The sequence below is a fragment of the Sorex araneus genome, chromosome X (assembly GCF_027595985.1).
Source record: "Sorex araneus isolate mSorAra2 chromosome X, mSorAra2.pri, whole genome shotgun sequence".
Lineage (NCBI taxonomy): Eukaryota > Metazoa > Chordata > Mammalia > Eulipotyphla > Soricidae > Sorex > Sorex araneus.
This window is the reverse complement of record NC_073313.1, coordinates 361491022-361632717: the sequence shown is the minus strand read 5'-3', so window position 1 is coordinate 361632717 and position 141696 is coordinate 361491022. Positions and strand designations below refer to the sequence as shown.

General features: G+C 46.5%; 7 protein-coding genes and 1 non-coding gene across 11 annotated transcripts in view; 2 read left to right on the top strand and 6 right to left on the bottom strand.

Annotated features, from left to right (window-relative positions):
- Positions 1 to 24246, bottom strand: part of SLC4A1AP (solute carrier family 4 member 1 adaptor protein) — a 24907-nt gene extending 661 nt beyond the window's left edge. Inside the window, exons 1-13 of the mRNA XM_055122869.1 lie at positions 23545 to 24246; positions 23121 to 23316; positions 20002 to 20124; positions 18464 to 18524; positions 18053 to 18192; positions 17348 to 17508; positions 13388 to 13457; positions 12649 to 12835; positions 9850 to 9961; positions 6578 to 6806; positions 3952 to 4038; positions 3136 to 3197; positions 1057 to 1126 (exon numbers count right to left, since the gene is read on the bottom strand). Of these exons, the coding sequence (XP_054978844.1) occupies positions 1057 to 1126; positions 3136 to 3197; positions 3952 to 4038; positions 6578 to 6806; positions 9850 to 9961; positions 12649 to 12835; positions 13388 to 13457; positions 17348 to 17508; positions 18053 to 18192; positions 18464 to 18524; positions 20002 to 20124; positions 23121 to 23316; positions 23545 to 24210 (2164 nt within the window). The 5' untranslated portion in view covers positions 24211 to 24246. The remainder of the gene's footprint in view (positions 1 to 1056; positions 1127 to 3135; positions 3198 to 3951; positions 4039 to 6577; positions 6807 to 9849; positions 9962 to 12648; positions 12836 to 13387; positions 13458 to 17347; positions 17509 to 18052; positions 18193 to 18463; positions 18525 to 20001; positions 20125 to 23120; positions 23317 to 23544) is intronic.
- LOC129400239 (small nucleolar RNA U13) lies at positions 16848 to 16946 on the bottom strand. Its single transcript, XR_008627553.1, has one exon. It is a non-coding gene; the product is annotated as a small nucleolar RNA U13 (small nucleolar RNA).
- A 3190-nt stretch (positions 24247 to 27436) lies between the features above and the next one.
- SUPT7L (SPT7 like, STAGA complex subunit gamma) lies at positions 27437 to 34360 on the top strand. Of its 2 annotated transcripts, none has more exons than XM_055122873.1 (4): positions 27437 to 27931; positions 30603 to 30927; positions 32576 to 32813; positions 33751 to 34360. In XM_055122873.1, exons 1-4 carry the CDS (start codon positions 27519 to 27521, stop codon positions 34005 to 34007), a joined length of 1233 nt encoding a protein of 410 aa, XP_054978848.1. In that variant the 5' UTR covers positions 27437 to 27518; the 3' UTR covers positions 34008 to 34360. The 2 variants fall into 2 exon arrangements, with proteins under 2 accessions (XP_054978848.1, XP_004619003.1); XM_004618946.2 differs by having other exon boundaries at positions 27438 to 27931; positions 33745 to 34360.
- Positions 34361 to 38191: 3831 nt separating this feature from the next.
- On the bottom strand, positions 38192 to 59040 carry GPN1 (GPN-loop GTPase 1). Its single transcript, XM_055122874.1, has 14 exons — positions 58914 to 59040; positions 58021 to 58114; positions 56160 to 56199; positions 55015 to 55081; positions 53686 to 53723; positions 51704 to 51782; positions 51414 to 51508; positions 49972 to 50017; positions 48829 to 48975; positions 47444 to 47526; positions 46230 to 46269; positions 44988 to 45078; positions 43114 to 43221; positions 38192 to 38583 (listed from the first exon to the last, which is right to left on the bottom strand). The coding sequence occupies exons 1-14, from the start codon at positions 59022 to 59024 to the stop codon at positions 38498 to 38500; spliced, it is 1125 nt and encodes a 374-aa protein (XP_054978849.1). The 5' UTR covers positions 59025 to 59040; the 3' UTR covers positions 38192 to 38497.
- Positions 59041 to 60292: 1252 nt separating this feature from the next.
- On the top strand, positions 60293 to 61885 carry CCDC121 (coiled-coil domain containing 121). Its single transcript, XM_012935070.2, has one exon. It carries the CDS (start codon positions 60387 to 60389, stop codon positions 61242 to 61244), a length of 858 nt encoding a protein of 285 aa, XP_012790524.2. The 5' UTR covers positions 60293 to 60386; the 3' UTR covers positions 61245 to 61885.
- Positions 61886 to 64330: 2445 nt separating this feature from the next.
- On the bottom strand, positions 64331 to 97186 carry ZNF512 (zinc finger protein 512). Of its 3 annotated transcripts, XM_055122870.1 has the most exons (14): positions 97060 to 97172; positions 96556 to 96614; positions 85502 to 85683; positions 83653 to 83748; positions 82783 to 82866; positions 81315 to 81439; positions 80586 to 80672; positions 80198 to 80299; positions 79000 to 79167; positions 76459 to 76650; positions 72152 to 72253; positions 70532 to 70594; positions 68713 to 68811; positions 64331 to 66309 (listed from the first exon to the last, which is right to left on the bottom strand). In XM_055122870.1, the coding sequence occupies exons 1-14, from the start codon at positions 97087 to 97089 to the stop codon at positions 65929 to 65931; spliced, it is 1770 nt and encodes a 589-aa protein (XP_054978845.1). In that variant the 5' UTR covers positions 97090 to 97172; the 3' UTR covers positions 64331 to 65928. The 3 variants fall into 3 exon arrangements, with proteins under 3 accessions (XP_054978845.1, XP_054978847.1, XP_054978846.1); XM_055122872.1 differs by lacking the exon at positions 96556 to 96614 and having other exon boundaries at positions 97060 to 97186; XM_055122871.1 differs by lacking the exon at positions 83653 to 83748.
- A 315-nt stretch (positions 97187 to 97501) lies between these two features.
- Positions 97502 to 109868, bottom strand: LOC129399929 (uncharacterized). The gene has a single exon (XM_055121359.1). It carries the CDS (start codon positions 109866 to 109868, stop codon positions 97602 to 97604), a length of 12267 nt encoding a protein of 4088 aa, XP_054977334.1. The 3' UTR covers positions 97502 to 97601.
- Positions 109869 to 110263: 395 nt separating this feature from the next.
- On the bottom strand, positions 110264 to 111896 carry LOC129399928 (uncharacterized). Its single transcript, XM_055121358.1, has 3 exons — positions 111830 to 111896; positions 110573 to 111298; positions 110264 to 110268 (listed from the first exon to the last, which is right to left on the bottom strand). Exons 1-3 carry the CDS (start codon positions 111894 to 111896, stop codon positions 110264 to 110266), a joined length of 798 nt encoding a protein of 265 aa, XP_054977333.1.
- Between the last annotated feature and the right edge of the window lie 29800 nt (positions 111897 to 141696).

The following is a 141696-nucleotide window of genomic DNA, read 5'->3' as shown; positions in this document are numbered from 1 at the left end:
CAAGCTACTCGTGGCATATACGATATGCCAAAAACAGTAACAAGTCTCAAAAAGAAAAAAAAAAAAAGAACAGTAACAAGTCTCACAATGGAAACGTTACTGGTACCTGCTCGAACAAATCAAATATCTTTATAGTATTAATAATAGACTGGTTTATAATTTTTTTTTTTTTTTTTTTTTTGCATTTTGGGTCATGCCTGGCAATGCACAAGGATTATTCTTGGGTCTGCACTCAGGAATTACTCCTGGCGGTGCTCAGGGGACCATATGGGATGCTGGGAATTGAACCCGGGTCCGTCGAGTGCAAGGCAAACGCCCTACCCGCTGTGCTAACACTCCAGCCCCTGGTTTATAATTTTTTTAGGACAGTTATTCGACTTATTTAGATCCTTGTTGAATTAAGGATCTAAATAAGGTCCACCCAAACACGATGACCTCTCAGTGTCTGTATTGCAAGCTATAATGACCAAAAGTAGAGAGCGAGTATGGGGAATACTGTCTGCCTTAGAGGCAGGGGGAGGGTGGGAAAGGAGGGGTATACCCGGGATATTGGTGGTGGGGAATGTGCACTGGTGGCAGGATAGGTGTTTGATTATTGTGAGATTGTAACCCAAACATGAAAGCTTGTAACTATCTCACGGTGATTCAATAAAATTTTAAAAATTAAAAAAAAAATTAAAAAATAAATAAGGTCCACAAATTAGATCTAGTTAAAATGTCTCTAGACATTTCAACCTACCTGTTTTTCCAAATTGAGACTTTTCAATGTATACTCATAACCTTCTCCTTAAATAACTATTTTTTTAGCTTTAAATATGTATTACCTATCATAAACATGAACAAGTACATCATTTTTTGGTTTGTCTTTGTTTGGGGGTCAGCAGTGTGTAGGGGTACCTTCTGGTGGTACTTGTGAATCCGTATGAAGTGCCAGGAGTGGAACCAGGGTCAGCCACATGCAAAGCAAGAGCTTTAGCCCTTGCACTGTCCACTGCCTCTCCCGTCTCCAAATCAATTAATGCATCTTAAAGGCAAAGAATGGCAAGAACACTCTACCTTCAGGTGGGACCCACACACAGTAGTCCGGGTCATCTTCTGGGTATTTGGAAGAAAGTATTGGTGGAAGCTGCAAAACACAGAAAAGGGTATTTTACTCAAAAGAGTCTTAGCTAACAAGTCCTACACCCAACCTGTCAGTAAACAATAATTTACAGGGGAACAGTTCCAGAAGGGATCTTGTCTTGTTTTTTAGTTTTGTTTCCGGGCCACCACCAGCCACGCTCTGGGTTTACCCCTCGCTCTGCACCCCACCCACTGTACTAACACCCCAGACACCAAGTTTCAATAGTTATTTTTGTTGTTTTGTTTCTGGGCCACACCTGGCATTACTCATGAGGTACTCGGGGCTCTGCACGCAGGAATCACTCCTGGCGGTGCTCAGAGGGCTCTATGTGAAGCAGGGGGTCAAAGAGGGGTTGGTCACCTGCAAGGCAAATGCCCTACCAGCTCTACTCACTTTCCAGCTCCTCTAGTACAAATCTTAACAAAAGTAACCTATGTGGGGAGCTCTCCCGCTGAATCTTGATTTTTCCCCCCATAAAACCTCAGCAAGTTGATTTTCAGGCAGTGAGAATCATGTGATGTTTTTATAAAAGAGGCAATTAACCCAAGCCTGAGTCCTAAACGTACAGCCTCCACCAAGAGAAATCTGCCTTTGATCTCCATGCAGAGTCAACACCGTGAGCCTGGCTGTAATCCTTTGAAAGGTTTGTCTGGGAGGCTGGCCCTGGGCCTGCATGTGGGAATTTGGATTTTGGGAGGGTTCCCAGAACTACCCGAACTGGGAAGAGTGGCACACGGAGCTGAGGAACAATGCGGGTTGTGCCGATTACCTGCTGTCCCCCGGGAGAATGGAAAGTGGGTCAGTGACGAACAGACGGTGCCCACTGTTCAGCCCCCAGTAAGAAGCCTGACACTGAGTCGCTAATAGGTTTCCCGGTGAGCGACATTTTACAAATTGTCACAAGCGATGCTGGGGGAACTTAGCACATCTCATATGACTCCACTGGAAAACGACCTTGGGAATTTGTGACTGTTCTTCCCAGATCTCCCGCTGCAGTGAAGAGCAACTGTGGAAAACAGACTGCTTGCTCGAGAGTCTTCAGGTCAGGGGGTGGGCTGGGGAACCCAAATACAACCTGGCAACCCCAATTCTGGGCCTACTGTCCCCACACACAATGATTGCACACGGCTACTCATAACCGCCCCACTGAAACAGAAGACTATGAACACCCCAGGTGACCACCTACAAGGAATGGGCTCAACAGCTATGTCCATAGAGCAGGAAGCTCTGAAGCACTGGTCCAGTGATTTCCGTAACAGGCCAAAAAAAAAAAAAATCAAGATGTAGAATGCAGTACATTGCATTTTGCCTTCCGTGTAACAAAATAAAGAAAACAAGATGATGTATTCCACCTGTCTTTGTACGGCTCACAGCACCCTGGATTTCTGCCATTCTACACCCACAGGTGATGCTGGTCTGCAGGCTGGCAGCCGAAAACCACTGCTGTGAGCAGCAACACGTTAGTCAGTCAGGCACCAGCAGGGCTTTCTGCTGACTGGGCTAGAGATCACTGAACTAGGATGAGGACAGATTCTCAACTAGATGGAGAGCAGTCACAGGAATACTAGACAGGGGTTAGAGAATGCAAAGGGGAAAATGCAGAAGCAGAGGCAGGCGAGATGGCGCAAGGGTCGGAGCCAGGTCTGAGCTGCTGCAACGCTGTGAGCAACCCCTTAGTACTAAGCCGGGAACAGCCCCGAAACAAAGAAGTGAGAAAGAAAAGAGGGCCAGGAGCTAGGACAGCAGGCAGGGGCTCGTTTAAGCCCCAGCACACACAAGGCCCCGGCAGTGATCCCTGAGAGCCGTCAGGAGTAAGCCCTGGGCTCAGGCTGGTGGGGCACAAATACAAGGAATAAAATAAAATCGGGCAAACTTGTACAGAAGGGTTGGGTAAGGGACTCAGGAGCGCAGCTCACTCTGGCCTCCTCAGTCACTCCTGAGGGTGGCTGACAGTGAGGGGATGCATGTTTCCCCAGAGAAGCAAAGGTTATCAACCGTAGGGAAGTACTTACTTTGTCTGGCCCAGGAGCTTTCTTCACTTCATCTTTGATTTCCTCATTTTCACCCTCTGATGCTAATTTAAGAGAAAAGGAGAGAAAAAGAAAAAGAGCTCAGCTACTTCACAGAAAGGTCAGCAAAGCAGGGTCATAAGAGAGGGTAGGAATCACTGAAGACGGGTCTGTGGGCCCTGAGCTGCCCTCGAGCCTCAGCTCTAGTCCCCAGCTCTGCTCCTCGAGTCTGGAGACTGCGGCCCCAGTCCCTGGAAGCCACTTCCGGTCACACCTGCAGCTAGGTGTGCACAAGCACCCTTAAAAGGGGGGACGTCATCCAGCGAGCCCCTCGCTGAAAGAAGTGCGAGCACCCCAGCAGGAGGCGAGAGCCCGTGAGCATGAGACTACGCGGCCGCCCCAGCAGCCCCAGCCATGATCCTGTGCCTCAGTTCCCATCACGACCCCCGACCCGTGAGCACAAGAGCGGGCACCACGGCTAACGGCCTGAGAAAAACATCACACCGATGCAACGCTGGCAGAGCCACACTCCTGTAACCCCCACGACGGTCGGCTGTGAGAGCGGCTGTTTCGCTGCCGGCACCATCACTCTCCTACCGCACCCAGCCTGGGTCAGGCTCCAACCCAGAACGCAGATCATGGGGCGTCAGTCCCATGCAGGGTTTCGGGCACTCACTGGGGGGCTTGGGAACATCCCCCCGCAGACTTGGGGGTGGTGTCCTGTACCAGAAAGGCTGTTCTCTGGGGGCAGAGCAGCTCCCGCCCTCCGGGACGCAGCTGGCAGCCGGGCGCATCCGCCGGCGTCGGCTGACTACTTGCCTGAGGGCTCCTCTCGGGGTGCAGCTGCTCTCCTAAGCTCCTGGTAATCTCTGTGCTGTTCTGTTCGCCGGGGCTGAGACGGGCTTTCTATAAAGGGCAGCACCAGAGCAGGTTGTTATTATTGGACGTGGGGTGAAGAATCCAGAAAACAAAAGCAAAAAGAAAGAAAGAAATGTATCTAATCATCCAGTTTTACTAATGGTATCTTCAATTAATTTTAAATCAACTGTCAATAAATGAACCATGAGATAACAGCCAGCCACTAAATTTTCATCAAAAAACCAAAAAACTTGGGGCTGGAGTGATAGCACAGTGGGTAGGGTGTTTGCCTTGCACGCAGCCAACCCGGGTTCGATTCCCAGCATCCCATATGGTCCCCCAGCACCGCCAGGAGTAATTCCTGAGTACAGAGCCAGGAGTAAGCCCTGTGCATCGCCGGGTGTGACCCAAAAAGAAAAAAAAAAAACCCAAAACTCTGAGGGAACTCTTCGTCAATACCAAAAACTCTTAAAGTTGTACATATTCCTGGGGCCAGAGCGATAGCACAGTGGGTAGGGCGTTCGCCTTGCATGCGGCCGACCCGGGTTCGATCCCCGGTATCCCATATGGTCCCCCAAGCACCGCCAGGAGTAATTCCTGAGTGCAAAGCCAGGAGTAACCCCTGAGCATCGCTGGGTGTGACCCAAAAAGAAAAAAAAAAAAAGTTGTACATATTCCTTGGCCTGAAAATTCTACTTCCCAAGCTGGAGGAACACCTGCCATGCACGCGGCCAGCCTGGGTGTGACCCCCGGCACCCATGTGGTCCCCTGAGCCCCACCAGGAGTGGTCGCTGAGTGCACAGCCAGGGGCAAATCCTGAGGACTGCTGGGTGTGGCCCAAAACAAACAACACAAAGAAAATCAGAAATGAGGACCAAGATCTGTTATTTACGTTCGTCACTGTCACTGTTATCCCGTTGCTCATCGATTTGTTCGGGTCCCTAAACAATTACAGTATTTATTGTTCTTCTTCCTGCTGGTCTGTTTATGTACCACCCTTACAAAAAAATGATCAGACTTAGAATAAAAGATGTTTTTATCCAGAAGTACAGGGTGTATTCTGCTCCCATATTTGAAAAAAAAAAAATCACAAAATTTTACTTACCTCTGATACACTTTGAGCAAAGATTTTTTTTTTAATATCTGGGATCAAACTCAGGGTCTCTCACATGTACGGCAAGTGCTCTCCACTGACCTCCATCCCAGACCCAAGCTAATTTCCATCTACAGCGAGAGGCTCAACTGCAATCTTTCGCACTTAGGTTTCAGTTGCTCACTCGTTTTGTTTTTTCCTTTGTGGCTTAGCATTTTCTTTTTTTATTGAAACATTTTTTTTAGTATCTTTATTTTTTTTTAATTATTGTTTTATATTTGGGGTCCACACACAGCAATGCTCAGAGATCACCCCTGGTGGCGCTCAAGGGAAGTATGTGGTGTCAGAGTTTGAACCCAGATTAGCTGCAAGCAAGGCAAGTGCCCTACTGCGTACCATCTCTCTAGCCGCATTAAGAATCGCTTTGGAAATATCAAATATTTTGTCCGCGAGTAAACAAAAAAGTAAGCAAACACAATATGTACCTCTCCAAATGAGAAAACAGTCATCTGTGGTTCCTGCGCAATCAAGGTGACTGCAGTTGTCTGAGTGCTCTCAGTAGCTATTTCTGCTTTACTCAGCCCACACACTCACGCCAGTTTTCTGTTTGGTTTTGGGGTTTAAAGCCGTATCGGGCAGTGCTCAGGGGTAAGTTCTGGCTCTATTCTGAGGATGGGGGTCAGGGGTAACCATGTGGTACTGGGGCTCAAATGGGCCTCCGGCACGCAAAGCGTGTGCCCAGTCCACCGTGCTCTCTCCAGACCCTAACGCCGGCTTACCTGGCCTTCCTCACGGGACCCGTGTCCTGTGCCATCCTAACCTTGCTAAGCAATTCTGGCCAAACTACCGGACAAGATTGCTTGCAACTCATGAAAAATATACTAAAAAAACAAAACACTGATCTCTGGAAGGGAAGTTTCGAGATAATTCTGTTTTCTTGGGGCCTGGCGAGAGGGTAAAGTGGGTAAGCTGACTCGGGCTCGATCCTCAGCACCCCATGTGCTCCCCTGAGCACTGCCAGGAGTGGTCCCTGAGCACAGAGCCAGCCCTGAATCCTGCCAGGTGGGGTCCACACTTTTTTTTTTCTTGGATTCTATGTATGATCTAAAATTTCCAAAATATATATTAGGTTCCGTTTTGTGTTGTTCCTTTATGGTGACTTAGGAGGGGTTGACCCGAGGACCTCATACTGCCGAACCACATCCCTGACCTGAAAAGTTACTTTGCCAGTCAGAAAAAAATATTTTTGCAAATAACTCTCATCATTTCTCATGAAATCGTTCCCAAGGTACATAATTACTATGTGCCAGCTTTGCTGCAAGGTGCAGAGAAAAGGCAAATAGGGCAGAAGCTTCCTGAGAAGTTCAGTCCAGTGCCATAATCACGCGAGGCCCGTGTGAGCGATGGGGAAATCTGAGTGAGTGGGGGCTGATCTGGAACCTCCTGCTCGGGCCCAGTGGCCCTGCTGAGTGCACAGGAAGTGGAGGACATTACCGTGGGTCCCCGTTTCGGCATGGTCTGCGGGAGGGCACATTTCCTGCGCTGCTTCTTCGGGCTCTGTCTCCTGCTGCGGCCGACTGCTTCCAGCCTCCACGCTGCTTCTTTCGGTCTCTGCCTTTCCTTGGTCTTCCTCCTCTTCCTCTTCCTCCTCCTCTTCCACTTCAGGTTCATCTTTTGTTGTCAGCAGGGCTGATGGGAGTTCTGGACGCTTGGGGGGTAACTTCTGTGAGGGCAACAGAAGCGTGAGTGAAGTTAACTATACATCATGAAAAGGAGACCCATCTCTGTAAGGGGGTTGGGCCACCTGCGCAAGGTCTAGCCACGCTCAGTGGGCAAACCCACAGGCGCTTAACGCAAGTAGCAACTTCACTCTAAGTCAATGAAACCGCAAGACAACTCTCTGTTAATTTTGAGGGTCAAAAGAATATTAAGTATGAAACATTTGAAGCAGTTGGTGCGAAAGCATTTATTCCAGCTGAGTTCCATCTGCAGGAGTTCTGTCTCAATAGTCCTCAAATACTAAAGCTTAGTCTTCTAGAAAGTAAGTCAGAAACACATTCCTAGGGACGTGTACACTTTTCATTTATTTCTCCATGTGTGTTTTGGGGGTAGGCCCTGCACCGCTAAGGGCCCACTCCAGGTTCTGAGCTTGATGATACTCAGGGGACCAGGGGCCTCTGCCGTGGAGCTTTTCCAGGCTGTCACTTGTTTTTTGAGCCATACCTGGCAGTGCTCAGGACTCTGCGTTCAGGGCTCACTCCTGGCAGGGCGAGGCTCAGGACCATCTGAGATGCTGGGCATTGAACCCGCGCTGCACACATGCCAGGCAAGCGCCCTACCTGTTGCACTACCTCTCTGGCCCACATTCATTTGACTTTTGTTCAGGGGTCACGCTTAGTAGTGCTCAGGTTTTACTCTGCACTCGCAGATCATTCCTGGTGGGACTCGGGACCATACGAGATGCCAGAGACTGAACCCCGGTGAGCCTCGCGCAAGGCCAAGTGACTTTACCCACTGCCTTATCTAACTCAAGCCCCAGAGAAAAGATCATTTAAAGTAAGTATGAAGCTATCAGGGAGAATCCCAATCCAATACGAATGACACCGTTGTACAAGCAGACAACTGGGGCGCAGGTGCACGGAGGGGTGACCGCGTGAAGAGTGCAGTCATCTGGGAGCTGAGGACAAAAGGGCGCAAAGGAACCAATCCTGACCTTGGATTACAACCTCTAGGGTTACTGAGGAAACAGATCTGGGTGCCGAGCTGCGCAGTTCGGGGCATTTGTTACGGCAACCCTAGCAAACCAGAACAGCTCTGTAGGGTGATAAACTTTTAGAAGTTCCGTCTAGGAGCTGGGACAATAGTACAAGGAGAAGGACGCTTGCCCTGCAGCCCTGGCACTGCAGATGGACTCGGGAGCCTTGCCTGGAGTGAACGCTGGGTGCAGTCAGGAGAAAGCCCTGAGCTCTGCTGGGGGTGGCCCCAAGAGCAAAAAAAGTTTCATCAAGGGGCTGGAGCGAGAGCACAGCGGGTAGGGCGTTTGCCTTGCATGCGGCCGACCCGGGTTCGAATCCCAGCATCCCATATAGTCCCCTGAGCACCGCCAGGGGTGATTCCTGAGTGCATGAGCCAGGAGTGACCCCTGTGCATCGCCGGGTGTGACCCAAAAAGCAAAAAAAAAAAAAAAAGTTTCATCAAGATGGGGGCCGGAGGTCAAGTGCATGCTCTGTATGTATGGGACCTGGGCTCAGTATCTGGCACCACATCAAAAGATACCCCACATATACAAACACTCACCCACGCCCACAAACACAGTTGGAGAGAAAGCTTAACAGGTTGGAACACAAGCTTTGCATGCAGGAGGCCTAGTTCAATCCCTAGAACTGCAGGGTCTGCCGGACCCACGGTGAGTGACCAGAGCACCAAGCCAGGAAGAACCCTGAGCCCAGCAGGTGTGTCCCCGAAATAGTATTTTTAGTTAAAAAAAAAACACATACTATCACCCAATTTATTTTATTTATAGGCTTTTTGTTTGGAGCCATGCAGGGCTGTGCTCAGGGCTTACTCTTGGGCCTACACCCGGATCGCTCCTGGTGGGACTTGGGAGACCATACGCAGTGCCAAGGATTGAACCCAGGTCGACGGCGTGCAAGGCAAATGCCCTACCCACTGGCCCCACAATCACCCAATTTGAAAGTTGACTATGAATCAGGAAAGCAGATTAAGTGAAAAAACACACAGCAGTGATGAATTAAGAGGATGATACAAACAGCACATATCCCAGAGTCAGAAAATCCGATTTGCCCACAAATCTAATTACCGAATGATGGTTTGATCTTGCATTTCACTTCTCTTGCCCTATTTCCTAATCTCTGTGAGGTAATAATTTTCATGTCATAAGGTGCTGCATTAAGTAAAACAAGGAAAATCAGAGCAGAGCTAGTAGACTGTGTCACTATAACATCTATCACACCAAGAAAAAAGCATTTAATGCACAGCTGACTCTTGGCTGAATGTAACATTCATCAAAAATGACTAGATTGATATTCTCACTGGCCTATCAGTCACCTACAAATTCAGTGGCATGAACTAATTCTTGATAATCCCAAATTAAAGAGAGCCTAACAGCAAGTCTGTGGAAAAATGTGATCCTGTCAAGCCCACAGGCCTATTTTCCCAGAGGAACTGTTCCCAACGTGGTTAGGCATTCAACCCTGAGTCCCCAGATGCACACCACACACACCGGCTTATTGATCCATCTCCCCGACTCCAAGCCTAACATCCCCCCTTTCATTTTTCTTGTTATGAGTCATCTGAGCTTCAAAAAAATCACTTTCAAAAAATGTATTGAGTAGCTGTGAATTACAGTTACAGGCAAACAGTATTCAGACCCTTCACCTGTGTCCATTAATGTCCCCAGCTTCCCTCCCACCCCCTGGCCTGCCTCTGTGGCATGCACTTTTTCCTTTTTGCCCCCCCCCCCTTTTGTTTAGGCACTGTAGTTACATGCATGTCACTTTATCTAAAAATAAGAAATTTTAAAACACACAAAAAACCCTTTTAGCTTTTAAAGGTTTAATCCCCGGCATCCTGTGTGGTCCCCCAAGCACCGCCTGGAGTAATTTCTGGGTGCAGAGCCAGGAGTAATCCCAGTAACTCCTGAGCATTGCTGAGTGTGACCCAAAAAAGCAAACAAACAAACAAAAAACAACCAAAGTGCCCAAGATCCTCCAAAGCTGAGTTTAATACCCTGATTCCCAACTTACCCCTACTGTGCCTGTTTTTAATTTGAATTTGCTTCCTCCTTTCATGGCACCGAACAGTGGCAATGTAAGCTTTTTAGCTTTGTTTTCTGCCCCTGGAGTCATACTGTCAGTTCTAGAAGACAGAATGATCATATACATCAATTCCAACGTTGTACCTAAAAACACAATACCAATAAGGGAACCATTTGCAAAACATTTCCACAGATGAAATGAACACCTATGATTTCCACAAATGAATGTTCTGGCCAGCAGTCTGCACAGTGCTGCTGCTGACTGCCACAGAAACACAGGGCCACAAGGTGCTGTCCAGACGAGGTACCGGCTTAGTCTTCTATCTGCAACACAGACTGCTAAGGACCCACACTCATAAATGTCACAAGATGAAGGTTACTGGAACAGAGAACTACAGGAGCTCAATTCCATCCCACCAAAAAAGCAGGAGACAGCCACAGTGTAGAGCCCCACTTTCTATCAGCCTCTAAAGAGGATCCGCAGCGTGGCCCCAGAGACCACCACAACCAAAAGTGTGTGACCCTGGCCACTGCAACAGCAACAAAAGGGGGGAAAACATAGATATATAGAGAGATATAGACAGACATAGATCTATCTATATATACCTTTGTATCTGTACCTATTTATTTATCTTATTTGGAGTTTATACTTAAGCCACAGACAACAGCCCTGGACACACTCGCACACAGAGAAAGGTGGCTGTGGGGGTAGTTCAGAGGGCTGGACCACATGTGGGAGGCCCAGATTCCGTCCCTGATACTGCCCAATCCCTTGGGCACTACTAGGAGCAAACCCCCAGCAATGAGCTGGGAATCTGGCCCCCCGAAACAAAAACAAAAAGGTGTGAGGGAGGCAAGGGACTAGGAAACCATGTGCTCAGGGGTTACTCCTGACTCCGCGCTCAGAAATTACCCCTGGCGGTGCCCGGGGGACTATATGGGATGATGGGAACTGAACGTGGGTTGGCCGTATGCAAGGCAAATGCCCTCCCTGCTGTGCTACAGCTCCAGCTCTGTGGTGGTAGGGGGTGTCCCACCTGCTGGTGCTCAGGGACCTTCCTGACAGTGCTCAGGGGACCATGTAGTCATGGGCAAGGAACACAGGGCTCCGACATGCAAGCAAGTCCTCTGAGCCATCTCCCTGGCCCACAATTTTATCTGATTTTAATAACACATAGGATTATGTTCTGAACATGGTAGATTGAAGAAATTAAGAAACCCAATGCAACTATTTGCTTCACCAAGAGTGACTTCGTCCAGAAGCAGCACTTCCTGAGATGCCCCCTGGAGTGTGCTCAGGGGGCTATTTCTACAACAACCTATTAAACGTGGGCAGGTACTGAGGCCACACACAACAAAACAATCTTTTGTTTTTGCCTTGGGGTCACACCTGGCAGTGCTCAGGGGTGGGTTACTCCTGGCTCTGCACTCAGGAATTACTCCGTATGGTATGCCAGGGATCGAACATGGGTTGGCTTCATGCAAGGCAAACACCAACCTGCTGGACTATCACTTCGGCCGCTCCACCAGTTATTTTTTCTCAAAACTCAGAGGCCATAGACCTATCTCAGTGGTAAGGCAGTTGCCTCAATGTATGGAGGTCCTACATCTAATCTTCAACATCATAAAAATAATTAAAAAAAAATTCAACAATCTTCTAGATGCCTACAAATTTGGATTAATCTTTTCTAATAATTTCCACCAAATCAAAGTTAACAATAAACTTTAAGGGTATTATTATTTCTCCTCTTTTATTTGACTTATTTGGAGGTGGGGGGAGGTGGTCTTGGGCCACACCTGGTAGTGCTCAGGGGCTAATTCGACCTCTGTACTCAGGATTTAACTCTTGCTGAAACTCAGGATATCACATGCTATTCTGGGGACTGAATTGGGGTCAGTCGCTGAAAATCAAATGTCTGAACCTCTGTATTATCTTTTCAGCTCGATCCTCTCTTCAAGAAAGGAATTACACTTTTATAAAGTATTTAAAATGAGGGCTGGAAAAAAAAATAAAAAAAAAATAAAATGAGGGCTGGAGCAATAGCACTGCGGGTAGGGCAATTGCCTTGCACGCGGCCGACCCGGGTTCGATTCCCAGCATCCCATATGGTCCCCTGAGCACCCCCAGGGGTAATTCCTGAGTGCAGAGCCAGGAGTAACCCCTGTGCATCGCCAGGTGTGACCCAAAATGCAAAAAAATAATAATAATAAAAAAAATAAAATGAGGGCTGGAGCAATAGCACAGCAGGTAGGACGTTCGCTTTATACGCAGCTGACCCAGGTTCGATTCCCAGCATCCCATTTGGTCCCTGAGCACCGCCAGGGGTAATTCCTGAGTGAAGAGCCAGGAGCAACCCCTGACCATTGCAGGGTATGACCCAAAGAGCAAAAAGAAAAATATAAATAAAAATAAAAATGAATTAAAAACCTTCAGAATCTTCTGAAACAGCAATAGTTTCTCTCAAAATTCATTTTTTTTGGGGTGGGTGGTGGGGTGTTGGGGGTCACACCCAACACTGCTCAGGACTTACTCCTGGCTCTGCACTCAGACTGGTGGGGCTTGGGGGACCAAATGAGATACCAGGGACTAAACTCCGCTCAAAACAGGCTTAGCAATCTATGCTCACAAATGAAACAAGGTTCATCTACTCTATGAAACCACTTGCCTTCTAAGCTTTAAAGGGTCTTTTACAATCAGTTTCTGTTCTATAATGGCTGATTATCTAAAAAGATATAGAATTTAAAATGTTACCTCTTACTTAAAATTCTGAAGATAACGAGGACTTACTTTTTCAGTTCTGGAATCTCTGCAGGCTTTACAATTTTTATCAGTCCCTTCAGTCTCTGTTGCTCTTTTCTCAGCTCAAAAGTTCTCAGGTGCAGTTTCTTCCGGGACACACCATCCAAGGCACTCCCAGACTTCATTTCCGACATGAAGGCATCCAAGGAGTCCTGAGATGGGGACTCCGAGAGGGCTGATAAGAGAGGGAGAGAGACAGTGCCACGGCTTAACCCTCAGCCAAAGCGCCCACAGAGAAGCCACGAGTACAGAGCTGGATAGAGGACACCTCTATGCTAGGAATAAGCAATCAAACCCTAGCTGGAAGGAGGACACCCCCCAGGCTAGGAATAAGGATCAGACCATAGCCAGGCAGAGGACACCCCCATGTTAGGAATAAGGATGAGACCATAGCCGGATGGAGGAGACCCCCATGTTAGGAATAAGGATGAGACCATAACTGGACGGAGGACACCCTCGTGTTAGGAAATTGGATCATAACATAGCTGGGCGGAGGACACCCATGTTAGGAATAAGGAATCAGACCACAGCCGGGAGACCTCAGGACTTCACGCTGCCCAACGGCTCTGCTTCTCTCTCTCCCTACTCAAACGTAACTCACATAGCTTAGAAATTCTTTCTAGTTCTAGAATGCCAGGTTGCTCCTGAGAAAGGGTAATACCTACTCTGTATGACAACATACGACAGATGTTCCATGCATTAAATGTTCAGTGAATTATTATCTTACCTTTGCTGGAGGCTTTTAATTTCTCAGAAATTTCAGAGAGTTCCTTTTCAGCATCATTTAACTTTGCAACCTGCAACACCAAAATTAACAGAGTTGACAAATGCTTTTGTCCTTTAAATATAGGGCTAAACCAGAGATCCAACAGACTGAATACACACAATCTGCATGCACATGGGAGGCCCAGATTCAACCCCTGGCACCACATGGGCCCCTGAGCAACATCAGGAGCGACACCGCCCCAAACCTCCCCTTGCTGGCTGAGTCAAATTAGGTACGGGCCAGGGAAATGGCTCAAGTGGTCAAAGACATGCCTAGCACGTGCCCCGGCCCCCTAGAATTACTAGGCATAGCTCTGATGGGCCCCAAGAATTACCAGAATGTTGCTAGGTATGAAGGCGTGAAAAAAAAAATTTAATAGAAATATGATAGCTTTCTTATTTTTTCTTTCCTTTTTGTGGGTCACATATATGCAAGGAAAGTGTCCTACCACACTGAGCATCCCTGGCCAATTGTAATAATCTCATGCTCTTCTAATAATAGGAAAGGACTTTCTTTATTCTGTTTTGTTTCTAGGCCACACCTGGCAGTGCTCAGGTCTGGCTGTCTTCAGGGTCACTATTGGTAGTGACCAATGGTGGCTCGGTGGCCATTCGTGGTACCAGGGATAGAACCAGGGTCAGTCACATGCAGGCAAGCACCTTAACCTTAACCCCCATGTTATCTCTCTGGTCTCTGTTTTGTGTTCAAATCGGGGCCACATCTGAAAGTTCTGGGGGTTTATGCAGGGCTCACGGCTTCAGAGACCAACCCCAGGGTTTCAAATTTGCAAGGCAAGCGCTTTACCATTGAGTCATCGCATCCCTGCTTTTGTGACAAGTTTTAGGAAGATTGAGAAGTCCAGTTAAATTGCTCCTTATGGAGCTAGCACTCTTCATTTCATTCTAGCTGAATCAGCTTCTGAATTAAAGAACTCTAAAACTGACAGAATAAACATTAGGAACAGTCTTCATTTTAATAACATTAAAGGCATTTTTCACTGGCCCATGAAAAGGACATATGTTCTGTAATGTTTTAATCTCTGAATACTACTTAACATAGTGGAACACTGCCACTTTATGATAATTTAAGACTATTACCAAACTACTCTTCTCAAAATTCTTTTAACAAGCTGGAATGTGGCTCATGTAAAGCTCATGTCTTGCCTGCACAAGGTCCTGGGTTGGAGCCCAGGAAGAGCACCAAAAAATAACTTTCACAGTTCAGAATGGCCAGAAACCTAGAGTCAATTTTACTTCAAAATGTCCCAGTTTGGGGGCTGGAGCAATAGCACAGCGGGTAGGGCGTTTGCCTTGCACGTGGCCGACCTGGGTTCAATTCCCAGCATCCCATATGGTCCCCTGAGCACCACCAGGGGTGATTCCTGAGTGCAGAGCCAGGAGGAACCCCTGTGCATCACTAGGTGTGAACCAAAAAGCAAAAAAAAAAAAAAAAAAAAAAAGTGCCTGTTTGGAGCCCTGACCTTCTCATTTTGGAGGTATCATCATAACCAAAGAATGATCATAAATGAATCAACAGAGCCTCTAGCAGCAAGTCAACTTTTTCTTCAGTAACTTGGACGAGACTTGTTTATTATCAAATTTGCAGATCACAGGGCTGGATACAGCAGGTAGGGTGCTTGCTTTGCATGCGGCCAACTAGGGTTCAATCCCTGGCACCCCAAATGGTTCCCTATGCTCTGCCAGGAGTGATCCCTGAGTGCAGAACCAGGAGTAAGCATTGAGCACTGTTTTGTGTGGCCTGAAAATACAAAAACAAAAACAACTTAAAAAAAAAAAAACCCAAAACAAAAAGACCCCCACTTTACGGATCACAAAAAGTTATACATCAGTATCAGATTTAAAAGGTACTATTTTTGGGGTCAGGGGAATGAGACTTATTGTTACTGTTTTGGGCATATCAAATATACCATGGGCAGCTTGCCAGGCTCTGCCGTGCGGGCAGGATATTCTCGGTAGCTTGCCAGTATTTCCAAGAGGTATGTACATATCTGTTACTGTAATTTGGATATGAATATGCCACGGGGAGCTTGCCAGGCTCTCCCAAGTGGGCAATAGACTCTTGGTAGCTTGTCAGGTTCTCCAAGAGGGAGAACTAGGCTATTAGATGTCTCGTGGCCACACTGTCTTGGGGCAAGAGGCTGCGTCGCTCTCTTCCGGGAGCTTGGTTTTATACTCTCTGGATGTTAGCCATTGATGGGATTACATGGCGCTGGGGGCAGCCTCTGGGTGTGACTGACTAGTTTCTGGAAAATAGGTCTCATTCCCCTAACCCTGAAGAGCTGGAAAAGACGAGTAAGGAGAGGCTGCTAAAATCTCAGGGCTGACCTTCTGGAAAATAGTATGGAAGCTTCTCAAAGAATTAGAAACTGAGCTCCCATTTGACCCAGAAATATCACTTCTAGGAATATATCCCAGAGATGCAAAAAAGTACAGTAATAGTGACATCTGCACCTATATGTTCAGTGCAGCACTGTTCACAATAGCCAGAATCTGGAAAAAACCCGAGTACCTGAGAACAGATGATTGGTTAAAGAAACTTTGGTACATCTACACAATGGAATACTATGCAGCTGTTAGAAAAGATGAAGTCATGAAATTTGCATATAGGTGGATCAACATGGAAAGTATCATGTTAAGTGAAATAAGTCAGAAAGAGAGGGACAGACACAGAAAGACTGCACTCGTTTGTGGAATATAAAGTAACAGAATGGGAGACTAACACCCAAGAATAGTAGAGATTAGTACCAGGAGGATTACTCCACAGCTTAGAAGCTGGCCTCACATGCTGGTGGAAAAGGCAGCTCATATAGAGAAGGGACCACCAAGTAAAGGGTGCCGGGAGGGCACATTCGGGATAGGTGATGTGGGTTAAAAGTAGGCTATAGACTAAACATGATGGCCACTTAATACCTCTACTGCAAACCACAACACCCAAAGAGAGAAAGAGAGAGAGCAAAAGGGAATGCCCTGCCATAGAGGCAGGGTGGGGGTGGTGAGAGGGATGCTGGGACCATTGGTGGTAGAAAATGGGCACTGGTGAAGGTATGGGCACTCGACCATTGTATGACTGAAATGCAAGCACGAAAGTTTGTAAGTCTGTAACTGTACCTCACAGTGATTCACTAATGATAAAAAGAAATTAAAAATAGATAAATAAAATCTCAGGCTGAGTATAACAGAGACGTTACTGGTGTCCACTCAAGCAAATTGATGAAAAATGGGATGACAGTGATACAGTGATATTTTTGGGGTAGGGTAAAATACATTCAGTGGTACTCAGGGTTTGATCCTGGTGGTGCTCAGGGGACCATATGCAGAGCTGGGGACTGAGATCAGCCACAGGCAAAGGAAATGCTTTAATTCCTGTACTAACTCTCCCACCTAAAACTATTTTTTTCCCCCATGGGATGGATAATGTGCCAATAATGTAACAAGGTTAGAGGGAGGCAGATGTCAAGCAGATGAGTGAACACCAATCTAACTTAGGAACCACAAAGGTTATCCAAATGCTAATCTTTTAAAAATCACTAAAACAGGGACTGGAGAGACGGTACATTGGGTAGGGCGTTTGCTTTGCACTCAGCCAACCCTGGTTCAATCCCCGGCATCCCATATCGTCCTCTGAGTACTGCCAGGAATGATTCCTGAGTGCAGACCCAGGAAAAACCCTATGAGCATCACCTGGTTACATTTTTTTATGTGTGCCACACCTGGTGTGCTACTCCTGGACTTGGTGCTTAGGGACTTTTTTGAGGTGTGCTGTGGGTACTGAACCCTGAATCTGGATCTCCTATATGTAAAGCACACTAGCCCTTTGAGCTATTGCCCTGGCCCCATTTTTTTTTTAACAAGATAATGCATTATTTAAAGTCCAACAGCTACTTATATAAATAAGACTTGCCAATGACTCAAAGGTTTCAGGCTTTTCATCAATCTTCCCGGCCTTCTTCATGCGATTCAAACGCTTCTTTTCAACTAGACCAGTCCTATCTAGAAATGTATCATCATCACTGTCATAAAAATCTTCATCTTCCCAGTTCTTGGTCTTCCTTTTTCGAGAAACTAGGGGTAAACAAAGTAAATTTTAATTAAATAAGTTTTCAAATAAAAGATGGAGGGTCTGAATGGTAGCAAAGAGATTAAGGCACTTGTCTGGCATGCGGATGGATGACCTGGGTTGATTTCTGGCACTGTGTATGGCCCCTGAGCACAGAGCCAGGAGTAGCCTGAGTACTGCCAGGTGTGGCCCCAACCCCTGCAAACCTCACCCGCAGCACAACTGAAGTCTGTGACCCTGAGGAGCGTAAGTAAAAACTTCCTTCCTTCCTTTCTCTGCTCTTTCTGCCTTTGTCTTTCTTTCTGTCCTTCCATCTTTCCTTTCTTCCTTCCCTCCCAACCTTCTTTCCCCGCCTCCCTTCCCTCCATCTCTCCCCCCACCCCTTTCTCTCTCAGATCACCCTGGCATTGCTCAGCAGTGCTTGGAGGCCCTTGCAGTGTCTGGGCCTCCTACTCGGAAAACACATGCTCAGCGATCACTCTGGCCCTTTCTTCTTCTTTAAAAAAATTTTTTTAAATCAACAAATAAAACATGTTCCCACGCACTCACCTGCTTCTTGCCGCAGCAGCCCCAGAGTATCGAGGATCCGACAGGCTTCCAGCGAGCACTGCATCATCGCTTCTTTCTTCTTTCCTGAGTGAATGGCTTCAGCCACCAGCTGTTTTCCAGTTGAATCATCCACAGGCAACCTGCATTGGTTTGGAGGAGTTGGAACGCAGCCTGAGGGGAACTGCCATGCTGTGAACACAGTGGGCTCTTTCTCTCAGCCTCTCGATTCCATCGTTCCCTCCCTCCTCTCTGCCTTCCCCTCCCGTCCCAGCAGTGCGTCACTTAACTCTCAAGACCCCCATTCAGGAAGAGCCTAAAAACTAAGGCTAAAGCTACTCTCTGGGTTTATCTATCAGCATTAATCAAACCCAAAATCTCTCCAGAAATGGTCCAAACGAGGAAAGGCCATACCTCACTCTGCAGAGCCAAGTGCTATGTCCCTGCTCATCGAACTCATATTCTAATTCTTCTCCTGTGAGGGAAAAAAAAAAGACAAAACAATTTAAACAGCATCTGGAAAAGTACTGATTGCTACAGAGGGCAAAGAGCAAGGGCTAGGGAAAAGCATCAAGCTGCTACCGCCCTATTACGCTTCAAAGCAACTCACTTCTCACCTCTCGGGGTTAGAGGATGATAATAAAATCACAATGAACTTGAGGAGAGAACAGCAAATTTAAATGAAAACAGGGAGGTAACTCGGAGGCTAGAGCATATGGCCGGAGTGCATGAGTCTCTGAGTCCCCACCCTGTAGGGACACAGAGCCAGGACAAGCATGAAGCGGAGTGGCCCTGGCCCAGCCCGCTGGGCACTACAACTTGGAAGATGCAAAAAAGAAACAATCTTCGGAATTACAAACAACAAATGAGGAGCCGCCTGGGCCCTGGGAGAAGATCCAGTTGCTAAAGGCAGCGGCCTGGCAAGTCAAAGGCCACAAGTTTGCTCTCTGGTGCCTCTGGCCTCCCAGGCTGCAAGTCTAGTTCTGGCAACTCTGCTGTCTGGGATCCCTGACACCAGTACACGGTGACTCCTGGGAAGTGTTGTGAGCACTGGAGGCTGGCAGTGCAGTCCCCGGTGGGCACTGTGAACACCACAGCACTCACCGGTGAGCACTGTTAAGAATGCATGAGATACTCAAGTGCCACTCAACTGAAGCAACCTTCAGTGAGCAAAAGTGCAAGAACCAGAAGTCAAGTCTGTGACCTCTGGCAAGTACTGTGGCCAGGTGAGAGAGGACCATAAGCAAGCATGTGTGACCCTGGCTCTTGGGAACGAGGACTCAGGTAGACAGAACAAGAAAAAAGACAGAAAGGGCAAAAACAGGACACTGAACGACAGAAAACTGGCACCAAAAACCAGACAAGGGTCTCAGGACTGCGGATTTCTATTTGTTTTCCTCCAGGAAATAACCCCTTTGGATAAGCCCACAACGAACCTGTCCCAAGACCCTCCATATGTTAATAGATCTTAGCCCTGCTAAAAGGGCAGCGAAGTCATGATCCAAAAATGTTGTTCTCTGGTAAAGTTTATGGCATCAAAGGAATAAATACATCAAGAACAGTCAGGCTCTCAGCCCATGAGGCCACAAGCCCCAGATCCCATGCTTTTCCTTCTGTCTTCCTGTCTGCTTAATCCTCTGTAGTTTCAACCCTGATCATCAGAGGCTGGTCCCACCTGGCTACTGCAACAACAGAAACTAAGGGAAAGAAGGGGAGAAAAAAACAGTAAAAAGAAAACAGTGTCTCAATTTCCCCATTACCAAGTCCAGAATCTTTTGATATGTAGCTTAATCCACGAAAACTATTTCCCTTTCTCCACAACAAAAAGAAAAACAAAACCATTACTAGTTTCTGAAGTAACTAAGCATAGGCAAGAACTGCCGTGGAGGAGAGCAGATACATCTAGACTTGCGGGTACATCTTACTGGCAGGGTCAGAATCTGCTGACTTACCTTCTCGGTCAAAAAATCCCTGCAGAGCCTTTTTTGGATCCTTTATGTAAAAAGCCTCCCTTTCCTGCTGAAACTCTAAGACAATGGGGTTCTCCTCAGCCTCATCCTCTACAGCATCTTCTCCTAGAGAATACAGGAAAGAGAAAGACAATCAGACATAAGGAGGAACTAAGGGGATGATATATCCTGTCTTTTAGGCTGCGCAGATTCCACTACCAAAGGTGAAAGCAAAGTAAGGGCCAGGGGAAGAAGAACCACCACAAAACCACATACCACAAACCATGGTATGAATGAGTATCTTATAGTTTTCTAAGCTGTGTGACAAGCTAAATTTGTTTTTAAGACACCTTGGGTTTGTTCCTCCATCACGACTTTTTTTGTTTTGGGGCCACACCTGACCATGCTAAGAACTTACCCCTGGCACTGAACTGATCACTCTTGCAGGTTTGGGAGACCACATGGGGTGCAGGGATCAAACCTAGGTCCGTCACATGCAAGGCAAGCGCCCCTACCTGCGTTACTATCACTCTGTGCCAACCTCCATCACTATTTATTTTTAAGCAGAATTACCTTCATTATACATGAAAAACACCTCAAGTTCCTCAGCTTGGCATTCTCATTCTCTCAATTATGGTCTACAATTCCCAGTACTTCTCATATCTGCCCAACAGACTGGTCCACACCTTTAAACTCTTAGTATCATCAATCCTGAGCTCTCTGAGTAACTTTCCCAATACTGGGTTTCCTAGAGGCAACTTTTCTTTCTTAAATACTCCTTCCTATAAATTTTAACTTTCTCCAAGATATGTCAATGCTGTCCAACAGAAATAAATGAAAGCCACGAATGTAATTTTATATTTCCTAGGAACCACATTAAAGGAAATTTAATAGTTACCACATAATCAACATAAAAATATTGAGTGAGGTATTTTAACTTTTTTTTCCAAACTAAGTCTTTGAGGTATTACATTTCAAATTTAAGATCCAGTATGTATTTTACATTTATGGGAAGCATTAATATGGCCTAGAATCACGCGATAACCACATCTGACGAATGCCTACCTCACCCCAAACGGCAGAGGTCTAAATCTTTAGTGGCTGTTCCCTTTCCTGAACCCTCAGACAGGCACACTCATTTCTGGTTTTCATTTGGCATTTAGCATAAGACACATTTTGCACTACATTTATCTTCCCAACAAACTATTAAGACCATTTTCAATTTTTTTTTTTTAATATTCTTTCTCCTAAACACATCCTCCCAAATGCCTGGTGTTTTGAAAAATTCAAGGTATTCCCTTGTAGGAGAACATGGGTTTTGTCCTTTCAGTCTTGCTGCAGAGAACTTAGGTTTACCTGGTTATACCCATCACAGTGCTCCCAAGTCACTACTATTTCTTTATCTGTAAACTCTTCTCTGTACCCTCCTTCCCAAATAGTTAATCACCTTTTCCCTAATCAGATTCTGTTAGCTTATAAGATCAGATTCTTCTAAGGACTCTGAACTTGTATTGTAAGTTAGTGTCTTTTTGCACAGTTTACCTTCAAGTAATGTCCTTTCTGAATCGACACAGGAAGACAGTTAATATTATGCTTTGTAACTTGGGAGTTGATTGACTCCAATAATATTTATTACTGGGCATCTGCTTTTTTGACTCAGTTGCCCTTAGTTCCTAGCACCCCAAAAACAGGGTCCCAACGAGGGACGGAATGGACCCAGGGCAAACTGTGAGCTACCTTGGCATCGAAATGGGCCAGGCCAAAGCGCCACAATACTCAACTACAAGTTGAGGGCATGATTATGGACAAATGCTGTCATGATCGAAAGGTAACAACGAGACTAGGACCCTGGCCCAAGGACTGTGGTCTGGGATGTATAGTAAGATGTCCCCAGGAAGAACCAAACTTTAAGTTTATATCTCTTACTGTATTCATACAGAATGACATTGCTAGAAATATTAGAAGTGGATTTACTACAATTATTTAAGTGGATTACTAGCTGAGGAGAGAAGAAAGCGGCACACCCTTGTTTGGGTCCCACCCTTGAGCAGATTTCCTAGTAATCAGGAGTAATCTCCTTAGATGAGATTTTGTCCTTGAGGAGTGTTCTTACCCCTCTTTGCTGATTTGTTAATGTTCTGAACCTCCTTTGTGTCACCACCCTATGAGATTGCTATATAAGCTAAGGCTGTAGGAAAACTAGGGGTAAAAGACACAGAAGCAGAGCACAAGGCGAAAGAGAATCAGGGAGTCATCAGAGCCAGAAGCAGGGGAAAGAAAGAGCACAAAGCAAGTGAGAGCCAGAGTCAGAAGTAAGGGTCAGAGTCAGAAGTGAGAGCGAGAGGGACTGAAAGACAGAAGCAGAAGGGGAACAGGGATTGAAATAAACTGCAATTGACACCGACCAGCCTGGCCCTCATTCCTTCCTTCGCCTGCCCATCCCATCAGCCTCCCCGGGGTGGGGGAAGTGGCGAGAGACTACTGAATGCCAGCGGTTCGGCGGTTCGAGAGATAGAGCCCCACTGCCTTTTGTGAACACACATTCCCTTACCCAAACAGACCAGCTTTAATTAGATATTTCTGAAACCGAAACAAAATACAAAAATAATCTGAGGAGCTACATAAATTGAATACCATTCTCTTTGCTTGAATGCAATAATCAGGGCCAGTTCTTAATATAAATATATAAAAACACACACACATACATATATGTGTACATATGCCGTTTTGGGGTCACACCTGGTGATGTTCAGGTGTTACTCCTGGTTCTGCACTCTGGAATTACTCCTGGCAGTGCTTAAGGAGCTTTATGGAATGCCAGGGGTCGACCAGGTGGGGCGCGAGCAAGGCTGCTGCACTCTCTCCAGTTCCTAAATGCATATATTTAAGCGATAAACATAGTAAACTAGTTATGCTGAGGAGCAGTTTTGATCAAGGGAGTATACTATAAGACACAAGAAATCTTCAGTGCTTCTGAGTCCACTTTTTAAACATCAGAAAAATTAACCTCTCACTCTGGGTTTAGGTCATTTGGGAAACAAATCGTGTTTCTCCTACAGATCCCCAAGAATCTTGCAGAGTTGTCTGGTGAGAGAGGAAAGGCCCCCGAAACACTGACATACCCATTCCCCAGGTGCACCCCATCTCGTCCTCTGGACCACTGGGGGCTCTCTTCCTTTCCGTGGACTCCGTGTCCATCTCTTCATCCGAATCGTCTCCTAGCATCTTCTTCTCCAGCATCATCTGCTGCTGTCTGCGCATTTCTTTCAGCTGGGTGACGGTCAACTCGGACTCGGCCTCCCGGTCTTCCTCCGGTCCCTGAAGTCAAAGCCGACGACGGGCTCCGTTTAGAGAAAGGAGGGTGTGCCCGGCAACCTCAAGTCCCTTTCCGGGGGGGGGGGGGCTCGGCAAGGCCCGGGGCCGGGTCCCTCCCCTCGCGTCTCCTCTGGCCTCGGCCAAGCCCCAACAGGGGCTCGAGGCAAGGGCCCCGGACACCCCGCGACTCCCATCCCCGGAGCGTTTTTCGGCTTCGTTTTTCCTCCTTACTTGCAGGACGAAGAGCCTGGTGCTGCCGCCGAAGCGCAGGACATGGCCCACGTGGACGCGGCAGTAGGTGCGCGGCGGGACGCGGGTCTTGTTGAGGAACGTGCCGTGGGTGCTGCCCAGGTCGTAGAGGTAGAAGCCGGGCCCGCCGCCGCCCCCCGCGCCCGGCGGGGCCGCCCCGTGCTGCAGCACGGCGTGGTGCCGCGACACCGAGGGGTGCTCCAGACTCACGTCGCAGCCGGGCAGCCTCCCGAACAGGCAGCGGCTCGCCCCGCCCAGCGCCCGCGTGCCCAGCACCGTGCCGCCCTTCAGCGTCTCCAGGCTGTAGGGCGCCGCGGCCGGGCTGGCCCACGGCGGCTCTCGGTAGGGAGGGGCGCGGGCCGCGCCGCCGGGAGGAGCAGGAGGGGGAGGGAGGGGAGGAGGCGGGCGGGCGGCGGGGGCGGGCGGCTGCCCCTCGGGGCCGCTCTCCGGCTCCCCGAGCTCCGGCCGGGCCGCGGCGGCGTCAGGGTCCCCGGCGTCGGGGGCCGCCGTCACGTCCTCGGCGCCGGGAGGGTGGGCGCCGGGGGCTGCGCCCCGCACGGTCGGCGCCGCGGGCAGGCAGGGCCTCTTGAAGGCCTCCCCGGGCTCGGGCGCGGCCAGAGGCTCGGCCGGGGACGGCCCCGCGGCCATTCTCGGCCCGGTGTGGCTGCCACACGGGCCCGTGGGAAACCTGCGCGCCCGCGCCTAAGGTTCCGCGCCCGCGCCTAAGGTTCCGAGCCTCTCGGCCGCTTCCCGGGGCGGCGGCGGCGGCGGTGGCGAATCTGCTTCCCCCGGCCGCCGGACTGGCTGGCGCGGCGCCTCTCGAGGGGTCCCCCAGAGCGGCCACGGAGCAGGGCGGCCTTGCGCGGCACGGAGGGGGACCGCTTTCGCCGTGGGCCCGGAGCGCGCTCATTTCCGGTGCCCGCCCCCGCCGCGCAGACGCGCTTCCGGCAGTGGCCGCCGCGCCGGGCGCAGCCTCAGCCCCAGCCTCAGCCCCAGCCTCGGGCCGCAGAGCCGCTGTCCAGCCCGCGTCCCGCCCGGCCGCGCCGCCTCCTCCGCGCCCTGCGGCTCCCGCTGCTGATCCGAACCGGGAGCAAACCCTCCCCCCCTCCTCCCGCAGGGATTTGGACATTCCTGGGCCTGGGGGTCCCACGGAGGTCGGGCTGCGCTCGGGGAAGGTGGGAAGGCGGAGGGTGGGCAGGGGGTGTCGTGGCTTCATTCATTCGTTCCTTCGTTCTTTCGTCCCCCGCGACACCGAGCTAGGAGCGCAGACCCCGCAAAAAAATTAATTAATTAAAAGCACAGACTCTGAAACCTGTTTTACGGTCCCTCCTTCCCCCCCCCCCGCCCCGCCGCCGGCGATTGGCAACAGCGGAGGCCTCAACTTTTCTCGTCTGAAAGATGGACCGATGACAGCGCTCATAGGGCATCCCTGGGGTTCGTTGAAGTGAGCCAGACACTCGACCGCGGTGGCAGCTGCGACGGGGGTGGACGGGAGAATAAAATTGGGATCATGAGTGGTTTCAAGTCCAGGAATAATGGGGGAGCGCCAGGGGAAGGGATGGAGGGTGTGACTCTGGCTGTGCTGAAGAACGAATCTGGGGGTGGGGGCGAGGGGCGAGGGGCGAGGATGGGGCTTGGCTGCACAGCAGATGCCTTGCAGGCGTGAGGCCCGGGTTGCCGAGCCTGAGGCAGGGCCGAGGGTTCAAGGTTTATGGCCCCTCCGGTAACTGCGAGGATGTGAATTTCAGCCGCGGTGCGTGCCCACATGGGCTGAAATCTGCTCTTCTCTTACCGTGCCATGCTGGCAAGCGCGGGAGCCACCCGTGGGAGCTCGAGCAGTCCCGGCATCCTGCCGCTGGAGCTCCCCAGAGGGGACCCCAGGGAGGTTCTGTGGGTTAGAAGGCCCCAGAGCAAGTGTGAGTTCCAGTCACACCCGGTCTGGCACCGCGAGAGGAAAAGAATGGGGTCTTGGTGTGTAGCCCAGCGGGCGAGTGCTTGCCCGGCAGTGTTGAGGCGCCCCCAGCACCACACCAAAAAGGAGAAAAGCTAAAGATAAGGTGGACTATAAGGCAGTCAGGGAGGTGACTCAAAGGCAGAGCGCGTCCTCTGCATATAGGAGGCCTGAGTTCCATCCCTAGTACCACGCCCCCTCTCCCCCCAGTACCTCCACACCATGCCACACAGTATTGCCAGCGGTGATGGGTAGAGACTACTCCTAGCTCATTGCTTGAGGGTCACTCCTGTGACCCCCAAGAAATTGCACCTGGGAGTCCTCCATACAGAGCCTTCTCCTGCAGGCCTTTGGGCCATCTCTGTAGCCCTGCTGCATAGATATGTAAATATGTATATATGTATATATATATATATATATATATATATGTTTTATAGGCTTTTTGGGTCACACCCTGCGATGCTCAGGGTTACTCCTGGCTCTGCACTCAGGAATTACTCCTGGCGGTGCTCAGGGCACCCTATGGGATGCTGGGAATCGAACCTGGGTTGGCCGCGTGCAAGGCAAATGCCCTACCTGCTGTGCTATTGCTCCAGCCCCTTGCTACATATTTTAATGTTGAAACATTGTTTCTCTCCCTTGCTTCAGGACAAGAATCTCGAGGAATTGCTCTTTGTTTCCCTGTATAATAAGTACTTGGCAGTGGTTAAGTGTTTGTTGAACTTGAAGAAATACATGAGAAATGAATCTTCAAAGGTGAGTTGAAGGCAGACAGTTGGTTTTTTTTTTTTCCTGAATTTTTGTTGTTGTCGTTTTTAAGCTAGAGAATGTTGACTGACTTCTTCCAAAAGGGCCTTGCCTGAGTTAAATATATCAAGTCTTGGCCTCAATCAATCCCTGGTGGTGCATGGTCCCCTGGCACCACTAGGAATGACTCCCCCCTCCCCCCCCACACACACATAGCACTGAGTTGGGAGTAAAACCTGAGCCTCACCAGCGATAAAAAAGAAAAAAAAATAGGGACTAAAGTGACAGTGCCACCTACCTTGCATACAGCCAATGCTGGTTTGATCCCTGGCACTACATCTGTTCCCCAGAGCACCACCAGGAGTGATCCTTAAGCAAAGAGCCAGAAATCAGCCAGTCAGTGTGGCCCAAACACCAAAAAGAAAATAAATAAGTAACATAAGAAGAAACTGAAGGAAGGAATGCCAGCAGAAGGCAGCTATAGTTTCTTCCTTGTATATGTCAGAATTTGAATTTTTAAGACCTTTTAGATTAGTTGTACATAAATTTTCCACCTGGACCAGTACAGAGGTTCCTGTGACTGACATATATGGAGTAAGAGCCATCCTTCCTATTTTTAGCTCTCTTTTCCTTTTTTCCTGCTGATCCCCCCAGATGTGTCAAGGTTCTCCCAGAGGGGCCAGGAAGTGGCTCCATGTGCCAGCGCTTGTTTTGCAGGCTTCACCGCCAGCACGCCAGGGCCCTCCAAACCCCACGGGGAGTGCAGCCCCACCCCCAAACAAACGATCGACTGAGAGATAGTCCAGATAATCCAGATTTGCCTTGCAACGCATTCAAACTTGGGCCACAAGATACTTCTAGAAATGAGTTAATGGGGGAAAAGGGAAAACATGGGTACTGAACTGCCAGACTGCTGGCAGCTGAGCGTCCCACGACTCATCTCTCAGTGCACTAGGAATTGGCTCTGTGTGACTGTGGTAACTGACGGCCAACCTTTCCATCTCTCCTTTTCAGGAAGAATATCTTTGGTCCGTTGCTGCCACTGCCATTTTACTAGGTGACCTTGAACAGCCTACGCCTTACCTTACCAACGGGATAGACTTCGTATTTTTCACTACAGAAGACTAATCTATAGTTGGACATTACTTTGAGGAAATCATCTTTTTTTCTTTTTTTTTTTTCTTTTTTTTTTTGCGGTGCCAGAATAGAACACCCTCTCCTCTACATTTAACCAGAAATCTCCTTCCTTGTTTCCAAAATGCTGCGATACTGGGGAGAGATACCAGTCTCCTCGAGCCAGACCAACAGAAGTTCTTTTGATTTGCTCCCAAGGGAGTTACGCCTGGTGGAGGTGCACGACCCGCCCCTGCACCAACCGTCCGCCAACAAGCCCAAGCCGCCCACGATGCTGGACATCCCGTCCGAGCCGTGCAGCCTCACCATCCACACCATCCAGCTCATCCAGCACAACCGGCGCCTGCGCAGCCTCATCGCCACCGCGCAGGCGCAGAGTCAGCAGCAGGCGGAGGGCGTGAAGGCGGAGGAGAGCGAGCCTCTCCCCTCCTGTCCTGGCTCACCGCCTCTTCCCGACGACCTCCTGCCTTTAGACTGTAAGAATCCCAACGCCCCGTTCCAGATTCGCCATAGTGACCCCGAGAGTGACTTTTATCGGTAAGGCAAGGCCATGGGATCCGCTGATGGAAGGATTCAGAGGAGGGTTGTTTGATAACCAGTTGCCCAAGGTTTTTGGTATTTGGACCATCCCCACTCGAGCTCAGGGACTGTTCCCAGCTTAATCCCAAAGGGCTGCTACTGGCAGTGCCCGAGAGTGCTGTGTGGTGCCAGAGATCAAGTCCCGGGCTGTGATATAAAGCATGTGCCCAGGACCTTAAACCTCTTCCCAGCTACTTTCTGTTGTTGTTTTGTTCATTTGTTTGGGGGGGGGGGAGGCGTGCTCAGGGTACACTCCTGGCTTTGTACTCGGGGATCACTCTTTAGCAGCTCTCAGGGGAATCATATTGGTGCCAGGAATTGAACTGGTGTCAGCCACATGCAGGCAAACTGCTTATCCACTGAACTGTCTCTCAGCGCCCTTGATGGTTTTTTGTTTTGTTTTGGTTTGCTGGGGATCATACCCAGTGACACCAGGTTATTCCTAGCAGTACTCCGAGACCATATGGGATGCTGGGTACCAAACCCAGGTTGGTCATGTGCAAGGCAAACACCCTATCTACTGTGCTATCACTCTTGTCCAATTAATTTTTAATTGAAGTGACGTTGCATTGCCGTGTATAGTTTTGTTTTGCTTGAATGTTCATACCTGGCAGTCCTCAAGCTTACTCCTGGTTTTGTGCTCAAGCTCCTGGTGGATCACTGTGCTATCACTCTAGCCCTGGAAAAGTATTTCTTATACCCTATACCCATGCAAAGCAAGTACCTTCCCCACTGTGCTATCTTTCTGACCCTAGGTGACACATAGTTTGCAGGTATACAGCCTTCATTTTCCCCAGCTGTTATGTGAATTGCAATCATTGCGACTGAACACATCAGGATTAAATGGGTGGGTAGCTCCAACCCTGCATATGGCATGTGGGGGTGTGTACCAAGGATGGATCAGGGAAAAGTAATTCTCTCTTCTTGTGGGGGGGGTCATACCCAGCGATACACAGGGGTTAACTCCTGGCTCTGCAGTAATTTTCAGGCAGAAGTCTTTTGTTTTGTTTTGTTTTTTTCTTTTTTGGGGGGTCACACCCGACGATGCACAGGGGTTACTCCTGGCTCTGCACTCAGGAATTACTCCTGGCGATGCTTGGGGAACCATATTGGATGCTGGGAATCAAATTCGGGTCGGCCACATGCAAGGCAAACACCCTAACCGCTGTGCTATCGCTCCAGCCCTGGAAAAGTAAATTCTTATACCCTGTTTTATTCTTATCTGTTTACTCTGTCAGAGGGGGCAGAAAATAGAAGGGAAATTCCAGGCCATTGGAATTTGTTAAAATTTGTTAAAAGTTACTTTTGTTAGGTATAGGACAACCTTGTGAAGCTTAGAAAGATTAAGACGTCTGCCTAGGGCTGGAGCGATAGCACAGCGGGTAGGCCGTTTGCCTTGTACACGGCCAACTCAGGTTCGATTCCCAGCATCCTATATGGCCCCCTGAGCACCGCCAGGAGTAATTCCTAAGTGCAGAGCCAGGAGTAACCCCTGTGCATCGCCAGATGTGACCCAAAAACCAAAACAAAACAAAAAACAGACCTCTGCCTGGAAATTACTGCAGAGAGGTATGTTGTGAAGGAAGTGGGATCTGCAGGCAGAAACTTTTCCTTCAGCACTTACTAATACCTAAAGTTTTGGCAAGCCAACCCTTCTGAACCTCAGTTTCTTGTGTGCCAGCAAGAAAGATGGTCTAAACTACACTATCCATGTCTCAGCATAGGGCAGGAGAAAAATGCATTGTAAGCTGCGTGTGTTTTTAATCACTTTTGTAAAAATTGGGTTTCTTGGGGCTGGAGTGATAGCACAGCAGGTAGGGCATTTGCCTTGTACGCGGCCGACCCCGATTTGATTCCCAGCGTCCCATATGGTCCCCCAAGCACCGTCAGGGGTGATTCCTGAGTGCAGAGCCAGGAGTAACCCCTGAGCATTGCTGGGTGTGACCCAAAAAGAAAAAAAAAAGCGTTTTTTTCCCGGTATCGTGAGTGGTCTGTTGCCATTCTACAGGAATCTCTGATTTGGGACCCAATTTCTGAGGGCCCATATATTCTCACACATTTGAAGGAAATATTGTGAATGAATCAGCACCATTGAGTATTATCTGAGCTGTGATGCTCAAATCAACCCAGTTTTAAGAGTGATTATAATTTAGTAGTTGGTACTGAATTCCAAGGGAAGGAAATTCCCTTACACTGGAAACCTTTTTGGGGGAGGTGAGGGGGGAGACGTGGGGGCAGCCAAATCCAGTGATATTCAAGGGTTACTCCTGGCTCTGTACTCAGGAACTACTACTGGCAGTGCTCGGGGGACCATATGGGATGCTGGGGATTGAACCCGGGTCCGCCGCATGCAAGGCAGGCGCCTTCCCCACTCTACTATGGCTCTGTCCCCTGGGTGCCTTTCTATAGTGTGTGGAATCCGTGTGGCCTATGATTCAGCACATGCAGATGGAGGACTAGAGATTTAACTTGGGTTATTGTGATAGCGCAGGGTTCAAGTGGGCTGTGTAACTTGAGCAGAGATTCCCCAGAAGGCGGGCTAGGGATATTGTGGGCTTTTCAGGTAGGGACACAGGGTCGCTCACCCCTTTGCAAAGGCACTAACCCACCGCCCTGTGTGTTCTCTCAGCGGGAAAGGCGAGCCCGTGACTGAGCTCAGCTGGCACTCCTGCCGGCAGCTCCTCTGCCAGGCGGTGGCCACAGTCCTGGCCCACGCGGGCTTCGAGTGCGCCAACGAAAGCGTCCTGGAGACCCTCACCGACGTGGCGCACGAGTACTGCCTGAAGTTCACCAAGCTGCTGCGCTTCGCTGTGGACCGGGAGGCCCGGCTGGGGCAGACGCCCTTCCCGGATGTCATCGAGCAGGTCTTTCACGAAGTGGGCATCGGCAGCGTGCTCTCCCTGCAGAAGTTCTGGCAGCACCGCATCAAGGACTATCACGGCTACATGCTGCAGGTGAGCGGCCATCGGTGCCCTGCGCCGCGGGAGGGCGGAGGATTTACCTATGGGGAAGTCCTCATGGAGACAGGACGTGGGGCCTGAGACATGCGACAGCAGGTAGCATGCTTGCCTGGCTTGTTGCCCACCAGGGTGTATCCCCGGTACCCCTTATGATCCCCTGAGCATCACCAGGATGTGATACAGAAAGAGAGAAGAGAGAAGGATGGAGAGAGACAGACTGAACCACTTCCATCAGGGCCCCAGCTGTGTCCATTAGCCTCATCAGGACCAGGCCAGACTCGGCGCCTGTGAGTGTGAGCGGCCTAATGATACCACTTCCTCAGAAAGGACTTGTAGGCAGAGGCCAGGGACAGCGCTCAGCGGGAAGCACTTACCTTGCATGTATGAAGCCGTGGGTGCAATCCCCAGCAGGAAGGGAAACAAATGAGGGGCCAGAGCGATAGTACGGCGGGGAGGGTGCTTACCTGGCTTGATCCAGGTTTGATCCCCAGCATCCGTGTGGTCCCAGAGCACTGCCGGGAGTGATTCCTGAGCGCAGGCCAGGAGTTAGCCCTGAGCACCGCCAGGTATGGCCCAACACTGCCTGCACTGGTCCCCCTTCCCCCCCAAAGGAAAGAAATTGCAGGCATTCGTTTGGAGTCTGAGAGAATGCGTTAACAGATATTTCCTGACCGTTGTTATGTTAGGCACAGAAGGACATAGCAGTTAACATGTACCCCAAGTTTGCATTTGTCTTGAGAGGGACACGATGGTGAAACGGTTATAAATGTCCGTAAGTGTTAGAAAAGACAAAATGGGCTGAGGTGGTGTGGCCTAAGGAGGGAGGGAGGGGGTGAGGGTGAATTTTAGCTGTGAATCAAAAACAGCTGATCTCTTCAGCCCTTACGGCCTAAACAAATCATTTGTTCACTCTCAGTTTCCCCAAATCCCAGTTCAGCTGGAATTTTTACACCCAACAAAATGTCTTTGCTAAGTGATCCAGGTTTTCTGTTCATTCATTATTAGTGTGTGAATATTGACTATTAGTTTTGGTTTTTTTGTTTGTTTGTTTTTCTTTTTGGATCACACGCGGCGATGCACAGGGGTTACTCCTGGCTCTTCACTCGGGAATTACTCCTGGCGGTGCTCAGGGGACCAGATGGGATGCTGGGATTCGAACCCGGGTCGGCCACGTGCAAGGCAAACGGCCTACCCGCTGTGCTATCGCTCCAGCCCCAGACTATTAGTTTTTATAGTTGAAGGTGTGAGTTTTTGTAGCAAACTCAGTTCTGAGTTCATCTGGAACATATTTTTGCCTTTCTATACATTTATTTTAATTAATCATACACACCTCTGCCAAATAAATTTTCTTTTCTATATGTTTTATTTTGTTTTTGGGCCATGCTCAGTGGTGCTTGGGCTTCCTCCTGTCTGCACTTGGGGATCACTGCTGGTAGGCTTGGGGTGCCATGTGGAGTGCCTGGGATTGAACCTGGGTTGGCACGTGCGGGGGGAAAACACCTGCTCTGGCCCCTAATTTTTTTTTTTTGGCATCTCTCACAACTGCAAACTCAACACCTTAGAGTCATTTCCTTTGACCCTGTTCTCACTCTGTTGCCTTGTCCCTGGGCTGACCACCCCTGACAAGCTTGCTTGCCAACAGATTAGCAAGCAACTCTCGGAAGAGTACGAAAGGATTGTCAACCCGGAGAAGACCACCGAGGACACTAAGCCTGTGAAGATCAAGGAGGAGCCTGTGAGTGACATCCCCTTTCCTGTCAGCGAGGACGTGGAGGCTGACCTGGCCCCTGGGGACCAGTCTCTGCCCATGGGGGTGCTGGGCGCTCCGAGCGAGCGCTTCCCTTCTAACCTGGAGGTGGAGGCTTCGCCTCAGGCTTCAGGTAAGAACCCGCGGGCTCGGGCTCGCTTTGTTGTTCTGGGAGCCCTGCCAGGCGCCTCACTCTTTGCCTTCGGGACTCAGTCTCCAGTGGTGGAAGAGCGGAAGTGGGGATGGCAGGAGAACCAGTGGCCTAAAGCAAATAATGTGCCACTGATCTCGAGACACTGACATTTGTGTTTCGTTTTGCTCCGTGGTGCTGGAGCTCCAGCTCAGAGCCTCACACGTCCGCGGTGAGTGTGCTAGCACCGAGCCTCGCGCCCAAGGCCCTAACGTCGTCTTTGTAACTAGCGGAGAGGCAGGTCTGTGGCCTTCTGTCTTCGCGCCGGTGATTGGTTTCCTGTTTTGGTCCTTACCTGGCTCAGGGAATTTTTTCGGTGTGTTGCTCAGGAATTGCCCTGACCCTGCTGGGGACCTTGTGTGGGGAGATCAAACCCTAGCCTCAGCCTGTGCAGCATGTGTGCCCCTTCAGCAGTCTCCCGCTTCGTACCCAGGCCAGAGATGCCGTCAGACCCCCGGACCAGTATTGTTAAACACTCAGAGACAGGAGGGCCCAAGAGGAGACTAGGAGACCGCGTCTCTACTCAGCGGTCTGCAAAGTGCTGCCTGCACTCAGGATTCTCCTCTTGTCTCATAAGATGAGAGAGGACCAGGGTGCCCGCCCAGGCAGGTCTGAAAGCTCCCTAAATAGGAAGACTGGGGATGCGACCTGGGTTTGGAGCTGAGCCCTGGTGGAGCCTGCCTTTGATAATTTCACTTCCCTGGTTTAGGCAGGGTGGCAGGTAAGTGAGGCGTGAAGGTGGAGGAAGGTTCAGATTTGCCTCTCCTTAAACCCCGAGACTAGCCACCATCTTCTCCAGCTCGGGGAGTCGAAGGCTGCGGTCTCGGGCGGGATGTTGATTGCACGGGCTCCTCCTAAGTTCCCCTGTTTCTAGGTACAGAGGTGAACGCGTCCCCTCTTTGGAATTTGGCACATGTGAAAATGGAGCCCCAGGAAAGTGAAGAAGGCGCCGTCTCTGGGCACGGCGTGCTGGGCAGCGACGTCTTTGAGGAACCCATGTCGGGTATGAGCGAAGCGGGAATCCCCCCCAGCCCCGATGACTCCGACAGCAGCTACGGCTCCCACTCCACCGACAGCCTCATGGGCTCCTCCCCGGTGTTCAACCAGCGCTGCAAGAAACGGATGAGGAAAATATGAGAAACAAATTCTCTGCTCAGACCTACAAGCCGGACAGAAAACTGGGATTTGTCCCCAGAAAGAGACACTTGACTCAAACACTGGGATTTCCTGATTTCAGCGGAACTTGATTTTATCAAACACACACGTGTCTGCTTTTCACTTTTGCATTTTTTAGATGCCCACAACCACCCCATCACGGGTAGGTGGTGCTGCTGGCATGGTCGTTGGGAGACCACAGACCCGTTCCCCACTGTTGTCTTGACTGTGACTAGACGTTCCTTAGCGTCTCTCGAGCCATTTCTCTTGTTGACTGAGACCCTGCAGGGTTTGGGAAGACTGATAACGTCATAAAAACCATATGATGATTTTGATACCAGATGTCAGTTTGTCTTATTTAACTTGTCTCGTTTTTGGTTCAGTTCCTGGGAATCTGGCACTGCCACCTAACCAGAAATAGCTGAATCCTTACAACTTCTCTATTTAAAACTGTTTTTGCCTCTGGGCTGAGAATTCAAAGGCCTGGAGCTCACGGAGAGCATGTACAGGGCTCAGGGTCCTATCAGCACTGCGTGGCCCGGAGTACCGCTGTGTTTGGTCCCCATCGCCCCAGTGCTCCTGGGGAGGCTGAGGAAACAAGCTATTGGGGGCTGGGTTGTGTTCAGCAGCCAAGTGCCACCTTCTATGGATGAGGCCTGAGTGTGGTTTAAAAAATTAACTTTGGGGGGCTGGAGCGATAGCACAGTGGGTAGGGCGTTTGCCTTGCACGCGGCCGACCCGGCTTTAATTCCCAGTATCCCATATGGTCCCCTGAGCACTGCCAGGGGTAATTCCTGAGTGCAGAGCCAGGAGTGACCCCTTTGCATCGCCGGGTGTGACCCAAAAAGCAAAAAAAAAAAAAAAAAAACCAAAAAAAACCAACTTTGTCCTGCTCATTGAATTATTTTTATAAAATCAGATCTGAAAGGGAGGGGGAAAAAAGGGGCTGGAGACAATAATAATGAAATCATGAGATTAAAACTTAAACAGATTTAGTAGGAGCCTACTGAGATGGCAGCTTTGGGTAGAAGTAGGGTAGGGTGGGGTGAGAGACGGAACCTGGGACCCTGATGAACCGGCTGGCGAGATTGGTGATGGAACATTGTATGTCTAAAACCCAACTATTAATACCTTTGTAAATCATGGTGCTTTCACTAAATAAAATGAAGGGAAAATATATATTTAAAAAAAAAAAAAGGGGGCTGGAGAGACGGACCTGGGGTAAGGCACTCACTTTGCACGTAGTGACTCCAGTTCAGTCCCCAGCACCACCTACGGTCCCCCTGAGCATCATCAGGAACAATCCCTGAGCACTACCAAAAGCCAACAAAATGTTCCAGAGAATTGAAACAAAAGATGAATCCAGGAACAACAAAATGAAGTTACAGGGCCAGAGAGCTCAGGCCCTGCACATGTACTCTGCCACTTGAGCTCTCTCCAGCCCCATAAACTTACGCATTGCCTGTAAATTTAAGCTGGACGTCTTTAGCACACTCGCCCAGCCCTTCCTGTGTCCAGGCTTAGCTTCACTTCCCTTATTTATGAAAGCAGGCAGTGATTTCAGTAAAGTAGCCGTCTAGTATTTGAGTTAGCTCACATTTCACGAGTAGCTGTCATATACTGAATCCACCAGCTAGGAAGGTAATAAAGACACTGTGTCCTGCCCTTACAGCACAAGCCAGACACATTTCAGTCCCTTTAAGACGTGTAAAAGCACTAAGGGGGGAAACCCAAGTATGTAAGTTGACTGTGCAACTGGTTTCCTCAAGAGGTGGAAATTTAAGACCACTGGCTCCCACTAAATACGGAATATTAAGATTGCATGTGGTGCTGGGTATCAAACCAAGAGCTCTGGGACCGTAGACTACAGGAGATACGGCACCTTCTTTGCCTCCATCTATGGCAGTCATGACCATAGTTCAAATCCCAGGCACCATCTGGTCCCCTGAGCACTGCAAGGGGTCACAGAACCAGGAATAGGCCCTGAGCACTTCTAGGTATGGACCAAAACAAAACCGAGGGCCTCAATGCATACAAAACCAGTGTCTACAGCTGAGCAACATTTCCTGCCGTTTTCAGTGTTGAAATTGGAGAACAGGTACCAGATGTCACGGTTTGGGCACTTTGATAAAGCAGGTCACCTGAGAATAACCATTTTAGAGACCCTCACTATAGTACCAGAGTCCCCTGGAGGGGCAGAGAAACACAACACTGGGCCCTTCCCCAGTCTTAACCATTTCCCAGGCAGCACTGATAGTTCTGGTTCAGGGATCTTTGAAAAACGCTGATCTGGAGAGTGGAGAGCGAGTATAGCAGAGACTGATCTGGAGAGTAGAGAGCTAGTATAGCGGGGAGGGCGCTTGGCTTGCCCACAGCTAACCCAGGTTCAATCCCCAGCCCCTCACATAGACCCCCAAGCCTGCCAGGACTGATCCCTGAGAGCAGAGCTGGGAGTAAGCCCTGAGCACTGCCAGGGGTGGCCTCCCAACTCTTCTTCCACCCCCACCACCGCACAGACAACATGAGAACCAGAGGACAGTTCAGGCAGGGACAGAAGAGCTAGAATTCCTCACAGGAAGCGTAGGATGCTCTAAGATACCCTGAAGAACATGGAGGCAGGGCAAAGCCATCCTGTGGCTGGTCTAGCCATTCCACCGAAACCCGGGTTTTAAGTAGATCCCCAAGGACACACTGCACTAAGCTCAAAACAAACAGGGCCTGGCTCTGGCCCTGGCTGCTATGGAGGTGGGCTTCGTAAGCCTCAGTGAGCACCCCCTCACTGAGAGGCTTAGACATGTGGCTTTAAACCCCTACTAAATAGAAATGATTGGAAATTATGTATTTAGTGGGGGTGGGTGCTGGGGTCTCGGCAGCTAGCCTGAGACTTTGACTAAATCCCCTGCCCCTGAAGGAAGCGCCAGCCCTGTTTACAAAGACCCAGGGGCTCGCTCCAGCACCCCTCACACACAGGCACTCTGGTTGAGGGTAAGGGGTGTGACTGTGACCACCTACCCAGACTGCCCTGAGCAGAATATGCAAATCATTAGCTGATACCTACCCGAGAGGTTGATGTGCCTTGCATAAGAATCCCACCCGTGTATGAACACCTCTGGGTAAGAGCCAAGAAACGGAGACTGCTTGACCACCAGACTCCCCCACTCTGCTGCGCTCTTTCTGTTTCTTTCTCGATGGCGGTGGCAGGAATCCCGAGGTGAGCAGAGGGCAGGGCAGTGGCTTCTCCCCTTCCCACTCCCTCTCCCATAGGGAGTAAGTCCGGCAACTTCAGGGGAATCATACTCCAGTTTGCCAGCGTTGACTGGCCAGGACCCCGACAGGTTTTTTTGTTGTTGCTGTTGTCAGGCCACACCCAGCAGTGCTCAGGGCTTATTCCAGGCTCTGCACTCAGAGACTATTTTTGCCAGGACCTGGGGACTATGGGGTGCTGAGGACCAACCCCAGGCCTGCCATACTCAAGGCAAACACCCTACCTGCCGTACCATCTCTCTGGCCCCTAAGTAATTTTTTTTTAACTTTTTTTTTTTTTGCTTTTGGGTCACACCCGGTGATGCACAGGGGTCACTCCTGTCTCATGCACTCAGGAATCACCCCTGGCGGTGCTCAGGGGACCATATGGGATGCTGGGATTCGAACCCGGGTTGGCCACGTGCAAGGCAAAAGCCCTACCAGCTGTGCTATCACTCCAGCCCCCTAAGTAATTTATTTTTAAAATATGAGTTTCACAATGAAATGAAAATCCTGTCCCCATTGAATACAGAATTCTTAATCTGCTCCCATGCTTCAAGAGCCTGGTGTCCTTAATGTCACCGTATGAGGACCCTGTCACAGAAACAGACTCGGCGACCAAGGACATGCCTCTGCTACTCTGGACAGGCTCGTGTTCCCTATCTCTGTCTGCTAAAAGGAGAAAACCTTATGAGGTAGGGTCGCTGCAGGTTGCCAGAGAAACAGGAAACTAGCAAGGGACTTGAGGGCCTGGAGCAACAGTACAGGGGATAGTGCGTTTGCCTTGCACGTGGCTGACCGGGGTTCAATCCCCAGCATCCCCAGTGGTCCCCCGAGCACTGTCAGGAGTAATTCCTGAGTGCAGAGCAGGAGTAAGCCCTGAGCATCACCCATGTGGCCAAAAACCAAAAAAAGACTTGCAGTGAACATTAAGTTCTTTATTCCACCCATCAGCAGCAAATGTAATCTGAGTTCAAATGATAAAACTTCAGTTTTAGGCTTGAAAGGGTATCAGCATCTAAGAACTGTGAGAAACATCTTCGCTGCTTGGATCCAGGGGGGCCGGCACCCATCTCTCATCCAGGAACTTCTCTCTAGCCCTGGCTGTATCTGAGCCATTTCCCGAACAACAGGAACTGCTTCTCTCAACGAATTATCCTTTTTCAAAGCCACTCAAACCAGTAAGGTAATTCCTTTACGTAGAGTTCAAAATTTGGGGCTTCAAGAAGCTATTTGTTGTTTCTCTTCCAGTATTGTGCCATTGATTCTTGCATAAAATTCTGGAATGCTGGCTCTTCGTGACTTTCCTCTGTTACTGCAAGGGAAAAGGAAGGTTATTTCGCCTTTTTCTAAGAAATGTTCATTTATTCCATTGAGGAATTACCGCCAGGAAGCATTCTTCTTTTATCAAGTAACCCCAAACAATCTCCTTCTATTAGCAAGTCAAAGGAATAAAGCAAAATATGATCCGTCTCCTAGGTATTTTGTTTGTTTGGGGTTTTAGGGACATGTCAGAAAATACCACACAATGTACTGAAAGCCTGGGGGCCCCACCGGTGACTCTGTCACTGGGCCAGTGGCTGAGTACAAGGGCCCAAGGACGCGATGCTGCTCTAACTGCTACTGTTTCCAGACCCCTCAACATCTTGGTGTTTTGTTGTTTTTGTTTCAGGGTCACACCCAACTTGCTCAGGACTTACTGGCAGAGACTGGGTGATCACATGGGTGCCAGGAATTAAACTAAGTTGGTCACATGCAAGGTAAGCACCCGCTATACTCTTATCTCTAGCCCTTCCTAGGTGTTTCAAACTAAGAAAAATAAAAACATATATTCACAGGGGCAGGAGTGATAGTACAGTGGGTTGAGTGTTTGCCTTGCACGTGGCAGACATAGATTTGATCCCTGATACCCCATATTGGTTTCCTGGCACCACCAGGAGTAATTCCTGAGTGCAGAGTCTGTCTGTAGTAACCCCTGAACACAGGTGTTTGCCAAAGCAAAAACAAACAAAACAAACATATCTACAAAAAAGAATTTTTATAACAATATAATTCAGAACATCTAAAATTTGGAAGTTCATATATTAATCAGCTAATGAATGTATAAGCAAATTATGGCACATCCACATAATGGAATATTACTCAGCAGAAAAAGAGAAAACAACGTGCAAGAACCTGGATGTACTGAGAAGTATTACACTGCGTGAACAATGCCAAGTGCAGAGAGCTAATTATTGTGGCTCCACTTATATGGCTTTCTGGAAATGGCATAATTATAGAACAGAAATCAGAGCAGCATTTTCTGGAAACCAGGGGAGAAGTGACTGAATGAAAAGGGATTGAAGTGAAGTGACAGAAGAGTCCAGTGTCTTTACTTTGTTGATTACATGGCTGCAAATAGGTGTACGGGTTTCAGGGTTTCATGACTAAAAAGTTATAGGGCCGGAGACATAGTACAGCAGGTAGGGCACTTGTCTTGCACACAGTCAAACTGGGTTTAACTCCCACCATGCCCATATGGTCACCTGAGCACTGCCAGGAGTGATGCCTCAGCACAGAGCCAGAAGACAGACCTGAGCACAGATGGATATAGCCCCACCCTACCCTCAAAATAATAGTCAAGTTGTAGACTTTAAAAAAGTAGGCTTGGGGCTGGAGTGATAGTACAGTGGGCAGGGCATTTGCCTCACACACGCGGTCGACCCGGGTTCTATTCCCAGCATCCCATATGGTCCCCTGAGCACTGCCAGGAGTAATTCCTGAATGCATGAGCCAGGAATAACTCCTGTGCATTGCTGGGTGTGACCCAAAAAAAAGCAAAAAAAAAAACAAACAAAAAAAAAAACCCACAAAAGTATGCTTGATACTCTACAAAATAAAAGAGGACATAAGGAAATGGAAACATATTCCCTGCTCAAGGAAAGGAAGACTGAACATTGTCAAAATGGCAATACTCCCCAAAGCACTATACAGATTCAATGTGATCCCATAAGGATACCCATGAAATTCTTCAAAGAAATGGATCAAACACTCCTGAAATTCATATGGAACAATAAACACCCACAAATAGCCAAAGCAATTCTCGGGTAAAAGACGATGGAAGGGATCACCCTCCCTACCCTCAAACTCTACTACAAAGCGGTAACCATTAAAACAGAATGGTACTAGGGCTGAAGCAATAGCACAGTGGGTAGGGCGTTTGCCTTGCACGCGGCCAACCCGGGTTCGATTCCCAGCATCCCATATGGTCCCCTGAGCACTGCCAGGGATAATTCCTGAGTGCAGAGCCAGGAGTAATCCCTGTGCATCGCCAGGTGTGACCCCCCAAAAAAACCAAAAAAAAAAAAAAAAAAAAACCACACAAAACAGCATGGTACTGGAACAAAGGCAGAGCTGCAGACCAATGGAACAGGGTGGAATATCCCTACACACAACCCCAAATATATGATCATCTGATCTTTGATAAGGGAGCAAGAAATGTGAAGTGGAACAAGGAAAGCCTCTTTAACAAATGGTGCTGGCATAACTGGACAACCGCATGCAAAAAAATGGGCTTAGACCTTGACCTAACACCATGCACAAAAGTCAGATCAAAATGGATTAAAGACTCAACATCAGACCACAATCCACAAGGTACATTGAAGACAAGGTCGGCAAAACCCTCCACGATATTGAAGCTAAAGGTATCTTCAAAGATGACACGGAACTGAGCAACCAAGTAGAAAAACAGATAAATAAATGGGACTATATTAAACTAAGAAGCTTCTGCACTGCAAAAGATACACTGACCAGAATACAAAGACAATCTACAGAATGGGAAAGGATATTCACCCAATACCCATCAGATAAGAGGTTGATATCAAGGGTATATAAGGCACTGGTTGAACTCTAGAAGAAGAAAACATCCAACCCCATCAGAAAATGGGGCAAAGAAATGAACAGAAACTTTCTCAAGGAAGAAATATGAATGGTTAAAAGGCACATGAAAAAATGCTCTTCATCACTAATCATCAGGGAGATGCAGGTCAAAACAACTATGAGATACCACCTCACACCACAGAGACTGGCTCACATCCAAAAGAACAAAAGCAACAGGTGTTGGCGTGGATGTGGGGAGAAAGGGACCCTCCTACACTGCTGGTGGGAATGCCGACTGGTTCAGCCCTTTTGGAAAACAATATGGTCACTTCTCAAAAAATTAGAAATTGAGCTCCCGGGGCTGGAGGAATAGCACAGCGGGTAGGGCATTTGCCTTGTACATGGCTGACCAGGTTCAAATCCCAGCATCCCATGTGGTCCCCTGAGCACCGCCAGGGGTGATTCCTGAGTGCAGAGCCAGGAGTAACCCCTGTGCATTGCTGGGTGTGACCCAAAAAGCCACAAAAAAAAAAAAAAAAAAAGAAATTGAGCTCCCATTTGACCCACCAATACCACTTCTGGGAATATATCCCGGAGAGGCAAAAAAGTATAGTCGAAATGACTTCTGCATCTGTATGTTCATCACAGCACTGTTTACAATAGTCAGAATCTGGAAAAAACCCAAATGCCCGAGAACAGATGACTGGTTAAAGAAACTTTGGTACATCTACACAATGGAATACTATGCAGCTGTCAGAAAGGATGAAGTCATGAACTTTGCATATAAGTGGATCAACATGGAAAGTATCATGCTAAGTGAAATAGTCAGAAAGAAAGAGACAGACATAGAAAAATTGCACTCATCTGCGGAATATACAACAACAGAATGGGAGAGTAACACCCAAGAATAGTAGCAATAAGTACCAGGAGATTTGCTTCATGGCTTGGAAGCCGGCCTCACATTAGGGGGAGAAAAGTCAGCTCAGATAGAGAAGGGAACACCAAATAAAGTGTGGTGGAGGATCCGCTTGGGATGGGAGAGGCGGGTTGAAAGCAGACTATAGATTGAACACAATAGCCACCCAATACCTCCATTGCAAATTACAACACCCCAAAGGAGAGAGAACAAGGGCAGGGTGGGGTGGGGGGGACAGGATGGGGGGGTGAGAGGGATCCTGGGGCCATCGGTAGAGAAGAATGGGCACTGGTGGAGGGATGGGTACTTGAGTATTGTATGACTGTAACAGAAGCACGAAACTCGGGGCTGGAGTGATAGCACAGCAGGTAGGGCGTTTGCCTTGCACACAGCTGACCTGGGTTCGATTCCCAGCATCCCATATGGTCCCCTGAGCACTGCCAGGGATAATTCCTGAGTGTAGAGCCAGGAGTGACCCCTGTGCATTGCCAAGTCTGACCTAAAAAGCAAAAAAAAAAAAAAAAAAAAAAAAAAAAAAAGAAGCACGAAACTCTGTAACTGTACCCTCCCGGAGACTCATTAATAAAAAAAAATAAATAATTTTTTTTTTTTTTTAAAAAGTAGGCTTGGGGACTGGAGAGAAAGTACAGTGAGCAGGGAGTTTGCCTTGCAAACAGTTAAACTGGGATCAATCCCTGGCACTCTATATGGTTCCCTGAGCCCAGCCAGGAGTGATCCCAAATATAGAGCCAGGAGTAAGCCCTGAACACCACTGGGTATGGCTAAGCCCTCGCTTCCCCCCCAACCCCCCACCACCCAAAACAACAACAACAAAACCACCCACCAATTTCAGCAAAAAAGTCCAACATTCCTCAAAGCGAGTTGGAACCCGAGAGATGAGAAAACACATATGAGCAGCGCTGCAGTGGGAAGGCTGGGATTCAAACTATGTGAAGCGTGTGTCCCAGCTGCTGCACCCTGGGTCATCTCCAGGCTTAAACCTCTCCCCAAGGAGCTCTGAGCACACGAGGCCAGCAGCCAGCGACCCCGCGTCCTCGAGCCACCTCTCACCTTTGTGGTCAATATCATCAGTGTCACTGTCGGCTTCCTCATCCTCTGCTTCCAAGGTTCCCCGCGTCAGGATCAAGTCTGAAGCATCCAGCACCGGAGCTGAGCTGTCTATGGAGGAGATGCTGGTCAGCAGCAGGACATGCACACCCGGCCCCAGGAGGTAATGGCAATGGGGCCGCAGGCTGGCACAGAGAAAAGTTTGTGGTCGTGATAAAATGCAGGAGACTGGAGTGATACAGCAGGCAGGGAGTCTGCCTTGCAGTGGCCAGTGTGTGTCTTACTCCCCTCATCTCATATGGTCCCCAGAGCACCGCCAGCAGTCAGCCCTGAGCATTGCTGGGTACACCCCCCCGCCACACCCCCAAAATAAAACAAACATACAAAGAACCAAACATGACAGAACACAGGCTCCTACTGCCTTTAACTATGCTGCTAATACCACTTAACATTTCCACAGTTTATTCTGTTCACAAAGTGCTTTCATGATCCCAATAACCCAAAGGCTTCCCTTTCTTTTAAATCTCTTCATGGCTCGCCTGACAGTGCTCAGGGCAAAATGTCATGCAAAGGATTCAACTCAGAGAACTCCTTCGGGCAAGCATGCATTCCAGCCCTGTGAGCTACCTCCAAGGCCCCAAAATCCCAATATCCCCCCTCTTTTCTTTTGTTTTGGATCACACCAGGCAATGCTCAAGGGTAACTCCTGGCTCTGCACTCATGAATTACTCCTGATGGTTCAGAGGACCATAAAGGATGCCAGGAATTGAACCCTGGTTGGCCATGTGCAAGACAAATGTCCTACCCACTGTACTATCGCTCCGGCACCATATCCCCCTTTTTAAGCTATGAAATTAATTCCCAATTAACTATTCCTAAGGTATATCTAATTCCTTTTTCCTAGATCACGGCTTGGAAAAGTCTGTGGTTTTCTTATGAGAAATACAGACCCTGAGCAGACCTGGTGGGCGAGAAGCGCCAAAGGTGGAGCCAAGGAAGCATCCTTAGGAAAGATGAAGTCTAGGTAGGGTGTGAAGAGAACAGAGGGTGGGAAATAGCAGGAAACAGCTGAGCCAACTTATATGGGGGGGGGGGGGGAGGTGGTGTAGAGAACAATAGAAAACTGAATATACTAAATGAAAACAGGGAACTGAATATACTAAATGAAGTAAAATTTCCTCAGGGGAACTGAATAAAAAATGAGCTTCAATAATGAGGACAAAGTCTAGCTGAGTAATTCTCGGGCAGGTGGTTCAGCCCACAGGGATTGGTCTCTAAGTCAAAAATAAAAAAGAAAAGAAAATCATGCCAAGGGGGCAGAGTGATAGTACAGTGGGGAGGGTGTTTGCCTTGCACGTGGCCAATTGGGATTTAATCCCCCCGCATCCCATATGGTCCCCCAAACACCACCAGGAGTAAACCCTGTGCTTCACCAGATGTTGCCCCAAAACAAACAAACAAACAAAATTAAAAGAAAAATAAATAAAATTATGCCAAGGATCTTAAAATCATGGGCAAGCATGACCAAGCTCTCTTCAGGGGATAGAGGTTTACGAGAGCTCAGCTCAGGGGGCCCTTCAAAACATCAGCCACTTAAGTGGGATGCCTTTCCGAATCACTCAATAGAGAGGCGCTACTGAGACAGAACTCGATAGACAGCCCTAACCTAGCGGGCCTACATCACTCTCTACAGCATACCACTCTTGCTTCAGCCTATTTTCAGGGGGATGGAGGGTGTGAGGGAGGTGCCAGGAACCAAACCCAAGGCAGGGCTTCCTGAAAACGGAGCCCACACAGAGCACCGTACCCTGAGCTCCCCTTCCAGTCCCGCTCTTAAATATGTCTCCCTGCGCCCCATTTCAGGTCCCCTCTAATACCTATGGCTGTCCCCGTGTCCAGGGCTACGGAGTCCATATCTTTCCGAAGACGTTCGAGCTGTTCCTTCTGCTGCTGGCTCTGAGCATTGGCCTGCAGAGAGAGAATGGCATCTTGCTGAAACAAAGAGCAAGCTAGGCGGCAGTCTTCTAACCGGAGAGGGACAATTCTATACACGGCTCCAGCAGGGAGGCAGGGATCAGCAGAAGGCTGTGCAGACTGCATCAGAAATCTCAGGAAATGGACACAGAAACCAACCCAAAGAATACTGACATGGTGAAAAGGTTCTGTGATCAAGGACCCAGGCAGGCTCGTGGGGGGCAGGACGCCAAATTATCTAGGGTAAGTTGTAAATAACCTCCAGCCTAGAAACAAAATTCTACAACTACAAGGCCAGAGAGATAGTACAGCGGGTACGGTGCTTGCCTTGTATGTGGCTGACCTGAGTGGATTCCCAGCATCCTTTATACTCTTGAAACCACCAGGAGGAGCCCAATAGCCCCCACTTCCCCCAAAAAAAATATTCTAGGGGAAGATACAGTGATAGGGTGGATGCCTTGCACGTAGCCAATCCAGGTTCAATACCCATATGGTCCCCCAGCACTATTATCAAGAGGGATCCTTGAACACAATGCCAGGAGTAAGCCATGAAGCACTGCTAGGCATGGCCCAAAATCCAAAAAAAAGAAATTGAAAACCATCCAATATCCAGATAGCTTATGTCCCAATTAAAAATTTAAATTTAAGAAACCAGAGTGATGGTTCAGCAGTAGGACACTTGCCTTACACACAGCTGGACCCGGTTCAAATCTCTGGTACCCCATGTGGTCCATGCCAGGAGTGACTCCTGAGCACAGAGCCAGAAAGAAGCCCTGAGCACTGCCCAAAATAAACCAGAAAAAACAAAAACCAAAATTAACAGATTTTTTAATTTTTATTTTAATTTAATTTTATTTTTTTGCTTTTTGGGACACACCTGGCGATGCACAGGGGTTACTCCTGGCTCTGCACTCAGGAGTTACTCCTGGCGGTGCTCAGGGCACCCTATGGGATGCTGGGATTCGAACCTGGGTCGGCCATGTGCAAGGCAAACGCCCTACCCGCTGTGCTATCGCTCCAGCCCCAGATTTTTTTACTTAAAAATAAAAAAAATCTCTAAATAATGTGCCCGAGGATCATAAAAATCTCAGTATGAGGAAGAACAGGAGATGATTTGGCCCAGACAACACGATCTCCTTCCTTACCAGTGATTTCTTCAGACGCTCATATTCAGGACGATACTCCCTAGAACAAGAAAAACTTTCTAAATCCCTCAGCTTAATAACCTGCTCTGTCCAGCCTGCATCGTCTCTGTTCTCCTAGGACTCTGACAAGAACAAGAGATCAAGAGATCTTACTTCAGGTGCAGTAACAAGTCTTAGTCGCACGATCCCCAGGGAGTTCAAAGTCAGGTTGTCTCCCTCCCCAAAACCAACAGAGAAAGAAGTCTGACCCCTCGCTAAAAGACAAACTCCAGTTTGTCCTTTATTCCAGCAACAAATAAAAGGAGGACCCGCTGGACTCAGGAAGCCCAATATACAATCATGGGATCTATCTAAACATAAGGGATAAAAAATTAAAAAGATTTTAATTGAAAAAAACAAACCAACCCACTAGTTTTTGATTAGCAGTATCCCCGCCCCATCCTCCCCCACCCACACACACCACCTCCCCAAAGCAAAATAATGTCTCTCAAAACCAAAATGTGGGGGTCGGAGCAATAGAACAGCAGGTAGGGCTTTGCCTTGCATGCAGCCAGCCAGGGTTTAATACCCGGCATTCCATATGGTCCCCCAAGCACCACCAGGAGTAATTCCTGAGTGCAGAGCCAGGAGGAACCCCTGAACATTTCCGGTGTGACCCCCCCCCAATAAAAAAACAAAATATATTGGGGGCTGGAGCGATAACACAGCAGGTAGGGCGTTTGCCTTGCACGCAGCTGACCCGGGTTCAAATCCCAGCATCCCATATGGTCCCCTGAGCACCGCCAGGAGTAATTCCTGAGTGCAGAGCCAGGAGGAACCCCTGTGCATCGCCGGGTGTGACCCAAAAAGCAAAAAAAAAAAAAAAAAAATGTGGTTCTTAGGATTTTGCTACTTATGAAGTCAAAGGAAAATGTCTCCCTCCCCCAAGATGTGAAATCCAGTAGACATAATACAGCAGGGAAGCGCCGATGTTCTGCCAACTACATCTGGAAACTCACATTTTGGGTATGATCAACGTGGGGGTTACCAAGAAGGTCGTCACAAGGACTTTTCCTGGGTCAGTGCGGTAGTACAGAGAGAGGGGCACTTGCCGGCATACAGCTGACCCAGGTTCTAACCCTGGCACCCCATATGGTCCCCAGAACCCCACAAGGAGTTATCCCTGAATCACAGCGGGTGTGGCCTGGAAACAAACAAAAGGCCCTTCCCCTTACCTTTCATATTCTTCTGCAGCACTGCTGACCTGCACAAAGAGTTCATCCAAGCCTGTGCCCAGGACAGCCGAGACGCCCACCACCTGCCAAACGACAGCATTAACGCCACTGAGGAAACAGCTCTGTACTGTCAAAGGGCATATTTTTACACACATCATAAAACCTTTACAGAAGGTTTACAGGTTTAGCTCCGTCAAGAAGTCTCTGGCAAGGAGTCAAAGCTGACTAGTACACCCATTCAAAAGGCACAGACGAGGGGCTGGAGAGATAGCACAGCGGGTAGGGCGTTTGCCTTGCACACGGCCAACCCGGGTTCGAGTCCCAGCATCCCATGTGGTCCCCTGAGCACAGCCAGGGGTAATTCCTGAGTGCAAAGCCAGGAGTAACCCCTGTGCATCGCCAGGTGTGACCCAAAAAGCAAAAAAAAAAAAAAAAGGCACAGGCGGAAGACTACGGAAAAAGAGGAGAGGCCACGAGGCCCAAACATGGAGCAGGGCTGTTCCCTCCACTGCCCGGCGAATCAAACTCCTGCCTGCTTTCTATAACAGCGGGTACCTCAGACATTTCGATTCCGCGTGCATGGCTGACAGTGGCTCAGACCAGACTGGCTAGACCAGAGACTTCCGACCACTGCTCCACAGGTTGGTGCCGGCCACCAAGTGTAGAAAGGTCAAAAAACACACTGGTTCTTGCACTGTGGTCAGAACTGCTGGTCCGTGGACCAGTGTGCAGGAGAGGTGCCAGCACACCGGGATAAGAAAGTCAAGGACACTGGTCTAGACCCTAAATTCTCTGGAGGTAAGGTCCTCTCATCTTTAAGCTTCTAGTTTGGGGGTGGAGTGATAGCACAGAGGGTAGGGCAATGACCTTGCACACAGCTGACCCAGGTTCCAACCCCAGCACACTATTATAAGTTCCCCTGAATCCTGCCAGGTCGGATCCCTGAGCACAGAGCCAGGAGTAAGCCCTGAGTACTGCTGAATGTGGCCCCACAATAAAAACCGAAAGAAAAAATTAAAAAGATTTTAGTTGAAAAAAACAAACCAACCCACTAGTTTTTGGTTAGAAACATGTTAAAGGTTACTTTTCAGAAAGCTATCAACTTCCTTTCTCAGGTTCAAAGCAAGCTCTCTGGGTTACGAGGTTACATGAATGAGCCGAAGACATTGGTCATGGGTTAATGGTGCTTGCCTTGCCTGCAGCTGGCCCATATTTGATCCCCAGCCCCGCACACTGTCCCCTGAGCATTGCTAGGAGTAACCCCTGAGCGTAGAACCAGGAGTAAGGCCTGAGCACTACCGGATATGGCCCCAAAACCAAAAAGGAAAAAGGAAAACTAAGACGTGATGTGGAGAGACGGGCAGTGTGTGAGAGAGCAAGTTTACCCTCAGTGAGCTGTAGAACTCGTCTAAAACCAGGCTCATGGAGCGAGTCAGGTTACTGACGTATGTTGTCTCTTGATTCAAGGCATCTTGAAAAGCCTCAAAATCTTGCATCCACTCCACCGCAAAGCTGTGATCGATGATGTCAGTCTGGGCCAGAGAGAAGTCAACTGTCACAACCAGTCAGACATCAAACAATGGCCAAACGCTTTCAATCAAATAAGGACAGAGCAATCAATGATAGATTCCTCTGCCTCCCCATGTTCTCTCTACTGCTGCAAGCCACAGGGGGGCAAGACTCACAGTCTAAATAACTATGGAAGCCACAGATCCTCCCGGTGCAAGCAGTGCAAGCACACCCTTCTCCATCCACTGCCAAGAGACTACGGCCACAGGGGACTAAGCACAGCCAAGGCCCCTGCCTTAGACCTGTGAACCAGAGCCATCAACCAACAGGAAGCTTTGCTTTTGTTTTCATTCAACAAACTAGCAGTCCCTCTCAACTTCCCAGTACTGGATCTGCGGGCTTGGTTGAGGGGACACTTTTCTTAGCCTAAAATAACTTCCAGTGAAAGTCGGTGGTAAATATTCTTTCAATTTCAGGGAGTCCTTTTGAATGTTCCTGGCTGTTTCAAGTAAGAATCTACTCTCCACGTGCTGGGAGATGTTAGGGCACACGAGCAGCATGTGCGGGTTCAATTCCCCACAGCACATGGCTAGGTGCAGTCCTGGAACCCCGCAAGCACTGCCAGGGTGACCGGGAAATGCCCATCACTACATGGCCTCCTCGGCCCTTGTACTGAACCGCCACCCAGTTAGCCGAGAATCAAGAGGGACCCCTGACAAACTGAGCTCAGAGGTAGGGGAGTAACCCCATCCTCACCTAAAAACAAAAACAGAGGCTGGAACTGTAGTACAGTGGGTGTACGCAGCCAAACCAGGTTTGATTCCCAGCATCCCAGGTATCACCGGGAATAAATTCCCTGAATGCACAGCCAGAATAATGTCCGAGTGCTGCTCAATATGGCCCAAACTAAAACTAAAACTCTGTCCTTCGCTACCTGAAATAATACTTGTCACCTACTATGCCTGGTAAGAAGGCTACGATGAAAAAGAATTCAATCAGGACAGAAAGGAACCACTTACCTTATTCATGACGACAATGAAAGGCAGCTTGGTTTTGTACAAGATGCTGAAAATCAAAGAAAGATGTTATTAATAAAAGCACTTCTGTTCTGAGGGAGGACAAGGGGAACGGGCCCCAACTGAAAACCCATCCCCCCTCTCCCAGGGCGCTCACTCGCAGAGGCAAACCACCACCACTAGCAAAATGCGCTCACTTTCTTGCAGAAATGCTTTGATCCTGAGTGTGTGATAATAGCTTGTTTTTTTTACTGGATAATTCTTTTGTGGGATTAATGTGAAACAAAAATAATACTATTAGCCATCATATTTCTAGTTGGACCAGGATTTCCTGCATCTAATAAGGGACCTCCCTAGTCATTAAAAGGGACATCTTGGCAATTCCTTTTGTGTCTCCCCAGAACTGAACTGTGTCTGATTTGCCCCTAATTCTACAGCATCCAGATACTCTATATTCTTCCTCTGCCAGAGGCACTACTTGGGGCACCTCGAATTATGAATAAACTTTCCTTTTCTTTTGCTTTGTGGTCACACCCAGTAGTGTTCAGGGCTTACTCCTAGCTCAGTGCTCAGGGACTCCTCCTGGTGGTGCTGGGGATGAACCCAGGATTGGCCGTGTGCAAAGCGGGTGCCTGCACTATCACTCTGGCTCCCAGAAAAATACTTTTCTCTCATTTTGTTTTTGGTTTTGTTTATGTTTTGGGGCCACAATCGGCTGTGCTCAGGGCCTCGCTTACTTCTGGCTGTGATGAGGGATCACTCCTGGAAGGCTTGGGGGACCACAGGGGGTGCCAGGGATCAAACCTAGGTAGAAAGCATAGCAAGCAAGCACCCTACCCACTGTACTTATTGCTCCTGCCCCTCCTAGATAAACCTTTAATTTGGGGGTCTGTTTTATTTTGTCTGGGGGAGGGGGAAGGGACACCAAGCAATGCTCAGGGGTTACTCCTGGTTCTGTGCTCAGGAATCACTCCTGGCGGTGACCATATAAGGTTCCAGGGATCCTGACCTTGCACACAAACTCTGGTCAGGCGCGTGCAAGGCAAGCGCCCTACCCACTGTACTATTTCTCCAGCTCCCAGATAAACGTTTTATCTGGGGTCTCCACTCTAATTTTCATAACAGATTAAATAACTTGTAGATCAGGCTACATTCTATTTTGCTTTTATTTCATCTAGGAAAAAAATCTCAGGGGAAAGATCTCAGAAGAGAAGAGGCAGCACGAGAGACAGTACAGTGGTAGGGCACGCATGCAGGCGACGTGGGTTCAATCCCCGGCACCTGATATGGTCCCCACAAGACCTGCTATGAGTGACTTCTAAGCAAAGTCAGGAGTCAGCTGAGCACAGCCGTGTATGCCCCCCACTCCCACCCCCCAAAATGAAGGAAAAGAGAAGAGGAGGAAGCCTCATATGCTGATGCCAGTGCCTCCACTTTTCAATTACCTGCAGGCGTAGAGCATATTGGACATGAAGGTCACTGGGTTGGTACTCCGAGATGTGTCCATTACGTAAATGACAACTGTTGGGAACGAAGATGCCTAAAGGCAAAAATAATCAAAGCCTGACTTAGAGGCTTGTGAACGTGGGTCGCCAAACTTGGTTTCCTTGTGAACTGAGTGAGAGACTTGCTCTCAGCAGTGTACAGAGCTAGACACCTCCCTCCCATTGTCCAAGGTCTGTGACAAAAGCCACTTATGCAGTCCCGCTTTGGTCCCAAGTCCCACATTACTCACCAGGGCCTCGGTGATGATTGTCCCTGAAGCTGACCAGGTAAAGACTTCAATCTGTCCAGGTGTGTCAATCAAGACATATCTGTGTCAGGAAAGGCCATAAATAAGTATTTCACAGAGCAATGCCGAGAGACAGTATAGCACCCAGGCATAAGGCATCTGGTTACCCACAATGGGAAGCATTTCTATGCATGGCCAACTCAGTCTTCCTCCCGTTACCCTTAAAATACACTGGGCTGGGGCTGAAGTGGTGGTACAGCGGGTGAGGCGCTTGCCTTGCACGCGGTCGACCTGGGGTCCATCCCTGGCATCCCATATGGTCCTCCCAAGCATTGCCAGGAGTAATTCCTGAGCACAGAGCCAGAAGTAACCCTTAAGCATCACCAGGTGTGGCCAAAAACACAAAAAGCACCGGGTTCTGTTCAATGTTCAACAGTTCATGCTTAACAGCAGGAGAAGCAGTCCAAACATCACTGCCGATGATGCCCAAGGAAACCGCGGCAGTTTGGAGAACATGCTGCACTGAAAGTGAGGGGACAGAGCAGGAGTGATCCCTGAGTGCAGAGCCAAGAGTAAACCCTGAGTACCACCGAGTGTAACCCAAATGCCAAAATAACTTGTTAAAAAACTTGAAATGTGAGAGATAAGATGGGAGCTATAGCTCAGGAGCAGAGCACTTGCCCAGCATGTATGGGCCCTGAATAGAGAGGAAGAGAGGGAAGAAGGAAGGAAACCTGAACGCAAATTTCTTGGATGAAGAACAGAGGGATGGGGGAGTGAAACTGAAGTATACAAGGGAAATGATAAAATGTTCTAAAACTGTAACAATGATCATATAATCCTGTGGCCACACTAAAGGCCACCAAATTGGCAAATTTAAATGGATAAGTCCTATGGTATGTAGTTCTACGATATGTGAGTTATAATGCTCTAAAAAAAAAAAAAAGCAAAGAATTTGAGTATAGGGAGTGGAGAGAGCCCAGGATCAAGGAGCAAGCCATGCCTCCCCTGCCCCTGGTCTGCTATTGGTCAGGGCGTCTGGTCTGTGCACTGCCAGGCTCACTCGTGAGCAGAGCCAGGAACAGACCCTAAGCACCAACTAATGGGGCTCAAAACTCTCAGGGCCAGAGAGATAGTACAATGCACTAGCCTTGCACAGGCCAACACAGGTTCCATCGCTACCACTCTATGTGCTCCCAAACCCCACCAGGAGTGACCCCAAGCACAGAGCCAAGAGTAAGCTCTGAGCATCACCAGATGTGGCCCTAAAACAAACAAACAAAAACCAACAATAAAACTCTCCCTCTCTCTGCCCCAAAGAATTTGGTGCTGCTGGACTCTTAGGAACTGTAAAGAGCTGTAACTGGGAAAAAATAAAAGAATTTCAGTATCTCTAAGAACAATAAAAGATGCTCAACATCATTCACTGAGGAAGTGGCAATCAAAACCACAGCGACTGGGGCTGCAGCGATAGCACAACGGGTAGGGCGTTTGCCTTGTACATGGCCAACTTGGGTTCAATTGCCAGCATCCCATATGGTCCCCTGAGCACCACCAGGAGTAATTATTGAGTGAGAGCCAGAAATAACCCCTGTGCATCGCCGGGTGTGACCCAAAAAGAAAAAAAAATTAAAAATTGTTTGTTTTTGGACCACAGCCTGCTGTGCTCAGAGGTTACTCCTGACTCTGTGCTCATGGATCACTCCTGGTGGTGCTTGCAGAACCATACAAGCTGCCAGCATCTAACCAGAGTCAGAATCATGCAAGGCAAACTGTGTCTCTGGTCCAGCAGTAGGCACTGTGCCACAAAGCCACCTAGACCCCTGAAGAGAGAGTCTTGCCCACTCTTTTCTTTTTCCCTTAACTTCCAAAGGTTACATCTCAATCCACATCCTGTCAGAGCTGTATGTCTCCCAAATCCTCGAAAAACCTGGACACAGGTCAACCCCAGAACAGCCAAGGGACACTCAGCTGAAATCACTTACTTAGACATACTCTGGGCTTTCTCGATAAATTTCATCACCTAAAAATAAAAAAGAGGCTAATTACAAGTGGGGTAGTTTGCCTTCCCCAGGTAGCATCAACTACTAAACCTCTGTTCTCCAACTCAGGATACCACCTAATAAAGTCACTGAATGCCAACAGTCAGATCAGAAGCACTGAAACACACAACAAAGTTTATGAGAATCCGAAGATTGTCCATGTGAAGTCATTTCTCTGTTGTGAACATGGTAAAACTTTCTGCAGGGTGAAAAATGAACAATTACAAACACTTCAATAGGGCTCAGAGAGATAGTGCAGCATGGAAGGCCTTTGCCTTGCATGTGGCAAACTCCAATTCCCAGCATCCTTATGGTCCCCTGAGCACTGCCAGAAGTGACCCGAGTTCAGGGCCAGGAATAAGCTCTGGTGTAGCTGGGTGTGGCTCAAAAATAAATCAATGAATGAATGAATGAAGTAAAACACTCTTGGAGTGATAGTACAGAGGGTAGGGCATTTGCTTTACTCACAACTGACCTGGGTTGGACCCCCGGGACCCCATATGGTACCCCAAGTCAGCCAGAAGTAATCCCAGAGCAAAAACTAAAACAAACAAAACAACCCAAGTAAATAAAACACGCTTATAAAGGACCGTGCAAACCTAAACAAGGACAGCAATTTGGAATGAAGTAATAAGCCCGTCATCCTTTCCCTGCCCACTGATCCCTCTTGCTCTACTCCTCCACTCCATCTTCAGGTACCAAGAACAGATCAAGAAAAAGAACCTGGGGCCAGATAGGTAGTGCAGGGGTGAAAGGGCTTGCCTGACATACTGGCATCACATGGTCCCCCACAAGGGATCTCATTGGGAGAGACCCATGAGCACCCTTGGGTGTGGCTCAAATGCGCCAAGCCCTCCCACCCCCCAAAAAAACATAAAAACTCCAGTCTTGGGGATTTTTGTTGTAGTTATTGTTCATGGACCATACTCAGTGATCCTCTGGGCTTACTCCCTGGCTCTGAGCTCAGGGATCACTCCTGGCAGACTTGGGTGGCCATGGGGGTGCCAGGGATCAAATCCAGATTGGCCACGTGCAAGTCAAGAGCCCAACCCACAGCACTATAGCTCCAGCCTCTTCTGTTTTATGGGTGTTCACAGTATCAAACAAAGGGCATCAAAACACTCATCTTTCTCATACAAGGCCGACTTCTCCAAGTGCTTGTTATTTCCTATAGAATATCGTTTTAGTGCTCATTTCCCAGTGTAACCATGCTCAAGCATTTTAAGAGTCACAGGTTTTCACACAGCCAGGATTATAGAAAAAAAGACATACCTGATCAAATCTAGTTGCAAAGAGATTGAGTGATGTCACAATGCCACCATTGGGCCCGAGTCCATATCTAGACAGGACGTTCAGGGTTTAACTTCAGTTATCAATCAATCTGATGATGAGGTCCACACCCAGGTGATCACTCACACCAACACATTAGAACATCTGGTGTTCCATTAACGGAAACTAGTAGCTGAATTCCTGACATGTATGCCCAGCTTAACCCAGCAGGTAAACATTCATCAACAAGATGATGAACATTTGTGGAGAGAATGTAACAGGAAAATCTAACGAACAAAACATAACAGACAAGGAGTACTTGTGACAGTCTGCTGGCACTAATCGTTAAGGTCCTCTCTATATAATACTCTTGCCCTAACTAAGCTGCTGATTATGTAATCAGTCTTCCTACCAAGACTTACCTAAAGGCAAAGTACACATTCATTTCACAAAGTGATGCAGTAAAGTTGATCCAAAGAGACCTGTGCATTACTGAGCTCCCCAGTCGGAAGCTGAGGTAACCAATAGAAGTCCCCACAGCAACACTCCCTTAGAGACCCAGAGAGGCGTGCACTCTGCACTTTCAAACCTCAACAACAGTGGGTCGGGGAGATGGTAACACCAAGCTCACCAGCTCCAATTTTATTTCTCATCACTTTATCACCACTCCCCACACTCATCTTCTAGCCACCTCTTAAAATTATTTTAAAGCAATTAAATGCTTTTGGCATATGAATACGCCATGGGGAGTTTTCGAGGTTCTCCCATGTGGGCAGGAAACTCTCGGTAGCTTGCCAGTTTCTCCCAGAGGGAGAACTAGGCTATAAGATGTCTTCTGGGAGCTTGGTTTTATAGTCTCATATGCCAAAATCAGTAACAATGATGGGTCTCATTCCCCTGACCCTGAAAGAGCCTCCAATGTGGCACCATGGGAAAGGATGTGTATAGAGAAGCTTCTAAAATCTCTGGGATAGGATGAATGGAGACATTACTGAGACCACTCAAGAAATTCAACAATCAACGGGATGATGATGATGATGATGATGAAATGCTTTTACACACAAAAGGAAAACAATTCTTCAAAATCCCGAAAGTCTGTGAGATACTGAGGGTGAAATCAAAACAGAAGCAGATGTGGAAAAGGATACTGTTTCATGACTTCTTTATACTTCACAGTGTCACGAATATCTAGGGAGAGGGAGAGGAGAATTAACTGTGATTTGTCACCTAAGAACCAACCGAGTTTGAGACCCCTCACCCATCATAATCATCTAAGCTAATGGACCTCTCAAATACTGTCTGCTTCTTCTTGAAGAGAAAAAAAAATTCTCTCAGTATCTAGGTTTCTTTTAAATCTGTTTCCTAATCCAGACTCATTTTTATGTAGGCAGAGAACTCCAGGTCAAGACAAGTAGGAGAAACTGTACATAAACTTCTCCCAAAAGTCATTCTCTATTTTTTTTTTACTTTTCTCAAAAGTCATTCTCTATTTTTTTTCACTCTGAAGAAGCCCAGAATCTTGAATACAATCCCTCTTTCCCCTCACTTTTCTCTAATTTCTTTAAATAAAACTATTTTGCTTCACTAAAAACAAATAAACATGTTTTCTTTCTTTGGGGGTGGTGGTGCTGGGAATTGAACCCAGGTGTCCTCCCCCTACAATGAAAGCATTCTACCACTGAGCCACATCTCTCATCCTGCTTTCAAATTCCTAAGCCGAGATCACCAGATTGTGCTCGAAAAGGCAGCAAAAGGAGCCTGGGGTGATAGTACAATGGGTAGTGTTTGCCTGCCATGCATGCAGCTGGCCCAGGTTTGATCCCCAGAATCCTATATGTCCCCCCAAGCAACGCCCGGAGTGATTCTGAGTGCAAAGCCAGGAGAAACCCCTAAACTCCACCAGGTGTGGTCCAGAAACAAAAACAAAATAGAAAGAACAAGCAGCAAGATGGCAAAGCACAAACAAGGTGCAAAAGGTGCCCAGCAAGTACCTTTTCTAACGTCAAGACACCGAAACTAGCCTTTTAGTTCTCTCCTGTTCACATAGTCCCATTTAATCTCTCCTGCTTCTTGGTTTACTTCCTCACAAAAGAGAGCTCCAATAACTTATAAATAACAATAGGCGATGTGCTTCCAAGTTATGGAAGTGGTGTGAGAGGATGAGAAAAATTTTATGTAACTTAAAGACCTTATCAGTTACCATATACATAAAAAGGGGGAACCAAACCAAAAAGAAAGTTTTATTTATTTGGGAGAGAAGAGAGATTAGGTCAGACCTATCAACGCTCAGGGTTTACTCCTGGCTATGCTCAAGGGACTATCTACAGTGAAGGGGCTCAAACTGGGGTTCATGCAAAGCAAGCACCCTACCTCCTGGACTACATCTCTCCACCCTGCCCCTGCTTTTTGTGGGAAAGTCTTTTTATTGTCTACAGCTAAGATCAATACACACATGTTTTTTAAAAAGGAATTAACCTCCCAGGAAATCTAATTAAATCATCTACCAATCTATACACCATCCCCATTATCTATTAAAATCTCATCATCTGAAAAATATGCATTTTTTTTTTTAATTTTAAGGGACTAGAAAAGGTGGTACGGTGGTTAGGGCACTTGCACTCAACCAACAGGGTTCAATCCTGCACCCGCATGTGGTCCCCCAAGAACTCTGTCAGCAGAAAGTCATAAGCAACACTGGGTGTGGCTCAAAAATTTTTTTTCTTAAAAGGTTTATGTATCAGAACCAGTCACAGGGTTTTGGCCTAGAACTAAGAGGGCTGACTTCTGAGCAGGAGACCACAGTGGGTATGGCACCTGCAAGTGGCAACTCCTGATCTGATCTCAGGTACCACATATGGTTCCCTAAGGAGCAGCCTCTGAGCACAGCCACGTGTGGCCCAACTCCAAAGAAAAGGAAACCCCAAACCACGAAAGCCCTGATGCATGCAGTCTGGAGGCTTGATGCCATTCTCGATGGCATGGCACACAGCTCTGCTCCAGTTCACTCACCAATGTTGGCAGGAAAGGGAACCTCGTGCACCGCTGGGTCCAGGTTGATGACATATGGCGGAGAGCCTTGGCTATGCAGGTGGCCTGTGAGCCTCTACGGGGGATGGGCAGCGGGACAGAGTGAGACAAGGATGCCACAATTTCCATTCCTTTATCCACATAACTGGGGACTTGGGCACGGGCCATTTCCTCCTACTGCAAACACTTGCACACCCCATGTCCACCTCCATCCTTCACAATGACCGAGCTGAAACAGCGCCTTTAAGGCGCACCCATCTCTCCCATGTCATCCTTTTTTTACTGCGGGGGAGGGAGGTAGTGTGCTACAACCTCCCCCAGACGTCAGCCCCACTCAGACAGGTATCACGTTAACCTTATTTTCGGGGTATCCCCAGCATCTGAAACAGTATATGCCAGAAAAAAAATGTTCTGGAGCGATAGCACAGCGGGGAGGGCGTTTGCCTTGCATGTGGCTGACCCGGGTTCGATTCCCAGCATCCCATATGGTCCCCCGAGCACCACCAGGAGTAATTCCTGAGTGCAGAGCCAGGAGTCACCCCTGAGCATCGCCGGGTGTGACCCCAAAAGCAAAAAAAATAAATAAAGTCCCGTGTCCTAGCGCCGGCTGAATCTTCAGCCTGGGATCCTGGAAGCCTCTGCCTCGTAGGCAGGTGTGCGAGCACGCGGGGAGAGTGCGCGGAAGGAAACCTTAACCGCGCGCGGGGCAGGCTCGGAGGCGGCTGCGCGGGTGAAGGAGCCGGAGAACCTGACAAGTTTCCCTCGGCCCCGCGCCCGCGCCCTCCACGCCTCAGCCAGACCTGCCTTTCTCCCTAGCTTCTCGCCCTCCGCCCACAAGCGGTCGCGCGCCCGACTCCCTGCGCCCCGGGAGGCACCTGTACAAAGGTGGTCTTCCCAGAGCCAGCCATTCCCAGCACCAGCAGACACACGGGGAGCTGAGGGGCGGCCGCATCCTGCGGCGCAGCGGCAGCCGCGGGCGCCGCCATCTTCCCACTGGCCCCGCCCCCTGCTCCCACAGTGTCGCGAGAGCCCAGAGACTTCCGCGACGTTCGGGCAGCCAATGAGGATCGAGCCCCCTGTGGGCGGCAACGGGACCAAGGGGCGGGAGTGTCCGCTAGTTCCGGCGGGCGCGAGTGGAGAGGGAAGGGCCGGGAGGGGCTGCTCGCTGCTGGGGAGAGGGGCGCCCGCAGTGCAGGGCCGGATCTGGCGGGGGCCAGCCCGTGCTTCCCGGGAACGGGAGACGAGCGGCGATCCTGAAAGTCGATCCGCCACCGATCGGAAATGAAAGCCGTCCATTTCCTCTTGAAGCCCGAAGACGCGAAGAGCGACGCCAAGAGAAAACTGACAGTGGGGCCTCGTTCGGCAGCCGAGCGGGAGGAGCGCCCCGGGGACTGGCCTTTCGGGCTTTGGCCAGAGCCAAGCCTCCAGGACCCGGGAACGGAGAAACTTCGAAAACCTTCCACGTGGAGGCGCCATTCCCACGCGGCGCACAAGCCGCGCCCGGAGCCTCAGGGTGAAAGCTCCGGGGTCTGGAGGAACGAGTAGGTACCCCCAGGGACCCCGCAACCGCCCATCGAAGCGTCCTCGGACCCCGAAACGGTGCTGACGAAGCCGAGGAGCGTTCCCTCCCGTGCCCTCTTAGTTGCTGTAGCGTGTATTCCAAGTGTCTGGTTTGATTTGTTGGCTGCACCTGGCGTTGCTAGGGGCTTCACTCCTGACTGGGCTCTGGACATGCATGACGAGCGCCCTGCCTGCCGTCCTTCTCTCAGGTCGCCACGGTGCGAAGCACGACCAGGTCTCTCAGTTTCCCTTCATGGTTGATTTTCCAGGACTGGAGTCAGCGGGGACAGTGGCTTCAGTACTTGCGTTGCAGTGTTCACCCGGGTTTGATCCCAGGGACCCCTTATGATCCCTGAGCATAGAAGAATGTGTACCGTTGAGCGTGGCCCCAAAATTTAAAAAAATTTTAAATCAAGATCCCACCTTGGGGATTGCAGTGAATTTGTATTAGAAATTGTGGATATCATTTCCTCCTCTGCTCCCTCTGGCTATAGGCCACCAGCTCCGAACCTCCCTTCCCCCCACGCACACACCGAACTCACTGCCAGGAACACTAGGTTGCTGAAAAATACTTCCTGGTAGGAAAGTACAATTGTCTCCTTTTTTTTTTTTTACGCCTCTAGTTTTACTAAACTTTCATTGAGAACTAATGAGGAAATGTCTCACTTTGTTTTTCCTTCAGGTTTTCTGAGGATGTCAGTAAGTTCTCTCTACCATATCTTTATTTAGTAGACAATATTCTCAAATCCAAAACTGGAACACAAATTGAGAAAATTAGAAGTCAAGTCATGCCAGAAATGATAAGATTAAACAATGAAATCAAACAAGCTCAAACCCAGCAAAAACCACGAATAAAGGAAATCAGGCAGCTATATACCGAACTATCCCAGGTCCAAAGTGAAAACAAATTCTTTCTGGACTACCTCACAAACAAAACGGAGGACTATAGAAAACAACCCCAAAAACTGTGGGCGAGCTATTTACAAGAAGTTCAGGAGATAGAAAGAAGGAAACAAATGGCATCTGCCAAATATGAGGCAAAATTTGCAAGGCTTAAAACAGAACTCTTAGAAAAGGAAAAGACGCTGCACAATTTGAAGAAGTGTTTGGAGGGAATGAGAAACATTTCCACGTTGAAGGAGAAGCAGGAGAATAAAATACTGGCACTAAAAGAAGAAAAGGAGAAAGTCCCAGCCAAGACAAATGCAAAAATACAGGAAATCCTTGTCCCATTCCTCTTGAAAAAAACATTATTGGAGGAACAACTGAATGAGCCAGACATAAAATGGCTTGGAAAGAGTAAGCTTTTTGGGAAGACCCAAGACTTGGAGTCAGTAGCTAGGCACCATTGTGTAAAGTTCTCCCGAGATGTCATGGGAGAGAGTATACAGGTACAGAAGGAACTTCTGAAGCTCATTCGGCGGAGTGAAGAGCTGGAGGCTGCTCGGAGACAGCTAAAGACACAGAAGCATCAACTGCAGCAGAAAGAGTGGTATCTGGAAGGTGTAGTCCGAGGGAGGAAACAGCTTCAAAGAAGACATAATTGGTGCTCAGAAGAACAGGGGGTACCAAAGTCCACAATGAGCCCTCCCCACACCACCAAATCAAGGATTACTCGAAATCCTAAAATCACACCAATGAAGTAAGAATTGAAGCACATATTCTTAGATACTGCAGAATCCTGGTTAAGAAGGCTTAGGGATCACTGATTGCTTTGGTAAAAATCTCCACCATGATGTGTTTTCAGGATTTGAGGCTTCCCTGGGCAGTGCTGCCAGATATTTGTGTGACCAGCTCCCCTTACCTACCATCTTTTTTCATTTGCTTATTAATAAAAGCAGGATGTTGCAGGAAATCTCAGCTAGCCTAATACCATTTGTCAAATATCCTTAAACTACTTGAGAAAACCTTGAACTCAAAGAAAGACAATGTTTGGTTTATTTCATGGAGATAATACTGTTCGAGAAAACACATTTTTTTAACGTATTTTCTAATCTCTGATATTGATGTGATCAAACTTCCTCCTGTCAGCACAGATACCTGCTGTGCTATTGCTCCAGCCCCTGAAGTATATAGCATTTTGTCACCAAAACAATCTAAATTATAATTTATTCATTGATATTATCGTCCCAATGTATTTTCTACTTTAGTCATTACTTCGCTCGCACTGCCATATAAGCGAGTACAGCGTTTGCCTTGCACGTGGCCGACCCAGGTTCGATTCCTTCGTCCCTCTTGGAGAGCCTGGCAAGCTACTGAGAGTATGGAGCCCACACAGCAGAGCCTGGCAAGCTACCCATGCGTATTGGATATGCCAAAAACAGTAACAGTAAGTCTCTCAATGAGAGACGTTATTGGTGCCCGCTCGAACAAATCGATGAGCAACGGGATGACAGTGACAGTGACAAGGGGCCATACCTGTGGTGCTCAGGGCGTATTCCTGGCTCATGCACTCAGGAATTACTCCTGGCAGTGTTCAGGGGACCATATATAGTACTGAAGAATGTACCTGGGTTGGCTGCATGCAAGGCAAGCCTTAGCCACTTTCTAGATCAGAAAGTAGAATTTGGGGGGCTGGAGTGATAGCACAGCAGGTATCTGTGCTGACGGGAGGAAGCTTGATCACATCAGTATCAGAGATTAGAAAATATGTTTAAAAAATGTGTTTTCTCAAACAGTATCATCTCCATGAAATAAACCTTGCACGTGGCCGACCCGGGTTTGATTCCCAGCATCTCATATGGTCCCCTGAGCACCGCCAGGAGTAATTCCTGAGTGCATGAGCCAGGAGTGACCTCTGTGCATCACCGGGTATGACTCATAAAGCAAAATAAAATAGAATTTTGTATAGCATGCAAATTCAGGTTAAACTTAAAAAGGTACTCAAGACAAATATAAAGCCGTAGTCTCTCTAAATGCAAGACCCTAAGAAAATATGGAGGCAAATCAGGAATTACCTACCATCCTTGCTATTAATTCTATTATTGCTGTTCAAAGAACTTAAAAGTTAATGGTAGCTGAAGTATAATTGAGAAAGAATGGTAATATGGGCACATGGATGGAATGGTAGTGACAAGGTGAAAATAGGAGCCTAGAGGGTCTCTTATGCCAAAGGAGAAACATATTTACAAGTGCAATGCAAAACTATTGTGGCTATTGGCAGGTAAATGAATTTACTCAGTATAGCTTATTATGTGGGTAGAATGCATTTAGTAGTAAAAAGCAGACCCAAACCTATTAGAAAGCTATTTTAGGTGAGAGGTGGTGGGGTTCAGATTGAGATGCTACTAAGAGCGAACAGAAGACATAGGGTAAGGAAAACCAAAACGTGTAGAAGTAAATTTTCTCATGTTTCACTTTAAGGCAATATTTGTGTGAGCTGATTATTTAAATAAAACATTTAAATAATTCCTGTCTCTTTGCAAGTCAGGAGCAGGTTTTGGACAGATACCAGTTTTCAGATGTTTCCAGTGTGTCAGCTGTAAACTATTGCAGTAATCTTATTCATTGTGTCTCTTGGTTTGTGGTAAGAGGAGGTTCTCTGGGAGATAAACTGCTGAGCCTCAGGGCATACCTTCAATTTTATTAGAATACTGCAAAATTGTTTTCAAAGTTTCAACAGGCTGGAAAGATAGTGTAGCAGGTAGGGCTCTTGCCCCACAATGCAGCTGACCAGAGTTCAATTCCTGGCATCCCATATGGTACCTTGAGCACAGCCAGAATTAATTCTTCAGTCAAGAGTTAGCCCTGAGCATCACTGGGTGTGCCCTCTGCTCCCCACCCCAAAACAAGTCATTATAACAAATTATATTCCCAAACATGCATGAAAATTCACATTGCACTACAACCTACCCATAGTCAAGCTTGTTATTCAAGTGGATTTTGATTTTAGGCCACACCCCACAGTGTCCAACATTCCTGGTGGTCCTTGGAGAACCATGTGATGCCAGAAACTGAAACTGGGCCTCCTGCACACAAAACACTTAGCCCGTTAAGCTCCATCCAGCCCCCACATGATTTGTGTGAGAGGCCCTAGGGATTGAACCCTGGATCTCAAGTCTGAGCTATATCCCACTAACACATCAGCAGTCTTGTTTTGTTTTGGGGGCCACTCCCAGTGGTACTCAGGGCTTACTTCTAGCTCTGCACTCTGGGATCACTCCTGGCAGCTAGGGGAGCCATGTGCAATGTGAGGAATCAAGCCCAGGAGGCCATGTGCAAGGCAAGCACCTTATCCACTATACTATCACTCTGGCCCATACATTTCTTTTTTTAACTAAGAAATGCTACTCTGTGTTCAGATAATCTGCTGGTCCTTAGCCTTGGGAAAGAAAAAGAAAAGTAAGCACACTGGCCCAGTGAGACGGGGTAAATTTCCTATACTAATCCACTTCACTCTCAAATTATTCATTTTAGCCAGCTGATTTCAGGAGCGAAGGACGGAGGGGCCAGAGCAATAGTAAAGCAGGCCTTCGCCTTGCATGCAGCTGACCTGAATCCAATCCCTGGCATCTCATCCAGTCCCCCTGAACCTGTCAGGAGTGATCCCTCAGAGCACAGCCAGGAGTCAGCTGTGGGCACCACCGGGTATGTACCGGCCTCCCACAAAAAAAAGGACTACTGTGTCTCCAATACTTAAATTTCATTCCCACCTGAGCCATCTTCTGACCCCAATACACTGCACCAGCAAGGAGTCTAGTAGCAAGCAGGAGTCAATGAACAACTGCAAACATCATTCTAAATGAGTCATTTATTCAGTTATCATAGCCAAATGTTTCCCAGTCTTACCAGAAATTGACATTTCTCCTCCTTGACAACCCTTATCTATGGAAAGGGCTTTTCGGCTGCAACTTGCCAATAGGCAATGAAAATAGAGAAGAAACGGCATGCTTCACTTGATTCCACACCATCGATTCTGGCAGTATCTGAGTCAGACTTAAATGTTGCCGTGTCTCAAGGCAGCCTTCACCAAAGCCCACATTTTAAAGCTACACAGAGGAGCACCGAGAACGGACCGCGAACAGTCTTGCAGAATTAGAAACGCTGGTAGTTGTCCGTATCAGGGTTAAGGGATCCTTGCTCTTTATGTGTCATATACCACCAAAATTGGCAAGAAGGGGTAAGACTGGTGTTTATGGGAACGGGGAAGAGATTCCAGAAACGCGACAGTGGCTCTACCAGAGGCTCCGACGGAAGCCGGCCTCAGAGACAAAGAGCCCACTAGACATTACCAGGTGGGCTTGAGGTACAGAAAAAGCATTTTTTTTTTCCTTTCCAACTCCAAGTAAATATCACATAAAAGTCACTCACCAAAAGTCCAAATAAATATCACAAATAAAGTCCTGTGTTAAGAGGACAGAGAATTCCACATATCAAAGGAGGGAGGACAATGGTCTCAGAAAACTCAGAGACAAGAGGTTAGCTAAAGGGAGGGGTGGGGACTACAGGGGCTACACTAAACAAGGAATGCACACCTCGGCCAACCTTCATGTCATCATCAGAACACTGGGATACAGCGTCATCACATCAGGGGACAAAGGATTTCTCAATTCTGAAAACTGAGCAAGCAAACAGCAGCTACCGGGGGCAGAGACCATATAGCCACAATGACGCTCTGGCCCAGGAAAGCCCAGGCGGAATTTATTGCTTTTTCCACTTTCTTCCTTTCATCACTTTAATGTTGGGGACACGTTATTCCCAAGCCCTGGGTTGAGTCAGTCTGGGCTACTTGGGGCCAACAAAGCATCTCCCAGGAAAATCAATGAAGGGCACCTCTCGCTTTTTCATCCAAACTTCATTATCTTACTTTCCATTCTAAAGCCAGAGGGAGAAAGAACATCAGAGTCCCCAAAGTTTACTTCCCACGGATTCCAAGTAACCTCACCACGAGTGATGATTCTAGTTTGCAGGCTTCTCATGTCACAAACACAAAATGCATAGTCCATGTAGTTTTTTTAAAAAATTTCATTTGGAGTTCATTTATCAGCTAGATGACAGAGTGGCTGCTAAACGCAATCTACACCCCATAAAGAAAGGACACAACCCAACAGCTTTCTCAGGCTTGAACAGGACAAAAGGGCCTACAGTTGGCCTGTAAGACGGGAGGAGTTTTCTGGGCAAGACGGAAAACACAGGGAACAGCAGGAGGACCGATGCAAAAGGGGTGGGGGGAGTGGACGCCAGGGAGGGATAACTGTGACGCATACACGGGAGGAAGGAGCAGGGCAGCCAGGGCCCACCGACAGCTGCCAGGGGACACTTCTGGACTCAGCCCGTGCCTCGGTCCTCCTGGCAGCCCCTGCTCCCCAGGGGGTGCGTTGCCAGCATCTGCTACTTCCTCCCTCGTCTGTGATTAGTCTTTGAGGCCTTCACTTTCTGCACAGGGGCCGGCACGGCCTGGGGCTCTGGCTCCGGGGAGGCGGCAGCCTCGGGCGGTGCCTCGTCACTCCCCTTCTCCTCCTCCTCCTCTGTCCCGGGCTCTGGCTCTGTGGAGGCGTCAGCGGGCACGGGCAGTCCCTCCTCACTCCTCTCCTCCTCTCCGGGCATACTCAGCTCCAAGTCGGGCATTTCCTGGCTCAGCCGCCGCCGTCGTCTCAGCGACCGTCGGCCCTGGTGCTGCTGGCGCCTCCTCTCTTCCTCCTCCCGCCGCTGCTTTATCTTCATCACCTTTTCAAAACTTTTGGTGGTTGTTGGGTTTACTACGAACCAGTCCTGCAGAGGGCACATAGAAACATCGGCCAACTGAAACACCATGACGACGAGAAAGCAGAGCATGGCAGAATGAGACATATGTAGGGGGAGAGGAAATGTGGTGCCATATGGCCCCCCCAAGTAAGCCAGGATAAGTCCTGAGCACCACTCAGGGGGTTGTTTATGGCCCCCAAACAAACAAAAACAAAATCAAGGCCAAAGAGATAGGACAGGGGCCAAGGGGGCCTGCTTTGCATGCGGCCAACCCCAGCTGGGTCCCTGGAGACACATCTGATTCCCCAGGAGGCACTGTCAGGAATGACTAAAACCCAACCATGGAATGAATCTAAGTTATTTCTGGCATGAGCTAGCTTGTGTTTTATTCCTGGGGTGAAAAGACGTCACAAAAGGAAGAAGTCTAAAAAGCTCTGCTGCGGCCAATCTTCACAGACATCTCATAGTATTCTTAACAAGCAATACAAGATAAATTATTTAGCAAAAGCCTGTGGGGTGGGCTTTAGTGGTTGTGGGAAAATTCTAAATAATGGTGGTGGGAAGGTGTAATGGTGGTGGGATTGGTGTTGAAATATGTGATCAATTATTGTGAACTTTATGAAAATGAAATTGAAAAAAATTTAAAAACAAAATGAAATAAAAAGCTCTGCTGTAAGATAAGAGTTTCAAGAAGCTCAATATACAAGCTACAAAATCTGCTTATTCAGCAACACCTCATACATTTATCTTCTTTGTAAAAATCTCATTAGACATAAAGCACTGGATAAAATTTTGTTTCTGGTGGTGTGGGAAGGGGGGGCTGGGGAAGTAAACCAGACAACCACCAAAAGCTTTTCATGGAAGGGGGTTCAGAAGTAACCTCCCAAGCTCCGGAAACCCTTCTAGAGATTCTGTCAACCCAGCAACCTAGCCTCTAGGTCAATGCTCGGGCCCAAGAACAAAGCAATAGGGGCTGGAGCTATCGTACAGTGGGTAGGGTGTTTGCCTTGCACGTGTGGACCCACCAGCATCCCATATGGTCCCCCAAGCACCGCCAGGAGTAATTCCTGAGTGCAGAGCCAGGAGTAAGCCCTGAGCATTGCCGGGTGTGACCCAAAAAGAAAAAAAAAAAAAAAAAAAGAATGAAGCAATACTTGGCATTACAGTGCCTAGAATGACCTGAGCCACCCGGTGCCCTGGTGGTACACAGAAGGCCTGAGGCTCCGGCGGTGCAGAGGCCTCCAGAATATACCTGGTGATTTCAGGAAACTTGATGATGGTGGTGCTAGGGATGGAACTAGGGCCGGTCTCATGCAGGATTGTATCATCACCCCTGGCCTCTCTCTCCTGCCTTGTACTAGTTCAGACGCTAGGAATCAAATCCCAGGCAACACACACAATGTATGTGTTCTGAGTCTATATACCCAGCCCTCGAAGCAGGGTTTTAAAAAGCACTGAAAACTCATTGCTGGGCCAAAGCGATAGTACAGCAGGCTGGGCTTTTGCCTTGCACGTGGCCGACCCAGGTTCAATCCCTGGCATCCCATATAGTCCCCCAAGCACCGCCAGGAGTGATTCCGGAGTAACCCCTGAGCATCGCTAATATAAGGATACTTGTCTTGCAAGCAGATGACCCTGGTCCAATCAACTAGCACCACATACGGTCCCCAGTGGTTGCCCAGAGTGCCCCTGGAGCACAGAGCCGGAGTTAAGACTGAGGCACTCTTGAGTATTGCCCACAAGTAAAATTGAAATAAAATTGGGGCTAGCGCAATAGTATAGTAGGTTGGGGGCTTGCCTTCTACACAGCTGGCCCAGGTTCAATCCCTGTCACTACATATGGTTCTCGAGCCTCGCAGGAGTGATTCCTAAGTGCAGAGTCGGGAGTAAGCTGGCTTGCACAGTAGGGTGAGGCCAGAACAACAACAACAAATAAAAATAAATCAAAAATAATGTATCTGGTTTTAGAAAATCTTTAATCTCCAACACCACTAGTAACTACATTAGCAAGTTGCCTTGATAGGCAAGGGCTGAAGAGAGTTTAGCAGTCTAATCCCAGCCTCTGCCTGGTCGCCCACCCCAGCTCAATCCCCAGCACCAATGGACCCCTGAGCAGAGCCAGGTGTGACCTCTGAGTACTGAAGTGTGGCCCAAACCCGCCCTACCACCAATTACTTACAAGAAAAACAGGCAAAAAAATTTTAAAAATTTGAATAAAGGGTCCACAAGATTACAAACACATCACAGAGGGGCAGGAGACAGGGCGGCGGGTCAGGTGCTGGCCATGCGGGCGGCCAAGCCAGGTCTGACCCCAGCACCAACCACACAGGGTTCCCCCGAGTATCGAGCCAGGAGCAAGCCCTGAGTACTGCTGGGTGCGGGTCCTCCAGAATAAATAAATGCAAACATTCCAGCGAGCAGGAGCCTCACCTCAGCGTGGACAGAGTTGATGTGGTATTTCACCCCACTCTCTGAAACAAACTCTTTCTCACACAGAAGACATCTGTATTTTCCGGCCACAAAGTTTCCCTATTTCCAAAAGAAAGAGAAGAGAATGAGTGGGAAATTTAAGACTGTTAGAGACGAAAAGCAGAGATTCTACATGAACAAAAGTAAGGAAATGAAATCCCCAAGAGCAACATGTTTGGGAAAGAGCTAGGAGAGACCATCATAACTATAAATCTGTTTTCTACCAATACTCAAAGTAGCCTGCCACTCCACAGATCAGCCTGAAGCTTTCCCGCTCTTATGTGCTAAGGTCTCACACACACACACACACACACACACACACACACACACACTCTCTGAGCCCAGAGGGTAGCTAGATCAAGGTGTGACCTTAGCAGATAAGAGCTCAATTTACAGTTCTGTTTGGGCTCCTCACCATCAGAAGCAGCACAAGCAAATTCTTTCCACAGCCACAGCTGCAAAGAGTGCCTTGTGAATTCAGGCACTCTAGTTTTAAGAAACCAGGGGCCAAAGTGATGGTACAGTGGGTAGGACATTTGCCTTGCATGCAGCCGACCCAGATTCAATACCTGGTACCAATATGGGCCCCACCCCATCTCTGCCAGGAGTGACCCCCTGAGGGCAGAGCCAGATTAAGCACTGAGTACTACCAAAAGGGTCCAAAACTAAAGAGACAGAGAGTAAAGAAAAGAGGAGGGAGGAAGGAGGGAGGGGGGAGGTGGGAAGGGGGAGGGAGGAAGGGAGAGTGCGTCTGCCTTGAACCGATTGAACCGAACCTCTCCCCTCCTAAGGCCTTGAGTCTACGTGGGGCACACTGGTTCAAAGCAGATACTCCTAAATGGGATTGGAAAAGCAGCAACAATCCCAAGGGCTGGTGGGTTGGACGGCTCCTACATCAGTGTGGAGAATCAGGGAGGTGAAGGGCTGTTAGTCTGACCTGCTGGGATCCTGGAGAGTAAGAAGAGTGCTTACTCCTCAGGACTGTAAGCCCAGGAAAAGCCAACCTTAAGGTTTAAAGCCAGGGGCCAGAGAGATGGTACAGCAGGGAGGGTGCTTGCTTTACATACGTAGCCACCCCGGCTTCGGTTCCCCAAGCCCCATTAGGAGTGATCTCTAAGTGCAGAGCCAGGAAAAAGCCCTGAGCACTGCCAGGTGTGGTCCCAAAACCAAACCAAATCAAAAAGCAAGCTTAAGGCCAGTTAAGAGGGCAGAGGGCAGAACCCAGTTTGGGAGACATTCAGTTGGAAGAAGTTAAATCCTGAGCTGGAACTTGAAACTGAAAGAACTTTCTCCAAATTCCTTTCATGAGACGACTTAACCTGTCTCAGCCTTTTCTACATCTTGTTTTGGCATCACACATGATGGGTATGAGGGGACCATGCAATGCCATGGACCAACTCAGGGCTCCTGCATGAAAAGCATGCACGCTAACCCTTTTGAGTCACCTCGCTGGTTTGAAGCATCTTGAACATACCCTGGAAATTCAACCCCCCAAATATCTGGGACACAAATAACTACTCGAGGGCCAGGGAGATGGCTCACTGGGCTGAGCGCATGTTCTGCATGCAGGGGGCCTGGGGTCAGCCCCCAGCTCCTGCTGCAGACTGCAAGCACAGAGCTGAGAGTAATCCCTGAGCACCACAAAGTGTGGCCCACAAATTAAAAACAAATAACTGCCCAGACTCTTAAGGACAGACAAGACAACTATTCCTCCAAACCCCTTTCCACGTCAAACTATGTCAGAGGTCGCGTTAAGATAAATAGTTCAGGAGTTACAAACCAATGTACAAGAGCCCAGGTGAGCTTTAAGGCCAGATATACTACCGTAGACAGCCTCACAACCCTGGAAAAGAAAAGAGGAAATCAGGTCAAGCCAGTAGCCAACAGCGACCTCCCCTCACCAACCTGTTCGTTTCCATGAGGCCCCCTACACGCAGCACAGCCAACAGACAGAGCACAAAGCAAGCAGAGGAGGAACTAACATGCAAGTCACAGTGGGAAACCATGGGAAGCAAGAGAAAAAAAAAGAGGAGGGGGGAGTTGATTAAAAAAGCTGAAAACAGTTCCTTCTCTAGTACATTTTGTGCCATTTGAGAGAAAACACAGAAGATTATAGGCTGTGTTTTCCTTCACTATTTTTTCTTCCCCCTGGTGGTGCTGGGAATCAAACCCTGGGCCTTACACAAGTAAGGCACCATTAGCCTACAGCCCCTGTCTGGGTAAGCTATTTTTTCCCCTTTAATCTGTTTTCTTTAGTGATAAAGTGATGTCCATTTCTTGCAAAGCTACTCCCCAAAGTTCTGTATACAAGAATATATAAAGATGGTATACATTTTCTGCAACTCACGACACCGAGCCTATCATCCACCCACCTCTTGAATCTGGTTAAGCCCTGTGATACCTTGGACCGAAAATAAGGTTCCAAATTGCTAAGTTAGACCTTAAAGAGTTTTGCAACTTGGGACTTTCATTTCTTGAAATCATCTCTCTGACAGAGAAGTCACCATGTTCTCTGCTGCTAATCCAGTTACCCTGTTCTACAAGCCAAAATGAAGATCCCGGCTGCATGCACCCTACAAGAGGAATCCAGTGATGCTAAGATGAGACCTGCTTACTGAATCCTGAAAGAACTGATCTGCAGAACTGTGAGCAAATACAGTAACTGCTGTCTTTTTTAACTGAACTACTCTGAGACAGTCTTACAGTTTTCATGATGAATTTCAGTCATACAATGATCGAACATCCATCCCTTCAACAGTGTGCATTTTCTACCACTAGTGTCCCCAGTATCCCTCCTGCCAACCCCACTGCACCCCACCCTCTGCCTCTGTTGCAAGCAACTTCCTTCTTACTCTTTCTCTACTTTGGGGCATTATGGTTTGCAATACAGATACTGAGAGGCAATCATGTTTGGTCCTTTATCTACTTTCAGCACACATCTCCCATCCCAAGCGATACTTCCAACCATTATTGACTCAGTAGTCCCTTCTCCATCCCATCTGCCTTTTCCCCCAGCTCATGAGGCAGGCATCCAACTGTGCAGCAATCTTCCTGGCCCTTGTCTCTACTGTCCTTGGGTGTTAGTCTCATATTATCAGTAACTGCTATCTTAAAGCCATTAAGATCCATGGTGTGGGAGCAATAGTATAGCAAGTAGGGCATTTGCCTTGTAAGCGGCTGACTTGGTTTTGATCCCCGGCACCACAAATGGTCTCCCACGCCTGCCAGGAGTGAGCGCTGGGAGAGCTTGGAGCCTGGAGTGAGCCCTGAGCACCACTGAGTGTGCCCCTCACCTCCAAAGAGAAAAAAAAAGTTCAAGCACTTTGTCATGAAGGAATAGCAGAAATACAGCAGATACTTGGTAAGACAGTTACTAAATTAATGAATAAGAAAACCCCACCTGGTTGGGACACCTTATGTGATGGTACTTCTTGATCTCCAACTTCCACTTGTGAAGCACTTCTTCACTGAAGGTGGGTAGTCCAGGACGTGCATATTTCAACTATAAGACAAGAAACACTTTCTTGGAGGAATCCAACTTCCAACCAAAATAACCCAAAAGTTTCACACCCAACTCTTTTTTTTTTTAATTAGTGAATCACCGTGAGGTAGTTACAAACTTATGAACTTTCATGTTTGCATTTCACTTACATCCCTCCACCAGTGCCCATTCTCCTCCACCAATGTTCCCAGTATCCCTCCCAACACCCCCCACCCCAACCCCCGCCACCCCACTCTGCCTCTGCAGCAGGGCATTCCCTTTTGTTCTCCTATTGGATGTTGTAGTTTGCAATAGAGGTATTGAGTGGCCATCATGTTCGGTCTAGAGTCTACTTCTGGTACACAGCTTTCAACCCGAGTGGGTTCTCCCAACATTCTCTACTAGGTGTTCCCTTCTGTCTCTGTGGCCTTTTCCCCCAGCATGTGAGGCCAGTTTCCAAGCTGTGGAGACCTCCTGGTTCTTATCTCTACTACTCTTGGGTGTTAGTGTCCCATTCTGCTACTTCATATTCCATATATGAGTGCGATCTTTCTATATCTGTCTCTTTCTTTCTGACTCATTTCACTCAACATGATACTTTCCATGTTGATCCACTTATATGCAAATTTCATGACTTCATCTTTTCTAACAGCTGCACAGTATTCCATAGTATAGATGTACCAAAGTTTCTTTAACCAGTCATCTGATTTTGGGCACTCCGGTTTTTTTCCAGATTTTGGCTATTTTAAACAGTGCTTCAATGAGCATACAAATGCAGATGTCATTTCTACTATAACTTTTTGCCTCCCCGGGATATATTCCCAGGAGTTACCATTTGCTGGGTCAAATGGGAGCTCAATTTCTAATTTTCTGAGAATCGTGCATATCGCTTTTCAAAAGGGCTGAACCAGTCGGCATTCCCACCAGCAGTGAAGGAGAGTCCCTTTCTCCCCACATCCACGCCAATACTGGTTGCTTTTGTTTTTGTGGATGTGGGCCAGTCTCTGTGGTGTGAGATGATATCTCATTGTTATTTTGATCTGCATCTCCCTGATGATTAGTGGTGTAGAACATTTTTTCATGTGCCTTTCAGCCATTCGGATTTCTTCTTTGGGAAAGTTTCTGTTCATTTCATCACCCCATTTTTTGATCGGGGTGGCAGTTTTCTTCTTGTCACACCCAACTTTTAGTTATACAGTTCAAGAAGTCCACCAATACATTTTCACTGCCAGGCTATTTACTACATCTAAGACCATTAAAGTTCCTGATTAGGGGCTGGAATGATAGCACAGTGATAGGGCGTTTGCCTTGCATGCAGCCGACCCGGGTTTGAATCCTAGCATCCCATATGGTCCCCTGAGCACTGCCAGGAGTAATTTCTAAGTGCAGAGCCAGGAGTAACCCCTGTGCATCGCTGGGTGTGACCCAAAAAGTAAAAAAAAAAAAAAAGTTTCTGATTATTAGTAAGTTTAACTGTCTAGTGCTTTGTTTTTTAAAAGTGTGAATTTCAACACACTTTCAAATTATTTCATCTACTTTAAAAATTGAAAAACTAGTGAGAACATTACATGGGATGGCTTAAAGAAATGAGAGATACAGATGTCATGTTAAACATAAAGTGTACATATTACAGACAGGGAACAGACATACACACATATAGCAAACAGGAATAGACATACGGACAGGAAAAGGCCAGGTTATATTAACAGTAAACTTCTCTGGGTGGTATTCTGCCCTGGCTTAATGATTTTTTTTCTTCTGCTTATCTGTAATTCTCACTTTTTATGTTTTCAACTTCTGGCTCAACTATCTGGAGGCTGAAAAGTCTAGGAATGGAGTGTGCCAAGGGTTCGTGAAAGGCCCTGGGTTCAGTACGTGGCACTCTGTGGTCTTACACAAAGATTAAGGTTTCAGAAGCTGGGAAGATAGTACAGGGCTTAAAACACTTGTTTACTGGTGACTGATCCCAATCTGATCCTGGGAGCCACACCCGGTCTCCTAAGCACTGCCAGGAGTGGGCCCTTGAACATAATTGAGTGTGACCCAAACCCCTCACCCCCCCACACATAAATAAAACCTAAGATTCTCCCTAGCACCACCAGAGTGACCTGGATGGTCCAGCACTGCAGGACCCCCAGAGTACCACATTCCCTAGGGACCTCCGATGACCTCAAAAAACTAAAACAATTAAAATTAAAAATGAACACATCCGACCTTTGAGAAAATCACACACATCCAAATTAAGTTAATTAACATTATCAAAAAAGATTTATCAACACCAACACATTCTCTGTTGCCCACAGCACAGCTCATGATGTGCAATTCCTCTGTCTCTCCTACATTTTTCTAAGTCAGACTATTTTGCTTAAAAAGAAACCAGATACAACCTCATGCGCCTCTTGATATGATACATTTTTGTTAAAACCACATAACCTTAACCTAATTTTGAGAAAAGGCTAAGACAGAAACATTCTACAAAACAACAGCCCAGTGTTACTAAAACGTTTCAAGGGACATAAGAGACACAAAAAAACACCAACATAGTAACAGACTGGAGAAGACAGAGCAAACAAACTCAGTGTTAACAGTTCAATGTGCGAGCCCTGATGGTTCTGTAAGCTACTTCCGGGAAGCTGAATAAAGAGAACATTGGAATTTTTCACAGTTTTGCGATGTTCTATAAAAATTAATTTCCCAAAAATGTGTCTTTGTGTATTAAAGGTGTATTTGTGAAAAAATAAGAATTAAGATATGGGGGGCGGGGGTGTTTGCCGGGGAAGATAGCCCACCAGCAGTCAAGGCCACATGGTTTGCATTCGCCAAGACCCGGGTTCAAACCCCACACAAGGAAGCCCTCCACTAGCACCACAAGTGTGCATACACAAAAGACTAATCAAAAACAGGATCCAATTCCTTGGAAAGATCCAAAGGACTGACTGGTGTTTTTACTTATTTATTTCTTATCAATACACTATGATTTACAAAGTTATTCACAGTTGAGCTACAGATATACTATGTTCCAGTACCCACCCCACCAACTTCCCTCCACCAGTGTCCAGAGATCCCCCCGCCCCCAGCCCGCCTCTTACAGACACCTCCCATCTCCTGCTCTCACGGGTTCGGGCACAGCCCCCCTCTCCTCTCCACCAGCCGCACCTGAGGCTCTCCTCCTGCCTCCCTTCGCTTCCTGTCTGCCTCTTCTTACCGCCCCCTTCAATTCCTTTCCTTCTCCTGCCTATACTCTGGGGTATGTTTTAGGGCAAAAGGACTGACTTATTGGGGATGTAACAGATCAGTGTTGATTTCCAGAATTTAAATATCCTAACATAAATTTCCTCCAACACTGCTCAAAACCCTAGGCCAACTCTAAGCTAGGTTTGATACCCTTGATGATAATAATAGGTCCGTAGCTCTGACCTTAAACTCTTATGATATATCTTCCTCCAAACCCTTCCTGTAGTAACTCCCTAGACCTACAGCCCACAACCGCTCGAGGCCAAAGGATGCACCTCCCAGTGATCTACGCTAAACCAAAAACTCTAAACTGAGCTCTGGATCCCCCAGAGGCTATGACTAGGGTGAGGAAGATCAAGCCGGTAAGGCTGGGCTCAACACCTCCAGGTATCCAGAGCAAGTATTTTATTTATTTACTTATTTTTTGCTTTTTGGGTCACACCCGGCAATGCACAGGGGTTACTCCTGGCTCTTACACTCAGGAATTACTCCTGGCGGTGCTCGGGGGACCCTATGGGATGCTGGGAAACGAACCCGGGTCGGCTGCGTGCAAGGCAAACGCCCTACCCGCTGTGCTACCACGCCAGCTCCCCAGACCAAGTATTTTAGACCGATGTTTCACAGAAGCTCTCATCTGGGAAAAGGGAGAGAGGGAGAGTTCCACTGCTACAGAAACAAACTGAAAACACTGACCTAAACTAAACATTCACAGTAACTAGAAGTGAACACACAAAGACAAAGCATTTTTGCAAGCAAAGTGCAGAGCGGAAACCGCACATGGGAATTCGGGTTTCGTGGGTCTAGAGGACCCCGCTAAAGAAATGTCTGAAACGGATGGACTCCTCTCTGAATTCAAACAGTGACTCTAGCTTGGACGGAGTACTTCTCCAAGGACAATGGAGCAAATATTGCTTGTCACACTCACATGCATTTACTTTTCTGTGCATAGGAAGCACGCTATCAGATACGATGGTTCAAACAAAGATCAATACCTTCCGATCATCCGGCACGAGATCTCGAAGCAGCTTCCTCTTAGGCCACTCCTTGGCCAGCTCGGCAGAGGCCAGCTCTTGCAGGTGAAACTCTGCTATCTTGGCAGAACGCCTCCGAACTCGGCCTCCACTTGGTGACTGCATGCTCATGTCCGTTAAGCCCTCTGGCTGCCCTGAATCTAGAAAGAAGATCTGCAAGAACGGGACAGAGTGAAACACTGACCTGAGGTGGAGCTTCCCTCCAGGCCTGTGAATGAAGGCTGTCCTTCCTACTCTAGCATGCAAAGAGCCACTTGCTAGCTTGTGAGCCACTAGCAGAAAACTTTGCATATTAATGTATTCTTTGCTGGTTTATTTTTTTTTTAAAAGCTTCTAACTAGCAGGTGAAGATCTGTTCTGCTGTAATAAGTAAAAGTGGGTAAAAGTTAAGACAGATCAGGGCCAAATGACAGTATAGCAAGTGGGGCATTTGCCTCACACACAGCCGACCTTAGTTCGTCCTCGGCATCCCATATGGTCCCCCAAGCACTGCCAGGAGGAACTCCTGAAAGTCCTGAGTACAGAGTCAGAAGTAACCCCCAAGCATCGATGGGTGTGACCCAAAAAAGGAAAAAAAAAAAAGTTAAGACATATCATGGGGCTGGAGAGATAGTATAATGGTGTGGACCAAAATCAAACAAAGTTAACAGATACATAGGCAATCAAATAAATGCCGATCCATATCTCATAGGCTTTATTATAAACAAAAATGAACTCAAAATAAATCACAGCTCTAAATATAAAATACAAAATGATAAAATTGGCCTTCAGAGGCAAAGAAAAGCTCCCAGCCTGTTAGGAAGGAAACAGGGCCCTATTACTTCATAGACTGAATTCCTGAGCAATCTAAAATGCTAGAATGAGATTTTCCTTTCAAGTTTCCTCTGAGTCTAGGCAGGGGAGATGGTGCTGGAAGTTAGGGTGCACACAAGGAAGGTTCAATCTCTGGCACCTCATGGCAGGCTCCTAAGGGTCCCAAGCACCACAGGGTGTGGCCCCAGAGGGTGCCGGCACTGTAGGACCAAACCAGTATCCCATTCTCAGGTCTGAGTACCAAACTAAGTGATCCCTGGATGCCCTGAGCACTACCTGGAAGAAGCCCTGCCCCTGCCCCCACGCCCAAGTAACAGGTTTCACAGAGATGAGGGAGTAAATTGTACCAAATTTAAGACTTCTAATTTAATGAACTGTGAGACATTAACTGTGCTGGTGTTTCTGGTTCCTTTGTTTTGTTTATGGACCATACCCAGCTCAGGACTTACTCCTGGCTCTGTGTTCAAGGATCACTCCTGTTGGTGCTCAGGGACCATATGCAATGCCAGGGGTCAAATCTAGGCTGGGAGTGTACAAAGCAAATACTCTGTCTGTACTATCTCTTAGGCTCCTTAAGCCATCAACTGGTAGTTTTTCAGAGCAGCAATAGAAAATTAGACATTGAATTAGGCAAAAAGTATCTTAGGTATCACCAAAAAATATTATTCATAGGAGAAGCCGCAAACTACAGCTTGATCAAAATTCAGAGCCATAGGCTGGACTGAGCAGTAGCACAGGGGGCAGGGCGGATGCCTTGCACACAGCCAAGCTGAGCACCACTAGATGTGACCCAAAACCAAAAGAACCCACAGGTCGCAGGCCAGGGATGTGGCTGAGAGGCAGAGAGCCTGTCTAACCTTGGGGTCAATCCCTGGCACTATTAACAACAACAACAAAAAAAAAACTAAACTAAAAATTAAAAACTTTTTTCCTTGAAAATTACTGAGGAAAAATTGCAAAAACAAGCTCCAGTAGGATAAACTATTTGTAAAACATATCTGATAAGGACTTATGTCCAGAACATGTTTGAGAAGCAAAACAGTAGGTTAGTAAGGCACAGAAAGTAAGGTACTTGCCTTGTGCATGGCTGACCTGGATTCAAGTACCAACTTCCAGAACCCCATTTAGTCCCCTAAGCCTACCAGGAGCAATCCCTCAGCCAGCCACAAGGAAGACCTTAGCAATGCCAGGTGTGACCCCAAAACAAGCAGACAAAATAAAAAACCAAGCAAGAACAAGCAGATGATTTGTAGAAAATACATGTATATGTATATATTTATATAAACAGATAAACATAGTATATGTTCATACATATATATATATACACATATATGTGTATACACACACACACACACACACACTGAGCTGAGAATGTAGTTTTCAGTGTCATACAGTGCTTGCTGTGCATGTGTGAGGTCCTGGGTTCAATCCGGTACCAAAAAGAAAAAGAAAAAGAAATACATGTTTGTGTGTGTATCTGTGTGTGTGTGTATATATATATATGTATATGTATATATATATGTATATATATGTATATATGCCCCAAATACGAGTTTATATATGCCCAACACACAGAACGAAAGCTTTCAAGGAGATGCAAATGAGGAAGGCAAGGGTGCAGGGGAAGACGTGGGGGACACAGTGGCCAGGACTCTAGCAAACAGGGCTGGGAAAGTAACCGGTACTCACAGGCCCGTGCTCTGACCTCAGGTGATACGCAAGTCCAGCCTTTGATCGATACACCTTGCCACAATGGTGACACGTCAGGGTCAGCTTCTCCAGCTCGGCAGCTTCTTTTCCACATTTTTTCACATGGTATAGATAGCCCATGATGCTGGTAAAGCTACTAGAGCAACTCTGAGTTCAAAAGAGAGGGAGAGGCTTTAATCTTACATCTTTTACTGAGACAGTCAGAAAAACACTCAGCCCCCACGTTACACAAACTGTGACCTGGCATTGCCCTCTCCAACTTTTCCCATTGGCACAAACCCTTTCCCTGTCCCTGGTCCAGTGGCTGTTCTCCTACAAAGCATGATATTCACTCAAGCTATTGAGTCAGCAGTCAGTAAGCTAGCACAGGGCATCTACCCCATGCCAGTTCCTGCCTCCGTCTACAATGCCATTCCACCCAGTTATCAAATGCCCAGCAACATAAGTTCCTCACAGAGGTAATGGGGTCCTGCACACCAGTCCATAAGGAAGGTATAAGGACACCCCATAAACAAAGGGGAAGGAGCAGAAAAACTGATTTTTGGATATGAGAGAGAAAATAAAGAACTTTTGGGTGCTTGCCTTCCATGTGACCAACCTGGGTTCAATCCCTGGCACCCCGTCTGGTCCCCCAAGTGCCATCAGGAATGATGCTGAGTGAAGAGCCAGAAGTAAGCCCAGAGCACTGCCGGTTGTGGCCCACAAAAGCAAACCAAACAGAAAATAAACTTTTAATGATTCACAGGGCAAGCAAGAGTCAGTATTTTGGAGCAGTGGTTTTAGGTCACGTCCAACAGTGCGTGGGGCTCCACCTGGCTCGGGGCTCCAGCTTTTGAGCTCCCTCCCTGGCCCCAGAAGTGACTCTTCCTCTGGAAGATGAGCCAGAACAAGAGGCCAGGAGGTAGCACACATGCCTAGCAGGTCCGATCCCAGATCCCCAGCATCACAAGGCAGCCCTGAGCACTGCTGGGTGTGACCACGGGCGGGGGCCATCCCAAGCACCAGCAGTTAAGTATTTCCAGCTGACACGGGGCAAAACTCTTCTGAAAGTGGACCTTACTTGGTTTTGGTTTTGTTTTTTAAAAAGATGGCACCCATTCAGGTCCCAGCAGGGAAAGTCGAAAGATGGCAATGACTTAACAGCAAGACATTGGTCCAACTGACACAGAGTTCTCACCTCACGTGTGCACCTGAGTTTCCCCAGTCTCTTGAGAACGGTGCGGAGCCTCTCCCTCTCACTCGGTTCATTGAATGCATCCCCTCCAGCTTTCAAAATAGGCTAGAACACAAGAGAAGCACACAAGCAGGTGATTCCAAGACAGGCCAGAAACAGAAAGGAATGATGTCAGGGGAGAATCAAAGGACTGAACCAGCACCTAAGCTGATGTCCACGAAGTCTAAGTTATCTGCCTCGTGGCTTTCTCCATCTTCTCCTAGACAGACAAGGACGTGAACGGGATGCAAACACGAGGGCTAAGCCTCGCTCTCCCAGGACATGAACCTTGGGGGCCATGCTACATACAAATCACCCAAGGATCCACCAGGTGGGCCCAAGATACTCTTACCAAACTATTATGGTTTGCCATGACGTGGTACTTCATCCCTGCCAGTGAGCGAAGCTGCTTCCCACAGTGATGGCAAGTCAACATCTCCTACGGGGGAAAACAGCACACGAAGTGAGACTGTGCAACAGAGGAACAGAAAATCAGAGTCCTACCCAAATGCCCTCCTCGCTGTTACCTTTATTCCCTAAACTCAGGGTCAATGACTTTCAAAAACCCACAAGCTTGGTGTCATGTCCTTAAGGGCAAAGAAATAAAGGCAACTCCTGCTTACAAATAAAACACTACCATTGACTCAAGCCAGCATGTGCCAAGTTATTGCTTTGTTCCTACTCAAAAGACTATATCAAGTCTTGAGCATCCTCTTATATGTGAGGAAACCATGTTTCACACAGGCAAAAAAGTAAATGACAGTTGTCAGGTTGAAGGAAGACTAAAACCCCAAAGTCTGGACAGAGAGCACAGCAGGTAGGGTGTCTGCCTTTCACAAAGCTGACCTGGATTCAATCCCCGGCAACACATATCCCTGAGTGTAGAGCCAGGAGTGACCTCTGAGCACTGCTGGGTGTGACCCAAAATTTTTTTAAAAAGTCCAAAGCCTGAGTGGTCTCCGGCACAGATGAGCAGACACCGCCCCTTCTCCACCATCCTTAGCAAACCCAACCTAGTGCAGAGTTCTAAAGTTTGGTCTAAGAGCATGGTGACTCCACGCAACTCTATGCAATAGCTAACCTGTTTGCAGTTTTCCATGTGTTTCTTCAGGCCCTCTATGGTCTTCCTCCCTACCGTCTGGCAGGTAGGACAGGAGACACTGCCTTTCTCCACGATCTCTAAGTACCACTGCTCCTCCACACTGCCTACAGAGAGAAGGAACACTGTGACCCTCAAATTCTCTACAAACGAAAGGCATCGTCACAGAGTTGAGGAGACATGGCATTAAGGATGCCTGCCCTTCCTGAGAAATAATGAAGCTCTTTGCTGTGACTCCGAGAAATAATCTCTTCAGGCTGCAAGGAGCTCTTGAAACTCCTACTCAATACCCCACGATAAAAAGAATCTAAGAGCGGCCAGAGAGATGAATACAGGGGTAAGGCACCTTCCTTATATTTGGCCTTCCCAGTTTGATCCCTAGAACCACATATAGTCCCCCCTGAGCACCGCCAGGGATCACATAATCCCTGAGCACAGAGCCAGAATTTAGTCCTGAGCAAAACTGGGTATGGCCTCCAACCTCCTGAAATGCCCCCCCACAAAAAACAAACAAACAAAACCCGCACAGAATCAATTTATAATAAAATCAAAAATTAAGAATATAAAAAATAAATACAATGACTCACTCTAAAGACCAATTGCTGGAGCTGAAGCATAATACAAAGCAAGGGAGGGCATTGCCCTGCATGCGGCAGACCTGGGTTCAATCCCCAGCATCCCATATGGTCCCGAGTACCACCAGGAATAACTCCTGAGAGCAGAGCCAGGCAGGAGTAAACCCGAGTAAGCAAGCACCACCAAGTGTAGGTCAAAAACAAGAAAATAAAAAAACCCAATTGCTTAAAGAAATGGGTAATATTTTCCCCAGCTTAATTAAGGTATTTAATCAAATTTTTTAAATGCCCTTTCTAATAATGGACACTTAAATGTGTATAACTGGGGCTGGAATGATAGCACAGCAGGTAGGGCATTTGCCTTGCATGTGGCTGACCCAGGTTCAAGTCCCAGCATCCCATAAGGTCCCCCGACCACCAGCAGGAGTAACCCCTGTGCATCTCCAGGTGTGACCCAAAAGGCAAAAAAAAAAAAAAAAGGGTGTGTAACTTCTAAAAATGATTTGTGGCAACTTCCAATCCCCTAAAAAAAGAAAATTTAAGAAGAGCCAAAATTTGAACCCATGTCTGCCTGATCTTTAAACCATGCTCCTGATAGCAGCCACCTTAAGAGAAATGTTTTGGGGACCATAAAGACAGCACAGCAGATAAAGCGCTTGCCTGTACAAGCCGGAACCTGGCTCAATCTCAGACACTCCATATGGTCCCCCAAGCCCTGCCAGGAGTGAGCCCCGAGTGCGGAGCCAGGAGTAAGCCCTGGGCACCACCTAGGGTGGCCCAAAAAACGCAAATAGTAATAATAATAATTATAATAATCTTGGCAATTCATTCCCGTACCAACAATGTGATCCCGGCAGTTTCCAGAGCAAGCATACCTGCGGCATAAACTGGTGGTTCCTTCCGAATGCGACGAGTCTGGGATTTGGAATTAGACTGAGTTTTAGGCCGTTGCTTCCTCCCTGGTATAAGAGAGAAACACGAAGCCCAAAAGATCAGTTTTGCTAGTCCCTGATATCAAAATCTCCTCCCTCCTCCCTCAATATGCTAAGCCAGCTTTCTTTAGCCTATTTTTTCTTCAAAATAGCTTATTTTATTTTAAAAAAATTGTTGTTATTATTATTTTTTTTTTTTGCTTTTTGGGTCACACCCGGCAATGCACAGGGGTTACTCCTGGCTTTGCACTCAGGAATTACTCCTGGCGGTGCTCAGGGGACCATATGGGATGCTGGGATTCGAACCTGGGTTGGCCAAGTGCAAGGCAAACGCCCTACCCGCTATGCTATCGCTCCAGCCCCAATTGTTTTAATTTTTATACTTTTTGCTTTTTGGGTCACACCCAGCAATGCACAGGGGTTACTCCTGGCTCTGCACTCAGGAATTACTCCTGGTGGTGCTCAGGGATGCTGGGAATCAAACCCGGGTCGGCCACCTGCAAGGCAAACGCCCTACCCGCTGTTCTACCGCTCCAGTCCCATTTTTAGCCTATCCTGCACAGTGGTTCTGACAGAGGCGGTGGACCAGGGGTGGACAGGCCCCAGCCTGCATACCAGCTGGTGAAGGCCAGTGCTCTATGCCCCCAACCCCTCAGTCAACTACCTTCAAGGGGAAGGCGGAACTGAAACCTTTCTTTGCCCCAAAATTCAAGGGGCTCAAAAGTACTACAAGACCCAGAAGAGCTGCAAGGTCCAAACCTAAGCTCCTGTTCCCTTTTATCATCAGAGAATCAAGTCCAGGAACTGCCTTACCATAAAGCTTATGCTTCTTCTGGGGAAATTCTAGATAGTCTTCATCTTCTTCCTGCTTGGCTTTTCTTTTTCCTTTGGGTGAGATACCATCTGACCCTGAAATATCGCACAAAAACTCACTGTGGCTGGAATGAACAGCAGGGTTTGTCTTCAAAACATCATTCAAAAAGGGGGGCCGGAGCGATAGCACAGCGGGTAGGGCGTTTGCCTTGCACGCGGCCGACCTGGGTTCGATCCTTGGCATCCCATATGGTCCCCCAAGCACCGCCAGGAGTAATTCCTGAGTGCAAAGCCAGGAGTAACCCCTGAGCATCGCTGGGTGTGACCCAAAAAGCAAAAAAAAAAAAAAAAACATCATTCAAAAGGCACCAGAGGAAAACCTCACCCAGGAGTACAGACCCCAACAGAAATATCTGAAACAGGGGCCGGAGCCCTAGTACAGCAGTAGGGCATTTGCCTTGCCTGGGTTCAATCCCAGGCATCCCTTTCTGTCCCCTGAGCATGGTCAGGAATACTTCCTGAGTGTAGAGCCAGGTGTGACCCAAAAAAGAAAAGTTAAAAGAAATATCTGAAAAACTCTGAGAAACGGATAGAACTTTTCATCAACTGACTCAACCTCCCCTATCTGATTGTTATCTATCTCAAATGACCCCACCACTCCCTAGAAATAACCGGGGCTTTCAGGCAGTGCCTTGTTTGATAATGACTAGAGGCTAACACAGAAGCAGATTTGTTCCAGAAAATGGATTATGGACTCTTTTTTTTATGCTTTTCGGGTCACACCCAGAAATGCACAGGGGTAACTCCTGGCTCTGCACTCAGGAATTACTCTGGCGGTGCTGGGGGACCATATGGGATGCTGGGAATCGAACCTGGTTTGGCCACATGCAAGGCAAACGCCCTACCCGCTGTGCTATCGTTCCAGCCCCGGATTATGGACTCTTAAGACTCTGACCCACCATGAATATTGTACCTAGATTGACTCTTACAACAGTCCAGAAACCCTAAGAAGAAAAAATGGGCAAGATGTTCAAATCACACGAAGAGAAAGGCAGCTACCAGGATCATTTGCAAGCGCAAAATCAGAATTTCACAGTTCACAAAGCCAATATTATAGGACAACCTAACCACTCTTCTTTTTTTTTTTTTTCCCTTTTTGGGTCACATCTGGCGATGCACAGGGGTCACATGGGATGCTGGAACTCGAACCCAGGTCAGCCAAGTGCAAGGCAAACGCCCTACCCGCTGTACTATCGCTCCAGCCCCTCTTTTTTTTCCCCCTTTTTGGGTCACACCAGGGATGCACAGGGGTTACTCCTGGCTCTACACTCAAGAATCACTCCTGGCAGTGCTGGGGGACCATATGAGGTGCTGGGAGTCAAACATAGGTTGGTTGCATGCAAGGCAAATGCCCTACCTGCTGTGCTATAGCTCCAGCCCCCATCCTCACAACTTCTTAAAAAATAGTAACTTGTAGAGCTTTTTCCCTTCTGGAGAAGTCTGTCTTCTCTCTTGAACACATACCTTCTCTGTCTGTCTCCTCATCTCTCTAAATTTCCTTCAATTAAAAACTACTTTACTTCACTAGAAAAAGGGAAAAAAACTTTAAACCTGCAGAGGAAAGACAGTCCAGCCACTGTATTGCATGTGGTTCACCCCAGTTCCATGTCTGGCACAACCATGAATAGCCAGGAATAGTCAGGAATAGCCTCTGAGCACCACGAACAGTAGCCCCTAACTTCCCACACTAAAATTAACATGTAAGGAGGGGGAACCCCACGATCTCAAAATCTAACTTTGCAGGTAAGGGAAGTAAGATGTCTTTGGAGTGAGATGTAACATGGGATACCTTCCATGCGGTCCGCACCAGCAGACTTGAGTTTCCTCATCTTCAACCAGCAGGCAGATTTTTCTAAAGGTGCAGGAAAGTCACCCACAGGTTCACAGGAAGAGGCGGACGAGGAGCCACTCAAGGAGTCATCGTGAGGGACGGTATACTGGAAACTGTTATCCTTTATAGGGCACTGACTTCTGCAATGAGTAGGAAAAAAGACACACACCGCAAAAGAGGGGTGGGACAAAGTTCCCATTAATCAGCTTATGATTACCTGTGCAAAAACTAAGTAGAATTTAGAATTTAGTACTCTCCTTAACAATTACAACGGCTCATCTAATACAACTGTTAATTATCTTCATTGCAAAGAGTAAGAATAAAAATTCTGGGGCTGGAGTGACAGTACAGCGGGTAGGGCATTTTGCTTGCACACGGCCGGCCCAGGTTGGATCTCTGGCATCCTGTATGGTATCAAGCACCACCGGGATTAATTCCTGAGTGCAGAGCTAGGAGTAACCCCTGAGCATCAGCTGGTGTGACCCAACAAGGTGGAAAAAAATTGCTGCCCAAAAAAGCAGTACTTCCTAGAAGTACCAAAATAAAGAAAGGTAAGGGGGGTTTGTGCAATACAAAATGCATTATTTCAGTTCTGCGTTAGGGCAGGGTTGGGGTCTGGATAGAAACATCTGCAATATGGTGCAGGGAAGGTGTTACGGTGGTGGGACTGGTGTTCAAATATTAAATGTAATCAAACATTGTGAACTACTTTATAAAAATAAAATTTAAATTAAAAAAAAAGAAAGAGGGGGATTGTGTTCCTTCAGGAGATGCCAATATGCCCGAAAGAGTGCAGTGGGTGGGTGAGGCGCTTGACTTGCATGCAGCTCCCCCTGGCCTGATCCCCAGCGCCATAGATCCGAACACTGCCAAGAGTGATCCTTCAGCATCTTCAGTGTGGCCTCCAAAACAAAACAGAAGGCCCCCTGAATCTTTAGCCAGATGTATACGGCTGTGTTTCTCTGACAGAGGCCCAGTAACCGGAGTGTCCCGAGGTCTGGACAGAGAGCACAGGGGCCAATGCACTCACGCGCCCACCCAGGTTCCCTGTCCCAGTACTGCACGGGGCCCCTGATCAGCCCCAGGGGAGAAATCTCCGCAGACACACCAGAAGCCAGCCCTGAGCGCTGCCACATGCGCCCCCGCCCGAAAGAGAGAGACCAGCGGAGAAATTGACAGAGAAAGGATTTGCAGGCCCTGATCAGGTCTTCCCTCTCCCTGAGCCTCGGCTTGCGTCAGTGCTAGCCTGCCTGGTTTAGGCAGCGACACTCAGCGTCCATAGCTAAAGGAATGGCGCTTGTCTTTTGTTTCTGTTTGTTTTTTTTTTAATTTTTAAAAATTTTTTTGTTTCTGTTTTTGTTTTGTCAATAGCTTGTCATTTGTTTCTGTTTTTGTTTGGGGGCCACACATGGCAGTGCTGGCTCATGGGTTCCTCCTGGCTCTGCCTTCAGGACATCACTCCTGGCACGGTCCTGGGGTACCATATGTGACACGCAGGATCCAACCTGGGATGGTCAGGTGCAAGGCAAATGCCCTCCTGCTGCGCCATCTCTCCAGCCCCCGCTGGCTTGTGAAGCTGGCCAGAGAAGGCTGGTGTATAACTGAGCCAACTTTCCAAATGAGAAAACCAGTTAGCATGCAGTTAGCAAACATTTCTGAGTAAACAACGTCTGTTTTCAGAAGAGGCTCAGGATGCCACAGAGGGACAGTTCTCTGTAGAGACCAAAACCCTCCAGGGCGTCCCATTTCCAGCGAACATCTGTGTGAGGCCAGCTTTGCTTTCCTGGGGTAAGTCACTCGGGAAGCTGGACGGAAGATAACCCCTGAGGGAAGAATGAAGGGAAAGTGTTGGTTCCTTCCAAAGATGAGGAGGGTGCTAGAAAGAAGATTCTTATAGCAGAGATGCAAGCTGGCTGATTCATAAATCACTTGAAGGCCAGAGGATAGTACAGTGGGGAGGGCATTTGCCTTGCACGTGACCAACTCAGGTTCGATCCCTGGCATCGCCTGTGATCCCCCAAACACCACCAGGAGTAATTTCTAAGCACAGAGTGAGGAGTAATCCCTAAGCACTGCTGGGTGTGACCCCAAAACTGAAAAATAAATACATCACTTGATTTGGAAATCAAGTCATCTATTTATAATCACGTACTGACACACAGATCTTGATCATGACAATCAACTAAATTCTCTGGTTAGCCCCATAAGAACAAAAGTAGCTCTCCAGGAATACCATTATCCCAAATACCAAATCATCCCAAAACCTGACTCCTCACAGCCACAGAACAAACATCCATTGAGTAAGTAAGGAAATAAGCGATGCTCTGGGCTCGAATCTTATCATCATTATCTAATAATTACTCAGCTGCCGAAGCCGTGTGGCTTGGCGCCCTGCGCCTATGGGAGTAGCTCCTCAGCACCACCAAGGGTGGCCCCAAACGGAAGGGAACAAGAAATCCTGGACCAGAGACAGGGCTCGAACAGGCCGGAGTACCTCTGCACGCAAGATGCCCCATCATACATGATACCAAAGAGCCAGGAGGAGGCCCCTCAGCACCACTTTGCGAGGCTCACAGCCTCGACCTGCCGCCCCCCCCCCAACAAATTCTGAGAGATCTGTCCCAAAATTGTAGGTCAGCGGTAACAGAAATTGTGAGGGGAGTTGCCGAAGAAGACAGCTCAAGTTTTAGACCCCAGGCCCAGTCTGTGCGAATCTGAGTTCCAACGCTGGTTCCACAGGTCCCCCAGCACTGGTTATACCCCCTACTTGAAAAAGGGGCAAAGGGGCGTGGGCAGGAGAGATAGTAAAGGGGTTAAGGTGCTCACTTTGTATGTGGCTGGATCCCTAGCACCACATATGGTCCCCATCCCCGAGCACATCTCAGGTGTGACCTGAGACCCAAAACATATGTATTAGTATGATAATAAAGTAAAAAACAGTGGAAATAGTAAAGGGCTGGTTAAATAGAAATCTTTAAAAAATCTCCCATTGTCAGGGCTGGAGCAATAGCACAGCGGGTAGGGCGTTTGCCTTACACGCAGCCGACCCGAGTTCAATTCCCAGCATCCCATATGGTCCCCTGAGCACCGCCAGGAGTAATTCCTGAGTGCATGAGCCAGGAGTAACCCCTGTGCATCGCTGGGTGTGACCCAAAAAAAAAAAAATCTCCCATTGTCTTAATAAACATAGCTCTAACACATAGGACAAGAATGTGGCTTGGCAGTAGAGAATGTGCTTGCAGGGGGAGGCCCTGGTTGGATCCCTGGCACCACAAATACAAAACACAGGCGCACGGTTATTAGCAGCCTTGAGGAGTCAATATGGTTATGAAGGGGCTGGAGATATAGCACAGCGGGTAGGGCGTTTGCCTTGCATGCGGCCGACCCGGGTTCAAATCCCAGCATCCCATATGGTCCCCTGAGCACGGCCAGGGGTAATTCCTGAGTGCAGAGCCAGGAGTAACCCCTGTGCATTGCCAGGTGTGACCCAAAAAGCAAATATATATATATATATATATATATATATATATATATATATATATATATATATATAGTTATGAAGCTTCCACTTCATCTGAGTGAAGTGGTAGGATATTAACTCTAGTTGAACCTGAAAAGGTAAGTATATAACACGGTAATTCCTAGACACACCACGTAACAGAAAAGAGAAAATGAAGAGGAACATGGGCTGGAGCTATAGTATAGTGTCTATGGAGCACTTGCCTTGTATGTGGCTGACCCGGGTTCAATCCCGGCATCCCATACGGTCCCCTGAGCACCATGCACCACCAGGAGTGATTCCTGAGTGCAGAGTCAGGAGTTACCCCTGGGCACCGTCAGGTATAGCCCAAAAACAACCCCTCCCCTCAAAAACGGGAAGATTAGGAGGAACAAAGTATAGAGAAACAAAAAACAGGAGAGAATAATAAAATGATAGACATAAATCCAATCACATCAATAATTTAGTATTTATCATTTACACTGGTTAGAAGTCAGAGATTAATAAGGGGGAAAGTCAGCAATACCTTTATTTTATATGCTGCAAATAAGAATCACATTTAAAGTATAAAAACAGAATAGGGATAAATGAGTTTTAAAATGTATATTCAATGCAATCAGCAATCACAAAACTTGAGTGGCCTTATTTGAATACTGATAAACGTGATAAACTTTGTCTTTAGGACAAAGAGTACTGACTATTTTTTTTTTTAAATAAAAGGGAAGGGACAATTCATGGCGTATGCTTTGCACATGGCCGACCAGGATGCAATCCCCAGCAACCCATATAGTTCCCTGAGCACAGAGCCAAGAGTAAATCTGAGCACCATTGATGTAGCCCAAAAACAATAGCAAAAAAAAAAAAAGTTCCGAAGAGGGACTAGAGCAATAGCACAGCAGGTAGGGTGTTTGCCTTGCACACGGCCGACCCGGGTTCGATTCCCAGCATCCCATATGGTGCCCCGAGCACCGCCAGGAGTGATTCCTGAGTGCATGAGCCAGGAGTAATCCCTGTGCATTGCTGGGTGTGACCCAGAAACCAAAACAAAAAGTCCTGAAGAAAGAAAGGTCCAAGTGCATAGCTACTGCTGAATGTCACGCAGGGCCGGGTGCAGGCTCTGCACACGAGACCCGGGCCTAAGCCCTGGTACTACTCAGGCCTCTGAGCACCTCCTGGAGAGCTTCCCGAGTACAGCGGTGGGGACAGCCCCTGAGCACGGCTGGGGTGGGCCAAATAAACAAAAATAAACAAAATTTAGAAGGGGGAATAAGGTAGACATAAGGAGCAAAGGGGATAGGAGTAAAATTTATCCCCCACTCACCAAATATACAATCATTCAAAAAGTGATTTGCAGGTGGCAGAATTCCATAGGCCATTACACAAAAACACAGCAGTGGGGCCCAAGAGAGAGCTTGGTGTGGGAGGCAGGACCAGGTCAATCCCCAAACAGTCCCCCCAAAGCACCACCAGGAGTGACCCCTGAGCTAGGACCAGCCCCAAAGCACCAGCAGGTGGTGACATGAAAACAAAAACAAGGAACTGGAGCGATAGCACAGTGGATTGGGTGTTTGCCCTGCACATGGCTGACCCGGGTTCGATTCCCAGCATCCCATATGGTCCCCCAAGCACCGCCAGGGATAATTCCTGAGTGCATGAGCCAGGAGTAACCCCTGTGCATCGCCAGCTGTGATCCAAAAAAAGAAAACAAAAAACAAGAAACATAAAGGGTCAATTGTTGGCAACTGTGCAGCTAGAAAATAAATTTGTAAAGCCATTTACAGTAACATTAAAAAATATATACAAAGCATTCCTGCAGAAATGCCTCTAGACTGTGAACTAAGCTATAACCCCATGCCACCCCAGGAGGGGAAAGGTTTTTCTTTCTCGGCCTTTCCTTTCCCCAGCGGTGTGGCGACCGCCATCTTACAAGGCCCACTAAAGAGAGGTACAAGCTTGCAATGATGCAACTTCTAGCAGAAATTTCTCTGGACTTAATTACTAAAATACCAGAAATTCAAAACCTCATATGCTCTTCATTCTCAGCAATGGAAAACAAATTATCAAATGATGCCTTTTCGGCAGGTCTGGTTGTTAGGGGAAAATTCCAAATAATAATAGTGAGTTTTCTGTTGAAATATTGAATGTAATCAAAGTAAAGAGAAAGTAAAGTGAAAATCAGCAGCCACACAGGCAGGGGTTGGGGGTGGAATAGGAGGTATACTGGGGTTCTTGTGAAGGGATGGGTGTTTGATCATTGTATGACTGAGACTTAAGCCTGAAAGCTTTGTAACTTTTCATATGGTGATTCAATAAAAAAATTAAAAATATATATATATACACCACAAAGCAGGGGGAAATCTAGCAAACGACAATCAAGACTTTCACAATGAAAACTGTAACACACTGAGGTAAAAGAAATTAAAGGAAATTTAAATAAACATACAGCATGCTCAATAAGGCAGACATCTCAATGCTGTTAAATTTGCAATGCTCCCCAAAATGATCCACAAATCCAATATTATACCAGTCACTACTCCTGCCCTTGTAGGAATTAACTGATTCTCCTATTATTATAGTTTTGGTGTACAACATCCCACAATCTCAGGCCTAGCAAGGCTTAGATGTAAAAATTCTTTTTCTGTTACAGTTACTGTAACTGTTTCCATTTATGTAACTGACTTTGATACTGTTTCTGTTGACTAAGTTAATTTGCATATTCTGCCTATGTGCTGAATATCATTGGTTAGAACATAAAGCTAGTTAATAAAAAGGGCTGAACAGGCTGCTCTGGGTGACAGCACCAGAGATAGTTTGTGATCCTCCGTAAATTATTTCTTTCATGTACATATCTCAATGCCTCAGACCACCTAACCAAACCTTACTATAACAATATAGAAACACAAAGAACCTAAAATAGCCAGAGCAATTCTGAGAAAGTCCAAACAGTGGTCTAAAGTGACAGTATCCACATAATTTAGAATCAAAAGGCGAGAGTCATCAATGAAAGAGGAAAATAAACTCAGAAATAGACCCAGACAAATACAGGTCACACTGATTTCTGACAGGTGCCAAAGAACTGAAGACAGTCTCCTCAACAACTACACACAGCTCTGATGATGTACACCTAAATTTATGTTATAATGCAATGTTACATCAGTTAAAACTGAAAATCCAGGACTGGAGAGAATACAGCGGGTAGCGTGTTCGCCTTGCAAGATGTCAGATTGGTTAGATCCCCAGTACCTATAAGGTCAGCTGAGTGCTTCTAGGAGTGACCCCTGAGTGTAGCCAGGAGTAAGTCCTGAGCACAGGTAGCCCACCCCCAGCTCCCAGAATAAAGTCCTCTTCAGGAAAAAAAAAAAAGTTCTTGACTCACTCTTAGGCCACACTACACACAAAACTTAACATTGAATGGTTCACAGACCTACAAACTATAAAATTAATAGAAAACCATCTCTGCAATTAAGGCTGCCAAAGTTTTTTGGTTTTTTTTTTTAATAATTTATTAAACCACCATGAGAGCAGTTACAAAGCTTTCGGGTTTAAGTCTCGGTCATACAATGATGAAACGCCCGTCCCTTCACCAGTGCACATTTCCCACCACCCAAAACCCCTGTATGCCCCCCATCCCACGCCCTCCCCCTAACTGTGTGGCAGATGATCTCTGTATTACTCTCTGATTACATTCAATATTTCAACACCAGACCCACCATTAGTATTTGGGATTTTACCCCAATACTCAGACCTGCTGAAAAGCTAACATTAGACACTTCTGTATTCTATTGCTGATTGTGAATAGCATATGATGAATAGCTATTTTAGAATTCTGAAATTTTAATAATTAAATCTGAAGGGATTTCTGCCAAAAGCCACTGGGTTCCCGAGATTTGTTTTGGAGTCTCTGGGATCATGGCTTAAGCTGCTTGATCAGTAGCCAGAGGGCCCGTTCTGGGTGGCAACTCGGGGTTCTCTCTGGAGTGGGGGAGGAAAGGGCCGGCTCCACCCCCATCCCGGGAGGCCCAGCGTGTCCCTACTGCAGGCCCATACCTGGTTGTCCATTGGCCTCTGGAAAATGGACCACTTCAGGAGGGGAAGCCAACAAAGAAAGGGCACTTTTTCCAACCTGGGGTGGCCCGGGGCTAGTAACCTAATACCACTGGGTTCTGAGATGTTTCTGAGTCTCTGGGAACTTGGCTTAAAGCCACTTAATCAATAGCCAGAGGGCCTGTGCATGGGCAGCCACTCGGGGGTCTTGTTAGAAGGAGGGGAGGAAAGGGAGGAAAGGGGGGAAAGGGTTCCAAGGATTTCTTAAACAGGCTATACCAAGAAAAAGTAAAACAGGGGCTAGAGCGATAGTACAGCGGGTAGGACGTTTTTGCCTCACACGTGGCCGACCCGGGTTCCATTCCCAGCATCCCATATGGTCCCCCAAGCACTGCCAGGAGTAATTCCTGAGTGCAAAACCTAAGAGTAACTCCTGTGCATTGTCGGTGTGACCCAAAAAGAAAAAAACGAAAAAAAAAAAAAGTCAAGCAAAATCTAACTTTTTTGAGTTTTACTGCTATTGAAGAGTACTTTGGCACCTGTACCAAAAATCATTTGCCGGGGCTGGAGCAATAGCACAGCGGGGAGGGCATTTGCCTTGCACGCGGCTGACCCAGGTTCGATTCCCAGCATCCCAAATGGTCCCCTGAGCACTGCCAGGAGTAATTTCTGAGTGCAGAGCCAGGAGTAACCCCTGTGCATCGCCAGGTGTGACCCAAAAAAAAAAAAAGAAAAAAAATCATTTGCCTTACACACAGCCAATCCAGGTGCATCCCCAGCAACCCAAATAATCCTTGCATGTGGCCAAGTCAGGTTTGATGCCTAGCACCCCATGTGGTCCCCTGAGTCTGTCAGGAGTAATCCCTGAGTGCAGAGCCAGGAATAAGCCCACAGCTTTTGGAACTGGCAATGCTTTATAACAAAACCCACCATCCCAAACAAAGGCAGCAATTTCCATCGAAACAGAAGCAGGCTACTCACAGTGGACAAGCAGGTAGGTCCCTCCTCTTCATTGTTCAGATAAAAACATGATTAAATTCTTGGGGATTAAGTTAATGTGGTCGGAAAATCCCAAACCCTTGGTGCAAGAGGATAGTATCTTGCACTATCCTTACAAGGGGCTGACCTAGTTCAATCCCCAGCATCCCATCTGGTCCCCCACAATCCCAGTAGGAGTGTTCCCTGAGCTCACCCAGGAGAGTTAAACCCAGAGCACCACAGGTGTGGCCAAAAAACAAACAGGAAAACCAAACCCTTTGTCTTTTTTTAAAGGACTCAACAACAAAAACTTCTCAGGTACTTTATACTATTTACCAATCAATTTAAGGCATCTCTTAAAAAACAGATGTCAAACTTCCCTTTCTGTAAATATAAAAGGGTGCTTTCGTTCAAACTGTCACCACCCCTCCATGACAGGGTTCCCTGGTTCCTACAAGGGGGAAATAGTCATCCCCCCGCCCCTCCGCTGAGGCTGATGGACTGAAGAAAACAGGTAACAGGCTGGTGGCCAGCAACATTTTTATTGAAATCAGAGAGATTATATAGGAAAAGCGTTAAGGATATAAAGGCGCAGGGGCGATCCCTGGTATCCCAATAAGGTCCCCCGAGTACTGCCAGGTGTGATTCTTGACTGCAGAGCCCCTGAGCATCGCTGGGTATGACCCAAAAAGCAAAAAAAAAAAAAAAAAAAAAACAGATGTAAAGTGCTTCCTTCACAGGAAAGTCTTCTAGATCTTCCCAGGGGCACCACTCCATCTAAGGGGCTCCAGCATTCTGGATTCTGGTCCCCAACGCAAAACAATAGCACAACTGTGATTAGCTTATAATTTGTTGTCTGTGGCACTAGTTTTCAGTATCAATGTCTGGTCACCTAAAACATTTTTTCTTTTTGGGTCACACCCAGCGATACACAGGAATCATCCCTGGCGGTGCTCAGGGAACCATATGCGATGCTGGGATGTGCCCTACCCGCTGTGCTATCACTCCAGCCCCCTCCTCGACTAAAACTTTAACCTACATTCAACCCTTCTGATCTACCAAGCCTCAGTTCACCTTCTAGGTGCACATACTTGGATTTCACTGGAATGGGAAAGTACATCTTCCACTCTTTGCAGCCCAATCTTAAATGCTAAAACTCACCAGGGTTTCAACCTCTGTTCTTGCAGTTTCACTTCTAACCGCTGGTTCTCAAACCTAACAATCTTAGCCAGCTTCAAATATTCCTCTGTTTTTGTGCCACATCCCTGTGGCACTGAGGGATTACTCCCGGAGTACTCAGCAAACCTATCAGGTGTCACTGATCTAACCAGGATTGGCCACTTGCAGGGCAAGCGCCCTCCCTGGCTCTGCTTCCATCAAATAAAGATTCTGGGGCTCCCACTCCAGAGATTATGATTTCGATCGCCTCACCTTTATGTCTTTATCACCTAATATCTATTTTACCTGGGCAAGTGATTTCTCTTCTGAAAAATAAACCAACCTCCTCCCTGCACCTAGCTCCATCATTCCTGGCCTCTCAAGTCTGTTTAGGAGCTTCAAGCCTATCCATCACTCCCCTTCCCCAAAGACTATATTCTCATTTCCTCCTTAAAATGTTTAATTACTGGGCTGGAGCGATAGTACAGCAGGTACAGCTTTTGCCTTGCACGAGGCGGACCAAGGTTCCATACCCGGCATCCCCCAAGCACTGCCAGGAGTAATGTCTGAGCTCAGAGCCAGGAGTAACTCCTGAGCATCTCTGGGTGTGACCCAAAGAGCAAACAATAAAAAAGTTTAATTACTGTATCAAGTAGATCAACTTCCCTTTTAGACTGCCAGTTCTGCTTTCTTTCCCCAGTCATCTATTTATAACCGACCACACCGAGGGATAAACAATAAACATTATCTGGATGAATTCATTCTTCCTGAAGACCATTCAGTCTATGAGATTCTTCTTTGCACCGATATTAAATAATGCAAATAATAAGCCCATCTCGAAGGCCACTGGCACAAAATTACAAGGATTTCTTCCAGCCCTGTTTAAATCAGCCCGAATCCCTTAATTTATATATGAGTACTGGCTGTCTGGAGAGATGGGGAACTACCCAGAACCATACCCAGTCCCGTCTGCACGACACCTGGAACTTTTCATCAGCCACCTCGATTTTTCTCCTTCCTCCTAGTGAAAGACCTGCCTGGTCCAGCCCGGGTCGCCACCGAGCTCCTGTACGTTAACTGTACGTACGTTAACTAAAGTAACTGTAAGTACGTTAACTGAAACGACCACAGACTTCACTGTGGGTTCTGCAGTCGCCCCCGACCCACGGCAAGGGCTCCAACGGCACTGGGGGCTGGGGACCCTGCAGCTGGGCTACAGGACGGCCCCGCCCCCGCGGCGAACTGTACGGGGCGGGGGCAGCGCGAGCCAAGGGCTAGGAGGAGGGTCCCTGGCTAGGAGGGTCCCACGGCTAGGAGGAGGGTCCTCACTTACTTCTTGGCTCGCACGCTCCTCGCGCTCCGCTGCGGCTTACAGGAGGTGGCTCCAGGGGTCTAGCAAACGGCAAGCACAGGAATGAACGCCCCGCAGGCAGCCCTGCCCACCCCGGCCGCGCGGCCGCTCGCGGGGCCCGCACGCCCGCAGACGGAGCCTTTCTAGGAAAACGGGGGGAGAGCGGGAAAGGGGGCGCCCCACCGTCCCCCCCGGGGCCAGGCGGCGGGGCCACACCACAGCAGCCCGCACCTCCCCAGGCCCCCGGGTCCGGTCCCCGGCGGTGACCGCCGAGACGATCTGCCACGGGGCGGGGGGCAGCCAGAAGAGGGGTCGGCCCCCGGGGGGCTGAGGGTTCGGGGGTCCGGGCCGAGCTGACCTGCGCAACGCGGGGCCTAGCGAGGGGCTCCGGCCGACCCCCTCCCCCCCGAGTCGGCGGCCCGCGCGGGCTCGGCAGCGCCCCCGCCCCCCCGCCGCCGGCGTCACGGCCAGAAGGCGGAAACTCACGGCGGGTGCAGCCGCGCGCCGGGCGGACATCACTCCCGCTCCACGCCGAGCCGCGAGGCCGGCCGCGGGCTCCGGCCCCACCACGCCACTTCCGCTCGCGCCCGGCTCCCGGATGTGGAGTCGGCGCCCGGGCCCCGCGCTAAACGTCTACTTCCGCCCGGCCGCGGCCACCGGGGGGCGCGTCACGTGACACGCCCCTGCCGCTCGCCGACGGCGCGGAGGGCGCACACACACACCCTCCCCCCTACACCCCTACACACACACACACACCCGACGGCCCGAGCCGGCCTCTACCCGTCGCCCTCCCGCCGCCCGTTCGCCCCGTGCCCCCCGGGGAGTCTCTGCAACTTGCACGCGGAGATGAAGTTTTTACCCTTTATTTATCGCACAACTCACAGGCCTCTGCCCGCGCCCCCCACCCCGCCCCCAGGAGTGACCCGCAGCTCCAGTCGGAGGGAAATGGAGGCGGTGGAGCAGGAAAAGAGGCCGGGAAAGGGCAGTTCAGTGAAGACTTGAGGGGTCCGTGACACCTCCGGGCCCAGCTAGCTTCTGGCCTCCAAATGTGCCTTGTTTAGGGGGTTCTGGGTGTGGCCCCGAGACGACATTTTTGGGTAGTTGTTGGTGTCTTCTTCTACGACGCTGTGCCTGGGCCTCTCGCCAAGGGAACAGTGCTTGAGATCCTCCTCAGGGGAACTGTGGTCCCTCTCAGAGTGGATGGATGCTCTCCTCTCAGGGAACCTGCCATGACTGAGGTGGATCCAGGGGTGGGCTTGGGGTCTGGGGTGGATTTTCCCAGAAGGGCTGCCTTGGTTCCTCCCAGAAGACCTAGAGTGGTATTTCTCTGAGGGACTGGGGTGGCTCTTCTCAGAAGGACTGGGATGTGTTTTCCCTGAGGGACTTTGATGTCTCTTCTCAGGAGGACTGGGATGGCTTTTCTCAAAAGGGGTAGGATGGGTTTGCTCTGAGGGAACACTATGGCTCCTGTCAGAGGAACTGTGATGGCCCTTAGGAGTAAGACGGGCTTTCTCCAAGGGAGTGTGATGGATCTTGTCAAAGGGTCTGTGGCGTTTCCTCTCAGAGAGGTGTGGATAACCTCTCTCAGAGAGACTCTGGAATCTCTTCTCAGAAGAACTTCGACATCTCCTCTCAGAAGGACTGCGACATTTCCTCTCAGAGGGACTTGGATGACTCCTCTGAGAGCCACCCGGATGGTTCCTGGAAGGGGGACCTAGATGGCTCTTCTCAGAGTTGCTGCCATGGCTCTTCTCAGAGAGACTGCGACTTCTCTGAGATGAACCAAGATGACTTTTCTCAGAGGCACTGTACTGGGTCCTCCCAAAGGAATGATATGGATTCTTTGACTGTATGTATTTTACTTTAGGGTGAATAGATGAGGTTCCTTTCATAGAGGAATCATGTACCACTCTTCCACCGGCCTGAGCTGTGTTTCCCATTTTGGAATTCTTGGACTCATAACTAGATGTTTCATTTTTGTAGTTTTTCCAAACTTTGGTGCTACTGTCATTTTGAACCACACCCTGACGGCTTCTGATTCTTCTAGTATGATGTGTAGAACTTCTTTGGGGAACTTTGGAATTGGGTAGGTGGGTAAGCTTGAGTTGGAAAGACTGAGCTCTTTTTGGTGGTTGAGATGATACGAATTGTTCTGTTCTATCCCATGAAGGGCTCTTTTGTTTAGTGATGGAGCCTCTTTGATTTGGCTTGACAACTGACATCCTGTCTCTTGATAGGCTTTCACCTTTTTGCTTTGGCTGGTAGCTTTTGCCCACACTTATATCATCCAACCTTGTTCCGTCCTCAGACTTCTCTGCAACAGAAGTCATAATGTTGTATGCTCTTTGGAATGCCTGTTTTATGCTCTGAGAAAGTAGTTGAATGAGTTTGGGTTGGCTGGGTTTCTTAGGTTGTCTTTCTAAAAGGTCAGTCGTTGTCCGAGACACGCTACTCTTCTTCCTTTTTAAGTGTGTGGGTAATTCCCTACAGGACTCTCTGCCTTTTGTATAGAACTTTGTGCTTGGTGTTCTATCTCCTTTGGTGATTCTCTTATTTAAATGTTTTGGCTTATTTCTTCTCACTATTGCCCAATTTTCATCCTGGTTGCTTTCAGAGTCAGTGTCTGGTAGACGGTGAACTTCGGTGACTTCATAGTGGCTAAACTCACCGATATCTGTCTTTTCTACTAAGTCACAACTACTGTATGACCTCTGCCTAATGTGGTCTTGTAAAGGGGACTGAGAAGACCCAGATTCTAAATCTAATGTTGAAGTTGGACTCCTGGAGACTTGAGTATAAATTTTAGTTTTCTTTAGTGGTAAAGATACAGAGCTCTTTGGTGTAACAGGTCTGTCTCTTCTTTGATACTTTGGGACTTGGGGTCTTTTTCCAGTTCGTAACCTAAAGCCAAGATGTAACCTAATCTCTCCATGGCCCTCAGGAGTCCTTACAAGGTGGATCTGTGGATAAATAAGAAGGTAAGGCCCAAAAGAGGCCTGTAGTTTATGACAGCAATTAAATCCTGAACATCGACCACACTTTAAACAGAGAGGGTATTTTAGGACCAGACCTGAAGTTAGAGGTGGGGGAACATTGGGAGGTACTTGGCTCCTTAATAGTTTTGCTGCTATTTTCAGCTGTAGCTCTTGTAGCAAATATGACTGTTCAGAGAAGACAGTTTTGTCCTGAGAAGTATAATTTGGCCTGTGGGAGTGTTGAAACTCACTCTGTGAGTTCTCACTCTCTTCTACTGGAACAGGATCTTTAGCCAAACATGTATTGAGAGGGACAGGAAGCTGAGCCTCTGTGTTATATGAACCAGTCATGTGATCATATAAGTCATGGGATATATAACTAAACTTACTTATTTTCTTTATTCTTATTCTAGCTCCAGAGTATTGCTGTATAATGGAGGACATAGATTGGCGTGTCCACATCCTTAGGGTCATTCTTTTCTCAGTACCGTGGAATAAAGTATTCCTCTGAATGTAGTTTTTGCCCACTGAGGGTTGAGAAATAGCACTTTGACCCTTCTCTGGTAGACTCTGGGAAAATTCCATCAGCTCAGGCGGAACCCCAAATACATTCTGAATAGATTGATGAGTATCTGCTCTTTCTCTCAATTGTGATTGAGAACAAAGTTTCCTTTCCACATTGGTTTGTAATACATTTCCTAGCATTAGCATATTGGAGAGATATTTTCTAGGTAGTCGCTGCCTCCAGGAGTGACTCTCCCAGACATTCTGTTGTCTGCGCAAAACAGAACAGGGAATGCTTCTTCGGGCACCTGATCTTTTCTGGAAGGTCCTACATGGTGACCTCCAGTCTTTTGGAAAACGTTGGGAGAGGCTCTTGGATGAGTTTTTCAGCTCCTCCACTTGCTCCCTCATCTTGGATATCATGTCCTTTCCTAGGACTTCACAATGAGTGTTTTTTACAATGTTAAATATGTTAAGAAGCGGCTGGTTATGAATAGCCAGGGAATGGGTTGAAAGTGGTCTCATAATAGAGTCTAGATTTTTTGTTTCCAAACTTCTCAATACTTCTGGCATTTCCATATCCCAAAGGCATCCTAATTCAGATGATGTTTTGACAGTACTGGAGATGAGTGAATTTGAAGAGCTGCATAGAAACTTAGGGAAATATTTCTCTTCTTCGAATTCTCCCAATGATGGTAACTCCTCAGATTCCCTATTCAGATACAACTGGTCTAGAATCAAATCCTTAGATTCCATGACTTGAGAAGGCCCTGCTTTTTCACTTCTAGATTTTAAGGTTTGAAGCTTTTTTTCATGAGTTAACCCTTTCGGCTCCATGAATGGAGATGCTGTCTTTGAAGTAAATTCTGTAGATTTTACTTCAGTATTTGGCCTCGGAGTTAATTCTACAGGTTCTGCTGGTTCTTGGAAATGTTTCATTGTGAGTAAATCAAAACAAGGTCCCAAACTCAGAGCTATTCCTATTGGTTCTGCAACCTGAGGAATTGGTCCTGGTATTAATTTTTCAGATTTTACTATTTGAAATGGTCGTCCTGGGAATAACACAGTCTTTACAACTTGAAACCCTGCCATCTCAATTGTTTCCACAATTTGATGTGTTGGCTCTGAAATTAATTTCTTTGGTTTCTTATTTTGCTGCCATATACCTGAGATAAACTCTGATGATTTCATATCCTGGGGTTGTGAAATAGATTCAATATAATCTGCCATTTGAGAAAATAACCCTGGTGGTAAGGTCACAGACTTCCCAACTTCAACTGGTGGTCCAGGTGTCCCTTTCACAGATTCAAGTTTGGAGGTGGCTGCTGAGGTTACCCCTGTTGATCGAGCAACTTGAAGTTGTGTCTTTGTAGGTTGATTGATTTGATCTAGTGGTTTGGGACTAATCCTCTTAAATTTTATCATTTCACCTAGCTCTCCTGGAGCTATTTCTGAGTAGTTCATATTTTCCTTCTCTAACTGTGTTAGCCACTTTGATCTTTCCCCTTGCTGCCATTTCTCAGAAGTTTCCTTTCCACATTGTCCATGCCTCTCACATTGACCTGTTTCTTTTGGCGGCAACGCTAAAGATTCCTCCCCTTGACTACATTGCTTAGAAGTTAAATACACAGATTCTGGCACTTGATGTCCTAATCTTGAATATTCCACTTTTTGCTGTGGTATTCCTGTCAATTTTATAGATCTCTCTACCTGTGGCCCTGTCTCAGAAGTCAATTCTACATTTTCATCTTGTGTCATCTCTGAAGATTCTGTGACAGAAGATGTTGATTTTGTGATCAGAGCTACATATTCTTGCCTGTATGGTCTTTTCTCAGGAATTATCTCTACAGGTTCTAGAGCTTGAGAACAGGGGGCTGGAGATTTTTTTGCATGGCCAGTGGCTTTACTTATTGACTGTGGCTCCCGCATCATCCCAGAGAATCCCTCCCTTTGTGATCTTGCCTCCGGGATCAACTTTATAGGTTCTGTAAGGTGATGCTTGAGTTCTGGAATAATCTCTTTAGATTTTGCATCTTGTTTCAGTTGCTTTATATGTAACTCTCCTAATTCTTTAACTGTAGGCCATGACTGAGAGGTTAAACCCAGGGTTTCTGAACTTTGATGGCTTTTCTCTGGGGTTAATTCTAAAGATTGTGAGCATTGATCTCTTGAAGTCAGGTCTGCAAATTCTGGCTCATCTATTTCCAGAGGCATTCCTGAAGATTCCATGACTTTACCTATAGGCTTTGGGGTCAGCCCCACAGATTTCTCTACAGTTTTTGCATTTTGATGTGCCAACTTTTGTGCTATTTCTGAAGATTCTGTAACTTGGTACATTGATGGAATCAAATTCACAGATTGGGGAATTTGATACTGTGGCTGTGGGCTCATCTCTGCATATTCTACAAATTGATGCACTGGCCTAGAGCTTAACTCAGAGAAGTCTGTCATTTGATCACTCATTCTTGGAGTTGGATTCTCAAATTTCACTCTATGAAGCTGTGGCCCTGTTGCTAATGCTGTAGATTTTGGAGTTTCCTGCAGAAACACAAAAGGAAATTTTGCATGTTTTATATCTTGTAACTTTGGATGTGAAGTAAGTTCCAAAGATGTCATATCTTGTTGCTGTGAGTCTGGAGACAAATTCGAAAGTTTGACACTAGTTAAAATTGGTGCTGGTATGAGCTTCTTACTTGGTTCTTGTGCCAATAGTATTGATTTCACACCTTGTCGGCCTGAAGTCAACTCTTGACAATTCATACCTTGCTGTTGGGCCTCTGGCGTCAACTGTACAGATTTTACATCTTGAAAACATGGTTGTGGTACAAAGATGTCAGATTTAACATACTGTGACCCGAGACATGATGACAACCCTAAAGAGCTTTGAGGTTGTGACCATAGGTTTGACTTTAGAGATCTCAAATCTTGAGAACATGGCTCTGATCCCAATACTGTAGACTTCTGCATGAGGCAGTAATTCTTAGAATTTAACTCTTTAGGTTGTGGCCTTGCTTTCAATCCCGGAGATTTCACATAAGAATTCCCCTCTAGTCCAGGCACCACAGGCCTCACACTGTGCTGCCTGAACGGGGACAATAATTCTGCAGAATTTATACCTTGAGAATGTGGTTGTGGATTTAACTCCTCAGATTCTACTTTTTGAAAACATGGCTCTAATGAAGACACCTCACATTTCTTGTCCTGCTTCTTAGGATCAGAAACCAATTTCACAGAATTTGCACCACAGTGCAATGCCTCCTTTTTCATACTCACAGAAATTTCATCTTCAAGTGATGACTCAGGTAGAAATGCCCTCAAATTGACAGCATTTAACTGAGGGTCGGAAGTGGGCACAAAATGGGTAACTTGCTGTTGTGACCCAAGATGGTTCTTCAAAAGTAGATCTGAAAGGTTTGTACATGGAGTTGGTTCAGAAAATTTTACACCTTGCAAATGTGGCCCAGAATTAAGCAAAATAGATGTTGTACCTTGAAATTCTGGCCGAGAGTTCAAATCATAGGATTTTGGGTCCTGCATCTGTGGTCTTGTATTAAAGTTAATGGAATTTATGGATTGATATCCTGACCCTGAATTAGAGTTACAAGAATTCATACCTTGAAGTTGTGATATGGAGTCGGACTCCACTAATGCTTGAAAGTTTGTCCCTGGAGTCAGTTTACATTTTATATCATGCAAGTTTTGTAGAGGATTTAATATAGAAGATTTTGTATCTTCACATTCTGATTTGGGATTCAAATCAGAGGATGTCATATCTTTATATTTTGTCCCTGAAGCCAACTCAAAAAAATTTATACTTTGAAAGGGTGGCCCATATTTGCACCCTGTATAATGTTCATTATGTACTTTTGGCCCTGCATTCAGTTTAGAAAAATCTGCATATTGCACCTGTGGCTCAAGGTTGTAGTCATTGGTTGCTCCCGGCAAACAGTTTGAGTTTGAAATACATTCAGATTTTAGACCTTGTAAATGTGGTTCAGTATGAAATACCACAGGTGTCTCACTTTCAGTCTCTGTCCCTGGATTCACCTTAAACCCTGGATCTTGTAATTTTGTCCTTGAAGTTAAGTCAGAACATTTTATACTTTGTGAGGGTGGTCCATGTCTGCACCCAGTAGAATTTGTACATTGTAATTTTGTCCCTGGGAGCAACTCAGGAGAAATAACACACGGTCCCTGTGGCCCAGGGGTACATTTCCTGGGTACTCTATCTAGAGGCTTGGAGTCTGGAATCAACTGAGATTTTAGACCTTGCAAATGTGATCCAGGATCAGACAGAATATATTTCTTGCTTTGAATCTCTAACCCTGGATTAACTTCACATCCTGCGTCTTGAAATTTTGTTCCTAAAGTTAACTCAAAAGATTTTATATCTTGTAAAGGTACCTGTTGCTTCCATCTTATAGAATTCATACCTTGTGAATTTGGTCTTGGATTCAACTCAGGAGAATTACACTGCATCTGTGGCCCAAGGCTGCATTTTCTGGGTATTACACTTAAAGGCTTTGACTCTGTAGTTAATTGAGATTTCCAAACTGGAAAATGTGGCTCAGGACCAAGCACCGTAGATGTCTCACTTTGACATAAATTTCTCTCTGTCCCTGGATTCAACTTAGAAGATTTGATACCTTGCATTTCCATATTTGCAGTTGTTTCAGAAACATTATGACATTGCTTGTTTGGCCCAGTATTGCATTCACTAGTATTTACACATTGATGTTTTGGTTCTAGAATTGGTGTAGAAGAATTTTTAGCTTGAAAATGTGATCCTGGGAAGGGCATTTTAGATTTTATATCTTGTTGGTATGGCCTAGGAGTCAGCTTAGATTTTACACCTTGTGGCAGTGGCGCTATTTTGTATGCCAAAACATTTATACCTGGAAACTGTGAGTTCAGTTCAGAGGATTTTTCACCTTGACACTTTGTCTCATATTTCTGCCCTTGAAATTGCTCATCTGAATGCTTTGACTGTATGTACAATTCATTTTTTGTATAAGGCCCAGGGTTTAACTCTGAAAATCTCTCCTTTCTATACTGTGGTCCCAAGAGTAATTCATAATATGTCCCACTTTTGAACTGCTGCTCAGGATTTAATTTTATAGATTTCTTATCTTGATGTATTGTTTCTTTGCATAACTTAGAAGATTTTATATGTTGCAATTGTGGCTCTCTATTGAATGTCATAAATTTTACACCTTGCAGTTCTGGCCATGGATTCAATTGAGAAGATTTCTTAACTTGCCCCTGATTTTCAGCATTTACTTCAGAAGATATCATGCTGTGAATCCTTGGTCCCAAGGAACATTTAGTGGATTTTTCAGCCTGAAATTCTGGGTTATGATTTACTTCTGTAGAATTCTTACTTTGAAGTTTTGTCAGTGGGTAAAATCTTTTACTTTGTGTCTGTACTCCAGAGTTGAACATAGATTTCTCTGCTTGAGTCTTTGTTCCTGGGATCACTGCAGATGATTTCATACCTTGATATTGTGGTATAGATCTCAAATCTGTAGGCTTTATATTTTTAAGTTTTATATCCATGATAAGGTCAGAGCACTCTCTTTTTTCTAATTGTGGGCCTGACTGTGACCCTACAGATTCCACACCTGAAAACTTCCTCCCAGGGGCTAACTTAGAAGACTTCTCATCTTGTAATTTTGGACTAGGATTCAATTCTAAAGATTTCACACCTTGAGGTATTTCACTTGGGATAATTTCAAAAGACTTCACATACTGACACTTTTCCCTTGGGACAACTTCAGAAGATTTCACAACCTTCACTTGTGGGTCAGCTGTACACTTTTTAGATTTTACATCATGAATCTTTATTCCTTTAATCAAGCTTGAAAAGTTCATACCTTGCAACTGTGGGCCTGACTTACAATCCACTGACTTCATTTTTTGAAGCGTTGGCTCCATTGTCAACCCAGATTTCTTATCTTGTGACTGTGGCCTAGATTTGAACTTTCCAGATTCTGCATCTTGAAACTTTGTGTCTGAGATTAATTTAGGAGATTTCAGTCCTTGTAGTTGTGCCTCAGTGTTTATTACTGATTTCATATTTTGAAGTTTTGGTCCTGGGATCAGCTCAGAGGATTCCATAACTTGACATTGTATATAGGGTTTACCTTCTTTATGTTTTACATCTTGAAGATTTGCCCTTGAAGTCCCTTCGGAAGTTTTCACACTTTGTAACAATAGCCCAATATTTAAATCTGTAGATTTGACAACTGGACTCTTGATCCCTGTGGCCACGTTAGAAAATGGTGTGTCTTGCAACTGTGAGCTGAGTTTTAACTCAGTACATTTCTTATCTTGGCATTTTGTCTCAAGTGGCAACTTCAAAGATTGTAGACCTTGCCACTGTGGTTCAGAACTGACCTCGGATTTCACATCTTCAAGTTTTTGCTGAAGAGTTGGCTTAGGTGACGTCATACTTTTAAATTGTGGTGAGGTGTGTGACTTTATAGCTTTATCACTTTGTAAACACCCTGGGGTCTTCACAACTTGAGACTGTATTCCTGGGTAGAATTGTAAAGGATTCACTACTTGAAGATGTGGTTTTACGATCAACTCAAGAAATTTCCCATCGTCCAATGGAAACCTAGGTTGGAACAAGATGGATTTTATGTCTTGAGGCTTTGACTGTGACATTAGATCACATGATTGTGTACTCCTCAATTTTCGACAGAGTTTTTCCTGGAATGATGCAGAATGATGTGTACCTTGGAGCTTTGGTCTTGGAGTCAACAGAGATGACTTCTTGTTTCTTAATTGTATCAAATGTTCCAACTCTGTAGGTTTGACACTCTGAGATTGTGACTCAAAATCTAGCAGAGATCTCATCTCTTGAAACCCTGGTAAAGGAATCCACTTAGTAGATTCCATACTTCTCATCTGAAGCTCTGGGTTTAACTCCACAGTTTTCACACCTTGAAGTGGTGGTTCTGAGAATGACACCAAAAGTCTCCTTTTTTGTAACTGTTGTCCAGAGGACAACTCAGGTGTTTTCACTCTCTGAAACTGTGGCCCCATATATGTTGTATCTTGAATTTTTGACCCAAGAGTTAACTTAGGTGGTTTCACATCCCTTAACCATATCAAAGGTTTTGATTCTGCAGATTCAATATCTTGAGATTGTGACTTAAGATTTAACCCTATAGAATCTCCTCCCTGAAATTCAGGTTGTGGTATCCACTGAATGCATTTCATATTTTCAAGCTGTGGCTCTTTTTCTGATTCAAGTGGTACCCCACTTTGAGGTGGTGGTGACTCTGAAGAAGGCTCCAAGGCTTTCACTTGGAGCAGCTGTTGTCCTTGGGTCAACTTGGGAGGTTTTAGACTTTGCAACTGCGGTTCAACAGGTTTGACCTCTTTAGGTTTTACACACTCAGTATTTAATTCTGAAGTAGGTTCAAGTAATTTTTTATCTTTCAGCTGCCTGTTGTGGCTTACTAATTCTCTACCTTTAATTGTTGGTTGATGAATTAAAGACAAACACTTATTATATTTTGGTTTAGAACTTCTCTTCATTTGTTCTGAATGTATATGTTGCTGCACTGGTGAGACTGCAGATAACTCAACATTCTGTTCTGTCCCGGGAGTTAAATTCACAGGTGCCTTCTCTTGAAACTGTTGCATGGGGGGTAAATCCACGTATTTTATTCCTGGAAGCATTTGTTTTCTGGCTGTATCCTGCTTCTTTTGCTTTGAGGTCATCTTCACAGATTTTGGCCCTGAATTTGATTGGACCATTGCATCTGGACTATATATAGTTTCCAATATAGATTTTTCTCTTTGAAGGTTTACCTGGGAAGCAATATCCATAGATTTCACTTCTGGAATTTGTGGCTCTGAAGTCAATTTACCAAGTTTCCCAACTTGCAATTGAGGTGCTTGGAACAATTGCACTGGTACAAAAGGCACATAATCCTGCATCTTTGGCCCAAGTTTTGGTTCTATGGCTTTCATGTCTTGTTCCATAATTTTCATATCTTGTAGTTGTATATATGGGGCCAACTCTAGAGTTTTATATTCCTGAGTCTTTGAATCTAAATTTGCTCTCTCATTAGATTTCACACATTGAAGCTTTGAATCTGGTGTGACTTTCACAGGTTGAACATCTCTCTGTGGTCTTGAGATGATCTCTGCAGATTTACTTCCTAGCTGTGAGCCTTGGTTTGACATCAAAGATTTTATACCTCTTAGGTAATGTCTTAGAGTTACAGCCGCAGACTTTTCATTTCCCATCTGTGATTCTGTGGTCATCTCAGGTTTTAAATCTTGAAGTCCTGAGACTGGCACCCACTCCATAGACTTTACATCTGGCAGCTGTGCTCCTGGAATCAACTCAGAAGGTTTAAAGTCTTGTAATAGTGATCTTATCAACTCATAATCATTTGGTGACTGGGGGACAGGAGTCAACTCCACAGATTTTACATCAGGTATTGGTTGCTCTGAGGTTAATTTATAAGAAATGTTACTTTTGAAACTTGATGTTTGGTCTTCTATATGTTTTGCACCTTGGGACAGTGGCTCTGATACTAACATCTCAGGCCTAACTTCTTCTTGCTCAGGTTCTGAGGTCAACTTTATAGATCTTACTCCTTGTGCTTTTGGTTCTGAAGTTGATGCTAAAAATTTCACGCATTGCAGTTGTGGTCTTAAGTTAAATGCTGAAGGTTTTGTAACTTGAGGTTGAGTTCCAGATGTTGGATCACAAAATTTAACATCTTGTAGCCATGGCCTTGTGTTCAATCCTACTTGTTTCTTAACTTGAAGCCCAGGAAGTGTCTTCACTAACTTAGAATCTTGACATCCAAACTCTGTAGTCACCTCCATAGGGTTCACATCATGAAACACTGATCCTTGGGTTCCTTCCCTAAATTTGACACCTTGAAGTTTTGGTCCTGAAGTCAATTCAGAAAATTTAACATCTTCCTGCCTTGGTCTTAAGTATATGTCCTCAGATTTCACACCTTGTAGTTCTGAGATCAATTTAATAGATGTTGTGCTGTGAGATGGTAATCTTTCAATAGATATACTAGATTTCAGATCTCCAACTGGGATTTCTTGGCTTAACTGAAAAGGGGCCTCTGTTACAAACCCTACAGAGTCAATAACTTGAAATGGTGTCTCTATTAAAAAAGGTGTGTTTTTAATGTTTTCATGCTTTGGTTCAGGGGTCAAATCAAAAAATCTGACATTTTGTAAGCATGGTCCTGAGCTTATTTCATTAAAGTTCCTATCTTGAGGTTGTGGTTCTGAAGTCTGCTGTGCAGGTGTAACACTTTGATACCCTTGCTCTGGGATAAAGACTTTGTTATCTTGTGCTGGATAACCTAGAGTGAATTCATCAGATTGCACATTATGATAAGGGGGCCCAGAAATTAAATCTGCAGGTCTTTCTTCTTGGAGTAAGGGACTTGGAGATAACATCGAAAATCTGACAGTTTTCAGTGAAGGCCCTTGAGTCGGTTTCATGCCTTGATGCTGTGCCCTCTTACTTAACTCTTCTGTCATATTTTTCAGTATAGGCTTTTGTATCACTTTCTCAGAGTCAACCACTCTGGAATCTGGCTGTTGGATTAAATTAACACATTTCATACCTTGTAATTGTGCCTCTGGATCCAATTGTCTAGACTTTACTCCCTGGAGCTGTGGCCCTGAGGTCAACTCCATAATATATGGCTGTGGCCCTATAATAAACTGTGTAGATCCTACCACTAATGAATTTGTCTCGTAGGTTAACTCCATAAATTTAAAATCTTGAGCTAGTGGTTCTGAGTTTTCATATTGCATTTCTTGTTTTAATGATTCTTCTTCTGAATATGATGGTATCTGTAGTGTCTCCTGAGTGTTTTCAACTGTAAATGATACCAACTCTATCGATTCTGTGTTTTCACACTCTAATTCTAGGTGTGTCTCTGATGATTCAGTAACTTGAAGATGTGGCCCTGCAATAATTTTTGTAGATTCTGTAACTTGATCTGCTGGTTTTTGTATCAATGCCTCAGAAGGCTGCCTCATCATTTCTGTCTCTTTATTGCCTGACTCTGTAGCTGGCTCTGAAAAAAATTGACAATGTGATCTTGGCAGCAACCCAGCAGTTTCTGTGACTTTCTGTGAGATTACTGATTCCTCCTTTTGTGGCCAAATCTCAGGAGATAATTCTGCAGGTGCTATTTTTTGATGCCTTAGTCTGCAGGTAAGGCCCACAGAATTTATTGCTCCTAACTGTGGTTCCATGGTCAATTTTCTTAATTCAATGTTTAGTAATTCTTTCCCAGGAATTAACCTCCTAGGTTCTTCCAGCGGTGCAGTTAAATCCACAAATGCATTGTCATCCTTAAATGACCTAAGTTCCTCAGGTTTTATACTTTTAGATTGTGGCTTTGAAATCGATGGCATGGATTTCACACTTTGAAACTGTGGTTCTGAGACCAGTTCCTCATAGTTTATCACTTCTGAATGTGGTCCTAGATTCGAGTGAACAAACTGCATACCTTGGGGCTCTGGGATCAATACCTCTGATTCTGCATCTTGCATCTCTGATATTGGCACCAACTTCGGAGATCTTTGTATTGTATATTGTGATACTGGCTTATCCCTCATGGATTGCATGCTTTGTAGCATGTTAGGAGTACTTTGTAATGACTCTGAGTCCATTTGAGTAGATTCTGAAGCTTGACTCAATGGCCCTTGGATATCTCTTAAAGATGATTGTATCAATCCCACAGATTCTTTTGCCTGCTGACAAGTGTCAAAGGTCAATTTTGTTTTTGTGTCTTGATATTCTGGCTCTGAGATCATTTCTAAAGATTCTAAGGCTTGGTGCCCTAAAGTCAATCCTTCAGGTTCTGTGGTGCTGGACTTCAGCTCCATAGATTTTACTGCTTGAACATGTTTCCCTGGGTCCAGTTCCTCATATTTCTTACCTTGTTTCTGTGTCTCAGAAATGGGTCTTCTACATTCTGCCACTTGAGGCATTTCCGCACCTTTAGTCATTAGTATTGGAGATAACATCTCTCCAGATCTTAAATCTTGTAAACTTAGCTTTGGAGCTGATTGTTTCAGTTTCAGTTTTGTATCTCCCTGCAACGTCCTTTTCCTCAATTCTATACTTTTTATATCTGGAAACACTGGTGGTATGGACAAATTAAGTTGCTCTGCATCTTTCAATTGTGAACTAGGAGTCAGATCTATATGTTTATTACTTTGCAGCTGTTGTACTGGGCCTAACTCAGCAGATTTTATAGTTTGCTGTTCTGGTCTTGGGCTCAATAGAGTAGGTTTCACATCTTTCTGCTGAGACTCTGAAGCTAACTGTATAGATGTCCCAGTTTGTGATTGGGATACAAGAGCCAGGTCAGCAGATTTTACACTTGACTGTTGAAGTTCTGAGGCCAGTTCTAGGGAGTTCACAGTTGGGATATGCTGTGCATATTTTGAACCAGTGGTTATGTCTATAGATTTCATACTTTCATAATTTTGTAATTCTGGGGGTAACTTTGTAGACTCTATAACCTTATAATGTGGTACCGGCTTTTCATTTTGAAGCATAGTAGTCTTTGCTGCAGATTCTGTGACTTGATGCCGTGGCTTTTGATTCATTACTTTAAGTTCTGTACCTTGACCCGGTGGCTTTGGAATTGTCCCTAAAGATTTCATTACTTTATGAAGTGACTGTGTCAACTCTATAGATTCCTTCCTCTTTGCACATGTACCAGGGGTCAATTCCATAGTTTCTCTAACTTGATCACTTTGTGGGGTATTCACCTCTGAATCTTCAAGGACTTTATGCCTCGAAGTCAATCTTGAAGTTTCCATGTCTTCATGAGATGGCCTTGGGATTAATACCATAGAATTTGTGCCTTCATGATAAGAGGCTGGAGTTATTCCCTCAGAGCCCAGTTCTTGAATACATGATCCAGAAGTCAAATCCAGAGATATTTTGTCTTGAGATGTTAACTTTGGGGAAAAGTCCTTAGTTTCAACATCTCGTGATTGTGGAATAGTGATCTTATCCTTAGATGACCCCAGTATTACTGGAATTACCTTTGGAGAATGTATAGATTGATGTGATGACATTGGAATCATCCCTACTGATTCTATATCTCTAGATGGTGACGTAGAACCATAATTAGAAGTAATCAAACTATCCGATTGAGTTGTCCTTGGGGTCAGTTTTGAAGTTGGAAATACTGAATCTGAGGTCAGATCTCTAAATTCTATAATGTGTTGCTGTGCTGCTGGAATTATTCCCATGAAATCCATAGTTTGTAGAAGTGCCACTGGGGTTATTTTCATATAATTTGTGACTTGAGGCAATGACCTTGAGACCGTTGCCCGTGATTCTGTATTTTGACAAAATGTCTCTGGAATTATCTTTGGTTCAGTGACTTTATTTTGTGGGCTTGATGTCAGGTCTACTGACTCAATTTTATTCTGTTGCCTTGGGGTCATTTCCACAGTTTTTGTGCTCAGATATTGTGGCTTTAAACTCTCCTTTACTGGTTGCTTGATTTGATGATCAAATTGTGTGTCCTTGTTCAATGACTCCTTGACTTGATATTGTGGTCTTGGGGTTACTGTGGTTTCTGTGTTGTTTGGATGTGGTTTTTTAATCATTCCCATAGAATCCATTACCCGGAGCAATTCTACAGGAGTTATCCTCACATTGTCTGCAAGATTCGGTGATCTTGATATTCTCTCTGAGTCTGTACCTTGATATGTAGGCTTTGATGTTGTCACTACTGATTCAGTATCTTGAAACAGTTTGTGTTTTATGCTGGCTGTTTGTATGGCTTCCACTGGTTTTGCAGCTTGATTTGGTGATTGTGGGAATAAACCCATAGATTCTATCACTTCTGAATGTGATTCTGGGATCATCCCCATTGAATCCATTACTTGAAGCAATTCCAGTGGTGTTACTTTTATGTTGTCTCTGAACTGATATGGTAGTCTTGGGGTCAACTCCACTTTGGTCACTTCGGTTTTATGATGCTGTGTTCTCTTTTCTGGAAAACCTATGACCCTCTGCTCTAAGCGAAGCTCTAGCACATGTTTTGGATCCTTTTGCAAGAAAGTGGTTGCCTCTTGGTTTCTAACAACAACGAAACGTTTGGCAGGTGGAATGTTCATTGATTCAACTGAGGACCTGTATCCAAGGATTTGGGAGTCACCCTTAGGTTGTGACTGCTTTCCTGGCATAAGTGACTGCAAAGTTTTTGTTTCCATTCTATTTAATCCAGATTCCACTTCAGTGTTCACATGGGGCAGAAATGATGGAAGGTGTGGAGATTTATTTTTTATATTTTTCTCAGAACTTTGATATTTGGACATAGATAACTGGATTTGGGGTCTCTTTGGTTCAGAGATTCCTCCTTGTGCCTCGGTTAAATAATTCATCATAGCTCTTGAGTCTCTCACGGGTAAAGGCACTGTTTGTTCCTTCAAAGTACAAACCTTCCAAGCCATATGTCTCTCTAACTCCCACCAAGACCGACTTAGAACCCACTCTAGGGCTTTTGATGCCTTTTTAAAAGTAGAATACTGCCTATCATCTGCTGTCACCTTTTTCTTAGCCTGTGTTTTCTTTTTTTGTCTGCAGATCTCTGGGTATTCAATAATAGAGTTGATTAAAGTGCCTTGAATTTTATCAGGGGAAAGAACTTCCAAATTCTGAAGAAATTTTGGTTTCCTAATTTCTGGGAAATACAAAGAATGCAGGGATGATCGTTGTTTCCTACTCCTGGAAGTTCGCTTTCTTGGCTTCTTTCGAAAAACAGGTAAACTGTGGCTCTGGAATTTCCAGGTTGTTCCTTCAGAAATAACAGAAAATTTAGATAGGCTGGAGATGTGTGATGATCTAGTGGTATCTTGATTCGTATGTTGTGCTTTCTTACAGACACATAAGGGTAGAACAGCCTCCTGAGTCACAATAATAGAGGAGGTGGAAGAAATTATACGCTGTTGTTCAGGCAAAGATAATTTCACTAGATTTGATCTAAAAGGAAAAGAAAGAGAAAAGTTTCCATTTTCTTTGAAATAAGAAAAGATAGAAAAAGATAAAGGCCATTTTCTTTTTTTTTCTTTTTGGGTCACACCTGGCAATGCACAGGGGTTACTCCTGGCTCTGCACTCAGGAATCACCCCTGGCGGTGCTCAGAGGACCATATGGGATGCTGGGAATTGAACCCGGATCGGCCGTGTGCAAGGCAAACGCCCTACCCGCTGTACTTTTGCTCCAGCCCTAGATAAAGGCCATTTTCCATGCAAAATATTTTGGACTGTGAGAGAACAACAAAAAGAAAAGTTTTCTTTTATCAATATTAATTACTTATGGGAAGAATTAAAAATCATACCATTTTGGGAGGAGAGAGAATAAAAGGTTTATGGTATTTCCTTACAGCAGCCACCCTTATTCTATACCAGCAATACCAGGAATGACCTCTTAACACAGAGGCGAGACTAAAAGCCCTGAGGATCATAGGGTGCAGCTACCCCTATCCCCAACAAACTCTTTTCATTTCAACAGGAAGGCAATTGTTCCCACTTCAACCAGAAATACTTGGATCCAGAAATGACCCATAGTCAAGCGGTCAGCTGGTTCTTCAACTTTCTTTGAAGCAAGAACTTTTCTCCACTGACAAAAATAACTCTTCTTCCCCATCTCCCTATCCCTTATTTGTGTTTGATTTTTTTTTGGGGGGGAGGCTACACCTGGCAGTGGTCAGGACTTATCCCTGTTTCCGTGCTCAGAATCACTCCTGGGAATCATATGTGGTATCAGGGATCAAACCTGATTGGCTACTGTAAGGCACATGCCCTACCCACAGTACTATCTCTCCAGTAACTTTTCCCCTAACCCATTCTCTTTATTCTTCCCCAAAATCACTCTTTACCACCTTTAATTCTCAATCCAGAAACCACATTTTCTTTTTTTTTCTTTTCTTTTTTTTGCTTTTTGGGTCACATCTGGCAATGCACAGAGGTTACCTCCTGGCTTTGCACTCAGGAGTTACTCCTGGCAGTGCTCAGGGGACCATATGGGATGCTGGGAATCGAACCCGGGTCAGCCATGTGCAAGGCAAACGCCCTACCCGCTGTGCTATTGCTCCAGCCCCTGGAAACCACATTTTCTTACCTTGCATTTTCCAGATGTTGGAAGATGTGTTTAAGACTCCTGTTCATTGACCAGAATATAAATTCCTGGGTCCGTCCTGCAGGTATATCTGAAAAGCTGTATGCAACAGAGAATCCAACACAGTAAAGATGATAGTGAGGTGCCTATAATATGCTCACCAAGGAGACTTAATTTCAAAAAAATATAATGTGAGTAAACTAAAAGATTCCTAAGGATCTTACTATTTATAGTTTATCAGTAATATAAGCTGTTAGAGCAGTCATAGACTTAGGGAAAGCCAAGGATGTAGCTCAATGATCGAATTCATCCTTGCCTCATCTGTGTGAAGCCCCGAGTATGATCTCTGGTACCACACACACAAAAGAAAAGACTGACTTTACTCACTGTGCCAGGCTAGCCGCAATACACTCCATTCTGAAATTTTCTTCACTCTCTGGAGCTAAGAGTAGGGGTGAAGAGTCATATTTACATAACTGTTGATATTGCCAAGTCCAATCCCCATATTTTGTAAACAAAGATACAGAGGTAAATATACACTGGGAGGGTGGTACAGAGCAATAGTACTGTGAGTAGGGCATTTGCTTTGCACACAGCCAACCCGGGTTGGATCCCGGCATCCCATATGATTCACTGAACACTTCCAGGAGTAATTCCTGAGTGCAAAGCCAGAAGTAACCCCTGAGCATTGCCTGGTGTGACTCAAAAAAGCCAAATATATATATATACACACATATATATGCTGAGTCTCACATTTAATTTTTTCCCTCTTCACTTTTGTTGGTTTTTAATCTACACTACCATATTTCACTGCATAATTGTCACAGATTTTATAACAACATACTTTGTTTGTTTAGAGGCCACATTCAACAGTGTCATGGCTTATTCTTGAATCTGCACTCAGATTATTCCTGGCAGTATACAGGTTATAGCAATTTTTTGCCCAAACAAGTTACAACCATTAAGTTTAATGTACCTCTCTTACTAAAAAAAATGGTGATAACTATGCATTGAAATATAAAATACTACCTTCACAATGTAGTAGATATTAGCCTTGGAAAGAAACAAATTAATCATGGGACCAGAGAGTTGGAGTGGGAGAACAGAGGTCATAATGGTTAACCTAAACTTCAGGAGTCCATTAAAAGGCAAGATGCAAGGCCAGAGACTTAGTACGGTGGATAGGGTTTTTGCTTTGCACGTGGCTAAACCAGATTTGGTTCCTGGCACCCCATATGCCCCCCCCAGCACCACCAGAAGTAATTCCTCAGTGCAGAGCTAGGAGTAACCCTGAACATTGCCAGGTGTGGTCCTGAAAATAAAAAGTAAATGAAAGGCAAGGTGTATTTATTTGGAATGAGAGAATTGCAGTTTGGCAAGCACCAGTTTGGATAAAGACATAAATTGTATCCTGAAGAGGGTCAGAAAACATTTTCTTTAATAAAGAAAAAAAAGAACAGGAAGTAGATTAGGTGAATGATCAGGTCAAGGAGACACAAGGTAAAACTGTCAGGTTGAGGGGACACCAGGTAAAAGTCCTTTTAAACAAGATGCTCTCATTTTTGCAAATTCTTTAGACTGTTGACATTTTGGACCAGCTCTTACGACTATTTGAATCTCTGATGTGACTTGCCCTGGACCGGAGGGATAGCACAGCAAGTAGAGCATTTGCCTTGCACACGGCCAACCCTGGTTCAATTCCTTCGTCCCTCTCGGAGAGCCTGGCAAGCTACCGAGAGTATCCTGCCCACATGGCAAAGCCTGGCAAGTTCCCCATAGTATATTCGATATGCCAAAAACAGTAACAAGCCTCACAATGGAGACATTACTGGTGCTCACTCCAGCAAATTGTTGAACAATGGGACAACAACAGTGCTACAGCAATAGATGTGACTTGCCCAGTTCTATTTTAAACAGGTTTCACCCAGGTTAAGATTTCAGATATATTTATTTTTCCATCTGGTGAGTTTTACCCAGGGTTGAAGGCAGGGAAACAAAATATTGAGATATCCTGCAACAAAAATTCTTGATAGTACCCCTTCGATAGTCTCAATTTCAGTTTCTTTTCTGGCTTTTGCACTAAAGGAGTGCAGAAAGGAAGCTTGGAAAGAATTGTGTACCTGTTTATATCTCATGGAGGTAGCTAGAAAAATAAGCACATTTCTTTCATTTACATATTGGTAAAGCTCCCCTCCAATCTTCTGGCTAGGAGTTAGCTCAAAGGACAGAGCACATGCTTTGCATGCTGGAGGCCCATACTTGAACCCTGCCACTAATGGTCCTCTGAGCACCACCAGGAGTGATTCCCAAACACAGAGAGCCAGGAATAAATACTGAGCACCTCCAGATTTTCCTCCAAAAGTCCAACCTTCCCTCCCTGCAGAAAAAGAAAAAGCATTCCAATAAGTCATTATCTTTGAGCTGAAGAAGGAAACACAGGGTCTTGGGCCAGAAAAAATAGTACAGGAGGTAGGGCCCTTGCTTTGCATGCAGCTGACCTAGGTTTATCCTTGGCACCACATATGGTCCTCCCATCCCCAAGACCTGCCAGGAATAAACTCTAAGCACAGATGATTGTGACCCAAACTCTCCCCTTGGCCCCACAAAGGAGAGAAAATATAGGGTACTTCTAACCTGTGAATTTCCGGATTTCTTTCAATTTATGCTGCCTTGAAGTCTAGAGAGGCATACATAAAAAAAAAAGGTTAGATTCTAGGTTAGAGACTTTATTAACAGCAAGTATCATATTGATATAAATATTGGAGTAACTGATAGTTATCACTGTAGCAATAATTACCACCTTATTTATTCATGAATCATTTATGGAATATTTGTTCAAGGTATAATGAAAATCTGAAACTTCATGAAGATAAATATAATCCTAATATTTCAGGAATGTTCATTAATAGAAAAATCTGTTACATAAATGACCAACTAAAACACTACATGGTTAAATGATGTAACAGAAATATAAGAATTAGGAAAATAGAGGGCAGTGGTTAACTGCCTGGAAGGGAAGGAGAGAATTATTGGGTACATTGCCATTTGGAGGCCAGGAGAATACAGCAGGTAATACGCTAGTCTTCCAATGAGACTGACCTTCCCCAACACCCCAATATAGTCTCCCAAGCCCACCAGGAGTGATTCCTAAGCATAGAGAGAGGCAGGAGTAAGCCCTGAGCACAGCTGGGTGTGGCCTCTCCAAAATCAAACAAACAAACAAAAAAAACTAAATATTATTGAATGAAGTTAAGAGCCCAAATTAATGAAAAGACAAGCATATATATGAATCAGAACACTTTTTAGGATGTCAAAATTAACCATAAGAAAACAAGCTCTGTAATTACAATAAGAATTATGCTTATTCCCAAGGATAGTAGAGATAAGGGCCAGGAGGATCACTTCATGGTGTGAAAGCCAGCCTCACATGCTGGGGGGAAAGGCAGCTGAGACAGAGAAGGGACCACCAAGTAAATGATGCTTGGAGAACTCGCTCAGGATGGGAGATGTATGCTGAAAGTAGACTATGGAATAAACATGATGGCCACTTAGTACCCATATTGCAAACCATAAAACCCAAAAGGGGAGAGAGAGAGAGAGAAAGAGAGAGAGAGAGAGAGAGAGAGAGAGAGAGAGAGAGAGAGCAAAAGGGAATGTGCCTGCCACAGAAGCAGCAAGGAAGGCGGAGGAGGTATACTGGGAACATTGGTGGTGGAGAACAGGCACTGGTGGAGGGATGGGTACTCAAACATTGTATGACTGAAACGTAATCATGAAAGTTTGTATCTCCCGCCCTCTGCCGAGATTTAAGTGCAGGGGCCACATGCGTGTGGCCTTTCCACGGCTGCACGAGCATGATCCCAGAGGCCAGCTAAACTACTTTGGGCAACAGCAGCTTCTTGTAGAAATGTCTCTAGACTGTGAACTGAGCCACTGCCCCATGATGCACCAGGAGGGGAAGGGTTTTTCTCTCTCGACTTTTCCATTTTATGAGCACCACAAAAGGGGAGTAAAAGCTTGCAGTGATGCAATTTCCGGCAGAAATTTCCCTGGACTTAGTTACTAAAATACAAAAATCCAAAACCACGCAGCCACAATAACTTCATATCTCTTAATTGTCAGCAATGGAAAACATTATCAAATGGTTCCTTTCCAACAGGTCTGACTTTGGAGGGGAAATTCCAAACAATAATAGTGAGGTTTTTTGTTGAAATAGTGCACATAATCAAAGTAAAGTGAAATCTATCAGCTACACAGGCTGAGTTGGGGGGAGGCATACTGGGGCTCCTGGTGGTGGAATATGTGCACTGGTGAAGGGATGGGTGTTGAGCATTGTATAACTGAGATTAAAGCCTGAAAGCTCTGGCTTTCACACGGTGATTCAATAAAAAAAAAAAAAAGTTTCCACATGGTGATTCAATTTAAAAAAAAAGCCTGAAAGCTCTGGCTTTCACATGGTGATTCAATAAAAAAAAAAAAAAAAGTTTGTATCTCATGGTGATTCATTTAAAAAATTTTTTTAAATTCTGCTTATTTTTTATGAAAGTCCACAGCATGATCTCGATTTTTATATGGAAATTCCAAAGACCTAGATTTTGTATTTTGTTTTTGTTTTGGGGACACACCTGATGATGCTCAGGGGCTACTTCTGGCTTTGCACTCAAGATTTACTCCTGGTGGTGCTCAGGGTACTGTAGGGGGTGCTGGGGATTGAACCTGGGTCGGCCGCTGCAAGGCAAGCATCCAGGCCACTGTACTATCACTCTGGCCCCAAGACCTAGAATATTTAAGACAATGGAAAACTCTGCTCTACACAATTTAAATTTAAAGACAGTAGAAGCTACATTAATTAGAGTTGGTAATTGATGAGAATAAATAAACCAGTGTAGGGTAAATTCCTTTCTGTGACCAGAGAGATAGGGACAGCAGATAGGATACTTGCCTTTCATGCAGCCTAAGGAAACAGATTCTATTCCCAGCACCTCATACGGTCCTCTGAGCCCCATCAGGAGTTTTTGTTGAATGCAGAGCCAAGGACTAAGCCCTGAGCACAGGCAGGTGAGATACAAAAAATCATACACACACACACACACACACACACACACACAGAAAGGATTTTCCTATTGGGAATAGCATTGCACATCAATGTGTCATTTGCATTAACATCCTGCCAGGAGTGAGCACAGTCCCTGAACAGAGAGCCAGGGTAAACTCTGAGAACAGCCGGGTATGGCCACAAACAATCCCTCCTAAATCAAATAACCAACTTTTTGACGCGCATCCTGCAATAATTCAATCCACCCCACCTTGAAAGAGACAGTTTTGTCTTTGTTTTCTATATTATTACAGGTCGTTAAAGTTCAATCTATATTTCCACATATACTGGATCCCCAAACTAACAAACATCCTATAATGTTAGTTTAAAACTTACTCTCAACAGCTGGAAATGTGGCTCGGTGGCAAAGTACTTGCCTTGGTTCGATTCCCAGCATCAGGTGTCCCTCCATTGCCATGGGGAATGACTTCTAAGCCCCACGCTAGGAGTAATCCCAGCACCACCAGGTGAGCCCCCCCAATTTAAATCACAATACAAAAATAACTGCACATGAATCTCAGGGCGCTCGCAGCATCTCAGTGGAAGAGTCTCCTGCCTTGCATGGCTGAGGCTGGTTGCCCAGCACCACAAAATCAAACACATGCTTGGCAGAAGAGCTAAACACAAAATATAATAATTCTGGGTGGGGAATTGGCATCCCCAGCAGTGCTCCAGGGTTAGTTCTGGCTCTGTGTTCAGGGTTCACTCCTGGAGGTGGGATCAAGTCAGGATCAAGCATCTTTATCCCTGTGACTATCTCTTTGAACTCTGAACCTATTCATTTTTTACATGGATCAAGAATAAGCCAAGTAGATATAACAGGTATTCCAACAACAATGAAAATATAGATATGGTGTGAGCAAACAGCAGTTAGTGAATATGGAAATCTGTGTTATTAGGGGGAAAAAATAGGCCAAACTGATCCATGAGGGTAAAAATTGGAACAAAGTTGCTTCTGGGTGGGAGGGAATTTTCAAGGGATTATGGCATTGCCATACCTTAACTGTGGTGATAGTTAACAAAGATATAAGTCTACAAAAACTTATCAAACTTACAAGAGTTATATATGTCCTGTTGCATCACCTGGAAGCTTGATAGAAATGCAGAATCGCCATCTCTGCCCTACTCCTGCTGAATTTGATTTTTATTTTTGACAAGACCCCCTAGGCAACTCATCTGAATGGTAAAGTCTTTGAAGTATTGCTCTAAAAGTAGAGATCTATGCACGTATTTACCTGGCTTTGAAATATTTGATGGCTTCCAATTACATGCAAAATGAGACTTATTGGGCTAGAGCAATAGTTCTAACTTCTTACTCCCCCCACGGTCCAAGATGGAGAAATTTCTATAATCTCAGGGAGCAGGTAGGGCTTTTACCTTGCATGTGGCCAACACGGGTTTGATCCCTGGCATCCCATGTGGTTCCCCCAAGCATCTCCAGGAGTAATTCACAGTGTTCAGCTTCACATGGGACCCATCTCCAGCATGACCTCTATCCATTCGCAAACCTTTGCTTTCACTGCTGTGTGTCTGCATTTCTGCTCTCTGTTCAAATAGATGTCCACCTCACCTCAAATACATTTCACAATCCAGTTCCACACACTTTTTTTCCAACTTGCTCCTTGGGCCCCTCTTCCCTTTCACACACCCTCGCCTCATTCCTCTGCCACAACCTCAAACCCAAGCTCTCCTAGTGGCATCTGATGGGTTCCTAGTTTAAAATACTCTTTTTTTTTTTTTTTTTTTGCTTCTTGGGTCATACTCGGCGATGCACAAGGGTTCCTCCTGGCTTTGCACTCAGGAATTACTCCTGGCGATGCTCAAGGGACCATATAGGATGCTGGAAATTGCTAGGTGAACACCCTATCCACTGTACTATCGCTCCAACCCCCAAAATACTCTTATCTCCTGTCTCTTTAGCAAATGTCTGCCTCACTTAACTCAGAACTTTCGTTTTCCTTGAATTATGTACATTTGATTATCTCCCTTCATCTTGAGTTTAGTTAAAGGAGATAGAGATAGATTTTATTCTCCCATATTTTCTAGGGCACTGCTATATTTTTAATAGCTACTCAAAGTGTTTTTAGATTAATTGAAGGGGAAAAGATTGAGAGTGATTTCTAGGAAGACTTCCATACTCATAATTTTGAGTCCCCTTCTTGCCCACTTCTAACTCCCCCCATGGTCCAAGATGGAGAAATTTCTGTAATCTCAGGGAGCAGTATGTTTCAAAGGAGAGTCACAGCACATACCTCTGAGTCTTTTGTGGTTGTCACTTGCTTCTGGCTCTTTCGAGAATACAACACCCAAGTCCCCCAAATCACCAAACCCGCTAATAATGGAAAACTGAAATAAGATGACACTGGAATGATCAGGCCCCAAAATGTCGCCATTGCTCAACCCCATGCCTTTCTCAGCCAAACAATTTTCTCTCTCAATGCTCTGATTCCATATGACATCACAATGGACATTCCAAAGTGAACGAGATGAGTTCCGAGTGTCTGAGTCTCTTCTCTGAGCCCTACCCCTCTGCTGCCCCTTCCTGCAGCTGCCCATGGGCTCTCCTCTGGCAGCCAACAGTCAGGGAAGAGCTTTAATGACTCTAGGACTGACTGGACAGTTGGCCATAAGGTGGACAGTAATGGAACCACGGTTTCAAAAACCTGTTCTGTCCTGTAAGCATCTTCTCTGGAGCCAGTCATTCTCTAGATGTCCAAGGGTATTATTAAAAACCACATATTTAGGATAGGCACGTAGCCCAAGAGACAGTACAGCAGATAAGGTACTTGCCTTGCATGCAGTCAAACCTAGTTCAATCACTGGCTCATGTATGGTCCCCTGAGCACAACCAGAAGTGATCCCTGAGTACAGAGCCAGGAGTAAGCCCTGAGCTCTAAGCCCTTGTTTTGGTGTTCCCCAAAACAAATGATCAAAACCGCAACAGTTGATCATCAAAACAAAAACCAGGGGAGGTGGCCAAGAGGAGAACGATTTCTCTATGGCCACAATCTCAATCTTTAACATGAACCAGAAAGATCTGGAAAACTTGTCAGAACACAGAACACTAGAGAGATAGTAGAGTAGGTAAGACATCTACCTACCTAGCCTGTGGTTGCTTCGGCCAACCCTGGTTTGATCCTCAACACCATGCATGGTGTCCTGAGCACTGTCAGGGATGACTCATGAGCACAGAGCCAGAAATCACCCTTGAACTCTGCCAGGTGTGCCTCCCCCCCCCCAATAAAAAAACTCACATGTATTGCTGGGCTCTACCACTAGTGTAGCCAATTGAGTGAGTTTGGAGGGGAGCCAGATTGGCATGTGTTATGTTTCCAGGTGTTGCAGATGCTGTTGGCCCAGAAACCAGACTTTTAGGATCTCTGCTAGAGAGTCGTAGCAGGAACTGATATGCTAGGTTGAAGATTTTGTGTAAACTGAGCTCTGATACACTGTACCAAGCTGTTTGCCCTAGTGAGTTATGGCAATTAAAATTTCATTAGTGGTGAAAGGCCATGCCAATATGTGGTATTGTCAGACTGTTTAATTTCAGCCATCTGATATGTATGGCAACAGTACTGTGGTTCTTACTTAAACCTCTCTTGATTACTAGTCATTGCTCACTTGGGAATGTATTTTATAAGTTAATTGGGTATTTTACCATTAAATCTATTATTGCATTTTAGTTGCTGACATTTTGTGAAGCATTTTCATAAGTGAAACCAATAAATTTCCTTCTTTTTTCTGTCCTTGTTAGATTTTGGGTATCAAGGTTATGCTAGATTCAGGAACTGAGGAATAGCCCCTCTTTTATTTATTTGTGTGTGTGTGTGTGTGTGTGTGTGTGTGTATGTGTGTGGTGCTAAATAACAAATCTAGTTCCTCATACATGCAAGGCAAATACTCTACTGCTGAGCTATCTCCACAACCTCTTTCCCTCTTCTTTATTTCTGGTGAGGGGTACACATATCAGTGCTAAGGGGTCACTCCAGGCAGTGCTCAGGCCACCATGGGTGGTCTTAGGGGTCAAACTGGGATAGCCCATGCACAAAGCAAGCGCCTTCACCCTCATCTCTGGCCCCCAATTTATCGTTAATATTTTTTATAATGTTACTGTGTTTTAAAGTTAAATTTTTTTTTTTTGCTTTTTGGGTCACACCTGGCGATGCACAGGGGTTACTCCTGGCTCTGCACTCAGGAATTACTCCTGGAAGTGCTCAGAGGACCATATGGGATGCTGGGATTCGAACCCGAGTTGGCCGCGTGCAAGGCAAATGCCCTACCCGCTGTGCTATTACTCCAGCCCCAAAGTTAAGATTTATTCTACAGGTATTTTCTGTTCAACCAAAATAGCGTCTCTCTATGTTCTTTGCTTAATTTTGTTAAAGTTGATGCTTGAATTTAAATTTATTCCTGAGTTTTTGTCAGCATTTTTCCAACAATAGATAAAAAGTAATTAAAGAAATCATTGATAAGGGATTAATATCAAGGATATAAAAGACACTAGTAGAATTGTATAAGAAAAAAACCTCCAAACCCATCAAAAATGGGGAGAAGAAATGAACAGAAGCTTCCTCAAAAAAGAAATACAAATGGCCAAAAGGCACATGAAAAAACGCTCCACATCGCTAGTCATCATAGAGATGCAAATCAAAACAACAATGAGATACCATCTCACACCACAGAGACTGGCACACATTCAAAAGAACTAAAAGCCACCAGTGCTGGCATGGATGTGGGGAAAAAGGATGCTCCTTCACTGTTGGTGGGAATGCCGACTGGTCCAGCCTTTCTGGAAAACAATATGGACAGTTCTTCAAAAACTAGAAATTGAGCTTCCATATGACCCCACAATACCACTTCTGGGAACATATCCCGAGGGTGATGGTGCAAAAAAGCACAGTAGAAATGACATCTGTACCTATATATTCATTGCAGCACTGTTCACTGTGTAAAACACAAAAATAAAAAGAAAAGGCAAAGGCGACACCGCACCGGGGAGGTTAAAGGCGATTATGAGGCAGGTGAAGGAAAGAATGGAGCCAAGATGGTTGGTCTCAATCGCAGTTTATTCCATTCCCATCTCCATTCTCCTCTGATTCTCCTCCTGCTTCTTCCTCCCCCATCCTACTTCAGTCTCTCTCTGCTTCCACTGGAACTCCCCCCAGCCCCCTCATCAGCCTCATTAAATCCCTCCACCTCCGGGCCAGGGCTTACACAATAGGTGTGGTTACAGTCAATAGGGGGTAAAGTTCTATCCCTTAGGGGGTGCTTTCACTAGGACAGAATCTCTTTCAGCAGGACATCCCAAGAGCGAAATCGCATGGGTGTGTTTCTCCTCTCTTTGTCCGACTAACATATAAGTATTCATATTATAAATCATTTTGTATGGACATAGCAAGAGACGCATTAAGCTTATAGAATTGCTCTCTGGGGGTCACCTTGACCTCAGACTACAGCGCTCAGGCCAGATTAGTCTTTCCTAGCCCTAGCAGGGCCCTAGTCTCGTCGTTGCTTTTGGATCATGACATGACATGCCCATGACCAAGCTCTTAACATATAGTTAAGCATTAGGCGCTTTGACCAGGCCCATCTCGATGCCAGGGTAGCACATAACTCACCAATTGCCCTGGGTCCATCCCGTCCCTCATTGGGACCCTGCTTTTGGGGGTGCTAGGAAGCAAAGGCAGCTGAGGCTTAAGTCGAGAAAGCAGATGCCCAGGAATGAATAATATTTGAAGCCAATTAAATCCCATGTTACCAAAGCATATTAATAAATGTCTTTCTTTGTCCATACAAAAAGGATATTGTTTTAAAGTAAACTATTCAAAAGACATAAGAGAGGAGAAAGACAATATTAACTTACAATACAAGTACACTTGTCCTAGCAAGGTCTGACCTTACAAATTAACAGAGTTTGATTAGAGGAAGAGCAGATAAACTGGTAGAAGTGGTTACAGATAAACAAAGGAATGGGAGTGACTCGGGAGCACTTTGATGGGTGTGACTGATAAACCTAAGCTCCTTGTGGCAAGGGGAGCAGGACAAACCAATGATATCCAACAGTTCACAATATCCAAAATATGGAAACAACCCAAGTGCTCTAAAACAGATGACTGGTTAAAGAAAATGTGGTATGTCTACACAATGGAATACTATGCAGCTGTTAGGAGAGATGAAGTCATGAAATTTGCTTATAAGTGGATAAACATGGAGAGTATCATGCTAAGTGAAATGAGTCAGAAAGAGAGGGACAGACATAGAAGGACTGCACTCATTTGTGGAGTATAGAATAACATCACATGAGGCTGACACCCAGGGACAGTAGATACAAGGACCAGGGGATTGCCCCATAGCTGGAAGACTGCTTCATGAGCGGAAGGGAGAAGGCAGATGGAATAGAGAAAGGATCACTAAGTAAATGATGGCTGGAGGAACCAGTTGGGATGGGAGATGCATGCCGAAAGTAGATGATGAACCAAGCATGATGACCTCTCAGTGTCTGTGTTGCAAGCTATAATGCCCAAAAGTAGAGAGAGAGTATGGGGAATATTGTCTGCCATAGAGGCAGGGGGAGGGTGGGGAAAGGGGGTATACCGAGATATTGGTGGTGGGGAATGTGCACTGGTGGAGGGATGGGTGTTTGATCATTTTGAGATTGTAACCCAAACATGAAAGCTTGTAACTATCTCATGGTGATTCAATAAAATTTAAAAAAAAATAAAGAAATAGGGGCTGGAGTGATAGCTCGGCGGGTAGGGTGTTTGCCTTGCACGCGGCCGACCCGGGTTCGATTCCCAGCATCCCATATGGTCCCCTGAGCTCAGCCAGGGATGATTCCTGAGTGCAGAGGCAGTAGTGACCCCTGTGCACCCCCGGGTGTGACCCAAAAAGCAAAAAAAAAAAAAGAAAGAAAGAAATCATTGATTGTAGGATAATATGAGGTTTGTCCTTTTAGCCTTGCCACAGGGAACTTAGTTTACCTTAAAGCAATGTCCTTTCTGTATGGACACAGGAAGACAGTTAATATTACGCTTTGTAACTTGGGAGCTGATTGACTCCAATAATAGTGAGTAGTGTACTTGCCTTGCATGTAGCCAACCCAGGTTTGATCACTACCATGTCTCATGGTCCCCAGATCTCCTAGAGAAATTATCCCTTAGTGCAGAGTCAGAAGTAAGCCCTGAGCACTGTTGGGAAGAGGAGAAAGAGGAAGAGAAAGAAGAGGAGGAGGAGGAGGAGGAGGAGAAAAAGGAGGGTAAGTAGCAACAGTTATTTCAGATAACTTAAATGATTTATCACTATGAAGATCTTCTTTATTTAGTAACTTGCCTAGTCCTTTGAGCTAGCTTCCTGGCTCCGCCCCCCAACTTCTTTTATTGTGTGGGTGGTGGTGGTGGTGGTGAGTGTGTGTGTGTGTGTGTTGGAAGTTGGAGCACATCTTGACTTTCTGACTCTACAAGATACTTCAAGATCCTCTTCCTATCTCTTTCTTACCTGCCCCCCTCAAAAAAAAAAAATGGCCCCATTTCATTCCAGTTCCTAGTTTTCCAATAAGCCAAATTCTCTCTTCCACACTGGAAATATCTTTCCAACCCTTCCTAGATCCAATGCCTGTTTCCTCAACTCCACGATTTGATCTTTCTGCCCACACCCTATCTAAAGTTCACTGTCTTACATAGCCTATATCTGGAACTGGGTTGGGGCCCCTCTTCCAACAACTTATTCCCAACATCTTTTTAACCTTTTTTTTAAAAAAAGAAAGTTTGGGGGCTGGAGCGATAGCACAGCAGGTAGGGCATTTACCTTGCATGTGGCCTACCCGGGTTCAATTCCCAGCATCCCATATGGTCCCCTGAGCACCGCCAGGAGTAATTCCTGAGTGCAGAGCCAGGAGTAACCCCTGTGCGTTGCTGGATGTGACCCAAAAAGCAAAATAAAATAAAATAAAATAAAAAGAAAGTTTGGAGGGGGAGAGTCACATAGATAATGCTCAAGGCTTACTCTTGTAACTCTGCACACAGGGCTCACTCCTTTTAGTGCTCAAGGAACCAAATGGGGTGCAGGGGATCAAACCCAGGTCAGCCACATGCAAAGCAAGCAGCCAGCCCACTGTACTCTCTCCCCGCTCCTCCCAATCAACCTTTTTATCCAGCATTGGGTATCAGAAATTTCTTTTCTTCATCTCCCTTAATCCAGCACCGTCTTCTGAGATAGTCTGAAGTTATTTCAGTGTAATCCCTGCCCGTGTTGATAATACATGAATCTCTAGTTATTCTCACCTCAGATTAGCCTTTCTCCTGTAAAAAGTGAAAGATGTCACCCTACATTAGCCTACGGACTGCTCTAAAAAGTCACGGGCCTCGGGCTCTGTGTCAGGCCATTGGCAGGACACTGGCTCTCTGACACTCATTTGTGACCCACACGCCCACAGAAACCCCGCCATACTTCTGAGTTTTCTTTGGATGTTCTCTCACCCTGCCCCAACCTGGTATCATCTAGATTTTTTTCCTTAGTTCTAGGCCTACCCTATAATCTCCCCCCCCCAGCAATTCTGGCTACCCTGCTGTTCCACGCCTCTCCCACTTTTTTTTTTTATCTTGTATTAGAATTGCCCATATGTGCTTGTGACTTCCTAGTGGGTAGGGACCAGCTCTTAGTCATCTGTCTCCTCCTCAGTGTCTGAGTATGGAATCCAGCCTCCAAGGTCTTCCAAGGCAACAGTACTCGGTGCTGTTGGTGGCAGCTGAGCCTCAGGCACTGCCATGTAGAATCTGAATAATCCACGTGTCCTTGTGTCATCCATGTACTTGGCAAGGGAAACATTCTGGAGAGCTAAAGGCCCCTTATCTACAGCCCGGAGTCTGTGCCCCGTCCTGATCACATGTGGGCATGAGGTAACTGCACACAGCGCCTCGTCAGCAGGATCAAGGGGTTCTCTCCCCTCTCTGGCCCTATGAGGCTAGGATCTTCTCAGATTTGACCTGACTCGAGATGCCACGATGGTCCGTGGATCTATCCCACGAAGACACCATGCGAAGTGTGTCTAACAGCCTGTAGTGGGACCCTCTTCTGCCTTTCCCCATCTGGGACTGAAGATCAGGAAGAAGTATTTATAGAGGGGCGAATGCAAGGCCCTGGGGCTCAGCAGGTGCGTGGGAAAGATGAGAAAGGGCAACTGGTACAAGTTAAGAGTGTGTGTAAGGGAGTGAAAGCAAGCATCAGCAAATGGGACTACATCAAAGTAAGAAGCTTCTGCACTTCAAAAGAAACAGTGACCAAAATACACAATGAGCCCACAGAATGGGAAAGAATATTTACCCAATACCCATCTGATAAGGGATTAATATCAAGGATATACAAGACACAAGAAAAAAACCTCCAAACCCATCAAAAATGGGGAGAAGAAATGAACAGAAGCTTCCTCAAAAAAGAAATACAAATGGCCAAAAGGCACATGAAAAAATGCTCCACATCACTAGTCATCAGGGAGATGCAAATCTAAACAACAATGGGATATCATCTCACACCACAGAGACTGGCACACATTCAAAAGCACAAAAGCAGCCAGTGCTTGCATGGATGTGGGGGAAAAGGGATGCTCTTTCACTGTTGGTGCGAATGCCAACTGGTCCAGCCTTTCTGGAAAACAGTATGGACAGTCCTTTAAAAACTAGAAATTGAGCTTCCATATGACCCCGCAATACCACTTCTGAAAATATATCCCAAGGCTGCAAAAAAAGCACAGTAGAAATGGCATCTGTACCTATATATTCATTGCAGCACTATTCACAATAGCCAAAATATGGAAACAACCCAAGAGCCCTAGAACAGATTACTGGTTAGAGGAACCTTGGTATATCTACACAATGGAATACTATGCAGCTGTTAGGAGAGATGAAGTCATGAAATTTGCTTATAAATGGATAGACATGGAGAATATCATGCTAAGTGAAATGAGTCAGAAAGAGAGGGACATGTGTAGAAGGACTGCACTCATTTGTGGACTATAGAATAATATCACATGAGGCTGACACCCAAGGACAGTAGACACAAGGGCCACGATGATTGTTCTATAGCTGGAAGCCTGCTTCATGAGCAGAGGGGAGAAGGCAGATGGAATAGAGAAGGGATCACTAAGAAAATGATGGCTGGAGGAATCAGTCGGGATGGGAGATGTGTGCCAAAAGTAGATAACGGACCAAACATAATGACCTCTCAGTGTCTGTGTTGCAAGCCATAATGCCCAAAAGTAGAGAGAGCATATGGGTAGTATTTCTGCCATGGAGGCAGGGGGAGGGCGGGAAAGGGGGGTATACCCGGGATGGATATTGGTGGTGGGGAATGTGCACTGGTGGAGGGATGGGTGTTTGATCATTGTGTGATTATATCCCAAACACGAAAGCTTATAACTATCTCATGGTGATTCAATAAAATTAAAAATTAAAATTAAATAAAATAAAGCCAATCATGAACAACTTTGTAACTGTGTATCTCATGGTGACTCAGTTAAAAATAAGTAAATAAACTTGTATTCTCAAATAGCGGGTAGGACGTTTGCCTTGCACGCGGCCAACCTGGGTTTGATCCCTGGCATCCCATATGGTGCCCCGAGCACCGCCAGGAGTAATTTCTGAGTGCAGAGCCAGGAATAACCCCTGAAAACCTCTGGGTGTGACCCTCCCCCCAAAAAAAAGTGCGTGTAAGGGGGTCCGGAGCAATAATGCAGTGGGTACAATGCTTGCCTTGCATGTGGCTGACCTGGATTCCATCCGAGGCACTGCATATAGTCCCCCAAGCCCTGCCAGGAGTGATCCCTGAGCACAGAGCTAGGAGTAAGACCTGAGCACCCCCACGTGTGGCCCAAAAGCAAAAAAAAGAAAAAGTTGTTTCTGTCAGGCAGAGATCAGATAGGCTGAAGGCCCGTGTGTGGGGCGCGCCCTCTAGCGGCCTTAAATCTGGGACTCTGCCCAAAGATTCCAGTAAACTGAAGAGTGGTTTTTTGTAGCATTTTTTTTCTCTCCAGAAAGTTCCTGGGTGTCTTTCAGCTGAATGTTTCTAGGGCACAAGCACTGAAACAGAGACACTTACAACCTGGAATGGGTCTGGGATGAGGGAGGGTGACTTTGATTATTTCACCAAAACAGGTGACAGCTGAGTCTAAAATGTAGGGCCAGGGGTGGGGGAGACGGCTCCAGGGCGGGAGTGCAGGCTTTGTATGTGAGAGCCCTGGGTTGGATCCCTGGGACCACATGCTCTGCAGATCCCTGCTGAGAGTGACTGTGAATGCCCTCACCACCACCCCGCATAAAGGCAAAACAAAAGAAAGCGGGGTGGGGGGTTCTACTCTTTGCCAGTTCCACTCCTCATGGGTGTTCCACACTCCCAGATTTTCTCTCATGAGCACTGAGGAGAGGCACAAATCTCACTTTAAGATGTGATGTGCAGAGGCCAAGAGATAGTGCAGCAGGTAAGGTGCTTGCCTTGCATGATCCTGACCCAGGTTCACTGCCCGGTACTCCATATGTATCCCTGAGCCTGCCAGGAGTGAGTCTTGAGCACAGCTGGGTGTGGCCCAAAACCAAAAATTAAAAAAAAAAAAGTGATGTGCAAACGTGGCATCGTTCTAGGCATGCGGGGGTTGGTGTGCTGAATTTAGATTGTCTTTTTTCTGGGTGTTCTATGTGAGAGATACAACATCTTCCTTTTCCCCTGAAATTATCTAAGTTCTCATATTTCCTTATTTGTATGATTCTGTATGGATAGACTGCGTGTGTGTGTCTCTGTGTGCATGCGAGTGTGTGTGCATGTGTGTGTGTGTGTGTGTGCGTGTGTACTCTAACCCTGAGCTACACCTCCAGCCTAAAATTATTTCTTATTTATCTGAAATTTGAATTAACTGTGTTTCCATATTTTTATTTGATCAATCAGATCGCCCCTTGGGGCTGGAGCGATAGTACAGCGGTAGGGCGTTTGCCTTGCACATAGCCGACCCGGGGTTCAATTCCCAGCATCCCACATGGTCCCCTGAGCACCTCCAGGAGCAATTTCTGAGTGCAAAGCCAGGAGTAACCCCTGTGCATTGCTGGGTGTGGCCCAAAAAGAAAAAAAAAATCAGATCATCCTATTTCATGACCATCTGCCATGTTATCCACTCAACATTTTTTTTTTTTTTGCTTTTTGGGTCACACCTGGCGATGCACAGGGGTTACTCCTGGCTCTACACTCAGGAATTACCCCTGGCGGTGCTCAGGGGACCATATGGGATGCTGGGAATCGAACCCGGATCGGCCGCGTGCAAGGCAAACGCCCTACCCGCTGTGCTATCTCTCCAGCCCCACCACTCAACATTTTTTTAAACTTTAACTTTGAGGGACACTCCCAATTGTTTGTTTTTAGGGGGGGGCAGTGCCCAGGATGCCAGAGATGAATTTAGAGTCTCATCCACATCAGGCATGTGCTCGAGCACTTGGCCACGCCGCTCGCTCCTCGCTGTGCATCCCTCCTCATTCTGGTATGAGCTGCTGGTTTCCCACTGGGCCATGACTGCTTCCCCTGCTTAGGCCACACCCAGGGCACGATCCACTTCTCACCCTCTCCTGCAGTGCCATGTGCCCCAGTGAAAGCATGGACCAGGTAAGGACGGGGGCTGCTTCTCCCCGGAGAGCAGGGCTCGGCTTAGGGCTGACGGGGAGCCCACACCAAGCCCGAGGAGAACCTTTCCCTAGACTTCAGGGGGAATTACAGGTATGAACAAGCTCTTCTTCCACTGAAGTTGCTCTCTGGGTAAAAGGTCCCCCCAGCACTGCTGGTGGCCAACTTGCCACCGAAGGGAGGAAATCAGCGGAAGCATGAAAACAACACAGAAGCAAGCATTGCTCAGAGCTGAAAGTTCCAGAACACACCGAATGAGAGTCTCCGGATCTAGCTGTCCTGGCACTGTGAGTTGCAAGATGTAATCATTCCTTGGGTTTAGCCTAAAGCAGAATGCACTGGGTTTCTGACACATCTTTGTCAGAGAATTGTGAGTTAGACTTTCACAGACATGCGCCTGTGTGTGCCCAGTGAGTCCTCAGCAAGAGGGAGGGTCTGACAGAAGGAGAGGAGGGGCAGGGGAAAGGTCAGCTAATCTGACACAGCCCCCCACTGTGCCCCATCTCTTTTTTTTTCCCATTTTATTTTAATGAATCACCATGAGATATAGTTACAGACTTGCAAACTTTCGTGATTACATTTCAGTCATACTATGTTCAACTACCCATCCCTCCACCAGTGCCCATTCTCCAACACCAATGTTCCCAGTATCCCTTCTGCCATACCCACCCCTTTCCAGCCCCAGCCTCTGTGGCAGGCACATTCCCTCTTACTCTCTCTCTCTCTCTCTCTCTCTCTCTCTCTCTCTCTCTCTCTCTCTCTCTCTCTCTCTCTCTCTCTCTCTCTCCTTTTCAGTGTTACAGTTTGCAATACAGATACTAAGCAGCCATCATGTTTGGTCCATAGTCTACTTCCAGCACACATCTATCCTCCCGAGCGAGCCCTCCAAGCATCATTTACTTAGTGGTCCCTTCTCTATCCCAGCTACCTTTTTCCCCAGCACGTAAGACTGGCTTCCAAGCCATTGTGCCCCATCCCTTGATGTCTGCAAAATGCCCTCCTCTGGCAGCCTCAGCACTAACCCAAGCCTCACCCAGTCCCATCCCTCCCAGTGGTCCCAGCAGGGGCCCAGTGCCCGCCCTGAGCTGGGACTTGTCAATGAGGAGTCCCAATATGTGGCTCTGAAGAATTTTCTCAAGCAGCATGTGGACTCCCAAGTTCACCCAATTAACAACCGCTGGGAGCTCAGCTCATTGAGTTGAACTTCTAAAGAGGGCGGGCACCTGGCACAGCGTGGTAAAACGGAGCTGTGTCATCAAACAGAAATCCTGGATCTGAATCAGGAACTCAGGGCCAGAGACCAGACAGTGTGTCGTGCACCAGCCTTAGCCACTAGGAAGGCTGAATTCAGTTTGATCCCCAACACCACATACAGTCCCCTGAGTCCTGCCAGAGATCACTCCTGAGTACAGAGTCAGGGACAGCCCCTGAGCACTGACAGCCCCCCACCAAAACTCAACAAAATCACACGCACCGTCATAGCATAGTATTCATAATAACAAAATACCCCCTAAATACCCCCCATGTTGTATAAACACATGTGAATGTAAAAAAACACTGAAGAAGAAGGAGCTCTATCCACTTAGATGCAGAGATTTTCAGAATATCACGCTAAAGAGCAAGGGGTAAGTACCCCACTGTTTCTTGTGTACAAAAGAAGCACAGAGTATATGAGACTTTCTGCAGAAAGAAACATGGGCAAAGTCAATAACTAATGATAATGGTTAGCTGTCAGGATGATAACTGCAAAGAAAAGTCTTGACAATTTCTCTGTAAGTATGTTGATGATAGTGGTATAGGGGTGATTCCTCCCAACTAGTTTAATGTGTCTTAGAGCTAAGATCAAGAGTAAATGAGATGCAGAAAGCCAACATTCTCACGGAGGAGGGGGGAAGAGTAGAACAAAACTAGAACGAACAAGAACAGAAAAACAAGAACAGAGCCTGAGAGTGCAGCCTGCTGGCTTATAAGCACCTACCTTGGGGCCAGAGTGATTGTGGAGTGGGGAGGGCATCTGCGTAGCATTCAACCAACCTGGGTTCAATTCCCAGAATCCCATCTGGTCTCCCAAGCACTGCCACGAATAATTCCTGAGTTCGGAGACAAGAATAACCCCTGAGCATTGCTGGGTGTGACTCCCAAAAAAAAAACCCAAACAAGCAAATAACACCAGACTTCTTTCCCCTTAAAACTTTCTTCTCGGGGGTATGGTGCTGCCAGCAGGTCAACCTGCAGGGCGAGTACATCAGTAGCTATGGTGCCTTCAGACTTCCTGATACCCCAAAATTGCTGCTGTGCCCTCGGCCAGACCCCAACAACTTGGGGCTAACTTTACCAGGAAACTAAATGGACAAAAGTTAGGTATGTGGGAGCCACACCCACAAACCACCTCTGGCTCAGCTATACAAGCTCATTTATTGGCCTTATTTCAGAGACCCATAAATCTCGAAAGAGATCAAAAGCCACAATTAGAGCCGGCAGTGCACCGTGGGCGAGCAGGCACGCCCTGCAAGGAACTTGCCAATAGTTTATTTCTCTGGAAAAGATGGAAACAAGGACCATGATCCAGAGACACACAAAAGAATCTTCGAACTGAGCAGCTCGATACAGAGATGACTCCAGACTTTAAGCCAGGCTGACTTAACGGGGTGCCTCACATGGGGGCAGGCATCATCCCTCCACCTGCCCCCTAAAACCTCCCAGTGGCTGCCAACTTCCAGAACCTAATGAGAAGTGTAAGTATGTGGGTTCAGTGACGGCAAACTTCAGGTCTCAAGGTAAGGAGTGGACCGGTTCTTCTCATCCCCCATCCCCATGGGACCTTGGAGATTATGGCCCCAAACTGCCTCTGGCTGCTATTTAAGCTCCTTAATGGCCGTGATCCAGAAACACACAAAAGAATCTCCGAACCATGCATCTCACTGCAGAGATTTCTTCAGACCCAAATTATCTAAAATTTTAGAGTTCCAGGAGCACGCTGCCACTCTTGTGGCCATACAATATCTTGTGCTATTCATAACAAGCAACACAAAAGAGAACATGGGGGAGATTGTCTGCCCTACAGAGGCAGGGGGAGGGATGGATTGGGGGGGATACTGGGGACCTTGGTGGTGGAAGGTGTGCACTAGTGGAGTGTTGGGTGATCGATCACTGTAGGACTGAAACTCAAACAGGAAAGCTTTGTAACTGTATCTTACAGTGAGTTAAAAAAATAATAATAAAGTAATTATAAAAACCTTTCTTCACTCATTAAATTTTACTTTTGTAGAATTTATCTATTACATGTAAACTTTACTGTTTTTTTTTTGCATATCGAATATGCCACGGTAGCTTGCCAGGCTCTGCCGTGAGGGCGAGATACTCTCAGTAACTTGCCAGCGTCTCCGAGAGGGGCGGAGGAATCGAACCTGGGTCAGCCGCGTACAAGTGAGCAACAGGATGACAGTGATACTGTGATACATGTAAACTTAAAAAATGTAGCAGCACAGAATTATTCATAATATTAATTTTTTATTTATATTCTTGCTTTAAAAAATACAGTTTGGGGGAGAAATTTTATTCTATCAACATATCACTGACTTACAATTTTGTGAGATTAACTCTATTCATCTATATGTGTGTAGGTTTTACCACCTCCACAATAATTTTTTTTTAATTCTCTCAAAATTGGAGCAATCGTACAGCAGATAGGATGCTTGCCTTGCATATGGTCAACCCATGTTCAATCCTTGGCACCACATTTGATCCTCTACGCTCCTCCAAGAGTGATCCCTGAGAGCAGAGCCAGGAGAAATCCCTGAGCACTGCTGAGTGTGGCCCTCCTCCCCTAAAAGATGTCTCATATATGGGATAAAAAATAAACAAAGTAAGAGAATAACAAATGCTTAAAGTTATCAGAGCTGAAGATTTTGTCTAGAGAATTGAGTTTACATTGGGGATGAGGTAGGAGGGGTCCTTGGGACACTGGTGGAGGGAAAGGTGGTGGGTGTTATGTTGGAATGAAGTAAGCCTGGAAATGTAATTAATAGTATTTTAGGGGCTGGAGATAGTACAGCGGGTAGAGCATTTGCCTTGCACACGGCTGGCGCGGGTTCAATTTCCAGCATCCCATACGGTCCCCCGAGCACTGCTAGGAGTAATTCCTGAGTGCAAAGCCAGGAGTAACCCCTGTGTGTGACCCAAAAAGAAAATAAAAATATTTTAAATCCCAGTACCTCAGTAAAGATGGTGGGGGCAGGGAGTGACAGAGATTATGCATACAAACACAGATTGAAGGTGCCTAATTGAACACCATGGCTGAGTGTATGAGCATCCCACCCAGATAGGTGACCCCTCGTAAGCACCACAGCCAGGCACATGTGCTGCCCCAGGCTGTTGCAACAATAAGAGAAGGAGTGGGGCAGGGAGTTAAAAAGAACAACTATGAGGCCAGAATTATAGTACTGTGGGGAGGTCATTTGCCTTGCATGCAGCCAACAGGGTTCAATCCCCTGCATCCCATATGATCCCCAGAGTACTGGCAGGAGTAATTGCAGAGTACTGAGCCAAGAGAAACACCTTAGCATCAGCAGGGATGACCCAATAAACCAAAATCAGAAAAAAAAATTAAAACTAGAAGTGCACAGAGCCCTGGTTCTTTAAGCAGGGTCTGGGAGCTTGAAGACTGGGCATGAGGTAAGCTCACTTCTCTTACCCCAACTCCTTTCAATAGAAAGAGCAAGACAAATCCGTGGGGAAAATCGAACATACCACTCTGCCCAAATGATGGCAATGTGGCATCACCAGGAAAGGGACAAGAGTATCAGCCACTTCCTGATGGGACACACTGGTCAAGACACTGTCTCTCTTTTTTTTTTTTTTTTTTGCTTTTTTTTGGGTCACACCCAGCGACGCTCAGGGGTTACTCCTGGCTTTGCACTCAAGAATTACTCCTGGCAGTGCTTGGGGGACCATATGGGATGCCGGGGATCGAACCCGGGTCAGCCTCGTGCAAGGCAAACGCCCTACCTGCTATGCTATCGCTCCGGCCCCAACACTGTCTCATTTTTTTTGACACTGTTTTGCCAACAACTTAACCTAAGTACAGTGAAGAAACAAGCAAATCCAAAGTGGAAAATTACCAGTCTTCAGGGCTGGAGAGATGAGACAGCAGGTGAGGCTCTTTCCCCGCACAGCCGACCAGGGTCAAGCCCCAGTTCTGCATCTGGTCCCCCCAGCACACCCAGGAATAATCTCTGAGCGCAGAGCCAGGAGCAAGGCCTGAGTAAGTCCAAGTGTGGAACAACAACAACAACAGCAACAACCGATCACTGATCTAGACCTTAAGAAAGCAATGTCATAAAAGAAATAAAAACAATTCACCTAAAGAAACCCAATAATTAAATGCAATGACATTACCATTGATTAGATTCTGAACCTGGAGGTGGGGGGCAGGGGCGGAGCATACAAGGGAATTTGGGGAAATTTGAATATGGTCTGCATAGGAGACAATGATATTGCATTCATGGTCATTGCCCTGAGTCCCCTCATCGCCCTGACACACCATAATTACAATTATGTTGTGGTTATGTAAGCAAGCAATGCGTGCCAAGTGTCATAATATCTTCCGTCGTCGTTCCAATGATTTGGAAAAAGAGAAATGAAGCATATGTGGCAAAATGTTAATGCCTGATGAATCTAGGGGAAAGCATATGGGTTCTCATTGTACTATTCTTGCCGTTTTTCTGTAAATGTAAATTTTTTCAAAAGCACGAAGGAAGGAGATCCGGAGGATGGCTCAGGGGCTGAAAGTTCCTGCCTTCTGAACACTGAGTTAGCAGCTCCTGCCACCCACATACCCTGAGAACTGTCCCCGGGTCCTGCTGCCCAGGACCCCCGGTACCACCACAGAAGATGCCACAGAGGGGGCAATCTCCAGCAATGCTTGAGCACCCTGGGCAGGGGTGCCACCCCCAGCAAACACAAGTGTGAGCACCAGAGCAACCCCAGGTACCTTCCAGCTAGCAGGGGCTCAAGTACCACAATTCAGTGAGTGCAAGATCGGAAGGGTCAGGCATAGGACCGGTGCCATGAAAGGAAAGATTCGTAGGCTCAAGTCAAAAAGATAAGAAAATGTCTCTGCCCCCAAAATGTGGAATTCAAATAGTAAACAGGGATGGAAGGAGAAAAAGGTTACTTACTCTATTACCATCCTCTCTTATAAATTAGTAAAGATAAAATACATCCAAAAGAATGAGTGAACATGCCCAAAAGACATGGAGTGATACACAAATAAAAAAAAAATCCAGTGCCTCATCTACTGTACATCTTTAGCTAATCTCCATAGTAATTAAAGAAAGACATAAAGACTTTGCTTTTTTTTTCTTTGCTGATTATAAAGAACATTGTGGCCTAGTTTTGGTAAGGGTGTGGGGGAACAAGCAATTTCACACTTTTCTTAGAGACCTCTGTAGAAGTTTATTTAGCCATGTGTAGTATCAAAGGCTTTTAAAATGTTCACATCGTTTGGACTAAAAGTTCCACTTAAGAGGGCTCACCCCAGGAGTTATTCTGAGAGAGACTCAGATGTATGTGTCAGATTGTTCCGTGCAATTTTTTTTTTTTTTTGGTTTTTGGGCCACACCAAGCTGTGCTCAGGGCTTACTCCTGTCTCTGAGCTCAGGGATCACACCTGGCCATGCTCAGAGGAGGACCATATGGGCTTGAACCCAGGTCACTGTACTATTGCTCCGGCCCTCAGTACATCTTAGGAAACCCTGGGGCTGAATATACGCTTTGCATACAGGAGACCCGGGTTTGATACTCGGCACAACATGGGCCACCATGAAGCACTGTTGACAGTGATTTCCCCGAGCAACAAGCTGGGAGTAACCCCTGAGCACCCCAGTTGTGGCCCTATGTGAAGCGTAAACATTTTATGATCCATGTAAATGACATACAACATTGGCCTGAAAATGATGATGGAGATGTATTCGTTAAAGAAAAGTATTTACAATTTTAGTTTTGCTTGGTTTAGGGCCACATCTGACAGTGCTCAAGGCTTACGCCTGACTCTGTGCTCAGGAATTGTACCTGGGGGTTCTTGGGGGACCATAGGTGATGCCACGGATGAAACCTCGGTCAGTCATTTACAAGTATCCACTGTACTATTTCTTCAGTCTTAAATATTCATAATTTGAAATGAAGAGAAGCAAACTAAAAACAGCACATTAAATATGGTCTTATTTTTGTATAAATATATTTACATATGCTTAAAAATCTAAAAGGTCATTCTTCAAAATCTGTCTATAGGGTTCTTTTTTTTGGGGGGTGCACATGTGCATGCATGTCTGTGTTTCTGGAGTTGGTTGTGGATGAAACTTTTCTTCCTTTCTTAACATTTTGTTCTATCTTTGAAGTTTTGGAACCACACAGAGCATGTGGTCCTGGGAGTCGGCTCAGGGCTTCAACATGCAAACCCTGTGCTCCAGCATTCTGAGCTGTCTCTCGGGCCCTTGATATCTGTGTCTTATAAATGTTTTACAATAAGAAAATACATGTTTCGGGGCTGGAGCAATAGCACAGCGAATAGGGTGTTTGCCTTGCATGAGGCCAACCCGGGTTCGATTCCCAGCATCCCATATGGTCCCCTGAGCACGACCAGGGGTAATTCCTGAGAACAGAGCCAGGAGTGACCCCTGAGCATCGCTGGGTGTGACCCAAAAAGCAAAAGAAAAAAAAATAAAAGAAAATACATGTTTCTATTATAAATATAATTTTCCTTTAATATAGATACAGGGATTAAGCCACTTGCCTGTGTCCTGTGGACCTTGGTTCGAACCCCAGCCCTCATGATCTCCTGAGCACCATCAGAGGTCCCTCCTGAGCACAGAGCCAGGAGTAACCCCTGAATTCCACCAGGTGTGGCCCCCAAACCAGAAAAAAAATAAATTTTAAATAATTTCCAAAAAGGTGCAAATAGCCATTCCCTGCTCCATTTCTTCTCCATGGAATAGAACATAACTGTACATAGTAAGGATATAGATACTTCAGAATATCTGTTGAAGGTCGGGAGAGATAGTACAGCTGATAGGTGCTTGGCTTGCTCTTGGTTTGCTCTCCACACCGTATACGGTTCACCAAGCCGTACCAGGAGTGACCCCTGAGAGCAGAACCTGAAGCAAGTCCTGAGCATCACCACGCCTAACCCTTGTACTATCTTTCCGCGCTCCACACTCCCTCTTGAACTGTTTTGTCTATTGACTTATATAATGTGTACTAATAGACCTGCACCATCATTTTCAGGTCAATGTTGTATGTCACTATATATAAATATATATATATATATATTTGTTGGAGAAATTATTAAAAGGACCTGGTGCTACTGATGGGTATGGTTGGAATTTATTTCATACCATGAATTAAATCATGGACTTAGAATTACAAGATATAACTTCAGGTTCTGAAACTTCAAGTCTTAGCTTTGAGTCCATGATTACAGGCCCAATCCCGTCACCTCTTCCTCTCAGTTTCCTCATCTGCGAAATGGGGATTTTTTTTTTAACACATATTCCTGGGGCAATGGCTCACAGAACAGAAGCTGATGTTTTACCTGCTGGAGTCCTGGGTTCAGTCATCAGTGCCTCGTGGTCCCTCAGCACCACAGAAAAGGGCCTGCAAAGCAGCAAACCAGGAGAAGCCCCTGAGTACTGCTGGGTGTGGCCTCAACCCAAAACATCGTTTTTAAAAATGAATCTAAA

Excerpts from the sequence above, each read along its gene's own strand:
- ZNF512 (XM_055122870.1), bottom strand. The coding sequence starts at position 97,089 with ATGTCCGCCCGGCGCGCGGCTGCACCCGCC. Across the intron at positions 80,673-81,314 it reads ACATGGAAAACTGCAAACAG|GAGATGTTGACTTGCCATCA; the intron begins GTTAGCTATTGC and ends TTTCCCCCGTAG. Across the intron at positions 70,595-72,151 it reads ACATAAGGTGTCCCAACCAG|GGTTGTGAGGCTGTCTACGG; the intron begins GTGGGGTTTTCT and ends TTTCTTTTCCAG.
- GPN1 (XM_055122874.1), bottom strand. The coding sequence starts at position 59,024 with ATGGCGGCGCCCGCGGCTGCCGCTGCGCCGCAGGATGCGGCCGCCCCT. Across the intron at positions 51,783-53,685 it reads AAAGCCCAGAGTATGTCTAA|ATATGTCTTGATTGACACAC; the intron begins GTAAGTGATTTC and ends TTCCTGACACAG. Across the intron at positions 50,018-51,413 it reads AATATGCTCTACGCCTGCAG|CATCTTGTACAAAACCAAGC; the intron begins GTAATTGAAAAG and ends TTTGATTTTCAG.
- CCDC121 (XM_012935070.2), top strand. The coding sequence starts at position 60,387 with ATGCCAGAAATGATAAGATTAAACAATGAAATCAAACAAGCTCAAACC.
- LOC129399929 (XM_055121359.1), bottom strand. The coding sequence starts at position 109,868 with ATGCAATATGAAAACTCAGAACCACTAGCTCAAGATTTTAAATTTATG.
- LOC129399928 (XM_055121358.1), bottom strand. The coding sequence starts at position 111,896 with ATGGAAACTTCAAGATTGACTTCGAGGCATAAAGTCCTTGAAGATTCA. Across the intron at positions 111,299-111,829 it reads AGAGGTGAATACCCCACAAA|TACAACAGCTGCAAAGTAAT; the intron begins GTGATCAAGTTA and ends AGTTAGGCCCAG.
- SUPT7L (XM_004618946.2), top strand. The coding sequence starts at position 27,519 with ATGCTGCGATACTGGGGAGAGATACCAGTCTCCTCGAGCCAGACCAAC. Across the intron at positions 30,928-32,575 it reads ATCACGGCTACATGCTGCAG|ATTAGCAAGCAACTCTCGGA; the intron begins GTGAGCGGCCAT and ends GCTTGCCAACAG. Across the intron at positions 32,814-33,744 it reads GGCTTCGCCTCAGGCTTCAG|GTACAGAGGTGAACGCGTCC; the intron begins GTAAGAACCCGC and ends CCCTGTTTCTAG.